This window comes from Haemaphysalis longicornis, unplaced genomic scaffold (assembly GCF_048455015.1).
Source record: "Haemaphysalis longicornis isolate Haplotype H1 unplaced genomic scaffold, Haemaphysalis longicornis Haplotype H1 scaffold_1, whole genome shotgun sequence".
In the NCBI taxonomy this organism is placed as follows: Eukaryota; Metazoa; Arthropoda; class Arachnida; order Ixodida; family Ixodidae; genus Haemaphysalis; species Haemaphysalis longicornis.
Window position 1 is genome coordinate 65,485,653 of NW_027526203.1, and position 143,774 is coordinate 65,629,426.

Consider the following 143,774-nt stretch of genomic DNA (forward strand, 5'->3'; position numbering starts at 1 on the left):
AATCCCGTGACGAACGCTCTAACACATGTTACATCATACGCGACACACAAAGTGCACATAGGCACACACACGCAACCCTACGGAGAATCGAACCTGTGTCTACTACAACACATGAAGAGGCGGGTATCATAACCACTGCGCCACAACCCATGGGTTGCTGGGGAGAGCAAACATGGGCGTATAAGTATTCTGCATGCTGTTGCGCGTCAAGCAGGAGTCCTAAATAACACATTCGGCGGCGAGTGACTTTCTTTAGACCACCGTTTTTTAATCCCTCTACCAAAGAGGCATAATACTACGGTTTGGGGGCTTTAAGTACATTTGTACGAGCGGAAACCTTTTGTCATGCTGTGTGCCCGATTCAACAGTATGATGCGCCATGCTGTGATTTATTCCGTCGATGCAAATGGAATTGATAACAGTTCTTCGGCCTTCTTACCAAAAGTATACTTGGACATTGCCGGAAAGTGCCCCCTATGACAATGCATGCAAATAACTAGCACGTAAGGCACACTGTCGTGCGCTGAACATAAGAGATGTCTGGTAACGAGGGGCAAGTATACCAAGCATGAAATGGTGCACTGAATTTTTTCTGCTCGTCTTAGCTCTTCTGATGGTGTGGTCACATGCCTTCACCTTTATTTTTGTAATAGGGGGCGCTAGTAATTTACGTCTCTGGTAATGTAATGAACCAATAATAAATTACTCACTCTATATAACATTGTGTCCCGACGCCTGCAGAATTGCTGCGTCGCCTGAAGAATTGGTAATCGCGAGCACACAAAGAATATCTTAGCGTTCTCTCGCGCAGACCGGATGGGCGCTAGGCCGTGTAACTTGTAACGGCCTGCATTTCCAGAAAAATGCAGTTTTCGCGGAAGTTCCACCTTTAATCGTTTTAATATCGGAAATAAAGATCATTGGTCGAAACAAATTTTGAGAAACCAAAAATTAAGAAAAGTATTAAAAAATGACGGAAACTGGCAAACAGTATAACGGCCTGCATTTCCACAATAATGCAGATTTCGCGGGAATTCCACTTGTAATCGTTATCATAGCGTAGATCGAGATAATTGGCCGAACATAATTTTGCAAAACTAAAAACCAAGAAAAATATAAAAAATACGGAAAATGGTGAGCCGTGTAACACCCTTCATTTACAAAAAATGCAGATTTGGCGCAAATATTACCTGTGATCGTTATAATAGGGTAAATGGAGATAACTGCACAAATAGAAATTTGGCTCTAAAAGACTCACACTCAAGAGAAGCGGCATAAGAATGCTGGGCATTAGCAGACAATTCTCTTAATTTCTGCAATTGTTTTTAAGTGGCCTCATTTCATTCGCGCTTCTGTTATTAAGGAGTTATAATATTTTACGCGGAAGCGCAAGGTCGCGGTTCAGCATTTTCAACATTTTCAAGGCCGTTTACCAAAACCATAGCACTCGGTCATGAACGCACACTTGTGCATCTGAAGGTTAGACCGTATAAAACAATGTCACCAATAAGTGGGTTACAATGGCTGCAATTGAACTAACACATTTGTGATTTGTGCACTTCTGGAACATCTTCATAACCTCAGTTGTCATGCAATGAGGTTTTACCTTTATAATCTCAGTGTTTTGCCGCCTGATCTATCAGGTCTCAATGCACATACCCCGAATTCAAAAAAAAACTCCATATATTTATAAGGCCATGTTGCAAGCAAAGCTGTAAAGCAAGTATCTGTATACCTTAAACTAGTGTCACTAGATAAGGTTACAGAGTATCGGCACTCTTTTCTCCTATTGTTCTGTGCCGCCGCCGTGATCATTGGTCAGTTCGCATCACGTGACATTTGTTTACACTGCGACGGTTCATGGGCACCGCCATTTTGTTGCTTATGCGTTTTATGTCGCTCAACTGTGGTATTCTCAGCTTGTCAGCCCTGCTCTGCGGCTGCGCACGACTGCCGTCGTTCCGAACGTGATTCAAAGATAACGCGCTCCGCAGCATTTCGGCTGCAGAAGTGTGTCCGAAGATGCGGTGGTGCGGCGTCTTCGGCAGGATTGTTTACAAATGACCTCGTCAAAGTGAGCGGTGAGGCCGCAGAAGTGGCAGTCTGGCAACACTGATAAGCACCAAAATGGCCGCCGTTGCTCACTTGCGTGCCTCAGTGACGGTACTCTGTAGCTTATCTAGTGACACTACCTTAAACCTAACCGGATCTTGAAGTGATAGTCTACTTATACAAGCTTGGGACATAAACAGAGAGCTGAGTTGGGTATGTAAATTTCAAGTATTTTGTCATTCTCGAATTCATGAGCATGCACAAGTGTGAAATGAAAATTACATTAATGACACCATGCCGAAGGAACAATGTTTTCTTTTTATTTCATATCAAAAATACAAATATGAACACGAAATACTTATACTAAAATAACAAATACAAATATTAGCAGATTGCAATTGTGGAACACACAAATGAAAATATTCTTTTGTGGAAGAGCAAATAAGGACCTGTCAAGAAAAAATTATTGCTTTAATTTATGGAATTTTCAGCAGCTTGCTGAACAGGGAGGAAACTCATCTTTTTTGCAGGCTCCTGACTGTATAACGCCAAACGTTTGGCCTAAAGCTGACGGGTATCTCATGACCTAATGTAATATATTACCAAACAAAGAAAAAGTACTTTCTCCGCGCTTCAAATGATGGTCCAGGTACACCGCTTCCGATGATGTAGAAGGCCTTTGTAAAATCCCCCAAGCAATATTTGGCCCGGGAGCTGCTGCTTCCGGAATTTCGTCGCACTGAAATGTGGTAGCATTCTGGGTAGCATTCTGCTGTGTTGGCACTGCGTGAATAAAAGAAACAGCAGTTGAAAAAGTGACCAGATACAAAATTGTGGTGTTATTTATCGGCGGCAAAACAGTATAGCCTGAAGGGGCGCAGCAGAAGTATCACCAACGCCTTAGCAGATATGTGAAAATACCATAAATCAGACAGGTGCATCGCTGTAGTTTAGGCAATTATTTCTTTCTTACTGCTTTAGATTCAGACGCCCTCCAAAAGGACGTTTTCATCATATACATAGGAAGGCCGAGCGTTTTTTTAGTCCAAAGGCGTGCGAGAAAACTTTGCCATAATTTTATTTGACGCCGGCACGTTAACTGGACGTCGCAAAAAAACTGTTCGCTGTTACACACGGGAGGTAATGTGCCCTAGTTTCTTTTTATGAAACAATTTCCAGCAATAGTATGGCGCCAAACATTATGAAAAATCGAACAAAACTGCTAGCAATATTTTTTTGCTAAAGCATAGGTAAACTACGCGCACCGAGCAACAGTCAGCGCATCTGTAACAACCATAGCCTCCAGTATAACGCCTTTACAGAAGGCGTTGTAACAACATTAGAAGCCACCGCTTTGAGCAACCGCTACACCGGCGCCGCGGCGCGTTTGCGCTGCCAATGCTATCATGTTTCTGCAAACCGCGAGTTGGCACTTCAGACAGACGACAGCCGTGCCGAACACAACAAGATGGGGACTGGTGTTACTCATGAATGTTGCTTCGTGTGAAAACTTTACCACTTAAACACACCATAAGGAAGTTTCGAAATCGACACAGGATCCAGACTACTCAACGTGCCAGAAAATTCACTAGCCGAAACGACGACGCGAAAACCTAGTTACGAAAAAACGTTACCTAACGTTTTGCTACGCCTACCGAAAATGACAAGCAGTGGCCATAGAATATTGAAAAATACAAAATTCAAACTGCGTTTTATGTGGCTTGACCTCGACAATGGGACGCGTGTAAAAACTCATTACGGCAACGGAAGTACCCCACATCTGCAAGCGTTTTCATTTTTCTCCTGGATCCCAAAACGGCCGCCGCACTGGGAAACCGAATCCTCTCTATAAAGCACGTCAAATTTATCGTACGATCCCGGGTATCGGAGAACGGTTTTGGCGCGGGCTTCTTACGACGACGCAAAAGGCATAATTTCGTGGCCCTTGCTATATTGTCCGCAAACACAAATTCTTACAGTCGGCGCTCCCCCATCCATCGAAAAAAAAAAGAAATCCAGGGACTTACCTATCCGCTCGTGTTCAACCGGGCTATGCCCGTAATACACACACCAGCCGGCTTGACATGGCACCGCTGCTTGGCTTGCGTTCCCGGTGGCCCTAATAAACCCATCGCATTCGCAGTTGCTTCCACTGTTACACCGACCTCGAAGCACACATTTGATGTCAGCGGAAGCGAACGTGGTCAATAAAGTGTGAACGCTCGGAACTAAGTATGAACTATACAGAGCAAGAGTCAAAGCGCGGGACCCCAACTTGCCCCACGCTGAAATTACTCCATACTGCGCACGCGCGGTAAAGACAAATCACCAGACCACCGGTCGCCACGCGCGAACTTTTTTCCATTCCTACTGCGCATGTGCGCGCAAGATTTTTTTTGTGTGTTTTTCGGCTTTCACCGCGTCCCCGGGCGCTCGTCGTCGGCCACCGCAAAGGAAGGTCGCGGGCCATTGTGTGATTAGGAATACGCGCATGCGCCGCAAGCCACACATATCGCTCAGAGCTTCATGATTGCCCCCCTCTTTTCATTTATTTCCTGGCGTCAGGTTTTCCGCTAGTTTATAGCCGTGACACGGGTCGTTGGCGCAGAATATAAGCGTGCTGTAACCACCTGAGGTTTTGTCACGGAAAAGAAGTCTGTCAGGGCCTCTTATATCACGGTATTGAGGATGCCCACCGCATATAAATAGGACGCCATCCGGGACGCGACTAAGAGTGTACAAATATCGCAGCTAATATTTAACAAATCAACAGAGGTTTTTTCGTGAAGGCCGCATAACCAACTGCTGGCCTAAAATAACGCTGAATTTCGAACAAGAACATCTATAATAAAGAGGTACAAATTCCGTTCTTGTAACCACCCCGTAAACAACGCCCGCAGCCTAAAGCGCTCGCCGAAATTCGTCTTTGTACCGAAACAACCGTGTCCCGAAACGCCCGTGTACCGAAACGCCCGTGCACCGAAAAGACGGTACCAAAACGTCCTGAACCGAAAAGACCGGAGCCGCGATGCTAAGACTAAAGTTCCCAACATCGGACTCCGCGCATCCGAAACCGGCGGCGAGCTAGTTGTTGGAGAAGACCCTCGTCTAAAACTCGCCGCGTGCAAGCGTGTTGCTTTGTGTTCCCAGAACTTCTTGGGGGCTTCAACGCTTGGTACCCCTATTTTCGCCTCGTACGCAACCGCGCCTTCTGTGAGCAATCGTGAGTTCTCGAACTTGATGCTATAGAGAAAGGCGCAGGCTCATTGTAAACAGACAAAAGCCCGTGGTGCAGAGGTCTTAAGTAAAAATAAACATACCCACGTCTAAACCCGTTCGAAGGCGTTAAAAACTCGCGTTAATACCATTCGTACATTGCGGACAAGTTGTCGCGAAAAGTAAACATATCAGCAGTAGAGAGTACTAGTGATCATTAATCAAATCATTGGAGGGGAAATAGGCACTGCTTAAGCCAAAGTGCAGATCGTACCAGCACTTTTAAGCCTGTGCGGCGAACCAATGAATCCGCTCACCGGTCTCACGTAGTCATGCATTTACCAGGCAATGCGCGCGGTATGCGTCGTGATATCACAACTGAGCGGCACGTTTCTGTCGCTGTTGCAAGGTATATTTCCTTGAACGCACCGTCGCGTACATGTCACGTCGGAACTATTTCACAATGAATTAAGAGCGCACTTTTCTCGGCACCAATCGAATCGCCCTTGGCGTTAGCTGGCTGCGTACGAGCTGTCGGTGGCGATGGTAGCAACTACCCAGCCGCGGCTGTGTCGTCGGCAACAAGCGAGCCGTTGATTGCTTGCCCGGATTATTTGGTCTGTAGACAATTTTCTTCTGTAATTTGCATCAAAACCGCGCACAGGGGACACACGGTGGCCACAACAAAAAACGTGTGGTCGCATAAGCACAAGAAATGTGTTCTAGCAGACGACAGCATAACCCGACGCCCTACAAGTGACGTCACTCGTAGGTGGCGCCACGGTATGTCCTCGGGGCCATAGAGTTAATAATAGGGTTAATGTATAACCAGTCTACACTTTTATTTAGTTTTAGCATTTCAAGCAGCTTAGGTGACTATTTGTAGTATTGCGCTCGTGCAGTAAGCGTCCCACAAGTTTCCACTATATCTCACGTCTAGCAATTGCATTTCTTAGGCGGAAAAGCGTTCGCAGATGCGTAGTCGTGCTGCTGACCGCTGTGCTTGTTCTCCCAGCGCAAAAAAGTGCTTCCTGGACCCCAGTTTTACGCTTTACGGTAAAAGTATCCGTTGATTTTATTTCCTTAGTACCTATATTGACTTCGCTGACTCTTCTCCCGCCTTCAAGTGGCCTTATATTTTCCTACTGGCGTACCAGTCAGCGAAGCATCGCATGTGCGCTTGTGCAGCGCTTGTGTGAAGCGACCTTGACTTGGAGCTAGATACAGTGTACAAACTAGCAAAGTAAAGAAAGGCACATTCTCCCATCCACAAACGTGTCCTGGCTTCGTTTCAACTGAGCTAACGAATTGCGAAGACCCGTCGGCGGCCGGCGGACGAAACGCTGGGCCGACTGACTCTGGCGGAAGGCCGGCGAGCCGTGCAGTAGCGCAGCCAATTGCCAGCTCATCTCCTGCTGACATCACACGAAAACGCCACAGAAAATGGGCGAGGGTGCAGAGAGGAGGACAGCATTTTCGAATAGATTTTTCTACTAAATGAATTCGGGTAAACGCGCTCAGAGTGGTCGAAACGGTGCCTAGGGACTCCGGACTACAATTTGCGCTCGTAATCCCGCAATGTTTAGAAATCCCTTCATTGTCCCTTTAAATCGATCCAGCTGATTGAATACTTTTGCAAATGTTTCTTTTTTAATTCACGACAAGACGTTAATTTATATTCGCTTTTTTGCGGCATGTAAATCAGTTAAGGCAATTAGCCGGTGTTTACGATGCATTCTATAGGTCAGTTTCTCTGCATAAAGGACATAATTTCACTATCAGAATAACGTAGCTTTACAAATATTCAGTATATTCAGAAAACCTTATGAAGACTGCGCTGCCATGCTAAATTAAATTTGCAAACACGGTTGTCGCCAGCTCTTTTTTTCTTTATGGACGAGCCTAGGATATTGTCCTGGAGGAAGAACAGGCCTTTTTGAAAACAGCTGCCGCTTCTATATCTCCTCAATGCTGATAAAGCGCGTACGGGTTGTGCCTACAAATATTACTCATTCCCGTGTACGAGCAAACCAACCTGTTTTATGTTTCCATGCTTACTTTCATCTCCAGCAGTGCCCCCAGTTTTCCAAGTTTGAATCTCCCCCAGAACTCTTTTTCAGTCATATTAATCTGAGTTTCCTCTGAAAATCTCACAGGCCCAGCGGAGTTCACCGTCTCCGAAGCGTTACCGCAGGGACGAAAAAGCTATACATTCACCATTTCTCTCTAATGAGCAACAAAAGCCACCCAAAAAGCCTCTCAGAACACAATGACAGTATCGCTGGCGCCTGTGGGAGCTCCCATGCAGGAACAAGCTCCCTTCCGCGCGTCGAGGTCATCCCGACCAGAGCTTCCCTGATGCCGACGTACCGACGGCGCTATTTTTGCAGGAATCGCTCTTTTTTTGTCTTCCGTCGCCCCATCCGCAATTAACTCCAAGTGGTGCATTTCATGGACACCCCAGACATTCCTCGAGTTCTTCTATTATAAGAAGAAAAAAATTGAATAGGCCAGTTTGGCGAGAGCTGCGACAGTCGTCTTCAAGTTTTTGACGTCCAGTTTACACATTGTAGCAGCAGAAATGACACCCCCCTCTCTCTACCAAGGGGGCTGGAACCCGGCAGTGCTCAGCCCTCCCCACCCCCACCCCTTTAGCGACTCCACTGTAAGCGCGATCAATGGCTAGTTTTTGAGTAGAACCAACACCGAATGGGCGAACTCGATAGAGAAAAGTATTAAAAGGGATCCACGCGTGCTCAAGCTAGCTCGTTTCCTTTGTTTTTTCGCGGCGGTTTGACGGACGGGGAAGAGGGGGGGGGGGGGGAGAGAGGTACGAATGGACTAAAAGCAGCAGCGTCTGGCAGCGTATTGCAGCGGGTGTATCACGATTGCCCCGCGCGCACAAGCCCCGTCGCAAAAGCCCCGCGACGTCAGCCCCGTGTTTCAAATGCCCCGCGAGCAGTAGCCCCGCGTCATAATCTCCGCGTGCCAAAAGCCCCATGCCATTTTCCCCGAACCATTCTCCCGGGGCGATATTATGGCGCGTCATTTTCTTCTCGGGGCCTATTTTTTTTAGAGTAAAGTAAAGTTTAACGATATTCTCAAGAAAATGACTGTGTCTCTCGCTTTTACGAAGTAGCATTGGGACGTTATGCCTTCTTCCTTCAGCTGCGCTATATAGATGCGTCTTCAAAGCACGATGGCGGTGACCGCTATCCCACCCTTTCCCCACCTTCGCCCCACCTTCGCTCCACCCCGTTGCTTTAAAAGGTGACCGTGCAGTGCCCACCGGAACATACGAGTCATGATCATCGCCATGGTCTCTGAGGGTGGCTCCTCGGCGGTAACCGGACATCGTGGCAGAAGATTCCAAGCGCCGGGGCCTCCGAAGAAGCGGAATACTTCAAAGATCGGGAGCACTGCTGTTTATTGTGAGTGAAGAGGTTAGTGGAAGACGCGGGGAGAAAAACACATTCAGAAGTCAACATAAACACATCCATGGAGGCCGGAAGCCGTTAAGCGTCCGCCGCCCAAGTCCGTCTACCAGAAGCTCCAGGGAGAGATGCGCGGCACACGGCGTCGCCTTTTTTGTTTTTTTTTTTTTTTTTTTTTCAAACGGTGCCGCCGGACCGCCCTGTGTCGGCGCGCTGGCTCGGGGAAATTAGATGGGCTAGCCGCAGGCCACAGGCGCGGGCCCGGCGTCCGTCAGGCATTTGCCCGGTGGACGGCGAAACCGAATCCGACTGAAGCGCGGGTCCAAACACTCAGAAAAGCAAACTGTCACCCAAAAGGGCCGACGCGAGGCAGGCAAGATTTGTTGCGCTCGGATGCTGTCTTCAAGGTCCGCACAGCTCTATTCTCGTCAGTGTTTCGCCCATCGTCGCTCCTTTGCAGAAAGCAGGAGCGCGAGACTTGCACGTTCCATGTTGTTGAGGTTAAACTGCGGGCCCTAAAATCCGATGGCGACAGCAGGGAACCACCTATTTTTTTATGAAAGTCATCCAGATCCGAAAAAAAAAGACAAGTGGTGTGCTCAGCCTAGGAGCTTTCATGGAGGAGGAGGATGAATCACTTTATTGAGCCTTAAGCCCGTACTACATGGAGCGATTTCGCCTGCGAATTCGCTGATGCGGCGCCGCTCGTGCGGCAAAACCACCTTTTTTCGTTGCTGCGGCAAAGTGCCAAACATTTGAAGCGGTCGAGCAAACGCCGCTCGTGCGGCGTGTGCGGCGTAGAGGGGCCGGACCTGCGGCCAATAGGAGCACAGCTCGGCACCACTTGCACGCTTGGAAACCAGATGGCGTTGCTTGTACGAGCGCGACAAAAGCGTGGGCACACCAAAACGTTTGTCTTTTCTGCTGTGTGTGCGTATATTGATAAAGAATTGGCGATTCTTATAAAAAACCGCAACTAAACTTATATTAACCGCAATTCAGACAGAAACAACTTGCCAAGAAAGTAAATAAAACCACCCTTGTTAAAATCACAACAACCTTTGCTGGTGGCAAACTTAATTCAATCTGGAAACAAGGCGCATCTGAAATGCGAAAATCGCGGCGTTCGCAGGCCCCATGTAGACGACAATTCCAGGCATTGCGAACTTCGCAAGTGCGAATGTTCATTCCAGCGGATTCGCAGGCGAAATTCGCTCCATGTAGAACGGGCTTTAGGCTGGTTTACGGAAGCGGTGTGGCCGCCGGTTTGAGGCCGGCAGCGACGTTGGCAGCACGGGTGACCAGAAGTATCTGGACCTCTGGGTCCGAGCGGCCCAGCACTCCCTCCCACTGCTCTTCATAAACTATGGGTGGAAAGGAGTCTGGAGGACAGGCCCACATGGAGTGGACCAGCGTGGCTGGGTCTCCGCAAAGTGGACAATTTGGCGAAGGGAATTGCGAGGGGTGAATTCGGTGCAGAAGTGCTCGGCAGGCCAAGGAGTGCGTCTGCAGGAGTCGCCATAGGCGCTCCTGATCGTTGGTTAGCTCAGGGTGGGCAGGATGGTATTGATGGCGAGCGAGGCGGTAATGCGCAGTGATATCGTGGTACGTGATTAAGTGATCCCTGGCTGACCTGGCGCCGTGGTAGGGAACGAGGCTGGCACCGGCACGGATAGTAAGTCCTCGTGCTGCGTTGTGTGCTGCTTCATTTCCCCCCCCAGCCGGTGTGCGCCGGGGTCCAGACGGTGTCTACCAGGGAGGTCGGGGGATTTTAAAGGAGAATTTTGGACGCCATGGACGATATGTACCCACGGGCGAAGTTTTGAATGGCCGCTTTCAAATCCGTGATTATAATTGTGGGTGACGGCCGAGTCGTTAGTGCGAGCGCTATTGCCGCCTCCTCCGCTGCTGCCGGGATGAAGGTGCGGACAGTTAGGGAGTTAACAGGGGGGTCATTCGGGCTGTTGACAACTGCGAGGGCAAAGGCGTCGAAGTGGCGGTATTCTGCCGCATCTACATATATGATGTCAGGTTTGATGGGTAGTTTCTTGGTGAGCGCCCGCACCCGTTGCTCCATTCTACCTCTGTGGTAGGTGGGGTGCATGTTCCTCCGAATAGGACGCACACGGAGGCAGTCGCGGATAGGGCGGGGGATGGAGATAGGTAGAACAGACTGGGGCCCCGATACCATGACGCATCAGTATATGTTGGCCAGTGGGAGTAGTTGAGAGACGATGGAGCTGATTGATATAATGCGCCTCGACCAATTCTTGGGCGGTATTATGAACACCGAGGCGCTCAAATCTGGCAGTGGATGCACTCAGAGGAATTTGTAGAGCAGCTTTGTAGGCCTTTCTCATAAGACAGTTAATTTTTGTGATCTCTGCGTTCGAAACATGAAGGTATGGGAGAGAATATGTTACACGACTGATGATGAAGGCCTCGATATGCCTGATTCTCTCCTTTTCCTTAATACCATGGTGGCGCCTGGTAATTCGTCGGATGAGTGCAATTGTTTGATTAACGTGCGAACTTAACTGAGAGATATATTTAGTGTTCCTATACGATTATGCTGAATGACGAAACCTAGGACCTTGAGGGTGCGCACCTCTGGGATCAAAGGTTCATTCAGATAAATGTTGATGTCAGGAGAATTTTGAGAGGTCGATTTGGCTGGTAAGAGGAGGAGCTCCGATTTTGTGAAAGAGCACTCGAGGCCCACCAAATGTGCTTCCTCATTCACGACACGTACACCTTGCTGTAATGTGTCTTCAATGAGTGCATCGCTATCACCAGTGATCCACAGCGTAATATCGTCCGCGTATAAGCTAAAGTGAAGGTGCGGAATTGTCTCAAGTCTCTTTGGGATATTCAGGAGAGCCAAATTAAATAATAGAGGCGATAAAACGGCCCCTTGTGGAGTCCCTATGGAAGGAAGAGTTAGTGTATCAGATTGAAGGTCCCCGATCTGAACGAACACTGTACGAGATGTTAGGAAGCTACGCACGCAGGTGTACATACGCTCTCCAGGAGAAGAAGAAGAAGAAGAAGAAAACTTTATTTTTGCAAGGATCCCCTAGTCCGGAGCTCCCGGGATAGCCGACAGGGCCTTCTCTGCGCGTTCAATGAGTGTTCTTTGCACTTCCGCGCTAGAGTCGGCCAGCCTTCTTTCCCATGAAGTGGGGGTAGGATTGGGTATGGGGGAAAGGTTAGGGTTCTGTGTACATGTCCAGAGAGTGTGATAGATGCTAGGGTAGTCCCCGCAGTTAGGACACTTGGGGGTACCCGGTAATCGTTGAAATCGGTGTGTTAGGTGTACAGTAGGTAGCGTGTTTGTTTGAATTTGCCTTAGTACAGCGGATTCCCGACGAGTGAGTGTTTTGTGTGGTGTTGGGTACTTTTGTCTGTTTTGACGGGCTGTCCGGAGATATTAATTCTACGCCACGAAGGATGGCGGCGTGGGTAACCCGGTCGAATGCTTTGGTGAGATCGAGCGCCAGAATAGCGGCAGTGTAGAGTCGGGATGGAGGGTTAATAATATCGCGGGAAAGTTGCAGTAGGCTGAGGGTCTCCTGAAAGGAGCCATGAAGACAAAACAAAAGTTTGTTTTATTCGAAAGATTATGTGTTTCATAGTACCCCAAGCGCTTTCCCGGAAGCAAACGATGCTTTATTCATTGAGAAATAAGGCAATTTAAGCCAAATTTTTAAATCTCCCGCTAAATTGTAATTTCGTGACGTGAAAAATGGCGTTATATGAGCCGGTACATGAAACAGATACTTAGTATGTCGACTCTATGGCACCCACACGCGGGAATCTAACAGGAACCGGAACTCGTGCTGAAAGAGACGGCGGCCATTTTAAAATATACTAGTAAAACCTAGTACACCCGCAGTCCTAGTCATGGAATCGCCTGATCCGGACAACAAAGCTCTCGCCGGGAAGCTCGGGCTTGCATTTAACAACCTCACACCACTTGAACGCTCAATGCTTCTAAGTGCACGAGCGGCAGGAGTTGTGGGATACACGGATGGAACGGAAAGCGACCATTTCTCTATACCCGTGCACAACAGACGAACGCCCAGCCGTCGGCACCGCTGCCTCGTCAGCCCCGTCGCGACGGACGAATACAGACTGGTGCGTTTGTGCCGTATTTTTATTACGGTTAATAATAGTTCAATTTCAGTAGCAGTATCACTTATGCCAGTTGGCCGGTGTCGTGTATGGAAAGCCATTCGCGCGAGCTCTGTGATCCGACCGGAAAGATACGAGCGATACGAGCGTCAATGCACGCTGTGTACGGTACTTTTTTTTTCTAGAGTTCCTGTATATCGCGTAGCGCAAGAGTTGCGCGTCTGATTGCCACATGCCGCGGGTTCCAGTTCGACAGAAAGCCCGCTAAGTTCAGTGCTGCGCACAATCAGTTCTACTCAACTGGGCATCGGCGGTTGTGGAAGCGGCGGCAACGGCGGCCGCTCATCTGATAAGCGGTCCAATATCGTGCGCCAGTTTTTGCCCGGCCGCTCCTCGCCACTCCTCCTCGCCACTGCCGCTGGCGCGGCGGCAGCTTTTTCACGCGAGAAGGGTGGCTTTCCCGCACGACCTGGACCTCAAGATGGCGGATGGACGCGCAACTCTGCTCCCCTATAGGGGAGCTATATACAGGAACTCTATTCTTTCCTAGCTCAGAGCGCTTTGACGGCGAATCCTCCCTGTTCTGGGATTTGACGAAGTCGGCGACGAGCGGCGGCATGTCCCAGGAGTGAGCTAACGTAAGGGTTCCTGCCGTACTCGCTTCGTCGGAAATGAAGCGAGCACACTCGTACTTCCTTTAGCTCCCTTTCTACTCCGTTTGCAAAGTTCACAAAACGTAGCCACTTGCTTCGCCGAGGTTCGTCGTTGGGCAGCGCATGGAAGGAGATCTCTTCACCGGCGGTGATGTCGCACTCCTTCGACGATTTGCCCGTACTACATGGACATTTCAGGACGCAGCAACGAAATTTTATTGTAAAGTACTCGAACAAACTGAAGTTTTCAGTGGTTGTAAACTGAAGACGAGCTCGTAGCGACAGCAGCGAGCCTCGAACCCGAAAATTCGTCTGCGTGACGGCGAGCTCGGCCGGCTGCAGTTTCGTACGCATTGGCGTACACATTTTCGTGTTCGTTCGGAAATTCAACCGTTTACTCCACCGTTCGTAGTGTCAGAAAATGATTGTGCAGTACGTTTAACGGGCATATTGCTCACTATGCAAACTGGTAAGCCCTGCCTAACTTGCGTTTGCTATTGCAGGCCTCCGCCAATCGCAGAGCATTCTAGTATGACATTATAGGTTCTGTTGCGAGAAATGAGCTGGTGGGTCGCATGGTCATTCCCTTTTTTCCTAATTATGTAGCTTATTTGAGCGAAGTTTGCATTAAAAGTGGTGTCAGTATGGTTCTAACGAGGCAATCTTTCGAATGAACCAAACTTGTGTTTTCTCTTCATGGCTCCTTGAAGGAAGATACAAGGAGCAAACTCTTTCGATTAGTTGCTGATTAGTACCCGGGAACTTTTGTACGATGGCTGTAAGCCGGTGACCCTGTTCTGTTTTTGCGCGAACGGGGTCTAAGAGGTGTCTCAAGAGGGACCATGTTCTCCTCATGCAAAGGTTGCCTCTCATGTTATTACAAATTTCGTGCCATTGACTCTCAGCAAGTTGGACAGAATAGTTCTCTATTTCAGTGTTTGGCTGAGCCATTTTCAGCCTTAATTTTCTGTTGCGTTTATTTTTCCGCCACCTGCGCTGGATGCTACAGAAAGCATTCTGTAAGTGTTGCAGATGGGTGTCTACCGTGTCGGAAGGGGTATCAGGATCCACTGGAGTGCTCGTGCTTCGAGCATCAGTAAGAAGTCGGTTTACCCAATGTTCGAGCCCTGAAGGGGTTATTTCTGGAGGGGCGTGGGCTTGCCGCACCTCACGGAATTCATTCCAGTCTGTCAGATGCGTCTGACGCGGACGGGAGCGCAGGGGGAGTTTCAAAATGACATCAGTTTGGAGAATGAAATGGTCACTAGCTAATGTGTCATTGGTGTTGGACCAGTATGCGTCCGTGACATGATAAGTGAAGGTGAGATCTGGAGATGAGTCTCTTTGTACACTGTTGCTAATTCTTGTAGGAATAAGCGGATTCGATACTAAAGCAAGCCGATGTGCTTGGATGTGATCCCAGAGGAGCCTACCCTTGCGAGTGCAGTGATGATATCCCCAGGCCATGTGAGGCGCAATAAAGTCGCCGACAATAAGAAGAGCGTGAGAGCCTACTGTTTGCTTGGTGAGAAGAAACAAGTGATTAAAAGAATGCGCTGTTGAACGAGGGTTCAGGATATACAGCCGCTCAGCCTCCTGTTTACGTGGGTAGAGAACCACTAAATCGTTGGAAATGGGGATACTGTCAAATCGTATCCGTTCAGCGGGGATATTGCGGTGAACTATTGCTGTTGCAGTGTTATCCTTGCCCAGAAAAGCCCTGTAACAAGGGAGCTTAGCCATGGTACCTACTTCTTGTAAGGCTATAACCGTAGGGGTAGATTCGACTGCCTGTACGATAAGTTGCAAGGCGTGCCGTTTAGGACGGAACCCCCTGCAATTCCACTGCCAGACCCGAGCGGACGCCATGTTGTTACTGAGCGGTTGGGCCATAGTTTGGAATGGGTATCTGGATAGGGCCAGTGAGAGAGTTGATGTCATTCACTAGGTCCCGTATGCTGGAGTGCAGTTCGCAGCGCAGGGATTAGATGTTGGCATGCAAGTTTGTCATGCTGGCTTGGAGTGCCTCCTGAATACTCAGGTATTATGCTTTCTGTTCTGCTAACGCCTGCTTGCAGGAAGCTTCCACCTGAGAGATTTCCTGTCTAACTGATTCCTCAAGAGATGGAAGGACTGCGTCAGGAAGAGAGTCGTCCGACACCGCCTTACGTTTCGGAGGAGGGGGAGTGGGCAAGGAGGGAGTGTCCTGCAGTGCGGAATCACGCGCTTTGAGGGCTTGGTTCTCTTGGCGGAGAGCCGCATTTTCTTCTCTAAGGAGGGAGATTTCAGCCCGAATCGCGTTAAGCTCTTTATGCCTGCGGGAGAGACAAGGGAAGGAGGTGGAGAGTTAGATAAGCAGTGGGCGGGAGCGACGGGGCAGCTCACCTGTGAGACCGGAGCGGCAGGCACTTGTCCATGTCTGGGAAGGGGTTTCAGTGGTACTCCCGTGCGTGCGCGAGTTCCGGTGTTCCCGATTTATCGGGCCGTCGGGAGAGTCCATCCGGAGGCGCGGGCGTCCACGTTACGTCCACTCAAGACAAAGCTGCGAAGCGAAGGGCACGCGACGCTGAACGCAAACGCTTGAAGCGAGCGGCGGACCCTGAACTTCGTCAGCGCGAAGCAGCTTCGAAGCGTCAACGTCGAGCAGCGGATCCTGAGCTTCGGCAACGTCAAGCAGCGTCGGTTCGAGAACGTCGAGCGGCGGTACCGGAACTTCGACAACGTGAAGTGGAACGCAAACGTACGAAGCGAGCGGCGGAACCGAACCTTCGAGAACGGGAAGCCGTTTGTAAACGTCAACAATGTCTACATTCCCATAGGGGGTTCCGTTGCGTTCCGTTGTGTTAGTAGTTCGGTTTGGGGGAAATGTAGGTGAACCTTGCGATGCTCCGCATCCTACTCAGGGTTCCCCTCGGGAGGATGGGGTAATTTTTTTAACAATTATAGTATGTTTTTGTGTGCCTAAAGGGTTGCCTCATTGCATGTTTGGTCTATGTACCATTGAAAGCGGACGTTTTGGTTCAAATTGGAATGTCGGGCTAGCATCATGGTGCTTCGGTTGCTGCTCACTTTCATTCTTGCCATTATTTTTTATATTATCATTCAAAATAAAAGTCAACCAATTTGCTGTAGTTTTAATTTTGTCACCTCCTTTATACTTCCTTTTTTTTCAATTTTCTGTCAGGATTGACTATCCATATTTTTATGATACCAAGGCGTTAAACTGGGATTGTTGGTACATACTTGAATGGATGCAAAACCAGCGGAAAACACAGGTTACAGAAGAGAACGACAGGACAAGCTTGTCCTGTCGTTCTCTTTTTAGTGTGTCCTGGGTTTACTACTGGTTTTCATATGCATTCAAATATTTTTATGAGTTGGTTGAACAGTGGTTAGTTTAAGTGCTCAAACAATTTTTGGCTGCGAAGGTTTCCTGTAGCATTTCTATAAGTGATCTCTGCTCTTTTTTAAGCCTAGTAAGACTCCATTACCAGCCTTAATGAGGTCATCTTTTGTAGACATGAAGTTTAAAAAAATATTTGTTTGCATTGCTTTACATATTTTGAAAGGATTGCTGGTTCATTTTCTTTCAACCCTGTTTCAGAATCCCACGTACGCATTTTCTTTTTTTTTTTTTCTCAGAAACAGGAAGGGTGCTCATCGTCGGTTCTTGCTGAAGGAGCAGTATCTGTACTTCACACGTGAGCTCTGAACACACAGTAATTATGGTATGAAACATTGTACCAGTAGCTTGCTTTGTAGAGGTCATTGTAGATGTCAACGCTCTCGACAGTGTATTACAATGTCTGGTGTACTGCACAATGTCTACAACTGCACCCTCTGGGTGCTGTTGTAGAGAATAATTTTGTGGCTATAATGTTTGAAGTTGTTTTAAAATGCACGTCAAATGCTATTATGAATAGCTGTCTAAATTAGCAGCCATTTTCCTGGTGGAGGCCGAAAGTCAAAATGCCCATGTGTAGAGATTTCAGTGCACATTAAATGTCCCAAATTTGCCGAAGCTAATCCAGAGCCCTCCTGTGCAGTGCACTTCATATACCAGGTGCAGCTTTGCGTAAAAACAGCTAAAATTTATGATCAATTTAAATTGATTTTAATATTTCTAATTGCAAATATTCTCAGTTTAAGCTGCCGTATTCATAGTAAAATATTTTCTAACAATTGTATTGCTACGAAAGGTTTACAGAAAAGCTTTTCACTTTTGGATGTGCACCTTCTTAGCAAAATTAAACCTTATTAAAAAGCTGAAAAACCCAAATATGGAAAGTAGCAAACACTACAGCTGCTGATATAAAAAATTGTGAATGTTTTATAGGGAATCTTTTACGAATTTCAGTTCTAGTCACCTCTAAAAAAGGCTATAGGTGTAAAATGCTTGCGATGAAGCACCTCGTAATACTAGCCGAAACTAATGGGGACTGTTGGCTTTTCATTTGAAACATTGACAAATGAAAATGACTCCACATCCGCCGGCAGGGACATAATGCAAGGCACCATGTACAAGCTAGGCTCATGATAAAATAATGATTTATCAACAATGGCATCACATTTGAACCCTGGGCTTCACCAAGGAACTCGTATGCATTGTTCTGTGATGTTTATAGTCCTTCGTATTGCTATGTGGGTCATTTAGTCTAAATGTATGTTCATAAAACTCGATATACCACCAAACCTTGAAAGTCCTGTACCTTATAAATATTTTTTCGTTACCCAGAATGCACATGGGATATGAAGTGCACTGCACAGGAGGGCTCTGGATTAGCTTTGGCAACAGAAAATAAATGGTATTAGGGACCCGACTTTTATGAGTAGATTAAAGCCGCAGTACGTATGGAACTATACATATTGCATTTGGTCTTCCTTCATATTGAGCTTTCCTGCTCAGCTTAAGAATAATGCACCAAACATTGCGGGTAGCTACCTTCATTGGAAGTTTGAAGCAATGCTGAGAAGCCAAGGGTTTTAAGGTGCATAGACTTTTTGTGCAGTTGATGTGTTGCACACGTACTTGCTTTCACTGCATGACACGTTTATGCTGTGCAGTGAAGCTCGAACAGTGGATACTGCAGTTTGGCGAAATGAACATATAATTGTTTTTTTTTTATCAAAAGTTTTGAATAACCAACAACCTCTAATATTATTACTTCTGTACTGAGCTGTGGCTCTAATATTAAACTTTATAAATCGATGTTTTAAAAGTCGGTGGGACAAAAAATTTAAGCAAATTATTAGCTGATGTTGAACTTCAATGGAATGTCTCATACAACTGATCTTGGAAAACACGAATGTTTCATACCATAATCGTGTGTCATATTGTGCAATGTGTAGCGATACATCTGCCGTGCCATTTGCGAACCGAGGCTAACGCACCCTTTTTGTACCCCTTTAGGTGGGTGCTTTTTCTAGACAAAGCTCCTACAGATTAGGGTGCTAAGTAGCACCCAAGGATACTTTTAGGCCGAAAACGGTGTTATAAGGCACCCGTCTTCTGGAGTGCTTCACAAAGGGTGCTCCTGCGGCGACAGAATCCAAGCACCCTAAAGAATGTAAAATATTCATTTATAAGGGTGCTGCTGCGGCGACAAGCTGAACGCACCCTTTTGGGCGTAAAAATGTTGTTTGTATCTCCGCAGCCCAATACCTCCTCAACTGTAACTTCTGCCCTTCTCTTAATCGCCCTACCGCATGGTGTTGGCTTGTCAAAAAGCACCCCATCGCAACCCATCTCGCATATGAAAACACCCCTAATCCCAACCCATCTCCTGAGCAGCGCATGGAAGGGCCTGCTGACCACCTCCCATCAGGCTTTCCAGATCTTAGTAAGGTTAAAGTTGGGACTAGTCTGGTTAGCCGTACCAGAGCTGCAGCCAAGGCCCAAGGTTACCTGGACCGAGGACAACCTATCCCACCGAGTGACGGCTCAACCACCACCGTTTTCTCAAATAAACATTTATTCTAACTTTCAAAACACTGATTGGAATTGTCTACCTTGCCACGTTGTTAGTGGGCAGAACAATGATGCCTGCTTTTCTATGTTCTTGTAGCATTACAAACAATTACGTCTGCACGTATGGGTGTGACTAGCGCACTTTTCTGTTTTGGGTGTTATTAAGGCGAAATCCTTAAGTGCCTCATTCCGCGAAAAAGCGCCGGTGTCGTCCGGCCAAGGAAATGGCCGTCGTCGTAAGTAGTAAATAAATAAAAATAAAAAACACACGCGTCATCCAGTGGGATTCGAAGGCAGTTTCTTATACTAGCAGCCGATGCTCAACCGACTGTGCTGTTCTAACTTTTTTTTCTTTGTTGCATGGGAGAATGCGCTCGAACGTGACCGTATGAGTACACTACATATCAAGCAAACAAGACAACTAAGGTTAGGAAAAGCACAAATACATCAAACTTCAGGCATACACACGCAAGAGTTCGAAAGAGGAAACCAGTCGGGTTGCCATGGACGAAAGAATTATACTCACTATGCACAAACACCACAGTTTCTCGGAAATATAACTTTGTTGATCTAGGTGGCTCAGCATGCCTATCACATAAGCGGCATCGCCCCAGACTGTACAAACCAATTAAAACAAACATTTCATAGGGTGGCTGACCAGAATAGCTGATTGGCACAAACTGGATTGAGAAAGGCGTGCTGTCCATATCTTTTCTGAGCGTTAGCTGCAAAATGCCCCAGAAAAAGGCAGCATCTCTGCAATCTACGAATCAGTAATCAATTGTCTCTGGTCGAGAACACATGCAGCAATGTGTCGACCAAGAAATAAAAAGAACCCAGTATAATTCATCCAAGTTTTAACAGGGGAGCCTACCAGTGTGTAAGTTAAAAAAATGTTTTAACACCTGGTAGAACACACACTCTACACGCTTCATTGAGGACGTCCTGACATGGATACTAGAAGTATGGGACATGCAGCCGTACGGCTGCATGCATTGAGGTATATGTCAAAGTTTCACTCGTAGAAACTTGGGATTTCTCCTAAATCTGATCGATTAACGATATAAAGGCATGGGGAAAAGTCTAAAAAACCAGGTCGTCGGAAATAGGCTCACCCAAAGCAGCAAATATGTACTCAAGGCTAAACTGAGGCCTAAGAAGCGAAATGTGTAAACCACTTCTTTGAGAAAACCCCGCGGACTTCGGACTGCCTCTACAGACACCGAAAGCACAACAATATAAGGGAGGAAATGCGCAAGACGTGTTTGCACTACAACTTTATAAACGGATGTTGAACATCCCGAAAGTAGAATAGGCGCAAAACAAGCTCCCAAAAAAAAGAGGAACAAGCCCAAGTTTCCCTCGCGTGACCGGAAGATAAAGGTTATCACGACGCATAGGCTAACTGTGCGAACACCGAGTGAAGGTTGCGAAAATCCGGTGAAAAGCCTATATCCGGAGGCGAGAGCAATGTAACGCCTCTAGGACATAAGTCGGGTCACAAGAAACTTGTTGCATGCCCGAGCACGAGAAAAGATGGACAGCTGCCGTCCAAATCGTTTATTTATTTATTTATTTATTTATTTATTTATTTATTTATTTATTTATTTATTTATTTATTTATTTATTTATTTATTTATTTTATTGCGAGGTTTATTGGCAGGACGGCAGCAAGGCGTTGAAACGCAGAGAGGCTCAGCTGAGTCCGAAGGGGTTCTGCCGTGCGCGCTCAGCTCTCGTGCCAACAGACTGGTGATGATGATCTTGAGTCTTGCCATGATGATGATGCAGGTCGCATGAGGTAATACGCTGCGCTGGCTGTTCTTCCAACTTCAACGCTGTGTAGCTGCGCTGGTAGCGTTACGTCAATGGGGGCTAGTCTTCCTCGTTACAATTTATTTATTTATTTATTTATTTATTTATTTATTTATTTATTTATTGAAAATACTTTCAAGGCCCATAGGGCATAACAGAAAGGAGTGGTAAGATACAAAACATCAGGGGCAGTTGTTTTACAAGAACAGCATACAAACACACAAAAATCAAGAACAAAAAAAAAGCGATTCAACAAGGAGCGTTGTGAATGGCTGCTTTAGAGAGAGTGGCATCAACCATGGCAGCGATGGTGGGAGGGAGGTGGTTCCATCTACACTGGTTTTTGGGATAAATGATTCACGGTACATATCAGTCAAAAGGTCAATTCGAGATGACACGTAACCGGGGGAGTGATAAGTTGATCCTTTAAAGTAGGGTTGTAATGATAAACTTTGTGAAACAAACAAAGACGAGAGCATTTGCGACGGTGTGAAAGGTTGGTGAGATTAAGCGTATTTTTCATGGATGAGCCACTGGCAAGGCGCGAATAAGATAATATGTAACGAGCGGCACGGTTTTGGACAGATTCAAGAGCGAGGGTGAGCGTGATTTGGTGAGGATCCCATATGGCGCATGCGTATTCTAGTTTGGAACTGACGAGTGTTTTGTACAGGGTTAATTTTAAAGATGAAGGTACAGAAGAAAAATTCCAGCGCAAATAACCTAGCATGCGACTAGCGTTCTTTATTACGTGGTCAGTGTGAGTGTTCCATGACAGGTTATCAGAAATATGTACACCAAGATATTTATATGAATTAACATGTACAAGAGGAATATCGTGAAGAAAGTACGCATGCATATATGTTTTATTGGGCCACCGGCATATCCTCATACTTTTTCACTTCGTAATGTTAAGCTTCATGTGCCATTTGTTACACCAGTTAGTTACACTGTTAAGGTCATTTTGCAAAATTTGAATATCAGCAAGGCTAGAAATGTTGTGGTAAATTACACAGTCATCCGCGAATAGCTTAATTGATTTGAATTGAACACAGTCTGGAAGGTCATTGATATAAAGAAGGAAAATAAGTGGTCCTAGCACCGATCCCTGTGGCACGCCTGATTCTACCGGAGATAAAGCAGATGAGTGGTCATTAACAATAACAAATTTGGAACGGTTGAAAATGAAGTCTTTAATCCATTTGAAAATTTTGGGATCAATGTTTAGTTTGCTAAGCTTGAAAATAATAAATCATCTGGGACACTATCAAAGGCTTTAACGAAATCTATGCAATCGCGGTTTCAATTCCCAAATCAGCACTTGCGAGCAAATCGTTAGTAAATGTTAGCAGTTGCGTTTCACAAGAAAACCTTTTCCTGAACCCATGTTGACAGTTCGCGAAAAAGGAATTGGACTCAAGAAATTCAATTAAATGGGAATACATTAAGTGTTCTAACATTTTACAAGGCACTGATGTTAATGAGATGGGGCGGTAATTATTGGGGCAATGAACGTCACCAGATTTGAAAACAGGAGACACCTTTCCCACCTTCCAATCGCGAGGCAATATAGAATGGTACAAAGATTGGTCGAAAATTTTAACAGATGAATACACATGTGTACGTTTTTTAGAATTAATACAGTCCGGGCCAGTAGAGGATGAAATTTGGAGATTATGTATCACTACATCAATACCAACAGAATCAATAAAAATGGGATCAATTGGAAGGAAATGCGGAGACGTGAAAGGCGGAATAACGGTAGAAATAACGCGATTGAAAGCAGCGGAAAATGTATTGTTTAGAATGGAACAGCAGTGACTTGGGGAAACTGGGATATTTTATTGAACAAGTTGAATAAGTCGGTTTTCAGTGCCGCTGACTATGCTCCAGAACTTCCGTGGGTTACATTGTAACAACGATGGTCACTGAGCGTATCAGTATAAAACGACTCCTTTGCATTCGAAGCGGCTACGTTAAAGTCAGTATTAATTCTACGATAGGCCGTCAAATGGTCAGGCCGATTTGTCCGCTTCGCGCGACGAAACATGCGCTTCTTTTTGTTACGGAGCCGCTTTAATGAATTTGCAAACCAAGGTGAACGTGGGTTATTTGTAACCTTTCTTTTTGGGACATATTTATCTATCAGAGATAACCGCTTGTTCTTAAAAGGAACCAATTTTCTTCAACCGTGCGATCGGAAAAGTTAGGAAGATAGTCGGCGAGAAACGCCTCTAGCTCAGCTGTAATTGACGTCACATCAGCTCTGCTGTAGTCTTGTATTACTTTAAAAGGCTTATTTGAAGGTACCCGAGCTTTCAACGTTATCACGACGCATAGGCTCACTACGCGAACACCAAGTGAAGGTTGCGAAAATCCGGTGAAAAGCCTATATCCGGAGGCGAGAGCAATGTAACGCCTGTAGGACATAAGCCGGATCACAAAAAACATGTTGCATGCCCGAGGACTAGAAAAGATGGACAGCTGCCGTCCATGCAAATCATTCACTTGACGCTGTACCTTCATAGCCTGCTCCGACCAAAGATAGAGATAGATAGAGAGAGAGAGAGAGTTGCTTAATTGTTATTGCAAAACTGTGAGAGGGGCACTCCTGAATACGTCACGTCACTATTGGAATTGATTCCCGCGAAACGACCGGGTGTCGTTCCCCATTGGCGGTGAGATGTTTGAGTGGCGCCCCCTGGCTCTGACGTCGGCTTAGGGATTCGCGCCGCTGTCGTCTGCTACACTCCGCTTGTGAGGGGCAACAGTGCCTGGGCTAGAAATCGCCCGCTTCGTTGCTGTAGTGCGTTAAAAAGCGTATTTCTAGCGACTCAGTTATTTTGCCAGCTTCTGACGCATCTGAATAATTTGAAGCTGTATCCCCCGCAAGTTTGCAACACACGAAGAGATAGAGAACAACTTTCTTCAGAGTATCGGCCAGAAGATCGTGAGTAACTCGTCCTTTCTTGCTTATTCGCGAGGATCAGCGATCAGAGCTTCTCGATAAGTATTCAAAATGCGTAGGCTTCCCTGCAGTATTTTTGAGATGCTCCTATGAAGACTCAACAGTCTAATACTACGTACCAAGCAGCGGCCTCTACACGCTCGTCGCACAGCAGGAAATAAAGCGGCTTTCTTCTGTTTCTTTCGTTGTTGGCTTGTATCGGATTAATGTTTCTTGCTTTTTTTTTTCTCCCCAACGCATTAATTTTTCTGCGCCGTCACCAACTTCTTATTAGGAGGTTTCGGGATGTTTGGGAGCCTCACAAAGGTCGTGTGGATATTTCCTTCATTTTGTATGGCATTCATTCTCTTCTTCACAAATTGGCTTACATTACGGCTGCGTGCAAGAAGGTGCATATCCGCAGCGTGCTTTGTTTATTCACATGCAAATACAATGCGAAGGTTTGTGCTACGCCACCGTCATCGCGCCCTAAACAACGTGGTCCACAGTACTCGAAGGCGGCTTTTGTGCTCCGAATTTCTATCGTAATTATATCGTTATCATAACGAACTGACTCTCAACTCGAACAATGATGACATGATTACGGTGTTGAAGGCATGATATACTCGCTAACTAACGTAATAATTAGTATACCTGCATATATTACAAGACTCGAAACCGAAGAAGAATTCCAAGTAGCTCTTTATTGCTTTTCAACCCTTCCAGGCGCGAAGAACAAATCCTATTCTACTCGGGATGGCGTTCTATTATTTGAAGAAAATTACTTTTACTCTCTTGTCCTAGACTGAGGACCCGGCCCACTAACCAGATTGATTTAATTGTTAAACAAAGTTTTCCCCTCCTCCCCTTTCTCCTCCTCCTCCTCTTGAGTGCAGTTTTCCTATACGCATATCCGAATATCGGGAAGATATGGCTGTGCAAAATGTTCCGAAATATCCCTCCAGGTCTTAACAAACAAATATGTGTTACTATAAATTTAACGAAGACGTGACTCGTTTTGCTCAATAACCCTCAATACTGGTTAGATGCCTGGTATAGAATCAGCACGCGCGTATATACACACTGGGTTATTTGGAACTCAGCCTACAGTTTTTGCAGTCTATAGTGCATGTCGGCAAACTTTTATGCCTTGACAACGTAAAGTGATGTGACAAAACGCGTTCGAGCGTTCGGCAAGGTTGCAAAAACTGTTTTACCTTACATATGATTACCGGGAATCGTGATGGCTTCTGCCAAAGCCGACAGCCCTGAAGGCCTAGAATTTGTTTTGGTCTTCCATTTTCGCTGTTGTCGGTTATTAGCAGCTGACTGTTCCTTTTGTTCGAATACTTACATGAGAAGCTCACGCCTAGCTCCGACTGTTCGCGCTCCGCACAGGACCGGCTTCGCAAGGAATGGGGTAGCGCCGGCAATGTTTCTCCCGTAGCGGTATCCAAAACTATACTTTAATTACACCATGAGCTAGTGTATGCGATTTTAAGCCTATTATTATGATAAAAAGTTACCCACATGCCAATTCTGGTGCGGACAAGCAACAGACGTTGACCGAGCGCAAAGAAACAGCAGGGAGAGCGAGCCTGAGTGAAGCAGACGACAAATGCGAGAATCCCTAAGCTGACGTCACGGAGGCGCGCTTCGCAGCGCCGCCTGTGTTCGCGCTCACCGCCAATAGGTGACTGGTAAAAAGCGCAAAGGCTCATCGGTACATTGTTTCCTCCCGAAGAGTTCCGCCACTTCCGGTTCGAGAGCTCTCCTGGCCTCCCGTAGGCAGGCAGCTGTCGCGCGCGTGTGTGCGTGTTGTTTATCTGTTTACCGAAAAAAAAAAAAACGGTCATGCATAGCGCATTCAATGAATAACAACGATTAATCCTACGAGGGGCTTCTCTGAAAAGTAAGCACTCTGTGACAAATAAACAAGACGCGCACACCTGCGTGAAAGCCGCCGGCGTACGGGAGGGTATAGAGCTCTCGAACCGGAATTGGCGGGAGCAGACGACGTAGCCGTGAGCCTTTGGGCTTTTTACCGGTCACCTATTCTCCCCAACCAAAAGCTATAGATTTTCTCGAAGTTCAGGGCCGCACGTGAAACCTCGCAAAATTCTTGAGTAATGGCAAGAGCATTTTCCACGTTTGCCTTGTCAGTACAAAAGAAAGCTACATAATCCGCATATGCTAATATTATCACCTTGAACGACGATAGCGTCAACCTTCGAACGTTATTGTCCTGTATTATGCGCATGCATAATGGTTCCAGGTATAAGCAAAACAGGAGTGGTGATATAGGGCACCCGTGATTGGTTGATTGATTGATTGTGGGGTTTAACGCGCCGATGCTTCACAGGCCGATGCTTCACCACCCGATGCGCCGATGCTTCACCACCCGGGGATCTTTAATGTGCGCCGAAATCTCGTACACACGGGCGTTTTTGCTTTTCGCCTCCATCAGAAAAGCGGCCGCCATGGGCGGGAATCGAACCCGCGACCTCGTGCTCAGCAGCGCAACGCCTTAGCCACTGAGCTGCCGCGGCGGATTAAAGGGCACCTTTGGCGAACCGATGAAAGAAGGTGAATTGGTTGGGCTAGTCGATTGTTGACTCTCACTCTTGTAGAGCCATTGGCATAACATATTCGAAAACCACCGGTAAGCCATGATCCTGCGTTAACATGCTGTAGAGCACGAAATAGAAATTGCGGCTGACACGATCGAGAGCTTTGTCAAATCTAGTTGTACCAGGGCTACTTGGGCTGAAGTACCCGAAACGCACTCAAGAATAGACCCTGCAATGTGGGTGTTAGTTCGAATAGATCGTCAACGGATGCCACATATCCGATGGTCACCAACTAGGAGCTCAATTACATTTTGAAGACGGTTGGCCAAAATCTTAGCAAATAGTTCATAACATATATACGTTACATAAAAAAAGGGACGATATATATCCTTCTACTTTACGCAGTTGGTCAGGATCATTACTTGTCGGGACTAGAACAATGTGGCCTTGGTACAGCGTAGGTGGGAAATATCCAATCTTATAAGCCTCGCGATAAACCTCAAGTAAAAGTGGAGCCAGCAAAGAACAGAATGCTGGTAAAACTATTCAGTGAGACAATCAGGTTCTGGGGCCTCTCGCCAATGATTCAATGCTATACACCAATCCTTGTATGCCCATCTTCTAGTCAGTAGAATTACACTCTTCCTGGTTTAATTTGGGCAGCAAACTAATGAATTTGGCAATAGACTCCTCACTCACCGCTTTTTTGGGAGCTTGGAGCAGGGATCCATAATAATTCGTGAAGGTCATCATTATCACATTGGTATCACCAGTAATTTTCCCCTTGTACTCAACTTCAAGTACTTGTTTAAATAGGGCAAGACGGTGTTCATCGCCTAGAGACTGGCGACACGGTTGCATTTCAGCAAAGCGTTGTGATCGCGCCCATACTAGGGCTCCCCGGTATTTCTCAATATCAAAGGCCTGTAGATGCGCCTTTACATTCCGAATGGCATCCATATATTGACCATGATATCGGCTTTCAAGTTCATAAAGTTCTCTCAACAATTTATATAAATGATTTTTTTTTCAAACGCCATTACTGCAGCCCCTTCAATAGCAGTGACTCACTTCTTGCTTAAATCATTCCCACCGTGCGTGTATGACCAGGTCATAGCGGTTGTCTGGATATTGCATGATTTGCGGCACACGATTTACAAAAGGTTCATGGTGTAGTAGAGAATTATTAAATTTCTACAATTCCCAGTGCAGGCGACGCCTCCGACACTGTTGGCTACCATGCGGAGCGAATACAAGGCAATGGTCACTGAAAAATGCCGGATGCAGAGAATAACTGCGAACACACGGTAGGGCAGTGGTTCTCAAATGGCGGTCCGAGGACCCCAGAGGGTCCGCGAGGGTATTTCAGGGGTCCGCGAAGCCCTCCCCGATTCTCACCCAGAACCCTCCCACCCCATTCATTTCTTCTTTTTGCTGAACTTTGCTGTAAATGCGAAAAAGTAGCCTCGCTGCATGACGTGTACGTTTAATTTCTTCGCGTAGCTCATGTTCTAACGTTGGCTTTCTGCACGACACCCAAGCTATGCCAAAAAGCCAGACACACAAAGCGCTGGGTGATTCCCAAGGGACCCTCGGCAAGCTCATGGTTGAGAACCACTGCGGTAGGGTACCTAAAAATACATAAATACAATCTATAGCGGGATTGTGGGAAACGATTTTGCCGTCGGACATTTTCTACGATGTCACAAAGGTGAAAGTCACGAAGAATGTTTTCCAATGTTAAAGACCGATCGTTGGTGTTCACATGACCTGTCACGCGGGTTACACGCACTGTCCCCTATGACCGTGAAGTGGCGCTCAGTGCACAAGTGAGTCTGTAATGATAAGAAATATTCTTCCAGTTCGTGAGGTTGAGATGGTGCGTAAACGACAAAAAACTTCCATTAATGGCTCTCTTCCACCCCCCCCCCCACTCCTCCAAAAAAAAAAAAAAACAAGAAAAACAACACAGCATCCTGTCACAAAACAAAGCAATTGTCAATTGTCTCGGGTTGGTTGCACAAGCGGAAGTTAACCGACCATGGAACAAATACCCGTTTACTATTGAGCCACGTTTTAACGGGGCATGTATGCAACTTGAAAGAAAGCAAATGAAAAGAATAGAACATTCATCGGTCGGAGTAAAAAGATCGGCGTACGTAACTTCATTTTCTAGAGTCCCCATGAAGTTACGACCAGATCGACATCCTTCGCAGTAAGCGCTGTGGCCCTTCGATTCACAGCCTCGGACTCGCCGCCGGTAGTCCGAATGTGCCCCGAGGATTCCCTACACCATACAACTATATTTGAAAAGCCGCTACCGGATTACTTTTTGGTTAGCATGCGGTGAATCCGGGACTGATGATTGAAGTGGCCCGCTGATGAGTTCTTTCGTTGTTCGAGGTTGTTTTTGCACGGCCGCCGGATGAGAAACGCTCGATCCAGCGGCCGTGGTTTTTGAAAGTACCGCGTCTACTAGCGCGCCCTCTGCTCTAAATTTTGTTGTAAAAATACCCCGTATTTACCAATAAAAAAGAGCTGATATTGTAAAAAAATAGTGCTACTACAGTAATTGCGTTTATAAAAGTTAGAACTTACGTGCGAGTTACTTTATACGAGACCGTGGCGTGGTTCCCTCATATAAACAAATTGTATGCAAACAGACTTCGCCGTGCGCTGCCGGGAACAAAGAATGCGTGGCTTCTAAAGGCTTGTTCTAGGTTATTCGGATGGGTTAGGTTTTATAAAAAGTGCAGAGATCATGCAGCGTTGTGGCAACGCAGTTCTGGAACGCATGGTGCTTGTAGGTAGGCGCAAATCACGAATACTTGTTTCTGCAGTTTGAAAATGAAGGGACACACTGCGGGTTGAGTGACGTCACTAGACTCGACCAATCTGTGTCCGCCTTTGCAGGAAGCAGCGAACGACGCGCCTCCGCTGCCGTCGAGCGCCACGATTGGTCCTCTCAGTCTGCGCGCAAAATTATGCGCAATGCAGCATGCAAACAGGAGTTTGTTGTTTACGCCATTTGTGGCTGTCGTAGTGTTGTGTGATCTTTCTTTATCGCAGTGATATACTTGTCATCCGTATGTGCTTCGTGTAACGTGAACACCTAGGATTATTAACATGTCGGCGAATAACGCGAAAATACCAACGACGGAACGCGTCGTGAAAAGTAAGTCGTTTTTATCCACCCTACTCCCTGGCGTCCATCGTCTGTCCCGGAATTTTAGCACAGTCCGGCGCCATTTTTGTCGGGTGCAGCCCCTTTAAATATGCAGTGCGCGACCGCCTAGCCTTCTTTCGCTTAAATTGAGAAACGAGCAGGGCGATTTCAGTCTGGAAATGCGAGCTGTGTGCATTTAGCACCTTCGGGGGGACACCGTGATGAGCTGTGGCTGCCTTTCGCCCTTTAAGCCTAACGTTCCCGGTGACGAACTCAGCTGATCGAACGCCGCTGCTGCCGTGAAGCTGCTTTTGAACCGAAACTCTGCCCGCAGTGAGCACTGCGGCGTAGCTTGTTTCGCCGGCGTGCAGCGCGCGATCTCTCTCTCTAGCGGCTGCATTCGTGTGCAGGTTCGCCGTGCGGCAATTTCTGCTGGCCGTCGGCACTTTTATTACCCGCTTGTCACTTGGCTGGTGTCATTCCAATGGCCGTGACTTTAAGGGCGCACCTATTTTGGAGTGCGTTGGAGGCTGCAGGCGTCAGCTACGCGAACACGAACGCGTTCACTTGGTGTCGTCGACATCCCGTTGCTATCGGCCCAGGGCTCTTGGTCGGGCCATAGTGCCCGGCGGGGGCGAGCCGCAAGGAGCCCGATTTTGGTGCTTGAAAGCGGTGCTTTCGGGCGGCCCCTCGCTCTGGAGTCCCGTACCCGAGCTTTGCTAGCGGCCCGGCGCGCAGTGCCTCCTGGGTCGACGCGTTTTTAACAACCGCTCCTCCCTGTTGAGGCTGAAATTGGACGTGACGGTGGCGTTTTTTGCGACCCCTTGCGCGCTCCCGGCGACAACACCCGGGCGCCTTTTGGTCCTCGTGTCGAGAATGTGTGCGCGGGGGTTTTGCCGAACGAAAGGGGAAGGTACCACGGCGGGTTGCCATTTTGTGCGATCGCCGTCGATGTGGGCGATCGGCATGAGGGTCGTTAGTACGAAACCAGGAAAACAGCGGCCAAGGTCGCGGTCCGCGCTATCGCCGGCCGGCCGATCCTCCGGGCTTGGCGGAAGCGATTTTATTCCCAGGGTCCGAGCGGCACTCGCCTGGCCGCCGAACCAGATTCCGAGCACGCTGCTGTTAGCGTAGGCACTCGCCTGGCCGCCGAACCAGATGCCGAGCACGCTGCTGTTAGCGTAGTGACCGTGTGCTCCTCCGTGTGCAGGCGTGCCGTTTCCCCCGAGCCACAAGCTGACCCTGGGCGAGGTGTTTGAGGCGAAGAGCGGCAAGCCGCGCATCGAGGCCCTGAAGCAGCACTTTGTGCTCGAGGGGCGCATCGAGGAGGCGGCCGCCCTGCGCATCATCAACGAGGGGGCCGCCCTGCTGCGCCAGGAGAAGACCATGATCGACATCGAGGCCCCCGTCACCGGTGAGCCGCCTCGCGGGGGGGGGGTGCTGCGGGGCGCAGCAGTACCTGCAGCAGCAGCTACTGGCACGCCCGGCACGGGGAGGTTGCTCGCCGGGCTGCACTGCGTTTGTGGGAAACGGGGGCTGACCAGTGTGCTCGCCAAAGGCAGGCAGGGGAGGCTGCGGGGTAGGCCGGCACTGAGGAAGGGCATGTGGATCTGTTGTGAATTCCCTGTCTGGCATTGCCTCTGACGCATGCATAGAGGCCTTGCTTGACAAAGGCACTGGAATGCGATCCAGGGGGGGCTGGTTTGGTTGTCACCCAGTGATGAATGAGCAAGGAGCAACAAAGCAAGCCCTGGACTGTTGTCATGCGGGGGGGGGGGGGGGGGGGGGGGGGTGAATGATCTTCTTAGGGTGACTCGTCCACTTGCATCACTGCACGCTGCAGGCAAGGCCTTGCGCACTGTTGTGAGGCCTTTGCTCGGTGGGCAGAGATGTTTTGTTGGTTGTCGGGGCATGCCTCCACTTCTGAAAACAAGTGTAACAAGTTTTTGTTTTGCTCCCAAATACAACTGCCTTTCCTTTCCAGTAGAGCCATCTTAATGCAAGACTGCCGTGTGGCTAACTGCATGCAAGGCGTGATGCCTGGGGACCACAGGCGCAATAAGGTAGCGAATTGGGCGAGTTGGAGTGCGTTCATAATGGTCAGTGCATGCGAAAACCAGACAAGAAGCGCTTGTGCCGTCCTTTCTGTGTATGTGCTGACCATTATGACCACTGGTGGCAGCATAACCGGCTGTTTGGCAGGGCTAAACCAGACATCAAGTGTGGCTATCAAACTGGACCCATCGTGAATGCATGCGTGAATGTTCTCAACTGTTTGGTCCGAACGTTCCTCTCTTTGGAGGAGGGCCTGCCTCAGCTTGGGCTGGGCGTCCATTGCTCCTGTTTGTGCAAGGCATCGCTGCGGCCCTTCCTTGTCGGGAAGCTGGCATTTTGTGGCTCCCCACGCGAGGCCTCCTCTGTTTGCTGCTCCTTTTGACGGCGGCACTGTCCCATTTGCAGCCGCAAGGTTAGTGGGCTTGCACAGGGCAGACCAATGACCAGGTAAGGCATGAAAACCCATGAGCAATTGGTATGGGACCGACTAGTGTGCTGCTGTCTGACCCCGAAATGCATGGTGCCACGTGCGTGGGTGGAATCAACGTTCACCTCAGTGTCTCTCAAAGCACAAGTGTGCTTCGAGCCATCTTGATGGCTCGAATAACCATCTTGATGCATGGTTATTTCGCTGTGTGCGGGCTGCACTTTTTGTGCTACGATGAGAGTCCACTTAAATATGCTTTTTTAGCGATGCAATATTTATTACTACATGTACACTGCAGGTTGGGTTAAAATGTACCACGGGGACTTCGATCGTTTTTGCCAGTTGCTAGTCTTGCCATCTGCTATAGACGTCCTGTATGGTCGGCACGCCACTCAACCGGCTGGGTGCCTTGGTGCTGTCACGGGATGAAGCTTGTTGGTGAAGAACCAACAGCTGAATTGTTTATCCAGGCGCTGCAGTAGGAATACTCAGATTTTGCTCCACAAAAATGTTCCCTAGTGTTGTAAAGAACACAGTGCATGGCACACTTCATTCATTTGGGGACTCTGGAAGAAAAAAAACCGCTAAAATACATGCCTCAAACCTCATCTACTATTGCCTAAGGGGGAGGTGCAACCATTTAGCTTTCTGAGTGACAAAACACGCAAAATAAAATTAAACCTGAAATTTTTGAAGCAAGCAGGTGAGTATAAGTTAGCAACATTTCCTGCGGATCTAACATAAAATTATGCAGAAATGGTAAGAATTGTCTATAATAAACGATCTTCACCACTTCTGTTCAGTCCCAGTTTTTTTTTAATATCCACGTTTGGCTGTTAGCCAGATTAGCTTCTTTTTGTTGTTTTAGTTCATTGGGCTACAGCTAGGCGACAGTGCGTTTCATCTGGTCGATCTTGTTCTGTTACAAATTGTGTATGTTTCACTGTTATAAAGATTAAATTGCTCAATTCTGCCAATTATTCATTTTTGTACTGAGACAAGGCGCTACACATTTGAGATTTTGCGATCTCTTGACATGTTTTGGTTCGATTTTTTTGGATGGGGCATTTTTGTATTTGTTGTGACAGGGCAGTGTACAAACTAGGAGAGAGACAGACTTCAAGGCTGTAGAGGTGACTAAGAGAAGATTAGAATGCTGGTGGAAGACAAGCCGCAAGGGAAATATAGCCTAGGACGTGTGAAACCTGCAACGGACTAAATTTATTTCAGCTTGCCCTTGATAGCAGCACTAGAATTAGAGGGACACTGAAGTGATATGTAAACATTGCGGGATTACTTGCGCAAATTGTAGTCCGGAGTCCCCAGGCCATGTTTCGACCACCCTGGGCGCGTTTACGTGATTTATTTAGTAGAAAAATCAATTCGAAAATGCTGTCCTCCTCTCTTTACGCTCGCCCATTTTCTGCGGCGTTTTCGTGTGACGTCGCGAGGAGCCGAGCTCGCAATTGGCTGCGCTACTGCACGGCTCCCCGGCCTTCAGGCAGAGTCAGTCGGCCCAGCGTTTCGTCCGCCGGCCGCCGACGGGTCGTCGCAATTCGTTCGCTCAGTTGAAACGAAGCTAGGACACGTTTGTGAATGGAAGAATCTGCCTTTCTTTACTTGGTTAGTTTGTACACTGTATCTAGCTCCAAGTCAAGGTCGCTTCACCCAAGCGCTGCACAAGCGCACATGCGATGCTTCGCTGACTGGTACGCCAGTAGGAAAATATAAGGCCTCTTGAAGGCGGGAGAAGAGTCAGCGAAGTCAATATAGGTACTAAGGAAATAAAATCAACTGATATTTTTACCGTACAGCGTAAAACTAGGGTGCGCGAAGCACTTTTTTGCGCTGGGCAAACAAGCACAGCGGTCAGCAGCACGACTACGCATCTGCGAGCGCTTTTCCGTCTACGAAATGCAATTGCTAGACGTGAGCTATTGTGGAAACTCGGGCGACGCTTACTGCACGAGCTCAATACAACAAATAGTCACCTAAGCTGCTTGAAATGCCAAAACTAAATAAAAGTGTATACTGGTTGTACAATATATACCCATATTACCAAGGGCAGCTGAGCCCGCCCTGTGGCTGAGTGGTCTGGGGCGCTAGGTATGTCACTGCAAGTATTTTGCAAGTCATGAGTTCGAATCCCCGCGGGTACGTGCTTTTTTTTTTTTTTTTTGTAAGTTAACTTTTCCGTTTTCCGCCGATGTTTTCTATATTGAGTTCACCTTTTTTTGGGCCGCAACGTTCATGGCTCCACGAACTAGTTCACAAAACGCGCGCAGGCTGGCACCTGCGCGCTAGCGAGTTCTCGTTGGCGTGCTGTTGCCATAAGCACCGACTCTTGCAGGCAGTGGGCACAGGCCAGAATGAACAGACCCTTGGCCTGGTGCGAACACGCTTTTTATGATACAGGCATGAGGGAGGCAAGCTCCAAATATGGGGGAAAAGCGCATGACATTTGGGCGTCTACGGGTACGCGGAGGGCGTTCATGCACTGCGTAGGTCTCGGCTAGTGAATGCTACGATTCCAAGCCGTCCTGGGAGGCTTATCTTTATGCATTTTTACAGCTGACAACATGGCAGAAGCACGGTACGATGATTACTGAGTTATTGAGAATGCCCATCCAACAACGCCACCGGTTGTGTTTTACAGAACCGAAACCGAAACTTGTTTGGTTGCTCACCTTGGGCATCGTCCAATCACGGTGCCCGCTCCTCCCAACGTCACAGCTTTAGTTGGTGCGGCCGCCGCAAACTGCGCATGGTAGATTTTCTTGTTTCGCGCTTTGTAAAATAATTACCGATTTGTCAAGCGGATAAACTATGAAAAGTGTGCTAATTTGAGCCAGTCTACGCAGTGCAAGCAAAAACGGGAGCTTGACAAAGTCACTTCAGTGTCCCTTTAAACAGATGGATTCCTTTGTGAGATGGCACACGTGAGGGGACCCCAAACAGTCGATCGGTGGGTGGATCAATCATTTGTCATTTATTTTAATTCTAGCTCTGCTATTAAGTGCAGGCTGAAATTAAATTGCCGGTTACAGGTGTGCAAGAATATATTTTCCTCGCACTCGTCTTTCACCACCATTTTAACCTTCTTTTAGTTACCACTACATGCCTGTAGAGGAGTGTTGGAAAAACTACTTTGCCGAGGATGGTGTCAAAAAAACAAGTGTACTGTCGCTGTGCTAGCTTTAGACCCTGTCTACTTGGTACACCGTCCTCGCAAGGTGAAGAAGCAATCCAATCAGGAGACAAAAAAATCGTAAAAAATGCTGACTTTTCAAACACTATCTGCACAAAAGTGGATGATTGGCGAAGTTGAGCAACTTAATCGTTATAATAGTGCTTAATATGCAACGAAACAAAAAATGGAGGCACAAATATAACCAGACGAAAGTCGAACATAATGCAAACTAAAACAACAAAAATTAGCCCAATTTGGCTTACTCCCAAATGTGGCTATTAAAAAACTGGTACTGAATGCAAGCGGCGAAGATTGCTTACACTTTAATAGGCAATTGTGACAACTTGTGTATAATTCTTATGTCAGATCTGCAGGACACATTGCTAGCTTAGATATGCTCAGCTGCTTGGTATAATTCATTTTCCATCGCTCTGGTGTTATGTTACTAGATTTCTTGAATTAAAAATTGTGGCTAAAATAATTTAAGGAAGCGTAAAGGCATGTTACATGCAACATTTGCGAGCATCTCCCACACACAATTTTGATTGATTGTGGTGTTCAATGCACCAAAGCTACGCTTTGGCTTTGAAGCATGCTGTAGAGGAGGGCTCTGGATTAATTTGGCCACTTGATGGTCTCTTGGCACTTCTCGTTTTTCTCCTCCATCGTTGCGACGCTGAGGACGAGGTCGCGGGTTCGATTCCCGGCCGCCGCGGCCACTTTTCTCATGGAGGTGAAAAGCAAAAACGCCCATGTGTACGAGATTTTGGCGCACGTTAAAGATCCCCAGGTGGTTGAAATTAATCCAGAGCCCTCCACTGCAGCGCGCCTCATCGCCTGTGTTGCGTCGCCGTATTAAAACCCTGCAATAAATCAATTTTATGCTCCATCAGAAAAGCTGCTGGGATGAACCTGCATGCCGTGGGCTCAGGAGCACAGTGCCTGAGCCACTGTGGCGGGTCCATCCCAGGCACGGTGTGAATGCTACAAAATAATCTGCACATTTTAAGTTGTGCCGGAAACACATGGGTATTTGCTACATTGGGAGCGTCACGTTTCCTGTAAACAAATAACGCTGGTTGCTGCAAGCTTCCCGCGTACCTACTACGGGTGCCGGGCAAACCGCACTTCCACCTGGTAGGTAGTGCGAGCGAACAGTCGCGCGTAGAGCCATTTTTGGTCGGAGTGCACGGCGTCATGCGTAAAGCTTTGCTCTTTACATAAACGTCATGGTAGCAGTTGTGTGGGCCGACCTACGATAGCCAAGTCTAGCATCGGGGAGGAACGCACCTCGCTTTCTCTGAAAGTGGGCTTGTCTCACGCCTTCTTACTTGCTTCGAATGTTGGCATACTGCTGGCTACTGTGCTGCTTTGGGGTTGCAGCAGCTCGTGGCCCAGGTGATGAACCCTGAGCATTGTTTTCCTAGCTGGATTCTTGGGAGGAGAGGCGTTTAATTTCAGGGAAAATGTCATTCTGGACCCTCCACCGAGCAGCACGTAGATGGAAAGAGGGCATCCTTCTCGGCCGAGTTTGATGTTGCTCAATGTGTGCTTCACCTTTTCCAACAAGCCGTAAAGGGTACCTAGGTTACTTTGATTGGTCAGAGTTAATGGCGTTTGGAGGCCTTTCGAAATGCTGGGCCCAAGGTTTGGCCGTGCCAGGCGACTGGTTGCAAAATGTGGCATTGTTGACCGTCCACAGACCAAAAATGGCTGCTTAAAAAAGTTCCTGTGTATACAGCACAGTATAGAGGGTACATTTTGGTCCATAAGGGGTTGGACCCGGATGTCTCAGACCCTGGTGCCATGGCAGCTGCGTGGTTCTGGCTGGCTAATACAGTCAGACCTACTTGCAACGATTGCAATAAATCCACAAAAAGGGGACGCTTAACCCTTTGAGGGAGCACAAGGTCGCGGGTTCGATTCCCGGCCGCGGCGGCCGCTTTTCTGATGGAGGCGAAAAGCAAAAACGGCCGTGTGTACGAGATTTCGGCGCACGATAAAGATCCCCAGGTGGTCAAAATTAATCTGGAGCCCTCCACTACGGCGCGCCTCATCACCTGCGTTGCGTCGGCAATCAATCAATTGACCCTGCAATCAATTAACCCTTTGAGGGTCGAATTTTTTCGCCAAATGCGTCCCCCCAGGGTCGATTTTTTTTTATTGCTGATTTAGATTCTACAGACGAATCTATATCGAGAAAAAATAATCAAATTTTTTTGGGTGACCGTGAAGTGACAAAAAAAATCATTTGTGTTGTTACATGCATGTGGTTTATTATGGCGTTACACAAGAAACATTCTAAATAAAAACAAGAGAGTAACAAGCCGGTACCTTTTGAGTGAATCAAAATCAGATAGACATCAGTTTCGCGGGCGCAAAAAGCGGGAAGTGCCCGGAGGACGATAACAAAACCAGCCGCTGCGCTCCCGCTGGCGTGTGCCAGCGTGTGCGGGTGCGCGCGGCTGGATGCGGGAGTGATAGACGGCGCACCGCTCATAAAATACAAAAAAAAAAGAGAGAAAAGAGCCTCATCGGCTTCGCGCAAGAAGCGAGAGGCGCCCGGGTACTCAGTGGGCGATACCAGAGTCTTTCAATGCCTTTCTGGTCCTGAAACTTCGCCGTCGCGCTATGGGAGAGCTTCGTACGCTGCCGCGCCGCAGCGCTGGTGTTGATCGGAGGACAGCCGGGGGCGTGGTCAGAGCGCATTTGACAGGGAACGGAATACGGAGTAAGATAAACCAGACTCTCTCCACCTTATCAGCAGTGCGATTTCGCTTTACATGTCGTGGGCCACTAAAATGGACTTATCATTTTGTGAGTGGCGAAAAAAAATTGGTTCGAACGGGCATGCTGCTACTGCGTTCCTGCCTGAAGGTCTGGCTACAGAGCACCGGGGGCCGTCCAATGCCCTCCGATCTGCGGCGGCGCCCCTCGCGGTAGCCTTTGTCCCCGTACAAACCTTGGCCGGGAGTTGCATGACCAGAGAAGCATTGGACTCTGGCGATACCCAGCGCGCCTCCTCGTTAGCAGATGCGCAAGCGATAGCAGGCGCGCCGCTGAAGTAAATCATAAAAAAATAAAGAGCCAATCGGCACAAGAAAAAAATTTGACGTATTTCCGAAGTGAGGCAGCATATACCAAGCAAGAGAAGTTGGCGAAAAAGGTGCGCTTTTTAAAGATACAAGCGATGCCGTACATGTACGGCCGTGACCCTCAAAGGGTTAACCAGTTTCTCGTTTATTTGCACTTTGCAAAGACATGCTACCGTTTTATTGCAGAAATGAAGTGATGGTTGCTTGCTTTTGCACTGTAATGCGCACAAAAATCTTTCCTAGGCTGTCCAAGTGGTCGGCGTTCTCCTCTGATAACAAGGTCCTTGAGAGCCGCGATGTAGTCCAACACCTTGGCAGTACTTACTGGCTGTGTATATCACGTATATGTGTCTATTTTAGTCCTGCTTGTGTTGTAACCAGTGCAGTTCAACGAACCAACGAAATAACTGAATGAATGCGGAAATGATGGAAAGTCCCGGTTGTGTCAGTCTCACTTGGGCGGACACCTTGAAGACAGACCAGTTCCTTCGTTTGTTTTGTCGGCTTTTGGTTCTCAAGCTTCAAAATACCATGTGGCGAATGAAATTTCGAGTTACCGAAGGGAAAGGAAGGTGCCGTCGACGAGGACACGCGTGCATTTGACGGCCCTTCATCCGTTTGTCTGCAATTCTTGGTGGCCAAAGCTGCGAGCAGGTTGTGGCAAGGCTTGTTTAAACGTTTTCCCAAATGGATTAAAAATGAGCTGGTGTTCTAAATAGACGTGATTGGCAGCCTGTTTGCATTGTGGCTTAAGCAAATATTTTGATGAGACGGGGCTTTTGATGTCTCTTATGGAGAGTGATTATACAGTACCTTCAAAGCAGATAGAGGGCAACTGAGCAAACTACGCAGATGCAGTATCATGCTCTGCACACAGTGTCAGCTTCTCCATGTTGAACACTATGCCTAAAGCCACATCCATTTCATTCATTTTCACTGTCATGGCCATAGAATGTGTGAGTAAAAAAACTACTGTGCAAGGCACACGAGCAAAACCTTGGAATCAATCTGTTTGGTTCCTGGCCACTGTGGAGCAGTGCAACCATTGGTGGCAGAAAGACTTTTGATAGGCAGGCAGAAAATCCTAAAGTTATTAAACGGGTCGCTCAAGAATTCTACTCGTGTGCACTCATTAAGAGGGGAGTGTTCCTTTCAGTCTTTTACATGCTAATTGAATGCGAAATGCTTGAGCCATCAGGAAAATGGCACTGTGGAAAACGTCCAGGGATGCAAGGGAGGAGGCCGTCGTCTGGGAAATGCTGATATATTTACACTATTTACATAGAACCGTACCGTGAGCAGCCATCTTGATGCCTCGCCTAGTCGTAGTCTTCCTCTCGTCTCTGGGTCTGTTGCGCGCGCTGCTTGCGTCGTCCTCATCGTCGTCGAAAGTTCCAACAGGCACTTTGCAGACGTACGGAGCATCCATGCTGTTCTTATCTGGAGAGCCATGTTTGCTTCTGACTGTTGTTAAAGGGGCAGTGGCGGCAAAATACGAAGTTGGGCTCCTTTTTTTAAAAAGGCTGCGTTGTCCCAATAACAGTATCGATTTTATTGCAGACTTCAAGCAAATAATCAGGATGTTAAAGAAGCACTGACACGAAAATTTTGTTACTTTTATTGCTTTTATCGATGCTTAATGGCCCGGCGAACCTGAAACAGCACTTCAAATACTTCAGCGCGCGATAGTTAATTAAATTGAACGGCCTGAAAATCGTTTGTTTGATATTCCCGCGCTTTCATCCCGAACGGCGCATATGACAGACTCCCTGCCTGACCTCACTGCTTTGTGCGGACGTCACCGGCGCCTGCTTGAGAGGGTGTTGCGCCCGCTCACCGCTCGTGGGGCCGCGCGCATGAAGTGACATCACGAGCTTTTGATGAGCGCTGCCGCATCACTTCTTTTGGCTCTCCCTGGATGATGTCACGCTGATGTCCATTTGCTGAGTGCCGCTCCGCGCGCTGCTCCGTTGGCGCGATGAATGAGATCCAATTAAACGATGTTCTTTGCGTGGCAGGCCGCTCATATTTCAGCCAGGGTATTCTGTTGAGTGAAGGAAGCGAACTGTGCAATAATATTAGTGCCGAAAATTGGTGTCAGTGCTCCTTTAAAGAAAATACAGGGTGTCCCAGCTATCATGCACCAAGATTTAAAAAAAGAGAAATTGTGTAACTCGAAGAAAACCTAGTGCATAATGTTGGGAGTACTGTGGAGAAGCGGAGAGTAATTTTTTCGTTAATGAGACTTAATTAATTAATTGTAATTAATTATCTAACTCGATAAATACTGTCCTAATCACTAAAGTGTCAATGAGGCACTTGTAGGTAACCACGAGGGGCATCTAACTGCGCTATTTTCAGCGACGAACTAATTGCGTACTCATTTATTCTGACTGATAAAGGAAACCCGCGAAATATGAAAAATACCACGTGACGACGCTTATGCGCGCATTGTAAAGCAGCGTCCCCAAACAAAGCTGATTGAAAGCAACTGCTTCGCGTGTTACCCGCCCGAAGAGACAGCGCATCACCTTGATAATAGCATGCATGGAAGGAGCAGCAGCAGCAAGATTCGCGGGACGCGTGTGCAGATAAGGAACAAACTCGGTCGCGATTTCTTCTTTCTTTTGTCTATTTCATTCTGGCTAACTCAGAGGCAGCCTGTTTGAGGGCGTTGCTTTACGGTGCGCGCGGAGGCGCCGTCACGTGGTATTTTTCATATTTCGCGGGTTTCCTTTATCAGTCAGAATAAATGTGTACGCAATTAGTTCATTGCTGACAATACCGCAGTTAGATGCCCCTCGTGGTTACCTTCAAGTGCCTCATTGACACTTTAGTGATTAGGAGAGTATTTCTCGAGTTAGATAATTAATTACAATTAGTTAATTAAGTCTCATTAAAGAAAAAAATACTGTCCGCTTCCTCACAGTACTGCAAACATTATGCACCTGGTTTCTTTCGAGTTACGCCTTTACTCTTTTTTTAAATCTTGGTGCATGATAGCTGGGACACCCTGTATATCAATCAGTGGTGACAACACCACCTTTACAGCCGATTTCACAAGATCTTGTTTGTGCAATTGACGGCTGCCGACCTGAGCCAAGTAACATGACTGGGATGTTGTAGGAGGGCCTCTAGATTACATAACCTGAGTGGTAACGTGCAGGTAATGATTATATTTTTAATGCTGGCCCATTACTCCTGCCGATATCACATCACTGTAGCCTGAAATTTGAAATTTTTTCAATATTTCGTGTTTAAATTAAAAAAAAAAAAACTCTTTCCTGGCTGAAGTGGAAGCTGATGGAGTTACCAAAGCCTAGTTTTTTCAAATTGAGCAAAATTTTTTTTTGTCTTCCTGGCCCCTTTCAGTGCTTTTGAGGCATAGATTTTTGAAAAGCACGTTATGTCATCCAGAAGCCCAGGCGAATTTTGAGGGCATGACAGCTTCCACTCTCCTTGGATAGCCCTGCCATGGTGTCATTGATACCCGTATCATATCGGCATTGTGCGTGCACATTTGTTTTACGTTGCCCCCGTACACCAGTTGGTGTTGACTGCTTACCTAATCTTTTTATGCACCACCTTGTACGGTAAAACATACGCTTGGGGTCTATTCGTTTCACCTGCACCGCGTGAACCAGTTCAGGCGGTGCCGCACTTCGCCGTTCGTTTCAGCGGTGCAGCTCGCGGCACCTGAACCGCGCCGTTCGATTCACCGGTGGTGCTGACGGGTGCAGGACAGGTTCATGGCTTTGCCTGCACTCCCTGCCGAGGAGGTGCAGAAGCAGACGAAAAATGTGCAGGTATGGTTCCGCCGATGGCGGAACCCGCTTTGCACCGCTGCGAACTGGTTCAAGAGGTGCAGGCTGAATCGAATAGACCCTTGACCTGCTGGGATGCCATTGTCAAGAAAACCCAGCTTCACCATATGGTTTAAGTGGTGCTTTGCTTTGGCATGCAGTGGAAGTCTCGATTGGTGACGTGCAGTTAGAGAATGCAATTCAGCATCTAACAACTGGCCCTAGAGCGCATGCCTCACACCTATGGTTTCAGCAGCTGTGCTGTGATTGTCGCTAGCTCACGATGCCTTTGTGCAATACCATGTCTTTTTATTGCATGTGTGTGGCCTTGTGTACGTGCCTATTCCAGTGTCTTTTGCAGATGTGTTCCCTGTGTGCTTGGTCTCGTAGATGTTTGCTCTTCTTTTCCCAGCTGCGTTGAAGCAAAAAACAAACTTTACCAGGGAGGATTAGTTAAAACATGGGAATATACTTGCAAAAGCCGCTCAATTGGTCTGTCTGGCTGTAGACTGGTCGTTGCGGCGAAAGGGATGCTGCAAAGGCATGGCCCGGGGTGCCTAACTGACAATCGCAGCGCGGCTGCCCAAGCGAGAAAACTTGTGTGCATGCGAGTAAGCCAGGACATCTTTCTTGACAGCAGGTCTCCAGAGTGTGCAACGGCTGCTTTTCTGTCCCAACTGTACTTTGTGGGAACAGTTGTATTGGCAGGCTCACAGTAGCAGCAGTGGTGTGCTGCAAGGCCTCCGAGGTCTAGGGACATCAGTGTGCAAAGCATTGCTCAACGCGCTCATAGTGGTTTCCTGGCTGAGCTGCCGTCAGCCTGTTGCCAGGTTTTGTGTTGGACACTCGGCCGCTTCTCGGGGGTCATGTTCAACACTGGTCATTGGTGAGGAGGTCCCTTGGAAAGCATTTATTCCCAACAGGAGCGAGAATACGTGCATGCACGCTGCGAAATTGAAGCAAGGCACGTTCAGCACGAGGCCCAAGTGTATCTCATTGACTGTCATTTTTTATTGCTTCTTCCTTTAAGCTGTATTAACAGACTGGAAGTGTTCTCTTGGAAATCTTTCCACTCAGTTCTGCTCATGCTCTATTTTCGGGACCAGTTAACAGTTCTAGCAGCCTTTTTGGGCTGTCTTTAGTAAAGATGCATAAAAGCAGGGTGGATGCCCTTTTTTTTTTTTTTTTCAACCCTTCAGTGACTTGACACGCCCCTAGTCTACCCTAGCCTACCAGATAGTGCACAATGGCCTAACGGCAGTTTGTCCCCAATGGCTTTTGTGCTAAGATCTTCTGATGTTTGTTGTCATAGTGCTCAAATGCGTGTTCAGTTGTTGCACAGCCGTTGAGGGTGACGTGCATTCACTTGTTGCGCCTACGTGGATGACAAGCCGTGGGGCTTGTGTGCGTGCTTTTCACAGTGGGAAGTCGTGTGTGGTTGTGTGGCAGCCAGGCCCAGCGGTTTGCCCACTGCCTTGCAAGGCGCAGGCAGGGCAGGAGACTACTGCACGCAGAAGCTCTGTCGGTAGCCACATTTGTTCCCAGCTGGAAGATGAAATTCCACGGGTCTGGTCATTAGAAAGTGTCCTCCCAGTGCCTGGTGAGAGCTAGAAGGGGTTGCCAGCAACGAAGGTGGCATATTTGCTCTACCTTGGTTGTGCGCAGCCTTGTTTGCCGGGGAGGATTCCCCACCGGCTTCATGGCGGGCGGAGTGATGTGGGCAGGTGTTTGTGTGCGGCGGCACCTTGCTTGGCGGGTGGCCAAATGAGCGTGCCGGATGGCTGTAAATACCCGCGTGGGCCGGTGGCTGGGGGGAGTGCCTATTTCGGGCACCCTTACCGCATTTGCTCTGTCCGGGGCCTAGCATGCTGCTGCAGTCTCACTTACGCCGGCCCCCGTTTGCAGCCTCGAGGGTCAGCACGCTCTTGCCTGCCCAAAAAGGCCACTGTGTAGCACCTGTGAACGAGTGCTTTGGAGCAGCCCTTGTTTTATGCAGGGCATTCATTCAGGTGCCCCCTTTGGGCACCACAGTGGAAAAGTGCACGTGAACAGCACGAGTCTTTTATCATCTCTTCGTGGTGCTCGAGTCTTCCATCGATATTTAAGCTTAGTGTGGCACGATTCTAGCAGCATGTCTTGCAGCAGACGGCCCTGTTGTCAAACGGCAGAAAGGAGACTGCTAGGTACCGACTTAGCTGCTGTTCTCCTGCTTTGGGAGCACGGCAGGGGCCCTTGGGGACCTCTGATCAAAGCAGAGAGATTACTCTGGTTGCAGTTTGCCTGGCTGCTGCTGCCTTTGCACGTAGTCTGCAGAAAATGAGGGGCTAGTATCCTGCAACACCTGCCTTCTCGGAGCCTCATCGTTAGTGCGGTCTCGGAGGCTGCCCACATGGCTTTTACTTGCATCTTCCATGGCATGCAGTATCTGTAGCTAGCTGGGTGTGCAGTGGTGTATTCCAGTTTGATGAGCAGTAACATCGCTGCGAGCTGGCCGAGTTGGAACCGATTTGGGGTTACACTTGCGCAGACCAAACGGGGGCCCAGCAAGAAACGGGAGACATCAGAAGAGCGCACTCATTTCGTTTGTTCCAAGACATAACAACCCACAGGAAGCCCTTTGCAGCGCACACAGCAACCATGTGGAGTACTCTGGACACTGAAGACAGGATGACAGCAGCACCGTTTTCTTATCTGCATAGGGCGATGCTGTTTAGGTCTGTCTTGAAACAAATAAAATCAGCTGTTAGAGTGTGCCCTTCCTGTGTCCCTGTTTTTTTCTTCCTGGGCCTCTGTTTGTTCTGCACAAGTGGAACCATTAAAGGGACACTGAAGTAAATTTGTCTAGCGCCTGCTTTTGCTTTCACCGTGTAGACTGGCTCAAATAAGCACACTTTTCATCGTTTATCCGGGCGATAAGGTGGTATTTATTTTGTAAAGCCTGAGCAAAGAAAGACTACCATGCGCAGTTTGCGAAAGCCACACCAACAGCAGCGACGTCAGTAAAAGGTGCTGCATGACTGGATGATGTCCAAGATTAGAATTCAAACAAATTTCAGTTTAGGTTCTGTGAAAAATGCTTGGCATCCCACGTCGTTGGATGGGCATTCTCGATATCTCAGTAATCGGCATACCACGCTTCTGCCATGTTGTCGGCTGTAAAATGCCTCGGACAAGCCTACCAGGACAGCTTGGAATCGTAGCAATCGCTAGCCGCAGCCTATGCAGTGGATAGACGCCCTCCGCGTCCCCGCAGACGCTCAAATGCCATGCGCTTTTCCCCCCATCTTTGGAGCTTGCCTGGCTTATGCCTGTATCATAAAAAGCGTGTTCGCACCAGTCCAAGGAATGGCTGATTCGGAACTGTGCCCACTGCCCGCAAGCAGTTGGTGCTTATGGCAACAGCATGCCAACAAGAACTCGCTAGCGCGTCAGTGAACTCGCTCATGGAGCAACGAACGTTGCAGCACAAGAATGGTGAATTCAGTATAAAAAACATCGGCCAAAATCAAAGAAATCAATTAAAAACAAAAGCATGCACTAAAGGGGATTAGAACTTGTGACTTGCAAAACAACACCCCTAGTGCTCCAGTCCACCCGGCCACGAGCCAATGCTGCCATTGTCGGAAATATAAAGTATATAATGTATAGCCAGTTTACATTATTTAGTTTTAGCATTTCACGCAGCTTAATGAATATTTCTTGTATAGCGCTCATGAAGTAAGCGTCCCCCAAATTTGTACAATATCTCATGTCTACTGAGTGCATTGCTTAGACGCAAAAGCGTTCGCAGATGTGCTTACCACTGTGATAGTCCACCCAGCCCCAAAAGAGTGCTTTCCGAATGTTGTTTTTACGCTGTACGATAAAAGTTGTGGTTGATTTTAATTCTTTAGTACCTATGTCACTTCGCTGACTCTTCTCCCGCCTTCAATTGGCTTTAGCTTTTCCTACTAGCTTACCAGTCTGGAAAGCGTCGCATGTGCGCTTGTGCAGAGCTTCTGCGGTGCATCGCGGCTTATTTTACCCAAGCCGACGAAACTGCTTGGCACGTGGTAGGGGTGCATTTGTTTGCTGCTATACCGACCGCTCTACATCACCTCTGCCTTGCTTGCTTCTGCCATGGAATCGCTGCACGGGAAATTAGGAAGAGAAACGTTTGTTTACCGATTTCTCAGCAATCAAAGGGAAACTGAAATGGTTAGTAAACATGGCGGGATTACTTGCAAAAATTGTAGCCTGGAGTCCCTAGGCCGTGTTTTGACCACTCAGTGTGTTGACGTGACTTTATGTAGTAGAAAAATGATTGGAGAGAGCTGTCTTTTCTGCATCAGCCTTGCCCATTTCCTATGACATTTCGTGGGACGCTTACTCAGTCTTAGCTTGATGGCGCTACTGCACGGCTCGCCGACCTCCGGACAGAGTCAGTCGGCCGGCCGCTGGCGGGTTGTCACAATTCGTTCGTTCATGTTACGACGCGATTTGTGCCTGGGAGAACGTGCTTTTAGTGTGTGGACTGGATCAAGCTTAGTAAAGTCCTAGTAAACCGCATGTGTAATGCTTCGCTGACTGGTGGGCTAGTAGAAAACCTAAGGCCAATAAAGGCTGGAGAAGGATCAGCGAAGTTAGTATAGAGAGTAAGGAATTAAAATCAAGCGAAACTTTTATTGTAAAGCGTAAAACCAAGGTTAATGGGCAGCACTTTTTGTGCAGGGTGAACTAGCACAGTGGTCGGCAGCATGACCACACATAGGCAATCTCTTTTCCTGCCTAAGGAATGCAGTCACTAGGGATAAGATATTCGGGGGTATTTTGGGTATGCTTACTGCATAAGCATTATTCAAGGGGTAGTCATGCAAGCTGCTGGGAATGCGGGAAAAAAAAAAAAGTAAACGGACTCTACAATATATACTTCATATTTCCATCCCCAGCGGCTCTGGGGCTCTGGCAGACTGGCCTGAAGCAGTGGGTTTCAGTGTGTCATAATTAGCCAGGTGAAATCATGGTGGAAGATGTTTTTTTTTTTTTTTTTTTTTCGGTGTTGATATTTTGTACTTGGGTAATGTTTTCTATGCTGAATTCACCATTTTGCGCTGCAACCTTCATTGCTGCAGGAGGGAGTTCGTAGGCTGGGAATGAAGCGCTTGATGGGTTCTCGTTTGCATCGACCGCTTGCGGGCACAGTGCCGAGTCGGCAGACTTCCGGCCTGGTACGACCACGCCTCTTACGACACGGGCAAGGCAGGCAGGCTAGCTCGTAAGGTGGGGGTGAAGCCCCTCGCAATTGAGCGTCTCCGTTGACGTGAAGGGCATTCAGCCACTGTGTAAGCCTTGGCTAGTGAACGTTACGACTCTAAGCGGTGCTGGCAGGCTTACCTGACACCAGGTATGCTGATTCCTGAGACATCGAGAATGCTCAACCAGAATTGAAACCAAAACTGGTTTGATTTCCCATCTCCAACATCATGTGTCACTGCTGAGTTGTTGCGGCCGATGCAAATGTCGCATGGTGGTTTTTCTTCTTTCAGGCTTTATAAATTAAATACTGCTTTACTAAGCGAATGATCGATAGAAAACTTTATTTGAGCCAGTCAGAAACAAAAACAGAAGTTTGACTAATTCACTTCAGTGCTCTTTTAAGGCTTTTTTTTTTTTTCCATCGAATTAAAACTACAATGGCCATGGGAGGGTCAGACTTTCTTTTGAAACCAACTTGCTGCTTGCGTTCAGTGTCCATTAAATTATGGTTTGGAAAGTCGGCCTTCAAATGGTAACTTTACTCTCTTGGAAGGAGTGGAGCATTTCCTGAATGCGCTCACCTGTTTGTTGTGGAAGAAGCGACTGACTGCTAGTTGAGCCTGAAAATGAGTGAAGTGGAGGAAGGGATTGAGTCTCCTTGACGTGCCCTTGCGTGGCAGCATGTAACAATGGGCCCTCTGTGCCCACGCTTGCTGGCAGTGGCTGCTCCAACTGTTTTTGGGCACGCAGAAGAGGGGTGCGGCACGGAGGTATTGAATGGTGTGTTGTGGTGAGTTTGACTGAGCCGTTGCGAGAAGCTCCTGGAATAACAGGCAGCAACTAATCAGCCTCCATGAATGCTAGGGATCCTTGTGTGTGCATTCTTGGCCTCATTGCACTGCAGCCTCTGCACTGCATTGCACTGCAGTGCCCATGTCATTTGCCGCAGGTGTAGTGCATCACTGGCATTCAAGATTCGGCTGGGTTGAGGCACTCATGGAGTGTTCCGCAACACACTCCTCCTTCAACATTTTCCCCCCTGCTCACAAACGCAGCTGCGTTTGTTTCCATCGGGGATCAGGGCGGGGCCAATAAGTTGCACACTTACCAGCACTGCAGTAGCATGAATTTCCGAGGCAAAAGAATGTTGCAGCTAGGTGAAGGTCCCCCGTTTTATGCTTAGCCTACCTGTGCTGCATTGGTCGAGTGATTCCAGAGTGTTAGTCTTAAAGGCCAACTGCACTCAAATTTTCACCGATGTAAAATAATGCAAAATAATAAAAAAATAATGTAAACAAAATATTAAGACACTGGATCAATAGTTCTTAGATATAAAAATAGTTATAATCCCTGTTTAATTTGCAGACTTTTGTTGGCCTCAGCCATTCGCTATAAGCTGCCCATAATACGGCATAAGTTCAGTGTGATTCTGATTGTAGGGTTTAACGCGCCGACGCAACGCAGGCGATGAGGCGTGCCGTAGTGGAGGGCTCCGGATTAATTTTGACCACATAAGTTCAGTGTGGAAAAGTAGCTAGGTTTTCGCATGCTCATTCTCTGTTTCCTTCATTATATGATGCAACTTCCTCCACACTTTCTGCAATGCATTGGGCATGCTAGGGCCCTCTCCTAAGTATTCTTTCCTCCATGGGGCCGCTGATGGATGGCTATGAGCACTGTGAATGACCTTGGGGATAAATTTTACTTGTTCAGTATTTGCACTATGGAGCACGGTCGTTTTCATTAAAACAAGAGTGGTGAAACCAACATCCAGATGTCAAGAACCACCCAACCGGGTGGAGCGGCACATTGTAGCACGGTATGAAATGGCAGCCCGACAGGATGAAAAGTTGGTGCTGTTCTTCCAGTGGATAAGAGCTTGTCTCATCGTGTTTGCAAGCAGCCCGGCCTTCCTATGTCTTGGCAGGCTTGCTGGGTGGCATAGACGTGCATCAGGTGGGGGAGTTCCTCCCCGATGTGCACCTTAGTTGAGACGCTTGCAAGGAGCCCACAGCTGAGGAAGCTGTAGCCCGTGTGCGAACTCTCATGAAGGCCATACCAACTAGCATGGCAAAAGAGCAGTCACAGAGATGTTGGTTGCATCCTTGTCGTCTTGCCCCCCTGGTGAAATGGGGGACGCTTGTCCTGGGTGAAGTGAAAGAGGGTTGAAGTGTGAAGCTTTCTCATGTCATGTCCTGAAAGTCCAAATTTTTCCACCCAAAACGTACTGCAAAGGCACATCAAACGCAGGTGCCCAGTCTACGCTTTGTTCCTGGCCAATCCCCCAAGTGGGTATGTGGCAAACACCTCAAGGGCATCATCAAAGTGCAAACTCTAACAACAAACTCGCAAGATTTGATGTTGATTCGACTCCGTTTGCGGCAGAAGAAAGCTTTGCATTTCAACCGTTGATGTGGTTAGACGAAGGGGCTATGATTTTTTTTTAAAAGCTATTTGGTGCCCACTCAAGTGGCTCTTGTGCAACTTTGAATGTCTGAACACGGCAGCCAAGGTATGCCGAGGGGGTGACTAAGCTCGGCCATTGTGTGTGTGCAGTGTGCGGCGACATCCACGGCCAGTTCTACGACCTGATGAAGCTGTTTGAAGTAGGCGGGCCCCCTGCCACCACCAAGTACCTTTTCCTGGGCGACTATGTAGACCGGGGCTACTTCAGCATTGAGGCAAGTCGGGGCTGCATGCTGTGCAGAGCAGGCTCTTGCATGATGCTGCGAGGGGGGACGGGCACACTTTCAAGTGCACTCGCCAGGGGTTCTTTGTGGAACGTGAGGTGGGATGTGCGTGCAGTGTGTGCTGTACCTGTGGGCGCTCAAGATCTGCTACTCGAGCACGCTGTTCTTGCTACGGGGCAACCACGAGTGCCGGCACCTGACGGAGTACTTCACCTTCAAGACGGAGTGCAAGATCAAGTATTCAGAGCGTGTGTACGATGCCTGTATGGAGGCCTTTGACTGCCTGCCCCTGGCCGCCCTCATGAACCAGCAGTTTCTCTGCGTCCACGGGGGGCTCTCTCCAGAGATCCACAACCTCGACGACATCAAGAAGGTGAGCCGGCTCGGAGTCCCTATGACTGCACTACTTGGCCGTCTTCTGGGGCTCGGTGGGGGGCGCAAATAAGTCTGTGTCCTTGCCCGGCTAAAGTTATAACCGCGGCGGACTGGTGTAGTCACTGAGAAAGCGGGAGTGCTGGCTGCATGGATCCTATGAGGGAAAGGGGGTGGTGCTTTGCTTTTTCTTGGGCCAGTGTCTGGCTGACCCCGGTGTTGCGCTCTCTTCCCGTGTGCAGCTGGACAGGTTCAAGGAGCCGCCTGCGTTTGGTCCCATGTGCGACCTGCTATGGTCGGATCCACTTGAAGACTTCGGCAATGAGAAGAATGCGGAGCATTTTAGTCACAATAGCGTCCGTGGATGCTCATATTTCTATAGGTGGGTGCCCTTTCTTTGTTGCTTCGCAGGGGCCTTGCTTTGAGCACTGCATTGTGGTGGGGCAGCGTGGCGCACCTGCATCCCTCCTGTGGTGCTCAGAAACAGGCACTCCCCCCTAGCCGGTGCAGACATTGAGCAGTTGCGGAACATGCTGTTGGGGCCGCAATAGCTGTTTGCCCTTCTAGCTGTGCTCTACTGTACCTGTCATTGTAACGTCTGAAAGAAAAGGGGGAGTGGCAGCACGTGGGCATGAAAACTGACATTACTGATATGTGAAGCACGTTAATGAAGCTGCTACTTTGATCCAAAGATGGCACAAACAGATAGGGCACCAAGGATGGCCGCATTTCACTAACCGGTCGACAGTCCTATGGTATAATTTCAGATGTGCCTTTCTGGGAATGCAAATGCGAGCACTTTTTGGCTCAGCAGTCTGAGAATTCCCACCTACGAGCCCTGGCGGTTGCATCTGTGCAGGTGCATCAGTGCCCAGTCCACTTGGCACTGTGCCCCGAGTGCAGCTCACGCTCTCGGGTGTGCAAAGGATGTGCCTCACTGTGTGCCCCCTTCCCTTTTCCCCCTTGCGCAGCTATGCAGCATGTTGCGAGTTTCTCCAGCAGAACAACCTCCTCTCCATCATTCGGGCTCATGAGGCTCAGGATGCTGGGTGAGTTCCCGTTGCACGGCTGTGTGTGTGCCCAGTTCGGTGTGAGGGGCCACGAGAGGGTGCACCTGTGCTTTGCGTTTGTAAAGCACCGGTGATATTTGACGATGCCCATAGTTCGTCTAGCGGGGTTCAATAACTGAGCCATAGTTAAACGTGGGTCACTGACCAAAGGTGGGTCACTGACAAATACGTTTCAGCTTTCCTGCAGATGCCTTGTTCACTGAGGCTGTTGTATGGAAGCAAAATGTATTTTTTACATTTTTAATAAACCTTTGGTTAGCGATCCCACGTTTCTTTATGAATCTTCAACCAACCAGGCAAGATAGTATCATCAAACCTTGGATTTATTGAGTAACTGGGTCTCCGATCTCAGGCAACGTTTTAAATTTAAGGCTGTCTTCACAGTGACAAATAGTGTGCCTAATAAATTCAGTACCCATTTTCTGTGCCATGAACGGAAAGAAAAATTGATGTCTGTCAAGAGCCTAAAGAGGGGAGTGCAACGTCACTTTCTTGCCTCATTATAGTGTGAAGGAATGTGAGAAATGCAAGTTCAGGCAGGTAGCAAGCTTCCCATTCCTCTCCCTCCACTGACGTTCCCCGAAACTGTGCAACCCTGGCTTCCACCCATGTTTGAAGACCGTGTCCATAGCTGCTTGCTCGCATTCCCCCTGGCAGGTGGTGCCTATGTTGGAATTGCCCCTGTTCCGTGTTTAGGCATGTTGGGACACAGCAGTAGCGTCAAGAAGTAGCTGCTGCGCTGCTGTACAACCGTACTGCCAGAATTAGCACTGATGAACGTCAGTGCCTAGTGTTTGCGAGAAGAGCACAGATACCTCCGAGGATGTGCAGTGAGAGGTTCCTGCATTGCTTGGGGTATTGCTGTGGCGTGTGAGGCATGCACTCTGATGTCTGGGCGAGGAGGAGAGTGTCTGTCAAGCAGCACGACTGCAGCTGTGCGCTTCACACGGTACTTTGGTAGCAGACACATGCTCGTTGCGACAGGCTGCATAGTGAATATGTCACATGCGAGGCAGGTATCATTTGTGCAGACAACCTCTGTAAGACATCTTGTCAAGGGACTTGTCTTTTTTTGGGAGTAACTACAATGTTCCTAAAGGGGGGGGGGGGGGGGGGGGGGGGGAACACGCTGCTCCACTATCGCAGTGCCACCATCAGCTGTGCAGTCCCGTGGCAGGCAAGGTGCTCCTCAGCCACTTGCTGGGCAGGCGTTCCCCATTGCAAACATCATCCAGCACGTTTAATTGTGCTGTATTGACAGCTCTGGGTTTTCTATTGGGACAAATGAGGAAAAGGGCATGAAATTTGTTACAGAGCAAGTGCGTTTTTGACACGTCCGAACAATGCGGCGATCAAGCAAACATAAACACCGTGAACACGCAGTGTTACACCATTGCAGTTCAGGTTACTGACCATTTTTGTTTAATTTGAGCGCTGTATACTTGTACACGTTAGTGTGATTGCTTGAAGCAAAAGCCGGTCGGACAAAACTGGGCAGAGAGGAAGGGTTAACACATGCTGGTTTGTTCATGTGTCCTCTATACTTTCGAACCAACCAAGCTTACGTCAGAGAATTGAACGTGCTCATGTTTTGGTGAAACGGGCTTAACAAATTGATTAACAATCAATTTGTTAATGAACAACATTCTCAGATGAACAACATTCTCAGTGAGAAAGGGGTCTACTATGTACGGAAGTGTAACCTTGAAAGAGGTGGCTACTGTATTTTGCATCTACTGTGTACGCAATGCACACAGTGGAGTAAAAATGAGATCAGCACTTTTTTACCGCTGCTCCTGTATTTGTCTAGGTGCGTGCACAAGTTATATTTGCTGTTCTGCTTAGTGCATTGCACATAAGCAAACAAAATGCGATCAGCAGCCATCAAAACTGCTGGCAAGTGCTTGCTTGGAATGGGCTGTTGATAATACTAATTGACGAGCAGTTCTCGTTCAATTAATAAGTCTGGTAGCTGCTGCAAATGATGAAAAAATGTGGCAGGTCGAAAGAATCTCGACCGTGCTGGTCTGGTGCAGTAGTTAGAGCACAAGAAAGAAAACAGGTGAGGTAGCAGTTTGCAGTGGTCAACAAAATATGCACTCATCAACTTGTTCGTAAAGTTTAAGTCTGGGCCTGTTGGTTCAAGATGTTCACAAGAAAAAAACCAGTGAAAACAAAGCACGTGCGGCACATGCGAGAGTGCAAATGCACTCCCATGCGGGAGTGCAAATGCACTCCCGAAGGACGAACGAGAACTGATAGACCTTTTTGGTCAAGAATGGAGAAAAATGCATCAGTGAGCTAACTGTTAAGAGATAATGTTTCTTAATACAGCTTGAGATGGCAAGTGGGTGCGAAAGGGGGTTCTTTGGTGCTCTTGGAGTTTTGAAAGGGTGAGGGGGACCCATCTGCGCCTGTGTCGTTTTAGGCGAAAAAGTATTCATGGGAGTTCTTTCAATAAAATTTTGTTGCAAGTCCAGTGATGGTCCTTGTGCCTTGGTCTCTCCTCTTGCGCAGCGTGTTTTCACTCGTTTTTTTCTGGAACTCGTAGGCCTTGCCCTCATTGTAAAGTGGTTAGCTGTAGGCAGTGATACATGGCTGTGATGGCTCACAAGAATCTCCAAGACACGAAAAGGGTGACCCGATAAACTTAAAATGTTAAAATGCAGGACTAAGGCTGCCATTTGTGGGTATCAGGGTCCTTGTGGCGACCTAGCTTGCTCTCGAGACAATACCCCTGTCAATAGGCCTATTTAAGTGCACTTAGGCCGAGTGCACTCGGCTTCTCCGAATGACACCTTGGCTGCGCGCTTACAACAAAATAATGTGCCTTTGGCCATGATGTCAGTGACGATAGCTGGCTTAAGTATTCCACAAAAGTACGGTACTTCAAATTCCACCTCATTGTCGCGTGAGAAACATAGTAAACACTTTATTGTGTTTGCATTGTTCAACACTGCAATCGGTGTCTTTGAGAAGTCCATAAAAACAGCCATTGGGACTGCGACTGAAGACTAGCGGTCATAATTTCGCTGTTATACGCTGCGCAGCAAATCGCAGCAGCATTATCGTCGAGGGAAAACTATCAGAGAGCGTGGATTGTAATCAGAAAGACTGAAATGGGAACACGACTGCAAAAACTACCTACGGAATGCCGCAGGGAATAGCGGCCATGGAAAGACTGCTTACCAGGTGGCGTTGACACGTCGTTGGGCAAGGGATTTTCTTCTTTTTCGTCGCTGCTTCTCTTTTCGTAAAACTAAATCAACAATATATCCATAATTAAATTTTAACATAATTGTTACACATCTAAACGCTTGTTCTTTTATGTTATTTTTCCCTATTTTAAGACCCGTGTGGCCGAGACAACTCACTCGGCAAGCTGGCACGGGTAAAGTGTGTTTCGGGAACACACTCAGCTTAAAGTGCGTTCAGTGGTAAGGGTCATTTGCGTTTGCTGTTGAGCTGTGCCCGGATGACATTTTAGCCAAGTGCACTTAGTGGAAGTGCACTTAATAGGCACGTTTGACAGGGGTTTCCCCTTAAGGGTCCACTAGTATGGACAGTTACTGGAGACACACACACTGTTTGCACAGTTCTCAACAATGCGTACCCCGAGTCACTTGTGCTGCGGTGCTCCTAGAGATCTGGGAAAGTGGAAGCTGGGTGGCTACTTGTAGTTGTGGGCCGCTGGAGAGGGTGGCACGCGTCCGTCCCTGTTGAGGCAGCCAAGGCATAGGTTGGCCAAGTGTGTCCTCCCAGCAGGGCCCAGGCGTGCATCACCCCTGGACCTGGCCGTCTCCTCCTCCCCAGCTCCCTCCGCTTGTGGCTAACTGGCTGTTCGGGACGGGACGAGCGCTCGTCCCGTTTCCCTCTCGTCTCTCGCGCAGCCATCCGCTCGTGCGCTCCACCACTTCTGGGCCACCAATTTAAATGTGCACCTTCCTGCCCGCTTTTGGCCCCGTTTGCGTGTGCCCTGAAGGTGTGCACGTGACAAACATGACTGGTCCTCCCTTTGTGCTCCAGGTACCGGATGTACAGGAAGAGTCAGACCACAGGGTTCCCATCGCTCATCACCATATTCTCGGCACCAAACTACCTGGACGTCTACAACAACAAAGGTGGGCGGCTGCGCTTCTCTTTTGCTCTTCCATCGGCAGCTGCACTGTTCATGTCACTCGTGTGGGCCGGCTCGTCGGTGGAGAGCGATGGCCTTTTGCGCATTTTCTCTGCACCAAAAGAAGGACGTGCCAGTTTTGGGCATCAGGAGGGGCTGAGCCAGAGAGAGAGAGAGAGAAACAACGTCTTTATTTGGCCTGCGGAAACCTCGGGGGGCACCTACTATCGCCGTCCTCCCTGGGGGGGAGGTGACAAGTTCGGCCGCTGGCGATCGATGGCCGCTAGCGCGAGCTGCGCAGCCATCTTCTGTAGTTCATAGTCCGCACTGGTCACCGCACTCTCCAAGCGCGGCGGCAGCGGATCCGCAGTGGTTGAGTCCATTTGCTGGCAGTCCCAGAGCATGTGCTGCATGGTAGCGCGACGGTCACCACACATCACACACTTATCTGTCTGGAATAATTCGGGGCACACGTGTTTGGCGAACACAGGCATCCATATCGCGCGCACCTGTAGTTGGCGCACTAGCACCGCCTCTCTTCGGGTAAGATTCCGGTGCGGCGGCGGGTAGGCTCTTCTGCCCTCCCGATACCAGGCCAGCACCTTCTTGTATGTGTCGATTGGAGTTGCCTCGATGTGGTCTTCATCTTCTTCCTCGCCTTCCGCAGGACGAGGGGGGGAGCTCGGGGCAGCGCTGTGTCTGGTAAGCACGCGCGCCGCCCGCCGTGTACAGCTCCCCTGAGGTCGCCGCTATCACAGCCACAGCGTATGTGCCGTGGCGGTTCGGATATGCCGCCGCATCGACGTAGTAGGCGTTAGTGTCCGCCGCGTGCGCGGCCGTGAGGGCCTTTGCCCTGGCCAGGCGGCGTTCCCGGTTTGTTTCCGGATCCATGTGCTTGGGGACCGGCGGGACCTGTATGAGGCCGAGCAGCCCGCGCGGCAACGACCGCGGAGGCGGCGGCGGCACCGGTCCCCTGTCTCCCTCCCCCTGCAGCCTCGTCTGGCAACCTACTCTGTGCAGGATCGACCTGCTGGTTCTGGTTAGCGTTAGTCTAGTAAGCTGTGCTGTGCGCTGTGCTTCTGCTATCTCGCTTAAGGTGTTATGGACTCCTAGTTCTAAGAGTCGCGTCGTGTTGGTGTGTGTATAGAGGCCTAGTGCCATCTTGTATGCTTTGCGTATCAGAGCGTCAACCTTGCCGCTCTCGGCCGCCGACCAGTCGTGGAAGGCCGCCGCATATGCCACATGGCTGATTGCAAATGATTGAACCAGCTTCAGGAGGTTGTTCTCTCGCATCCCTCCGTGCCGTGTTGCCACCTTCTTGATTAGCCGTATTGCTGTCATGATCTTCGTCTCGAGCTTGGTGACGGTAAGGCCGTTGTGCCCGAGGGCGTCGACGTGCAGTCCGAGGACGCGCAGAGTCTTCACCCGCGGTATGGTCGTCCCGTCTCGAGTTCGGAGGTTGATGTCGGGTTCTGTATTGCTTCCCTGACCTCTTCGTTTCGGTGGAATAATCAGCAGCTCCGACTTGTTCGGGGAGCACGTGAGGCCCGTGTCCTGCAGGTGGTCTTCGACTTCGTCGATGACGCTCTGCAGGGACGCCTCGATCTCGCCGTCACTGCCGCCGGACATCCACAGCGTGATGTCATCTGCGTAAATGGTGTGCCCGACGTTCGGGATGCCCTGTAGTCGTTGGGCAACCCCCGATCATGACTATGTTGAACAGCGTTGGCGAGATCACGGCGCCCTGCGGCGTTCCCGTGCTCTCCAGACTCTTCTTGGGTAGTTCCATATCTCCCGCCACTATCGTTGCGGTGCGGCCCGTGAGGAAATTGCGGATGTAGGCGAAGGAGCGCTCCCCCATGTTGAGGCGTGAGACCTGTTGAAGTATGGCTGAATGGCGAACGTTGTCAAACGCACTCTTCAAATCCAAGCCGAGTACCGCTCTGTTGTCCATGGAGCCGGCCGGTCGGTCTAGGACTTCGTGTTTGATGAGCAGCATCGCGTCCTGCGTGCTGAGCTTGGTTCAGAAACCCAGCATTGTGTCGGGATAGAGACCTTCTTCCAGGTACGCTTGCCATCTGTTTAGGAGGACGTGCTCCAACACCTTCCCGATGCAGGACGTCGGGGAGATGGGCCGCAAGTTGTCGATACTCGGCGTCTTGCCCGGCTTTGGGATCAGTACTGTTCTGGCCTCTTTCCAGCTGGCGGGGAGCTTGCCCGCCCGCCAGCACTTGTTAAAGTAACCCGTCAGCGCCGTTATGGCCGCGTCGCTGAGGTTGCGCAGCGCTTTGTTCGACACCCCGTCCGGCCCCAGGGCCGACTTGCAGTTGATGGTTTGAATGACTGCCCGGACCTCCCACTCCTCGATGTCGGCGTCGAGCTTGGCGTTAGCCTCGCCCGCGTAACTCGGGAGGGGGGTCGGCGGGGTGGATGGAAGGTATTTGTTGTCGATGCGCCGGCGGACCTCCGCTTCGCCGAGCTCCTGCTTCGCCTTGTGTAGTGTCCGGGCAAGGATGTGGTGTTGCGTCCCCTTCGTCTTGCTCTCGTCCAGCAGATGACGGAGCAGGTGCCAGGTTCTGCTCTTGTGGATTTGGCCGTCCGCTTCCTGACAGACCGCCTGCCACTGCTGCCGACAGAGCACCTCGCTGTGCTTTTCGATCTCGGTGTTTAGTAGGGCGGTGCGTTTACGGAGCCTCCGGTTGTGGCGTTGTCGCTTCCACCAGGCCCTCAGTGAGTTCCTCGCCTCCAGCAGGTGTGCTAGGCGGCTGTCGACTTGCAGGGTCCCTTCGTCTGCCTCCACCTCCGTTGTGGCTGCCCGTGTCACCGCGTTGAGCTCACGCGACCACTTGTCGATGTCTTCTATCTGCTCGGTCAGAGCGTCCAACTCTTGTCTGTATTTGTTCCAATTCGTCATCGCTTGCCTGCGGGGGACCGGCGCTTTGCCGCGCAGCGGCACTGTTATCTCGAGGACGCAGTGATCGCTGCCCAGCGTTTCGCCCGTGTTCCGCCAGCGGACTCCGGTGGTAGTGTTGCAGAATGCAAGGTCTGGGTTCGTATCCCGTTGCGTGGAAGTGCCGTGTCTCGTGTGTACCGATGGGTCGTTCAGCAGGTGATATTCCGCCTCCATAGCTTCCTCGTAGAGGCTCTGGCCCTTGGTCGTAGACTTCGGGTACCCCCACGTCGTGTGCGGCGCATTGAAGTCTCCGCACACGAGCGCGGTGTTGTCCCCTGCCAGTTGTTTCGTCTTGTGCATTAAGGTTCTGAATCTTTGTTGGAACTGTTTGGGATTGCTATAGACGTTTACTATGTAGGTGCTCTCCTTTCTCTTGCGGCCCGTGACGACCTCGATGGCTAGGTGTTCGATGGCGCTGTTTTGGAGCAGGCCGTGTTCGATGCGAGTCCCTTCTTCACCAGGGTACACACGCCCTGACCCGCACCTTTCCCAGCCGTTCTTGCACTGGGCGGGCTGGCATAGGAGCGGTACCCCGGTAAGCCCGGGGGAGTCTCGGTGTGTGTTTCTTGTATGAGTATTACGTCTGGCTGCCGGCCGACTTGCCTCATGTATTGTTGTAAGAGTGCCTTCTTTTTGCGCAGGCCATTTGCGTTCCATTGCCACACCACGAGCTCCCGCGTTAGCGCTGTTCTGGCCATGTTGGTCGGATCTTGCTCGGTTGTTGCGGCTGCTGCTGCTGCTGCTGTGGCTGCTGCTGTTGGTGGGTTATCTCGTTGAATCGTGTTAGGAATTGTTGTAGCATGCGTTCCATGTTGGCCATGCGGACGCTCATGTCTGCTGTAGTTGCCTCTACCGTAGCCAGTCTTCGGTTGATTGCCTCTATGTCCCTCTCGAAGCGGTCCATGCGCTCCTCCAGATGCTGGTGGCTTTCCTCCAGCTGTTGGTGGCGTCTCTCGATCGCGTTCATTACTGTGGCTCTCCTCTTCGCCCTGGGGCTGAGCTCTTCTTCTTCTGTGGTTGAATCTCTGTTCTGTACCGTTTCTTCTCCTTCTTCAACTAGTTCCGCAATTCGCGGTTCCACGGCGTGTATCCGCTCGGGCTCCTGCGTTTGCATCTGTTCTTGCTCTTGTTCTTGCTCCTGAAATCGCACTTGTCTCGGCGCCTGTCTGTGCGTTGCCTTCGATGGTAAAGCTGGGGCTTGATGTTGCTGTTGATTTGTAAGGAACATATCTAGCTTCTTGCTGAGCCAAGCACCACCACAATCGCAGCTCTTGCACCGTGACTCCGGTGAATGGTGTCAATAGCAAGAGACTCGATTCTGCTCACACGCTCGCTGCTTGGCATGTCTCCTTGTCCACGCCCCTGTCGTCGTACTGTTGGCTTTATTTCAGAGCATTTCAAGCATCTCTGTATTTCAAGCACACACATTGTGGGGAAACTTGTGAGGCACTCATAATTGCGCAGAGGAGGACAGGCCGCTGCTGCATGTGCAGCGCCTGGCCCATGGCTGCTCGCCACCAGTTCAGTTCAACGGCAGATCAACCAAAGGGCGCTCTGGTGAGGCTTAAAAAAATCTTTTTTTTCACTGCTCTGTACCAGCAGAATGCAGTCTTGCGCACTCCGGTCATCCCAAAGGTCGCTGCGTCGCCATTGAGCCAGGGTGCTCAACGAGGCGCTTGGTCCACGACTCAGGTGCCCTCCCTTGAGGGCTGTGCACGAGCACCTTCCACCAATCACTCAGGCAAGAGGAGGCGGGTAGAGTTTAAAGGCCAGCACACTCAAATTTTTTATCGGCCATATTTACTTTAAAGGCACAGTACATACCACCAAATCAACTGGGACATGACTGGTAGCCTCGAGGAATGTGTTGTTAGTTAGAGACATTTAAAATAGCTCCGTTGCAGACGACCTTGCATCTGCTGGCGGATCACGTAAATGGCCTTGAAGTGGAAGGGAAATTTTGGCCGGCCCCACTCTTTTTCGTACGGCCAGCCAGGAGAATCATTCGAGCTCCACTCGGCGCTCTTCTTTTTATGCTGCGGCGATGGTGAAGCGTTGGGTGCACGTTTTCTCCAGCCACCCGGCTGCTTGCGGCCGCACGCTCACTGGCTGGGCCAGCTGGAACTTAACGTTAGCCTGGCCGTGCTCTTCAATTTTGGTTTCAAAATCTACGACTTTTAATGGTCGTTTGCACTGCAGGTACATGTATTTCAGCTGTCACATTTTGTATGTTGCAGTCTTTTTTTGGCAGGCTGTACGCAAATAATGCTTTCAAGAGGTTGAAATTTTCAGTGCAGTTGGCCTTTTAGCGCCTTCCTGCCCATGGGAACAGCAATGATTTGGGGTACTCTAGCAAACAAGTTCCCAGTTGCAAAAAATATGCAAAATATAAGTGTATGGTTTTTAATTTCCTTTGCAGTGGTAACTCTTTCAAACAGGAATTTTTATTTAACTCTTTCGTTACCACGCCTATTCAAATCGATCACCGGTGATCGATGATTTATATTGCCTATTTCGACATGTTGTACTCGTTTCTCGTACACCTAATGCGGCCAGTGGTTAGTCTAGGCACTGCACTTTTAGAATCAGTTTAAATTTTCCCGTTCCGGCGACATTCAGATTTTTGACAGCGTTTTTTGCTAGCGGAGGTGCGTGTGTTTTTGAGGAAGGGGGCGTGGCCGCTGCACTTGACAAAAACGCATGCCGCCGGTGGTTAGGCTACATTACCATAATTTTTTTTTTGTCAAAAGGCCCCTGGCAAGTTAAGTACCAAATAATATTGTCAGCTTTATAATCCGACAGCGTTGAGTGGTGATAATTACTTGAAAATGACACCAGCTATTCACTAGTGATCTTTGGTTCGGAGAAAGGATAGCATTATTCTGCCAAATCTTATTTCTCATGGTCCCTCGCATGTCTAGCAAGTGTGCCTGGCATTTTCAGCCAGTTTCCAACAGTTTCGGTTTCGTTTTTGCGTTGCGAAATTCATATTTGGCGCTACTACGCAGTTACCCAACTACAAGCTCATTTGCCATGGCGCCTCCGTTGCCCGCTACTGTGCCTCGAAAAAGGCGTACCGCTCGTGCTTCCACTTAACTCACCCCTTACTTCTGCGATTACAGCTTCAGGTGAAAGTCTAAAGATAACACCGAGTCGGCGGATATCAGTTCAGATGAGCAGAATGCTACCAATCGGCCTTGAACACCGCCAGCTACTCACCAGCCAGTTTCGGTTTTGTCCGAGGGTATTTCCGGAAGTCTAGTGTCGCGTTTTAGTAGAGCTGTCTATTCTGACAAAGTCTCCAACAGCCTTGTAATTGTTTCTTTTCGAAATTGTTAGGTGGCGCTGCAATGTAGTAGGCTTGCAAGGCTGAACTCGCTTCATTGCACGACGGCGGCTTGGTGAAAGCTTCCTGGGCACGATTTTAGCGCATCGTACCTTATTCCTGCAAGCAGGGCTGCCACGGCGAGTCAGAACATGATAATAAACCACAAATTAAAGTTCTGACTGATAAGCGATGATCAGAACGTCAACACGCATCCACCACAGAGTTTGGTTTTCAACTCCAAGCGGATTTTTTCGCATAGCTTGCTTGCCTTCAATATTGTGTTGGTCATAATCATTGACAAGGTATTTATAAATCACGTGAAGGCTAATTGGGGTCTTTAATGATGTGAAACCACCAGATTTCTTCGAGAGAACCATCCAAAATAGCAGAATTTGAAATAGAGGTTGGGCTTCTCCGCAAGGCACGGGCACCACGCGTGCTAACATTTTCTTTTATATCTGAAAAACTGTACCGCGCAACGCAATCTTTTTTCTAGGACGGGTTTTTGAAATGTTTACCTACAAAATGTATATTCTAAATTTCTTCTACTATTGGTAGTTTATTATACACAACTTCCTATTTTTCATTTTCTTACACACCTGGACAAAAATTTTGAATTTGATAATTTTTTTCGCAATCATTATTTATGAAAACATTATTAAAACTGGTGTCATTGGAAATCGCGTGGAATCATCTGTATTTTATGTCACTGCAATGTGTGCCTAACCAATATGTATAGCACAGAAAAAATGTTTTGTTAGACCCCTCAAAATTGGTCAAGTTCTCGCGGTAACGAAAGAGTTAAAAAAAAAGCTGTACAGAAAAGTTTCGGGGCTAACAAAAAAGAAAGCAAAAACATCGGTGTTACTCCACAGAAAAAAAAAAAAATTAAGATATACGTTTTGTGCATAAGCTATCAGTGCAAGTGTCCTGCAAATATCAAAGGCCTAACTAAACTTTCTTGACTTACCAAAAGAAATTTTAGCCCTAGTGGGTTTCGTACCACTGTGCAAAGTAGTTCGTCAAAACATAGGTTGGCCACACATGCAAACCAGAAAACGCTTTCTGTGTGGAATTTTATACAATGATAGCTAGAGAGGAATCTGGCACTGCGATTGTCCGCCGCGATGGACATGATGGGTAGTTGTGGATTCGGATTGGCACTCAATGGCTTCACAAAAAGTAGTATGGAATAGATCATGCAGCAAGTTTCGTTTTTGACGTGGTCTTGCATGAATCGAGTTGTTGGAAGAAGTGTTGCAAAATACGTTTCTCCTTGAACTGAAGCTCGCTCGCACGCTGACGCCACCCTGAGTAGAAATGTTCTATAACCGAAGTTGTGAATCGGATGGGTTATCAATTCATTGCCGGCAGAGCGAGCGCGAAAACACAAATGACAGTGCTGTATGCAGCGAAGTTGCCTGCGAATAGGAGTTGTGGCACCGCTTATTTGACAGAGCAATGTATTTTAGAATCTGACGAAGGTTGTGAACTGCTTGGAACAGCCACACTTTTGGTGCGAATGCCAGCTCCTACGGTGTAGACAAGCAGTACTGGCGGATGATAGGAATGCCACTGATTCAGGCTTAACTTCTCCAAACGTAAATGGTTCCTTTCTTTTTTAGAAGCACAAGTTTTTTAAATCAGAAATATAAGCGCCGAAATTTTTAGTTTTTGAAGAAGTTTGTTCCGCTGTAGTTCGCAGCAAATGGCATATGTAGTCCCCAAACCTCCTCGACTCTGCGTTTGCTTTTTATCTAAACACGCCGTTTTACTTCGTTCAACACCAGTTTTTAGTAACTAAATTTTCTGTGCACACAGTAATTTATAAATAGCGAACCACGCAGTAAATGTTTTCTGGTAGAGAAACGCAATATGCGTAGCCGTAGCCACGTTTCAATCTTGCGCTATCTGGTTCCAGTACTGCCCATTGTTCCCATCGAAGCGCAAGCACAGTCTGAGTTCACATTGACACTAGTGCCAGGTTCCTGTCTAGTTATTGTTGTATGAAACTCTATGGTTTTCTGCTCCACTCTTATTTGTTCATAGGACAATTTACTGTTTCGATACCTTTTCATTTTTTGGGGCTTGTGTTGAACAGGGGTATCAGGTTTTGGGTGGTTTCAGTGCTGAAATGCAGTGATGAAAAGTTGTGCATGGAGTCAGCGCTGCTAATGTCATCAAAGAAGTCGCGCGTAGAATCGTCCACATCACTAAAGATGCGGCGTTTCCACGGCACCGTACCGCGCGATGTTGACACGATATCCGTATCATCCAAGCGCTCGTTACATGACACCAGCGGTGCTTTAAAAAATTGCGGTGCACAGAAAAACAAACGAAAGAGGATGTAAGTGTGTCTACCACTCAGTAGATTGTGCCAGATCTTGGAGCACACTCGGAAGCCATCAAATTCAAATGAGAAAGCGTCAAAATTTGAACTTGAAATTGTCAATAGTATATTGAATACTATACTGTATTGAATAGTATAGGCATGGGCAGGTAGGTGTTACAGGTGCAGCTACTTTATGGCCTGGCCCAGGTGAGAATAAATGATTTTTGAGACTTGAGAAATGGCACTCCTGCCGTTCCGTCACTTTGCGTCCTACATGCCTGGAGACGTCACTTTCTCGTAAAAACCAGAGCATGTTTTGAGATAATGCAGGCAAGTTTAGATGCGAATGAAAGGAAGTCTTGTTTACCGTATTTACTCGCGTGATCCTCGCACTCGCGTAATCCTCGCACCCCCAACTTAGCAGCGGTGAAAATTGCCTGCTCGCGTAACCCGCATGGTGCACGCGCTCTCCAACGCACGCCCTCCCCCGCCGCCTCTTCGTTCGGCGGAGAGCGCTGTGTATCCAAGGCCATCCAGGCGCCCTAACAACCTGCATGGCTGCTCCCTAACAGGTGCCCTAACACGCTACTCACACTGTCCTTGAGCCGATTTCACGTGCGCGCAACTAGACGGCGTTCGTGCAGGAACTCTACCGCTGTCGTGTCGTCGTGTCGCCGTTGTGGTCCCGTCGTTGAGCACCAGCAGTCAGTGAGTCACTTGCATCAGTGGTGGATAGCTCACTACCATTTCGAGAACTTTTTGATCGCTTTGTTTTGTGCTTGGTGCCGCTTCACCATGGGGAAGAACGCCAGCTACACTGCCGCTTTCAATTTGAAAGCGATGGAGTACGCGATCGAACACGGCAACTGCGCCGCAGGCAGGGACCTCAACGTGCGTCACTGGAGTAGGGCACGCACATACGACGACGAGATAGGGCGTGCGCCAGAAAGCAAAGGCGGCAATTTCATGATCGCTGATCAACGGGAGACTGTGTACGTTGTAAATAATAAAATAAAAAGAAATAGCTGCTGTTGGCAACACTGAGCTTACATATACAAAAAACGACCGCTACATATAGCGGGATTGGCAGAAGGCAGATTGGCAACACTGTGCACCAGATTTTTTTTTTCCCGCATAATTCTCTCAACCCTAACTTCGCATTGACATTTCCGAACAAAAAGTGCGAGGATTATGCGAGTAAATACAGTATTTTCAGTTATCTGGTCGCGGTTTATCATCCTGAGTGCACACCTGTATTCTTGTATATCCAGACAGGATATTAGTGGTCAAATATGTGGATGGGTGAGCATTTCTGGAGGGCACGTTGCGAGGTGCTTGAGAAGATGCTGTCACAAGCGTTGTTAATCGGTTGATGGCCAAATAATCGGTGATGCGTGTAGCACCGCCGTTCCAGTCTTGTCCCGTGGTCATGCGCGTAAAATAGACGGGCACTGCCGCTTTTCTCACCCCTGTTTCAGGCCAGCTTGGAGGACTGTATGGGGAAAGGAGAGGTGCATGTGCGTAACGAGGGCTTTGCGTCCTGGGCCGTGCCAGAAGCGGCCGGCCCCTGTTGGCACTGTGCGAGTGGTGCTTGCTGCCACTGACGGGGTGTCCCTCCCCTCTTTCTTTTCCTGTGCAGCGGCGGTGCTGAAGTACGAGAACAATGTGATGAACATCCGGCAGTTCAACTGCTCCCCGCACCCTTACTGGCTGCCCAACTTCATGGACGTCTTCACCTGGTCCCTGCCCTTTGTGGGCGAGAAGGGTCAGCCCCTTCCTGGCCTCCTTCCTTGCCTGTGCTCTGTGTGCATAAGTGGAGCACGGGTGCCTGGCACAGTTGTGCCCACTGCCGCTGTTTGCCAGCAGCGAGGCTCGGCTGTGCACCGGGTGTCCCAGCACTTGTGGGCACAGAGCCCTGTTTGTAGCTGCATGGCTTTGCGTGCGTGCGGAATTGACATCGGCTGATTTTCTCCCCTATTTGACAGTGACGGAAATGTTGGTCAACGTCCTGAACATCTGCTCAGACGATGAGCTCATGACGGAAGGGGACGACACGTTCGAAGGTAGGCACTGTGTCCCCCTTCACTGCTGTCTCGCCCAATGGCTTTCGATTTGGCGAAAAAGAAAGAACTATGGCGGTGCTCTGATGATGGCTTTTGAACCTGCATTAACGTTCTTCACCCTCAAGAGCGAGTTTTGCCGTGTTGCTCCAATAAAAAAGTACGGCCGCCCTTGCAGAAAACCGAAGAAAACAACTGCATTGATGGCTTCTCTCTCTGTTAAGGTTTTTATCCAAAGCACACATTTCCATTAGTACTTTCTGTATGCAATGTCACGCTACACTTGAGAAATCTAAGCCTAGGACAGTGGCTTGTTATTTCAGAGGCACTCAAAGAAGAGCTTTGCGTGTGTCTAAGAGTGCATGACGTTGCCGGAGCCTACTGGAAAAGCGAGGCAGCGAGGTAGTTGCGTACGATTTTTGCCTCTTTTTCTGCAATACTTGTATCCTTGGAAGTAGATGGGCTTGCGTTTTCCTCTCCTGTTGCACCATGTGGGGCCTTTTCAGACTGTTGCAGACCTTATTTAAATGTCCTAGTGTGTTTGACGGGTGGGGGGTGGCCTGTGGTGGTGTCTTTTCTCCAGCCTGCTAGCATTCTTGAGGCACCCGAGTGGTGGGAGGTGCACAGGTCAGAATCTTGATTTGAGCTTGGCTTGTGTGGCTCAACCCACCACCGGGGTGCGTGCTCCCTCTCTCTCTCTCTGTGCTCTGTTCTTCTCCCGCTGTGTGGTGGCGTGGGTCTGTGCTGCTAAGATGTCGGTGTGCATTCTACCTCTAGCCGCCTATTCACTGTCCCTAGGTCTGTCCTCAGGAACCGAATCTCAGGAGGATAGTGAGTAAACCCTTTGTGCCTCGGAATGTGGCCCCCTTTCTGTTCTGTCGCGCGATGGGAACCGTTTTGTAAGCACCTCGTTAGGGACAAAAGAGTGCAGTAGAGCATGGCTTCAGAAGTGGTGCACTAGTAGATCTTTGCTCAGATGGAGGTGCCAGTTGTGTGTGAAACACGGCTGGTCGTACAGTCGAGTCCACTTATAACGATACCGTTTATAATAATATATTGAATATATTGCACCATACACTCTTGTATGGTTCCTATGATAAAATAAACTGCTTATTACAATGCTCCAGTGCCGCGATATCGGATATAGCGATTGAATCCGGTTTCAGTGTGCACCGCGATGTCCCTCGCATCCCTTCCACCCCTTAAAAAACGAGTGAACTGCGTCGCTTACAAGCAAGCAAGAAAGGAGTAGAGCAGATTTACTTGTAAACCACTCACCTGGCGCCGCTGCTTTGGCCTCGTCCCCGTTCGTGTGCAAGCCTTCTGCTGCTCGCATGTTTGTAACACGTGCGCACCACTTTGAATTTGACTGGTACCTCTTCAACTGCCTCAGTTTTTTCGCGGAAGGAACATCAGTGCTGATGTTTCGGAAACGTCCCAGTGCCTTACTGAAGGCATGATTGTTGCGTGGATGCGTGCTGCGGTCAGCGGTGACAGTGACGACTCTTAACGATGCGGTTGTGCAGCCTACTCAGGTGGTGTCTTCGCAGGAGGCCCAACGCATGAAACAGTCCTTGTGTACTTGATTTCCACCAAGGGGAAATAGCTAGGTGAAGCACGTATAGAGGCTAGTAGGTCAAGCTTCTTAGCTTAGCTAGGTGTAGCACGTATAGATACTCTTTAAAAACATTGGCATCAGCTTTGTGTGCAGCAAACAAAGCTGACTGACTATGGCATCTTTTCTGCAAATAAGTAGTATGTCCTTGCTTTCATCCAGATAAAGTGTTCGGAGCTCTGTTTCGTCTTCTTATTTTGCAACCAGTAACAATTATCGGTTATAACGATAGAATTTTCCTTGGCACATCGACATTGTTATAAGTGGACAAGACTATAGGAGTACTGCACTGGGGGGCCCTTTCGAGCCTGGCTCTCCCTGCACTTGAGGGTGGCCCCCTGTGGCCAGCGACACCGGAGCAAGGGCTCACTGGGCAGCTGGAGGTGCTTGGACCGTTGCAATCGCGCCACAGCCCCTAGTGTGCATATGGCATGCTCTTCCTCTGCTGCTGCAGGCATTGCTTGTCTTGGCTTCCACTTCCGCGGCCCTTGGTCTTGCTGCTCTCTGCTCGCCACTCTGGACGTGGCCAGCTGGGCAAGGGGAAGGGGGGAGCCAGGCCCGGAGGTCGAGCCGGTACTCACATGTTGCCGGGCGATTGGCGTCGGCCTGGCATGGCTCAGGCTGTGGGCATGGGCGTCTGCAGGGGGGCGCAGAAGGGGCGCTTGCCACCGCCCGCCTCCTCTCCCTCTCCCTCCTTCCCCTCAACGCAATGGGTTTGCCCCCCCCCCCCCCCCCCCCCCCCCTCGAGACAAAATCCTGCGGATGCCGATGGCTGTGGGTCGCGCAGGGATGCTGCCCCTGCAGTTTCTGCCTCGGGGCTTTCCAACTACTTGAGGAGCACACTAGTCTCAGGCGGCCTCCCCGCAGTGAAGCAGCACTCCCCTGTGCAAGGCTGTCCCTGTAAATGAAAGCGCCATGACTGGTAGCTGGTGGGAGGGGAACTCTGCATGCACGATGCGGTTTTTCATTGCAATCCTGTGTCGCTCAACTTCTGGTAAGTGTTGTGGGGCTCTGGGGGGCACGCAGGCAACTAGACCACACTCGAGCTTTTCCAAAAGCTGAAGTAGCAATACAGTGGCAATTGCTGTGTTTGAAATGGCAACTGTACAACTCCTATAGAAAATGCACATGTTGTAGAGGTGATGCCTGCTACTGCTGCAATCACATCGTTCCAAAGTTGAATTGGGCTGTTGCATGTCAAGGCTACGTCTGGGCTATCAGGCATGCCAAAGCAGGCAGTAAGGGAAGTAATTCACCGAGTTTCTTGCATGAGCATGGCAGAGTGCGGCTGTGGAATTGTCATGCAACTGAATACTTGCACAACAGCCCCCTCACAGCTTCTCCAGTTTACACGCGTGCTGTCTAGAGGTACTGTGCAAACGATTTGTGCAGCCTTGTTTTTTTTTCATTGCCTTACGGCTGTGATGTACGGTGCATTAATAGGGTGAGAATGCTCAAGCTAAGCTTAACATGAGGTGTGCCTCTGCGGCCAGCTGAAGTGTGATTGGAGAGAACCTTTTCTGCCTTTTGCAACTGCAGGGTTTTTCTTTTTTGCTGGGGCAGCCTTTTTTTTCTGCACTACTGACCAGAACATAAGGGGCACACTTGGCAACCGTAGCCTTGTGGTGCAGAGTAGAGGCCACGTGGGGGAAGTGGTGTGAGAAGTGTGCACCAAAGGCTCTGCTAGTTCGACATCCAGGGCTGAGTAACCAGGGAATTGTGCAAAATTTGTGAAATTCTGCCCCTCTTGCAGAAGCTGTGCATTGGGATGGGATTCCACGCATCAGAGGCTGCCATTGGTGGCGATGTGTAAAGTTTAGGGCTGATGCTGTCTGTATCTTAGAGCAGGCTTGTCCTTTTAAGGGTCACATTTCTAAGAATTTCAGATTGCAGTTTTCAAAAACCACTTCTGTTTACTTGAGCTGTTTTGCGCAGTAGTGTGTAAGTGTGTGGCAAAGGGTTAAGAGAGGAGTGTAGGGAATCGATTGTGGTACGTGAATGGCAATGTTTATTTGGGCCCTGGATTCTTCTCTATTGCCAAGCTTGATTTATCTTCAGAAGCGGAACAGCCATCAGTGCATTCGGTTGCAGCCAAAGCGCACGAAGCAGGCGTGATCTACATAACCAGGATGCAGAGTTGAAAGAGCCTCGTACAGGCAGAATTCACTGCGTGCTGTTTACGCAATCAGTGCTGTCTTCATTACATGCCCAAAGAAGAGAGGGTCATGTTTGTTCACTGTGGCCTGTAACAGCGTTTCGAAGGAAGGTTTGGCAGTGGTCTAACGGGGAACTCTGAGACCATTTAAAAGGTACAAAACAGGGTACTGTGGTGTACCTTTTAAGTGCACCATGGGTTAATTCTGACCTGTCTGTTGTATGGTGTTGGCTGGAGGACGCTACGAGCATTGCATTGAAGGAAGCTGGCTGTGCACACCTAAATGAGGGAAATGGAAGCAGTTTGCAATGTCTGTGCACACGTAAATGAGGGAAATGGAAGCAGTGTGATTGCAACTGCTCTGGGGGGAGGGGGTGGGTGGGCACGTGGCTGTAGAGCAAGTGCAAGTTTCTAAGTGGGGAGGGGGGGTCTTGTGGTGGGCACCCCTCTGGCCGCTTCCTCCCACGAGCGGCTCTCGGTCAGCAGCACAGCTTGTTTCTGCTCTGAGTTGTCTGGTTTTGTTTGCTGTGCGTGTGCCGTTCTCACAACATGCCGGGTTTTCGTTTCTTCTGACGCTGGTTTTTGTGTTTGTTTTTTCTTTTCATCTTATGTTTTGCCCTCCCCCTCCATTGCGCGATAACCCCCAATAACCATGACACGTAAGTGCACAACCATTTCGCTTCGTCTCGCTGTGTGTCCGTCTCGTGTTGTCCCTGTGTAGTTGCGTGTGTGCGCGCGCTAAGGCCCGGCTCTGTCCTCACGGGGGCATGACGACGGCCCGAGTGGCAGCTTGCTTTGCCCCGCTGGGAGGCTGCTCTACCCATCTGCTATGCAGGGGTTGTGGGGGTATGGGCTAGGCAGAATTTCTGACATTTCTCAAGATCCCTGCGGTGGGTGCTAACTGCAAATGACATCTGAGCGGTGTCAAGTTGCCAGCGGACACATGGCACAGGGATAGTCAGCTGCGAGATTACCCGAGGCTTGTGCTTTAACTTCTGCTTGTATCAGTTGGGCGCTTCAAAGGAGGTCTCTTGCTCTACAACTTGTTGGAGCCATGGGGTGAGCCATTTTCTCCATGGACATGTGGGCCATAATGGGCGTTGGCACAGTCGGCTGCAGTGCGAAGCCATTAACTTTTCTCGGGCAGTGCCAGTCTTTGTTGCGCGGGCGGTATCAAATCACACCCAAATGATGCACTCTGTTTACGTAGTAGGCAAAACATTTGTGCCATCGCTGAAACAGCCGAGAACGGCAAAAGGTAAACTAACCAGGTAGCTGCCGCCAATGTTCTGGGCTAGTTCCTGCCTCCCACAACTCTGCTGAGTTTCAGATTGGGTGCGGTTGAATGGTGAGGTTTTCAGTGCTTGTGAGCAGCCGTATTAGTCTGTCTGAGAAATTGCACCCGCGTGAAAGAAAAAGCTGTTGCAGTGCTCGGGAAGGGCGTATCGTTAACTCTGTGGGAAGAGTGCAAGCCACGGGCACAGTTCTGGCTGCATCCTCGGCAGTGCAGGCTGGATGCGAACAAGCGTGCTGCCACTCTGCTTACCGTGCCTGTGCATTGCCTGCCCGTGAGGAACCAGCTGTGCCACCGCTCGTGCTGGAGCCGTGCGTCTGACTGGCCGCTTCGGGGCCGATCTGCCTCTCGGGCGGGGTGCACAGAGCTGGTTCCTCCCCGGCGGGCGTAGCGCTGTGTGTCGTCGTGGTGCTAGGTGGCATGTGGTGTCTGCTCCTGTGTGGCTCAGTTGTTGGGCTTCAACTGACGGCCGCCCTTCCTCCTCCCCCCTGGCACAGGTGGTGCAGCGAGCGCTCGAAAGGAAGTTATTAGAAATAAAATCCGAGCTATTGGCAAGATGGCCCGCGTCTTCTCTGTGCTGAGGTGAGTTGGGCCCAGCCCCCCCCCCCTGTTTTCTGGCCTCCCTGCTCAGGGAAAATTGGTGGCAGCAGAGCCGTTTTCAACCCTGCGGTGCCGGTGTCGCAGAAAGCAGCCTAGTTTTGTTTGGAGTAGTTAACAAGTGAGTGGGAGCAATCTGTGGTCAGGCATTTCTGGAGCACGCCAAGTGAGAACCCAACCTTTGTTGTGAAATACTTCCATCTCATTTAGGCCGCCTGTGGCACGGTATTGAGGATGGAAAAAAAAATTCCCGCGCCTTCCCGCGAGGGGAACACGAGTAAATGCAGAGCATTGGGGCCTCGGTACTGGTTGAAGGCAGTGTTGCTTCCATCGCTTCTTCCGTGATGCTGGAGTAGCAGACACGAGTAAACGTGGGAGCGAGCCTCAACCAAGGAAGGAAGGAGCAACGCAGTGACTGAAGCACGAGCGACCGCTAGCCGCTTTATATTTGCAGCGCGCGCAGTAGAGGGAGAGCAGTACGGGGGGGAGAGCGCGCATGCGCAAGCAGCGCGCGCCCTTCCACGCCCCACCGCGCTGCTATCATGCACCTGTTACGTCGAGACCGCGACGGAGCGAACGGGCTGACTACGACGCATGCGCGCGCCAGCTGCTGTTGAGAGAGAGGAGGGAAGGAGAGGCGCACCTGCTGCGGACGCGGAGCTGTGGACGCCGTCCGACACAGGAAGAGGCGAGGCTAAGAAATGCTCTGCATTTAAAAAAAAAAACGCCATTTGGATGCACACCGAAATAAACTGATTATTGAAGGCAGTATTTTGTGAGGGCATAACTGTGACGTGACTGGCGTGGAAGTTGGGCTAGTTGGTGAAGCTTGACAGGGTATGCGAAGCAGCACAAATGACATGGTGCTGCCCACTGCTGAAAGTTTGTTGTGCGTAACTAGCGTACGTACCATCGCGAAAGGGAACAACAAATACAGAAGCATGTGACCCCTTGGGCATTTGCAAAGGCAATCTGTTTAGCCAGAACAAGTATTGTTGGCACACTGACACAATTGTAGTTAAGGGGGGACACTGGTCTTAAAACAACTTTTAATTTTCAAGTAAGCTTTGTGAAACTTGTCAGTCTTGCAGTTTTTTTCCCACTGATTTCAAATATGCCATTATTCTTTCAGTTGGTCAATTAGTTCCCAAGATAATGAGATAATTAGCCATCTTTAGTCAAACAATAGACAAAACGGTGGTCATAAAACTGTAATCTTTATATTTTCCGATACTATGAACCCTGGTGAGCGCAATAAGAGAATGGTTTTTTGATGCACCGCTTGGAACTAATTTTACTGCTCATTTAACTTTGGTGTTTGAAATGGGCACCCAAATGGTTCCTTGCCACTGGTGCCACCAAAGTTTGAGGAGCAGTAAAATTAGTTCCAAGCGGTGCATCAAAAAACCATTCTCTTATTGCGCTCACCAGGGTTCATAGTATCGGAAAATATAAAGATTACAGTTTTATGACCACCGTTTATTCAATACCTTTATCCTGTGGCAAAGCATTCGTTCGACGGACTGGCCTCTGTTTGAACGAGTGCCTTGGAGAGCACGAGTATAATGGGCTCTTAGCATTCGTCAGAACTGCAGTTGAGCAGCAGTATTTTCAATATGCAAGGTTTTAGTGGAGTCCTTCAATGCTTTTCTGGTCACAAAACCCCATCTGGAGTTTTATATGGGGACAAAAGCGGCCACTAGGACCACCCCGTCAATGAGGAGGCTGTGCCAGCCTTCCGTGATGCTTCCTGGCTGGCTTTTTCTCCATCAGCAATACGCCTACATTCTTCTGCTCTTCATTTCCACCAGTTAAAATGCGAGCAGACTATGCATTCTTTTTGTCAAGTATTGTCGCATAGCTTAGCTGCGACATAGAGGCAAGACCATGCGTGGTACAATTGCGACAGGCACGGGTAAATTTTCGCTTATGGAGGGCGGACATTTGGCATTTTCGGTTTTTTACTAGCCTTGAAATTGCCACCTAGGTGATGCGAGTTACTCGCCGCGGTGGCTCAGTGGCTAAGGCGTCGTGCTGTTGAGCACGAGGATGCGGGTTGGTTCGATTCCATAGCCGCAGCAGCCGCTTTTCTGATGGAGGCAAAAAGCAAAAACGCCAGTTGTACGAGATTTCGGCACACGTTAAAGATCCCCAGGTCGTCAAAATGAATCCGGAGCCCTCCACTACGGCGCGCCTCATCGCCTGTGATGCGTCAGCGTGTTAAACCCCACAATCAGGTGGTGCGAGTTAACTAGGGCCCGAATTAAAGCAGTATACAGCCCTGGATGACCTGCTACACTCGGCAAATCTGTATACAAACCCAGCCTCTCGGCACATTATATAGTTACATGCCCTTACTGATGACATGTCCGTTGTGGTGGCAGGAGCTTTCAACGGGGACGTCAAACGATCCAATAAGACCTGTCCGGTGTCCTCGGTGGTCTAGCAGATTGGGTTGGTGGGTTATACAAACATCAAGAGCCCTACTACGCAGGAGGGAAACAGACATCTTTGCTGGAATAAAGCTTGGGTCTTTCAAATTTTTATTCAGCCAATCGGCGAGGAAGAATGCACAATCTCAAATTACAACTGTGTCCAGCTTTGCAGATCATCCTTCTTGAGTGGACGGGCACTCTAATTTTTTGGGGGGGGGGGCATGCGTACATGCATGGATGTGGGCACCTTGGCGTTGCTATGTTGCATAAGAATTTGCAATGCATAGGTGCCTTCGTTCAGCATGAAAAAACATCGGTGTCATTTTTGGCGCGTTTTTTGCTTTGTTCGCAGAACATGCTATGGCGGTGGCGCTGTTACGTCGATAACAGTAAGCAAGGTCTAGCGCTGTTTCGGCTGGTTCTCCCTTCTAACACCCATGTGATATTGTGGTGTATTTTACTGGGAAAAAAGTAGCGCGTTGGAAATAATTACGCATATGTATGCTAAGGAATGTGTAATTACTTGCTCGACTTGTTTAGACGTGGCCGAATATTCTAGAATTTCTTAATGTGCATCATTCAAATTGAATACGCTTCAAATAAGTGGAATATTCTATTTGTATCTGAAATTTTGAATATTTGCACACCCCTAGTGTGAGATTGAGGTGCACGCAATCGCAGAGTGTTATCGCAGACGTGTTGGCACGCCATCAATAGCTTTATCGGCTAAGGAGATTGCTCTTAGGAGATTGCTGTTCCAAGTGCACAAGGGGGCACATAATGCTTCTACTTTTGTTGTTCCTTGTTGCGATGATACGTATGTTGGTGTTATTCCTTCCCTTGCGTCTGTGTTATTTTCACTGTTTTCCGTCATGCCTCTGACATGAGTACGGAGGCACACGGATGTGCTACAGCTGTTTTTCACCAGTGACACACAGAGGCAATTATAATGGAGTGCACACAAGCTCGAAAGCTGTTTCTGAGGTGGCACAAGTTTTGAAGAGGTGGCATGTGACAGTTGACCCTTGGTGCTCCGGCTGGCATAATTTCGTCTAACACCAGTTTGGGAGAACCAGTATCAGGGTTCTGCAAAATCGAGACCAATGCCTCATCTTGTAAATCCATAAATGCTAACGGCTGCATATTTGCTCTGAATTTTGCCTCTGAACGAATTAAAAAGGGTGAAATTTTCGAAGCGAGGTGGGTTTTGTGCCAGATTAATAGAAATTGCTGATAGCTTCGCAGAGATTGGATTTATTGAACTGTAGGGTGAATGAAATTAAGGTGCACATGGCTTTACATGTATTAAATTTGCAATGTGAGAGTAGCAGCAGTGACAGCGCTGTGGATGTTCTTGTATTATCGCACAGGAATGGCAAGCAAAAGTTTTGCTGTTTCCTCGAGTAGAAAGTTTTCCATTCGATCTGGCATTTTTTGCCCATGTAGAAGGGAGACTAAGGAGTCCAAGAATAAAGTGGATGTCCTGTTTCAAAGTTTGCACAGTTTTCACACTTTCAAATAATGCAGTACAAACCGGAATACAGGTAGCGTTCTTCAGTTCTTGTTTTGTGCTTTGTACGGTGCCCACACTCCGCCGGAGGCTGAGTGCTGCATGCAGGGTGTATGTGGTTGCAGCAGCCCGCTTGGGGAGTCCGACAAAAGCACTGGATGCGGGCGCAACCAGGTGTCCAAGTTGCTCTTGTTGCCACCCTTGCAAGGGTTTGGAATGGGGTTGCAGACTTCATTCTCGAGTTTTGCCAGAGATTATTGGCAGTGACATTGGAGGCCATGCGCTGCAGAGCGATTCATTTTGCGTGTGGAAAATGTGAGGAAGGACAGTTCCAGATGCGCTGACGATGGGTGTGCTTTGTCAGGTTTTTGCCCCTCGAGTGGACATTTGTAGAGGGCCGATGAATTGTATAGGGCAATGAGCCCTTGCTGTACTTCCCCACCAAGGTGCAATGTTCCACTTTTCCCGTGTTTGACAGGTGTTCCAGAACACTTGTTTCTTCTCTTCTTCACTTCCTCCATGTTGTGCCGGGTGATGTCTGCATGCAATGGATTTGAGGGCCGCTGTCGTCCAGTTTTCTCTGGGAAGCTGCTGAATGTCCAGTGCTTTCCTTGCAGGGGTACTCTTGTGATGGGGTTTTCCTACCTGCCAGGTTTCCTGAATTTTCTGGGAGACTCCCGAATTTTCATGCTTTTGTACGATTGTACGACCGAAACAAAAATCTCCCGAAAACGCACCCGTCTTTGGCTAAATCTTTTTCCCAGTCTGGCCACAACGCGCGGGAGGTATACCTGACAATCCAACCCGACACCAATTGGCATCGTTATCAGTGAAGTGCTTAAAAAGTGTAGTCGGCCATGCGCAAATGGTGAACCTGTTCGTCCCATTGTTAGTTTACTGTTTATAGAAACGCAGTGCCGCCACCGCTTTCATTTACGCACGAGCACGGCCGTTCTGAAGATTTAGCAAGTCTCCAGTGGTGTAGCTTGTTGTTAATTTAGACGAAACAACAAAACAGTTCAGTTCCGGCTGTTTTGTATTGCGCTTGCAGCACTATTTTTAGGACTTTCTGAAAGGGCAGCGTCAGCCACGTCGAACATTTGAGTGGTGTAGCTTGTTGGTAGTTTGGACGAAGAAACAGTTCATTTCCTGCAATGTTGTGAGGAAATAAAAAAAGTGTGTGAAGTTACCCATTCTGTTGTTGCTACTACAACCTACCCCCCCCCCCCCCCCTAGGAAGATATTCCTAATGCCATCCCGTCAAACCTGGCAGGTATGGTTTTTTTTTTTTTTTTTTGTTTTGTTACATAGCCCCTTAACCTGACCATTGGAAAAACGGAATTTTGGGCAGTCTAGCAAAAAAATTTTTCCCTGTCACGAAAAATGCTGCATGTTTTGGCGGGAAATTTGAATTGCATTGGACAAACTTCTGTTCCATTCATCAAAGGAGGGGTGAGGCAGGTAGGGGAACGTCCTAGGTGGTAGCAGTGAGTGGATAATGGCACCACAGCCCACTATGGCGAATCATTGCTCTGCACTTATGACAGCTTTCACGTTGAGTGGAACAGCTCTAAATTTTTTATTCATAGCACAGTTCACAGTTTCTATACTTCTGCATTTTCTGGGGCTTGTATCGAATAAGGGTATCAGTCTCCCAGCAGGTTTTACGCAATCTGGCTCTCCATAATAAAATTGGAGAAATAAACGTCGGCGTCGGAATCAGTGCCGCTGTTATGATCCTAAAATTTGCGTGTAGGCTCGTCTAAATTGCTAGAAATGCAGTGTTTCTGTGGCACGGTTGCACGTGACGTCGACACCATTGCCATATCTTCAGAGCGCCTGTCACATGACTCTGCCAGCGTTTTAAAAAAAATCGGCACCACGCGAAAAAACAAAAGCAAAGAGGATGTAAAGGTTGCTACTACTCAGTACATTGTGTCAGCACTCAGAGCGCACTCAGAAAGTTCCAAATTTGTATGAGAAAACATCAAAATTTAAACGAGAACTTTTATTCATTTGACAGGGAAGTGTTTAGTACTTCTTTGTAAAATACTGGTTGACTGTCTGACCTTCCACTATATGCTCAAGTGCCCTTTTGTGTCGGAGAACGGGATGGTTTTCACATTTTGTTTCACTTGTTTTGCCTCCTTTGGCTTCAGAGGTGGCGCACTGACTTGATTGCTGTCTGGGAGGATCGTGCCCACTGTGCCACGATATGATTTCTTTGGTGATCTTGGACGAGAGGCCTCGATCGCATTCCAGCTATAGATCAATGTACACAAGTCAAGGAGTCGGTCCTCTGACCCTCAAAAAGTCGAAACATGGATCATGTGGGTTTTATGTGCAGTCAGTATACGGGAAGTCTCCGAATCAGTGCTTCCAACTTGTTGATTGAATGTTGACAGCACCCATGCTGCGGATTGTGTCCAAGCATGCTGTTCCTAGCGTGCTTGCCACAATCGCCACACCCGTGTCCGAGAGTCGCTTGCGAGCATGCATGCAGTGCCATACTCTCCCGCCCCAAGAAAGAAGGTAAACCAAATGCCCTCCAAGGCCTCTGTGCCGCATCCCGTGGCAGGTCTCGTGGTGCCCCTGCTGATGGCTTGCTTGTTTTCACCATTCACGGGTTTCTTTTGTGTCTGGATCCACCACGCAAGGGTCTCTTCTGTGCGCAGTAGGTGGATCCAAACACCTTTGTTCGACAGGGGCGCGAAGAACGTAGCCAGTTATACGCAAATTACGCCAAGGTGCATGACGTGTGCCCCCCCATGGTGGCGGTCGCGACCTAAACGGTTTAGCCTTGGTCCCAGGACGCCGAGGCCGGGTGCCGGGGGCCGAAGACAGCGAGGCATCCAGAGAGCCCTGGTCGGGACTCTGCCACAGGTCCCCTGCACCGCCAGTGTGCCACGCACCGTCTGGACAGAACCTGGCTTCGAGCTCCCCGGGTGGTCGTCTTCGCATCTGTCGCTCTTGGCCTCGTTTTGTCCCTCTTCTTTGCCTGCTCCCTTGTGCGGCGTCATCTGTTCCATCTGTCGCTCCCCCTGCTGCATCGTTGAGTTGGCGCACTTATCTCTCTGCTGGCTCCCTATTCACCTCTCTTGCCACTGGGGCAGTGTTACAGACGCCCTGGCACTGCTGCTGCAGGGACAGAACAGAACAGAAATTATTTTTAAAGGTACACCGAAGTGATTTGTAAACATTGTGGGATTACTTGTGCAAATTGTAGTCCCTTACAAGTCCATAAAATCCGAATGTCCAAAGCGCGAAGACATGATAACAAACAAGATAACAATGCATTGTGAAAAATTGAACAAATGCCGTCCTTGCTGATGAAAAGGTGGCAGCCAATGACTGCCCAACTAGTTTCATCCCGTGAAATTGCCAAGGCACCCACACTCGACCAGTCAAGCGGCAAGCAGCAGACGACGCATCTCTAGCAGACAAGACAAGCATCAGCAAAAAATGAACTCTGTAACTTGTGTACATTTAAACTACTTGCTGGACATTTACTAACGCGTATGGTTTCATAAGTCGGGAGAAATGCTGCATGCGCACAGCGAAAAAAAGCTTGCACCGGAGCGCGTCGCCTTGTGCATATGCCCGCAGACAGGAGTCTGCAGTGCCCTCCAGTGACCTTACTGTAGCCTACACCGCACAGCACAACACTGCATGCAAGAGGCAGTTCAGCATAGTAAAGAGAAATCGCACCCAGTTCTGAGCATCCATGTCTGACAACCCTCGGTCACGTTCTTTTGACGAAGCGTCGGAGGAGCCAACATTCTAACACTCGACAGTTTCCAAGGACTTCCTGAAAAGGGTGGTGTCGGCCATGTTGAAGATTAAGTCACCAGTGGTGTAGCTTGTTGCTAGTTCTGACAAAACCGTTCAGTTCCTGATCTGTTGCATTGCGCTTGACCGTATTCTCAGGACTTCCTGAAGAAAAGGGTGGCATCAGCCACATCGAAGGTTTAGCTAGTGAGAAGTGGTGTAGCGTGATAGTAGTTTTGGATGGAGCAGTCCAGTTCCTGCTTTGTTGCAACTAAATTAAAAGATGCGGGTAAACAGTGAACTATTCTATTCTGTTGCTACCAAATTCTCTCTCTCTCTGATGCTATCCTGGTAGGTATGTGCATGGGTCTTGCAGAGGGAAGCAGTCCCCTGCCTCGCTTCTTGCCTTCGCTGCCACGTCTTCTGTGCTAGTGAGGTGCTGCGTTGCCTGTGCCGCTGACCTCTTGCCCCCCCTCCCTCCCTCCCCACGTGCAGGGAAGAAAGCGAAAGCGTTCTTCAGCTTAAAGGACTCACTCCCACTGGGACCCTGCCGTTGGGAGCCCTCTCCGGGGGCAAGACATCCCTGCGCAACGGTGAGTGCTGGTGGTGGTGGTGGTGCACATCTGTCAGCTGCATGTTCACCAGACCGGAAAATGTGCAACGCTTTTAAGCACAATCAGGCCAGCCGTTGTGCCAAGGTAATTTCTAAAAACTCGTTTCTTGTTGTAATGCCCCGAACAATTCGTTCATCAAAAAGTGAAGCCACATTAGCTGTTTCTCAGACACATACCTAGAACCGGTGAGAAGTTTGTTATGGAAGGTAAAAAAAAAACTGTGCTGAATTTGTAAAAGGCTTTGGTGAACTGTAATGCCCACTTATCTGAAACTTCCTTTTAAACATGTGATAATGTGATCCCGGAACATTCATTTGCTGCAGCCTTGTTCCTAAACAAGCTCACGAAAACCAGCAAAGATAAAGCTCCAATAAGTGCGCTTCATCACTGAGCTAAAACAGTCCTGGCGAGGAGGCTCGCTGTATAGGGAACAAGCACACTGTTTTGAGCAGAAACAAGCAGTGAGTGAGCAGTTGCTCTCTGCCTTCCCCGCACTGACCGTCGGAAACCAGATAAGCCTCCTTTGATGGCCATCATCACCGCAACTGGGCATCAGACTCTGCACACTAAACAACCGCTCTCCACAGCTGACTCAGAGTTGACGCAGATACAAGCCAAACGAACGAGAAGCGAGCAGTACCGTCAAACCTAGAAACATCTATTTTAATTTGGTGACTCGTTTACACCTTCAGCCTCCTGTTCTTTAGCTTGGCCCAGTTTTCCACTACCTTGTCATAGGGATATTCTTCGACTTCAGGTCCTTCTTCACATGCAATACGAATGAGTGCATCGAGCGACTCCTCCTTGAGGCGGTTGCTCAAGTGTGTTTTAATTAGCTTCAAAGAAGAGAAGTCTCTTTCGCAGTCTGCAGTGTGTGGAGGCAGGACCAGGTGTGCACTAGCAATGTTTGCCAAGAGAGGAAGCAACTCCTTCATACCTGTAGCCACATGCAGCAAAAACTGTGAATCTGCCAATTCTTGCAGCTTCTTAAATTCAAGCACAATGTTTGCAAAACTTCGCCACTCTTCCATCATGTCAGAAGTGTAGGACTTGCCCAGTGTGCAGCAGAGCTTTCCCAGTGCGTCTGCAATCTCCACACCATTGCCAGACACAGCCTGTTCATAGCTGCCTTTGGCAAACAACACAGAAAAGGCTGCCAGTATGGCATCGTCCTGAAATCTGTCCCTGATGTTTTCAGTCAACTTGTCCAGGAATGTGCTTTTTGTAGCCCTTAGCCACTCTTCATGTTCCTGTGTGGGTGTGAACGGTATTCTATTGGCTTCACAAAAGGCCTGAACTTGTGCCTGGATGTTCTTTTGTGACTCCAGGGTCTTGATTGTGGACTTAATCAGCCCTTGTAAAAGACCCACATGCAGCGACTTTGACAAGCGCTTTGGACAGCCTGTCAACGGATTGAAGCACTTCAGACATCATCAATAGAGTGCCAATGAACTTCTTGTCGGACACAAATTTATGCAAGCCTGCAGCCTTAAAGGGACCCTGAAAAGCTTTGTGAAGGTGGCAATCAAATGCATTCAGGTGGTAGAACACATAACGGGGGATTTTTGAGCCAAATGTGAGCCCCATACGTTGTACAGATAATTTGTAAACAATTTTTGAAGATCGCCTTTCTCAGCCGATGAGCGCGACGCCGCAGCGAGCCGACCGCGGGTGACGCAACGGCGACCGCGGGTGACGCAACGGCGATCGCTGCTGACGCAACGGCGAAGGCGCCCCCTGATTCGCCCAATCGCCGGCAAGGTCGGCCGCCGGCGGCGTCACTGCCATTGGCTTCCGGCTGCTCTTCCTCCTTCCTGCGCGATCCCGAGGCAAAGGCGGCAAAGGCGGCAAAGGCGGGTCCGCAGTGATTGACGCGAGCCTAGGCGCAGGAATGTAGCTAGCTGCTTTGAAGGAGGCAGAGAGGGAGGAGGAGTCGATCGGCAAGTGGGGAGAGGTGCATTTAATTGCTTCTGGCGCAGCTAATACTGAATGTAGATCAATAATTCCAACGGCATTGCATCGCTATATTGGTGCTACGTGACAATACAGGCCTTTTGTAACTTTTACAGAAGGCTTTTCTGGGTCCCTTTAAGGCACATTCCCACTGGCGATTTGTCTCGTCACGCGACGGCGCGCGTCGCGCGATGAGGCGTTGAGGTGGTGTTCGCACTTGCGATGAGCGATGATGCGACTGCGTTCAGCGCAGCTGCTTCCCGACTTGTACATACGACCTCGTTGGTGCGTCAACCATTCGAAGTCAAAGAATACGCGACAAAAGCAGGTAGAAATCAAACTAAAACACATGCTACTAACCTGGAGCAATGCCGAAAGCATTTGCGGGTTGCGGGAGGAGCAGAAAATAACAAACTCACGAAGGCTCTTTTCAACATATTATTGCACGAAGAAATGCACACGCTTGCTTTCACGCCACAACACCCGCATCACGGCCCACAAATGTCGCTTCTTTTCACATGCTCAACGTTCTGACGCCTCCGAACTCTACGCGTGTTTACCAGTCGCCGATAGACGAAGAGGCTGCAAGTCAACCTACCGTCTCGCTGTCCACCTAGCTCTATTTACAATCCATACACGCTTCTCCACACTGATGAGTTCCACGCTATTCGTTGATTAGTGCACGCGCACGCTGAAGCCACTGACCAAAGAACCGATGCACACGGGAAGTTGCTTGCCGGCCCGACCCCGGCGGGCACAGCGATAGCGGGCCAAGCGCCTGGCCGCCTGGCCGAGCCAGCCGAGTGAGCCAGCGGCGGTGGCGGCTCGTCCTCGCCCGCCCGCAGCGTTTGCATACCGGATGTAAAGAAACGTTTCGTTTCCGGCTACGTCAGCCTACTCTGCGGCCATGATTGGCTTACCGGTTTTGCGGGGCCGTCGCGCGACGAGGGAATTCGGACCGAGAGCGATCGGCTCCGCCGTCGCAAAACGCCGAAAAGCGACGGCCGGCTCGTCGCTTTGCGACGTCGCTTTTAGTCGCGCGACGAGGCGCATCGCCAGTGGGAATGTGCCTTTAATGTCGCTCCGCTCCTCTGCTTCTCTTGACAGACTGACCAGTATGGAGGAAAGATTGTTCTGAACGGCTGCACACGATCTTCCTACACTAAGCCAGCGTGTGGCAGATGATCCAATGTAGCGCCCTCTGGTTGGCACTCTTAGCCGGCGCCGGCTATGAAAGACGAGAATAAAGAAACGAGCGGCGCGTGTTGGTGCGTCAGCACGGCACGGGCAGTTCGATTCCGAAAGCCTGCCACGTTGGTACTCTTTCAGTGGTGCTGCGCTGCGACCCCGTGGTTCCTGATAGTGGTGACTCTGGACTAAGACATGACCGACCCCAGCAACCTTGCGTCCTCGGGCCCTCTTTTGCCTGACGCTTCCTCGCGGCCGCCGGACGTCGCAGTCATAAAGCTCCGTCTGCCCACCTTCGTGCGCAAGAACCCGCAGGTTTGGTTCGCCCAGGTCGAAGCCGTCTTCGATCTGCACCGCGTCATCTTGGAGACTACTCGGTATCGCCATTTGCTTTGCAACCTGCCTCCTGAGGTGGCTAATGAAGTGGCAGACGTCATCGGTGCACCTTTGGGCGATGCTCCGTACCAGCGGCTCAAGCAGAGTATTCTGGACCGAACCACGGCGTCCGAGAGCGTGCGCCTCCGGCACCTGCTCACCCACGGAAGAGCTTGGAGATCGCCGCCCCTCCCAGCTGCCCAACACCATGCGACAGCTCGTGGGCGCGAGCAACGTGGACTCGAACGGTGCGCTTTTAAAGGAGCTGTTTCTGCAGCGCTTGCCACAGTCCACTCGCATCGTTTTGGCTGCTGCAGGGGAGTTGACCCTCGACAGCGCCGCCGAGCTTGCTGATAGAGTTCACAACGCGACTTCTCCCTCAGTCGCCACCCTGGCTTCGACAGCAGAGTCATCGGCCGTTTCCCGCTTAGAGACTCGGATCGATCAACTCTGCGCTTCCATTGAAGCGCTTCGGGCGTCTTCTGATCGTCAATGCGGCTGCTCCCCACGTCCTAGCCGTCGTTCGTCTTCCCAGGGTGGTTCTTGCTCGCGCAGCCCTCGAAGCTCGTCTATCTGCTGGTACCATCGCACTTTCCAGCACCACGCCCGTCACTGCACTTCCCCATGCAGCTGGTCGGGAAACGCGCCGCGAGATCACTGATGGCGGCAAGTGACCTGCCTTCCAACCTGGCCGCCTTTTCCTGATCACGGATCGCATTTCTGGTTTGCGCTTCCTTGTAGACACGGGTGCTAAGGTCAGTGTATTACCGGCCACCAAGGATGAGCGTATTTCTAAGTCGCCTGAACCTACGCTTCGTGCAGCGAACTCTACCTCTATCACCACGTATGGTCTGCGGTCCCTCACTCTCGACCTTGGTTTGCGGCACGCCTTCCGGTGGGTCTTTGTAGTAGCCGACGTCAATCAGCCCATCCTCGGCTCCGATTTCCTCACCCACTTGGACCTAGATGTCAGCATGCGTCACCATCGCCTGATTGACAGCAAGACGCACCTTTCCATCCTGGGCGTACTGTCTACTGTCGCTCCAACTGGCATCCGCACGCTGCTTCCCTCATGCCCGTACGCAAGAATCCTCGAAGACTTCCCTGAGGTTACGAGACCCTGCAACTTAAAGCAGCTGCCCAAGCACAGCGTTACCCACCACATCGTTACGCGTGGTCCACCAGTCGCAGCTCGGCCGCGCCGCCTCTTCGGTGAGCGTCTGGCGACTGCTAAACGTGAATTTGAGCACATGCTGGAACTCGGTATTATCCGCCCATCGTCCAGCAACCACGCGTCTCCACTGCATATGGTTCCTACGAAAAATGGAGACTGGCATCCGTGCAGCGATTACCAGGTGCTCAACGCTCAGACTGTCCACGACAGCTATCCCCTACCCCACATCCAGGATTTCACAAGCCACTTGGAAGGGTGCACAATCTTCAGCAAAGTGGTCCTTGTCAAAGCGTATCACCAAATCCCGTCGAGCCTGCTGATATCCCGAAGACGGCCATCACTACACCCTTCGGTTTGTTTGAGTATGTGCGCACGCCCTTTGGGCTACGCAACGCTGCCCAAACATTTCAATGGTTCATTGCCGAGGTGACGCGCGGCCTTCCGGCTATATTTGCGTACATCGACAACATCCTAGTCGCAAGTCCTACTCCACAAGATCACGCGCGTCACCTCCGAGAACTCTTTGAATGCCTTCAACAATTTGGCCTGGTTGTCAAAGCCCAGAAATGCGTCTTCGGGACTTCCGAGCTCGAGTTCCTGGGCCATCACATCTCGGCGCAGGGACTTCGCCCTTTAAGGGGTATTCACACGAGAGAGAAATCCGCCGTTTCGCTCCTAGGAGTGCGCACCACGTGACCCCTACGTCACGGTTTCTCTCCGGCGCACCGCCTCCGATGGGAGATCGGAGCTTCTGCTCGCGAGCTACAAACCCTCAGACGCTCCGCGGCGGAGGCGGCTGGATTTCGTCTGCTCGTCGGGCAGCTGGCCGCGACTGAAGTTCTAGAGCGGTTGCAGGCACTTTATTTTTATCGCTTCTTAATACATTGGACGCGAAAATGCGTGGCGCACATGACAGGCGCACTGAGGGAGCCGCGTATACCACCAGCACGGGCGCTTGGCGAGCGGCGGCCGCGGCTGCGAAGTGGCGCAGGCCGGCGCCGGTAGCTCGAGCGACAGCTTGTTATTGCTCCCCAAGGCGCAAACAAAGCTGCGTATACGAGAAAGGGGTAATGATGTGATGGAAAGTTGCTTTAAAAATCGTCACCTGAGCCGCTTGCCAGAGCGGCGATCGAATATTCGCCGCAGTGTTAAGCCTAACATCAGTATGCGGGCCTGTAGGTGGGCCGGTCGGCTGCTACTACGTCGCGCGCCGTTCTCTCCGCGCGGCAGCACCTGCATCGCGTCGACGACCAATTTTTGGTCGGTTGACAAGATCAGTACGTATGCGCTTAACAGAAATTGCCGCCGTCGCGGAATCGGCGGTGCTACGGCAGCTATGCTTTCGAGATAGGCGGCTGCAAACAGTGATGTCCGTCCGAAAGTCGCATCCTCCGTGTGAGCGAAGGAGCTAGCCGAGCGGAGGTCCGCCTGCGGTGACGTCACGACCTCCCTCGGATTTCTCCGCTGAAACGCTCCGTCGTGTGAATACCCCTTTACCCTCTCACGTTCAAGCCATGAAGGACTTCCCTGAACCTACCAGCCTCCGCCAGCTTCGTGAGTTCCTGGGCCTGGTGAATTTCTCACGACGCTTTATACCCCACTGCACCGAGCTTCTGCATCCACTGACAGCTTCTTCGCACAACCAAGAGCTCCTCATCGGCGATTTCCTGGTCTCCCGAAGCTCAAGCCGCTTTCAACGCTGCCAAACAAGCCGTCACCGATTCGGTGCTTGTCATCCACCCGAGAACCGACGTCCCCACTCATATCATGGTGGATGCATCCAGCGTTGAAATCAGCGCTGTTCTCCAGCAGAGAATCGACTCCGAGTGGCACCCGCTGGGTTTCTTCTCTCGGAAGCTCCAACCTGCCGAGACGCGCTACAGCGTTTTTGGTCGTGAGCTGCTCGCCATTTACGCCACCATCCAGCACTTCCGGCACTTTTTGGAGGGCCAGTTCTTTCACGTTCTTACGGACCGTAAGCCTCTGGCGCACGTTTTCCGTACGAACTCCTCCAAGTACGTCGCACGGGAACTCCGTCAGCTCGCCTGTATTTCGGAATTCACGACGGACATTCGGCACATCAAAGGTACCAACAACGAGGCTGCTGACACGCTTTCACGCATTACCTCCATCGGCAATGCTGCATCTGCTGTAGACTGGGAACGCCTAGCTCAGGCGCAAATTTAAGACCCTGAGCTGCAAGCACTGCGGGACCACCCGGGTTCCCTCCGTCTACAACTTGTGCCTCATCCGTTTGTGCCTGGCTCACTGTGGTGTGACATGTCAGCGGCGGCGCCTCGACCCTTTGTTCCGGCTGCCTTTTGTCGTGCTGTGTTTCACTCGCTCCACGACATCTCATTACGCAGCGCCTCATTACACAGCCACGCAGCGCCTCATTACACAGCGATACGTCTGGCCGAGCATCAACACTGATGTCCGCCAGTGGGCCCGTTCGTGCCTCACTTGTCAGACAGCCAAGGTGACCCGCCACACGAAGACCCCCACGCAGCCTTTTTTGCCACCTAGCTGTCGCTTTGACCACGTCCATCTTGATTTGGTCGGACCATTTCCTCCCTCCTGTGACTGCTTGTACATTCTCACAATTATTGACCGCTTCACCCGTTGGCCCAAAGCCGTACCAATTCCGGGCATCACGGCAGAAATGGTCGCAAAAGCCTTCGTTTCGACATGGGTTTGCCGTTTTGGCTGCCCTGGCATTGTTACCACGGATCGAGGCAGGCAGTTTGAGTGTACTCTGTTCACTTCCCTCAGCCGCTTGCTTGGCACTAAACACTGCCGCACCACGGCATACCATCCCTGTGCCAACGGCATCGTTCAACGGCTCCATCGCCAGCTAAAAAGTGCTCTCACTGCGACCCTAGAGAGCACTGGGTGAATCACCTTCCTGTAGTGCTTCTTGGCGTGTGTGCCGTCCTTCGTCGCGACCTCGGCTGTTCAACTGCTGAACTTGTCTACGGCGCACCCCTGCGGCTTCCTGGTGATTTGTCTGTCCCTACGGCCTCCTCGCCCCAGCCGCTTGAGTACCTCCAATGCCTGCAGGACTGCCTGCAGCACCTGCGACCGGTCCAACCTCGATCTTCTGACCACTGCATCTTTGTGCATCCCGACCTGGCGTCTTCGACAGACGTTTTCCTCAGGCACGACACTGTAAAGGCGCCTCTTACCCCCTTCTACGATGGGCTGTACCGTGTCCTTAACAAGACGCAGAAGTCCGCCACCATCCTGTTGAATGGCCGCGAAGAAGTCATCTCGTTGGACCGCCTCAAACCGGCCTACCTCGAGACGCCACCCAACGAACTCCGCACAGACATCGCAGGCCTAAACACTCCACTGCTCGCCCACAAAACAAACGCCAACTTGCCTAGCCATCGCGTGACGTTCGACATTCCGTCTGGGCGGGGGGCCCTGTAGCGCCCTCTGGTTGGCGCTCTTAGCCGGTGCCTTGGTGCCAGCTATGAAAGATGAGAATAAAGAAATGAGCGGCGCATGCTTGGTGCGTCAGCACGGCATGGGCAGTTCGATCCCGAAAGCCTGCCATGCTGGTACTCTTTCAGTGGCGCTGCGCTGCGACCCCGCGGTTCCTGACAATCTTTCCTCCTCCTCCTCCTTGTGTATCTTGTACTTTCTGCACAGCACTCAATCCAGCAGTGCGGACTGGACTAGATGCATAAAAACTGTACAGGTGCTGCAGCAGGTCCTTGAACTTACCAATGTACGGAACTTCTTTTGCAGCATGGTTTGCTGCCAGGTTAAGCTTGTGAGCCCCACAGTGTACTCCTGCAGCTTGAGTACATTGTGGAGCCTTTGCTGCCCTCTGCCTGTCTGTTAGCAGCTTCACGGCTCCCCCTTTCCTTCCTGTCCTTATGGGGGCACCATCAGTTCCAATGACACTAAGGCGGTCAAAGGCCAAGCCTTTCTTTACTATAAAATCTTCCACTGCTCCTGCAACATTGGCTGCATTAAGAGAAATCACTTTTTCTTCATTCAACTGTTGGTCTAGGCTGCCCAGCACATCAATCATCACCTGCAAGTTTCCATCGAAAATGTAACGGCAGTGGATAACTAACTGCTCTACTGTAGTGCAGTCAATTGTCTCGTCGAACGTTAGAGAAGAATGTTCGCTTTGCTTCAGCTCCTGCAAAATATTGTCCTCAATGACACTCGACAGGCAGGTCACCATCTCTTTGATAGCTCGCTGGCTGTAATAGGTCGCGTTCTTTCCCGCTGCAATTTGGTCTTTTACATTCAGCCCCAGAAACGTCAGTAAGTCCAGAAGTGGCTCGTAGTTCGTCGTGTGCGCTATCCTATGTTTGCATAGGTAGTACAGGCTGGCGAATGCTTTTTGCATTGCACCACGTGAAACTGGAGATTGCGTCGCCTCCAAAGGCGACGCAGCCTCGTTGCCGAGCGCCACCAGCACTACTGCGTCGCGGTGCGGGTAGCAATTTTCATGTTTGCGAACGTTTTCCAGCTGAATCCTTTTACAGGGTTCTACTATCCACACGTACTTGTCAAATGGTCTTTTGTCGTACTTTTTACACAGCTTGCAAAGCTTGTTGCCATCACCAGCCTCCGCTTGGCTGGAAGAAACATCGTGCCGCGTCCCGAAGTGGTAGGGTCATTTCAACGATGATGTGGAGGCAACGTCGGCTGCATTCACGCCGGGTGTCGCGACATGCTGCTGTGCTGCTTCGTTGGTTGACACTTCAGCAACGTTTAGAGATGTGTTGGTGACATCCGCCGCACTCGAACTGGCTGCCACAGCAAGCTGTCGCACCTCGTCAGCAGACCTAGACGCTATTTCTACAACTTTTGTCGAAAAAAAAAAAAAAAACTGCTGCATCGGCTTTTTTTTTTTTTTTTTTCGGTCATTTTTTTCGATTGGCGCCTCGGTGCTTGCGTTGACTTCGAGACTGTATGTCTTGGCTTCAGGACCAAAAATTTGCCAAAAAATCAATTTTCTGTATTAATTTTATTTGCAGACAACAGGTCCCAAAGAATGTAACTGCAAAATATTATAGCTGTACCATAAGTATTTACAAAGCTGTCACCATTTGAAGTTGGCTAAATGGCCATTTTCCCCTGCATTTCCGAACTTTGTGCCTTGTTTTCTCAAAACCAGTTTTTTCCCCATGAGGTCAACTGGCGGGTGCAATATCTTGGGATGTACTGGTCAGATTTGCGTCATTCTTGCTGCATTTGAAAGCTTAAGAACTGAACAGTGCAATAAAACCAGAAAAATATGAAATTTCTTTGTACTAGTACAATTTTTTATTCATTTTGTTTTACGAAAACATTGGTAATTGATGACCTGACATTTGATAAGTTCAGAGCACTTGCAAAAACAGTGATAAAATTACTGCTGTGGTATAGTTGCACTCCCTGGTCCTTCAAGAGCACAAAGGAACAAGAATTATTCAAGTATATCATAAGCAGATAATTAAAAAATTGCCCGAAATGGAATGACATAGCATCTTTCAAAACTCGGAACTTAGAATATATAGATGAAAACTGACTGCATATTTGTGCTCAGGATGTTAAAACACCCTTAATGTGGAAATTTCAAGGAGATTGGTTCAAAAATAACAAAATGTTTTCAAGACCAGTGTCCCCCCTTAACCAAGCTAGGGTGCCTCAATGCGCGCCCTCTAAACTTAGCGGCGCTGTTGTGCCAAGCCGTGCAGGGAGCCTTCATGCCATGCTGAAAAAGTAAAGTTTATTCTCCCACACTTTATGAAGTGTGTTTCGAAACAGATGACATTTTAATGTGGTAATGTGGATTTGCTTTGAATTCGCACATCCTTCCTCACATGATGGGTTAAACAGAGTTGGTGGGGGAGGCTTTTGAAGTGGAGAGATGCCATCGAAGTTGGGATGGCCATATGTAGCTTTTTGGCTAATACCCGCCGCGGTAGCTCAGTGGCTAAGGCGTTGCGCTGCTGAGCACGAGGTCGCGGGTTCGATTCCCGGCCGCGGCGGCCGCTTTTCTGATGGAGGCGAAAAGCAAAAACGCCCGTGTGTACGAGATTTCGGCGCACGATAAAGATCCCCAGGTGGTCAAAATTAATCCGGAGCCCTCCACTACGGCGCGCCTCATCGCCTGCGTTGCGTCGGCGCGTTAAACCCCACAATCAATCAATCAAGCTTTTTGGCTAATCCCCTGCTTATGCTGCAGTGGGCTAGTGCGGAGGTTGGGCTGTTGGCAAGGAAGCTTGTTGCGGGGTGTGTTTATGCTTGCAAGCCCCAGAGGTCTAGCCAGCTTTGACCCATGTCACTTGTGTGCCTGTAGTAGCTGCACTGGCGTGTGTAACGCAACCTCCGGGTGCTATCCCCCTCCTCCCTTGCAGCACTGGCGGGCTTCTCGCCGCACCACAAGATCACCAGCTTCGAGGAGGCCAAGGGGCTGGACAAGATCAACGAGCGCATGCCTCCGCGCAAGGATGCGCCCCTGCCGCACGGAGGGCCCTCCTCGCCGCAGGAGGAGCACGGCGGCAGCAACTCAGCCGGCTCCTGAAGCGGGGGCCCCCCCGCCTCCCGCCGTGGGGACATGCCTTCTCCTCCTCCTGGCCTGCCCCCTCCCCCGCCACCTCTTCTGTGCGCACTCTCCTCCCGCTAAGTTATTGCCAGCCGGCGAGTTGCAGCGGCGGCTGCTGTTTGGTTTCTGCCCTCCCCGAGAGGTTCCCCTGTCCCCACGGCTCTCCGCAAGGCACTCATGTCCAAATCCTGCTGGGGGGGGGGGCGGCGAACCCTTCATTGTTGTTCCGGTCGATTGTTTGAGTTTACATTCTGTCTGGCTGCATCACACACTGGCAGCGCGCGCGTGGAATGTTGGGAGACAGCGCGCTGCACTGCACCCCCGATTATCCCCCTCTCTTACTGTGTACGCGAGACAGGCTAAAGCCTCCTCTCCCTCGCTGTGACCGCCCCTCCGTGTTCAGCTTGCAAACTGCGCGCGTGTGTGTATGTGTGTGTGTGTGTGTGTGTGTGTGTGTGTGTGTGTGTGAACGCGCGCGATGGGATCGCCAGTTCTTAAAGGGGAGGACGACTAGCGAGGTGGGACTGGCGTCGTCGGAGCGCAGGCCCTTCTCTCGCGACTCGCGCACGCTGCCGCCGGCTGCTCCGACGGCCAGGGAGGGCTGCTGCAGCGCCAGTGGGTGCCGGCAGCCCGCAAGCGCTGGGCGATATTTGGGGACGACTCTTCCTATTACTGCTATACATACACGAGTGTACATAACTGAAGCAGCAGGCCGCCTGCCAGTTGGCGACAATGCAATTTTCATGCGGGAAATTGCCCTTCAGTGTTCTCTCTCAACGCGATTGTTTTCTTCGTCGTATTTCTCGCATTCTTCAGCATGCCGTTTGTTTCACACATCCCTGTATATGTGTCTATATATATGTGTATATATACATATATAAATATATATATGTGCGTGTATATATATATATGAATATGTGTATATGTATATATATATAAAGCGCCTCCACCGCCACCCTGTATTTGACCTCTCACGCGCATCCATTCCCAATGGCTGGTGGCAATTTTGTGAAAGAGGAACTAATATATATATATATATATATAATTACATATAATATTCATATACATATTATACATACTGCACGTGCAAATGCTTTGTTTTTCTCGCCCCCCCTTCCTCATCCTCGAAAGGACTGATGATGTGGCTTTTGTTGTTGTTTCTGTTGTGGCCGTCTTGTTCCCTCTGATGCGCACTACAAGGGCCTGTTCGTCTCTGCCACGTCTCGACTCCCCTCCGCTGGTGTGCTGCCGAGGTCCCCCCCCTTTGAAGCCCCCGTCGCATCCCTGCCAAGCAGTTGTCGCACACAGACTGGCGGGCTGCCAACATAACGTGCCTGGCTTGTGGTGGCCCCGAGTCGGCTAGCAGCCGGTATTGTTGTGCCCGTGGGACTGACAATTTGAGACAGTTTTTGGAAGTTCAGCGGGGCACATGACCACGACATCTTGGTTAGCTCTAGTGGGACTCGCAAATAACTGCGTACTAAAAGTTGCAAGGCTGTTGTCGCACGAGTAGTGGGCTGTGAGCCCACCAACTTAGCACAGTCTGCACATTTGTCACACTGTGCAGGCGGCAGATTTAAGTGGTGTCAACTGAAGGCTGCAGGCGGTGGTTGTATTTGTGCAAGCTGTGCAAAAGTGTTGAAAATTCCTGCACCTTTTGACATGGTAGGATTTTGTGTGGAAAATCTGGAGATATGGCGTCCCAGGCAAGTGGGAGCATTTTCTCGACTTAGTTGTAGTCAGATTTGTGTGCGCCGGCATGCTTGTAGCGCAAAATATTTGCGCATGCTGTTACTGCTTCACACTGTGTGTTTATATTAGCCATCTTGAAGTGGATATCGCAGACACTTGTGTAGGCAAGCACAGGTGATGGAATGTGTGGCCATCCGAGCTGCCGAGCCAGTCACTTCAGGCGCCCTCACAAAAGCACCCTTGGGCTCCCTGGCTTGGCCCGTGAGCTGTTGTAATTGGCTGCTTCCAGGGACACATGGTGTTGGTGTAAAGACTGGTTGTGCTGAAAGGAAATTTTTTTTTTTTTTTGTAAGCATGGCGTAACAGCATGCTCTGTCCAGCATACATAGTTCACCATGAGACTGCTGCATGCGAGGGTTTTTGCTTTCTGCCGCTCCTAAACTAACCCTGGGGAAGCCGTTGTGTCAGCGTGCAGGCCAAAGCACCCTCCCTCCCACCTGATCTGGGGGAGGAAGGGTGGTGGGTCTCACTGTGAAAGAAGGTGCAGTGCGAGTGTGCTGGTAGTCCATGCCTGTTGTCACCAGGGCGGCACGGAGGGGAGGAGGGGCCTGGCACGCGTTTGGTGCACTCACTGCTGACGCAAGAAAAGCGCGCCTTTTTTGAGAATTTGCTCTTCGACTGTAACATCTCTCTCTATAGGCTTTTTTTCTCCTTTTAATTCCCTACAAAGAAGTGGCCTGATTGTTTTCGGTGGAACTGTGGAAGACAGGCGCATTTATGCGGGCGTTAAATAACCCATCTGTTGTGCAATAGTTGTACACACACACAAGAAAATTGTATCTGTTGTCAAAAAAAAAAAAAAGACTGATTTGTGTTGAATAAAAGCTGGAACTACGAGTTGTGTGCTGGTGGTGGTGGTGGAAGAGCAGCCTCGATGAGTGGGGTGGGTAGTCCAGGACTCCAATGGTTGACGTATCTGGCAGGGCCGCTCGATCAGCCGTTGTTGGTCTTTCGGGGCTGTGCTGTACAGAGCAGCCTCCGAAGAGGGTAGGTTGGAGATGTGTACACGGGTGAGCCCGTCTGGTGGTTGCTCAAGATTTCGGCGCACATTAAACATCTCCAGGTGGTCAAAAATTGGAGCCCTCCATTACGGCGTGCCTCATCGCCTGCGAAGCGTCGGCGTATGGTCCCTATAGTTGGCGCATTAATCCTCATGATCATCATCAATATTTTTTTCCAACTAGCCCAGCTTGCGCATGCGGCTAAAAGGAGGAAAATATTCCACGTTTTGATTGGCTCCTGAAATCCCTGTCATTTGGGGGCAAAAGTTGGGGACATTTACGGAATTTGTTATTGCAGTGAGCAGGCTTGTGGCCTCGCGTGTCGCCTGCTAGGGAATTCCCTGCAAGAAGCCGAGTGCCGGCGTCTAGCAGCAGACGACGCAAAAAACTGCTGGAACTGACGCTTCCTTTTGTAATTATTTCAGTTTTGACGGGTGTCTTCCTTGACGATATTTTTTTATGAATGCGGAGCGTGCTTTCCTGACCGTGTTCATGGAATCTCCCCGAGTTTGTCCTGCGCTGCTTCGTTTATTCTTGCAAACTTCAACATTTCTTTCTCCTCTGTGTGGCCCTAATATTACTGCTGTGCCGAACCAACCAATCATCAGATTTGGAGGACGTAGTCTTCATTATTTCTCGGACACTGAATTACCTATCCGTTGTGTAGTTTACTTCTTTCAAGAACGGTGAGAAAATCAAAAATTCCGTGCAGAGCTGTAAGATTTCCTAGAAGCGCACGCGTGTACCGGCTGGGGAGAACAGTAATCGCAATAGCAGTTTTACTTGTGCAGTGTGCCACTTTCAAACAAGAAAAGGTAGGATGAGATATTGCCCCTTCAAGTCAGTTTCCAGATCTGGGCCCGTTTGCCCGAACGCGATAAGCGCGATAAGTGTGGGAATAAGTTCTAAGTTCTCAACTATGACTTTAGCGACGTCTAGGTAATTAGTCATTTGCCTGAAACTTTTACAAATGGTCGGTTAGGGTAGCGTTTCCGTCGTGTTTTCTGGCAACCGGCTTATTTGCCGTGGCCGACTTCAACTTATTGGCATCTTATTCATAACCGGGAACTTATGCGTACGGGCAAACGGGCCCAGGTCATTCCAAAATGCACATTTATTGGCAGTATATGGTAGCGTAGCTTTAGGGGTTCTAGTAAACAAAGTGTTGCGTCATGCTTGATCGCTGACACTAGCCCTTTGTAGTAATCGATGTAACGCAAGTGCATTAGAATGCTTCTAACTTACAGGCTTCAAGAGCAGAGGTGAAGGCCAGTATTAAATAATGCAAAATTTTGAGAACCTGCTGTTGTAAGTGAACCTGTAGTGTAGCATATCAATCTTCAACCATGTCTTCTTGTGAAGACCTTTAAAATGTTCCTCGTTCAATAATGAATTATAACTTTTGAGCTTGAGAAATACAACTCGAAATGGTTGTGAATGTTGGCTACCTGGCAGTTCGTTGTTATTGTCCTCCAAATTATTTCCACGTTCCTGCACTATGTAAAAGGAATATACCAAAAGGAGACGGTTTTTTGTTTTATTAATTCCCAGCTTCACAGCCATAAAAGACAACAGATATCAGAGGTACCCAGCACAAACTTGGGTGCATCCAGATGCTCGTTGAGACCTCTGTCAGTGAAAAGTCAAAAAGAAATACCATTTTGAAAACTGTTCAAGCACTACATATATTTTCTGAGCCTCACATTCAAAATTCAAATGACCAAATGGCAGGGGTGAGACAGCTGCGCATATTGCGCAGATTTGATACAAATTTGTTTTCCTGGGCCAGGCTGCTCCAAAAGCTTGAAAGTTGCGCCAAACTGCTCCAAAACAGACTGGGAGCCAAGGATTTTAATGCTCCCGTCAGTTTCAGTTGGGGAATGCTTACTGACGGCATTATTTTCCAGCATCCCCGATGTGATGGTGTTTGATCATTCAATAAAAAACCAGCATAAAATTGTCCCCGAGATAGATCATTCAATAAAAAAACCGGCATAAAATTGTCCCCGAGATAGTTTTTTTCGAAAGTCACAATGTCGGGTTGCACATGTTATATTGTTTTTACAGTTTTCCCATTGCAAAAAGTCGTGTAGAAAAAATGCTTATGTGTACTGAGGCGTCGAACCACTTGTACAAGTTGATGAAAAAACGACACTTTTTGGAGCGTCGAATCTCCGGAACGAATTACTGGGCGCCGCCATCTTGGTGCGGTGAATGTGTGAAAACGTGGCCGCCGGGCGAAGTGCTCTTCGCCGATGTCTACCTTGGTTTTAGTTATGGGGGTAGCTGGGTTTACATTTAGTCTTTTGATCTGTTGCGGGACTCGAAAGACGGGAGTTCATCAAAAACAACACGGCGCCCGCGAATACGCCGTGTTTCGGCTTTGAGTGTGAGGCCAGCGCGTGCTTGAAGTGAAATTTCGAACTCATTGCGGTGTTATAAAACGCTGAGTTATTGCTGCCTTTCACAACGAGCTTGCGAGCGGCGGGAATAGGGCGATCGACGCTGCAGGAGCAGCGGCGCAGGCTACATCGCCGCAAAATGTAAGCAGTGTCCAGTAGCGGGACGGGCTATTATTTCACGCTAGTAATAATGGCTCATTTATCTGAAGTGAAATTTATTTCGTAGAGGGGGGCGGCTGAACATACCAACATTACTCAAATTACGGTAGTGAATGTGTACGTTGGGGAATGAAATGGGACGGCTGGTGGGGTGCGACGACTGCTGTCACCTCGCTTTGCGCAACTTTTGCCGTGGCTCTACACTTGTGCGTAAAGCCGAGTCGGGGATAACAAAAATAACAGTTTTGGCATTCACATGATAATAAAAAGGCCTTACGATTAATTAGTTTTCCAATTCGATATTTTCGTACGTAGCTCCACTATTTTCGTACGTAGCTCCACTATCTATTAATCAGTTTTATGATGCACCTATTGGAACTAATTTTACAGCTAGTTAAACTTTGGTGTTTGAAATGGGCTTTCGAAAAGGTTCCTTGCCAATGGTGCAACCAAAGTTTAATGAGCTGTAAAATTAGTTCCAAGTGGTGCATCAGAAAACTGATTTTCTTCTTGCACAAAGCAGGGTTCATAGTATTGGAAAATATAAAGATTACAGTTTTATGACTAAGCTGTTTTGTCTATTGTTCCTACAGAAGTGGCTAATTGTCTCTAAATATCTCGGGAACTCATTGGCCTGCTGCAATAATGCCGTATTTGAAATCAGTAGGAAAAAGGCAGCAAGGCTGACAAGTTTCACAGAGTTCAATTAAAAATTAAAGGAAGTTGTTTTAAATTTTGAAGGCGAGATAACTACGTGTGAACACGTATACATCATCTGCAAAATATCAGCGGCGAATACAGCCTAGAACATATTTAAAGTCAATTTTAAAGTGTGCGAAACGCAACCGAGCAGCCAGCAGAGAACCACGCGCAATCGACATCCCGAGGTTATTGTGTAAATAAACAACATCCAAACACGTCACGAGTTTGTGTTTGCCGCTTCCGCACTGCCGGCGCTTTTCGCCGGCTCGCCGCTCCAATCGGAGGGCCGGAGGGCGGAGCTTCTGCTCTCGAGCACGGCCGCTGGATGAGAGCGCACGCAAGGTCAGTGCGCCTCTCATCCAGCGGCCGTGTCTCGAGAATGAACGACCCGATCGTTGGCGGCGGAGGCGCTGTGATTTCGTCGGCTCATCGGGCGGCTGGCCGCGACCAAAGTTCTACAGCGATTCCAGGCACTCTGTTTCTATTACTTGTTATTTACATTGGACGCGAAAACGCGCCGGAGGACACGAAAAGCCCACTGAGCGAGCCCCACGGTCGCTGTGCAGGCGGCGGCCACGGCCGCGAAGTGGCTCGGGCCGGCGCAGGTAGCTCGAGTGATGGCTTGTTACCGCTGCACGAAATTGTACCCAAGTGGCAGCTTATGAGAAAGGAGTTAATGATGCAATGGCGGGTTGCATTAAAAATTGTCATCTTCACCGCTTACGAGAGCGGCAATCGAATATCCGCCGCAGTGCTAAGCCGAACACATCTGTAGCCGGACCTGTAGGCAGACCGGCCGGCTGCTCCCAGCGCGCGTCTTGCCACCACTGTCTCGAGCGTCGCGCGTCGTTCTTTAGCCGCGGTAGCATTTGCACTGGCAACGCCTGCGTCACGTCCACGGTCGCTTTTTAATTAAGCGGCTCACACCCGCCGCGGTGGCTCAGTGGCTAAGGCGTTGCGCTGCTGAGCCGAGGTCGCGGGTTCGATTTCCGGCCGCGGCGGCCGCTTTTCTGATGGAGGCGAAAAGCAAAAACGCCCGTGTGTACGAGATTTCGGCGCACGATAAAGATCCCCAGGTGGTCAAAATTAATCCGGAGCCCTCCACTACGGCGCGCCTCATCGCCTGCGTTGCGTCGGCGCGTTAAACCCCAGAATCAATCAAGAATCAATCAATTAAGCGGCTCACGTGATCACTACGTGGGGGCATTCGCAGAAACTGCCGGCGATGCGGATTCGACAGTGCTACGGCAGCTCTGCTCTGTGATATCCCTCCGACGGTCACGTGGTCAGCTTTGTTTACATAAAATCCATCGGTTCGCGGCACCCGCTGAAACCGAAACTGCGACTGGCCGCATTGAAAATGCTTCTTATTAAACAACCGCCGCACGCTGAAGCAAATGAGGTTTGTACAGGTGATAAGTAGGTCACTAGCGACTTATCGCAAAAAAAAAAGATGCAAAATTTTTGTGTCAGTGCCCCTTTAAAGGGAAGCTGAAGCGCTTTCCAAAAAAATTGAGTTAGATTAACAGTTATATAGTTTCTTGCGCACTGATTCCGAATATCACATTGAAATTTATCGTACATGAGTCCAAGTGACATTTATCTTGCAAAAAGCGCGGCCCCGTTTGAAAGACGCGCGCTTTTCGTCTTTTGACGCCCCTGATTGGTTGCGCCCGTCATGACGTCAAAGGAGGACACCCTTCGGCCGCGCGGGTTGTCGGAAGCATTGCGAACGATCGCACGGTTGCCTTTGCGGCAATTTAGCTTGCAGTTTAATTTTCGCACATGACTGCAAGTTTGTTTTATAATTTCCCGTGCTATTGGTTCAATTATATTGGAGCTTAAATTTGCTTTACACGACAGAGAACCCCAAAGCAGTGACTATGACGTCGACTAGTGGGTTCCATCAAAATATTTTTGAATTAGGCAACCAGCATAGAGGGATTTTATACCTTATGCTAATATTAGGTACTGCCTTACCTGTTTCTTATTATACACAAAACCATTTATGCCGAAGATTAATGGGCGTTTTATAAACAATCTACCAGCGAAAAGCATGTACGTGCACTGCGCGAAAAAATAGCGTTCATGCGCTGTAAACGTATATGCGAGACACATCTTGCTGGTACACGCATAAACCAACAAGCAGACTCTGCTTCCGCATTTCCTTTGTTCGTTGTCGCCCACCCCAGCCCCGTTACTCATCCCCGTACACGGACCCACACGCGCGCGCCATTTCGGCAGCGGCGCTACGGCGCCTCCGCGATTGCTAGCTGCACTTCGATGAGTGGCGTCCTACTGCTTCACATGCATTTATTCTGAAGACACTGCAGCATACTAGTGCCTGGTCAGCATTATTGGCTGTAGTAGGGCTTGATTTTCATTTGTGCGTTGCGCATTCTGCTACAATATTACGGCCACCTCGTTATAATTAACAGACCAGTCGGACAAGGCAGTTACGTTGTAGTTACGTTACTTTAGGTAACAATCACCAAACGTTTATGATACTGAATCGTTGGCCTGTTTCAGCATTTCTAGATTTAAGCATTTACCGCGCTAGTCGGACAGAGGCCGTATATTTACTCTTCGCTCCTATTTTTTTTAGTATCATCATTATATATATCACCAACTATCACTGGAGCACACTTGAGGTTCAGTGACAACAAGTGCTTGCCAGGTTATAATATGCAGCCAGACGGAATCTTGGGCAAAAAAATTAGGCCCCCGCAGTCAACACAAATTATGGCACGGTGGTGGTTCGGAGTGGTGTTTTTTTTTTTAATTCCAGACAAACATCACCTTATCGTGACATGTATACTTGCAAAATAAGTAATCTGGTTGTCTTGGTTCTTTTACTTTGTAGGAATACTGTTTACCTCTTAGCCGGGAGAGAACTTCTACCAGGATTGGCCCCTTGTTTTAGTTTCGCCAAAAAATTGTTTTTTTGAACACTGTCCTGAGCCCATAGGGAAAGAAAACCCACGCGTTTAACGAAACAAGTATTTCCTGAACAAATGTGACTTGGTTTCTGGAATGGAACGAAGTATCCCCGGCCAAAGTACAGCAGTATTCCCCATCCTTCCTAAATCTAGGATCTAATGTGAACATTCACGTCCGTCGCATCAAAAAAAAAAAAAAAAAAAAAAAAACCGCATCGGAACGGTTTACAAAGTATTTCACGTAGTGTAGTATATTCTCTGTCATCCAGCACAGCCACCTCGGCTGTCGCTTCCGTATGTTATCAAGCATCCCGGCGTGGCATTATTCTGCTTAGGAATACGGCATGATAACGTATGCCTCGTTTGGCGTTCGTGCATACTTTTTGAACACGAAAATTGTACAAATGAGTGCTATTAACCACAACAACAACAAGTATCATTCACAAGGAAACACGGCTAAAAGAGCATGGCCGAGGCGGCCGATCCGGCCGGAAGTCCAGGTATGACGTTTTTCAGCCGGTTTTCGCCCGCGCTCTTCGGTCTTCCCAACGTTTATAGAACCAAGGTCAGTTGTAAAACTTCGAAGTGTTTCCCGGCGCCGCCGCACCATGCCGCATTGATGGCGCTGCAGTCGCACCCGGCTCCCGCGCGGAGCACCGGGTGGCTGAGGTCAGCACGTTCTGAGGGATACACCTGCCGTTGTGCGGCTAGCGTCTCCGCGCGTGCGTGCGCGTGCGTGCGTGCGCACTCCGGTTGTAGATGGTTAGGCGAGCACTATGCCGGCCTGTTGTGTTCCCGGTTGCACGGTTTGTTACAGGGGAAACCAAACTCAAAGGCAAGGCGCTTTTCTCGCACTGCAAGTTACTTCGGCCTTCGTGTAGATATATGGTACCGTGCCAATGCGTGTCTCGACCGAAACCTCTCAGCCAAATCGCGCGTGTGGCGTGAATTTTTACCCTGAGGACATAGCAAAGAGCTACACCCACTTCATTAACAGTGAAAAGTAGAAACTGAGTGAGGAAAGTGGAGCCTCGTCGAAGGAGCCGTCCCGGAAATATTTCCAAACCTGCTTCCTTACCTATTGAAACCGCCGGCAAATAGAAAGAAATTTCCACGCCGAAACATGCAGATTGTTGCACAGACCTCGTCTGCACAGAAAGCCAAAACAAGCGCTAGCGGTGCAGCCGAAGAAACTGCTGCAAATTTAGACGTGCTGGCAGCGAGCAGTAAACCTTCGTTGAGAGACATTGAAGGAGTTCGTTTTCCATTGGCGAGCTGGCGAAAGAATTTTGGCAGAGATTACAATAGAAGTCATGTTGTTGTTTTTTTTTTGTTGTTGTTGTTGTTCAGAAAATAGAGGGATAGCTTCTTTTCGTTTAAAAGTGTTTCAATCGGGGAAGAAGTAACTATTTCGGTCAGCTGCTGTCTCCGCTGCAGTACCTAGAAGCTCTGTCAATAGCGTAAATACAGTTACTATGATCCCATTTACCGGCACGAAGGAATGACACGAAGTAGAGGAGATTATAATAGCGGTATTTGCACTATTTACAGAGCTACTAGGCACTGCAGCGGAGACACATAGATACGGTTTGTGCCGGACGCACTGCGATCGTCGTCTTCCTCTTGATTCCCTTCTCGGCCCCATCACCACGCGAAGCTGATATATACTTGACATCCTATTTTTTTCGCCAAGAGGGATATCCTGTGAAAATATCTTCTTACCTTGAAACTAAAAAAAATATCCACTTTTTGGTTCTTTTATTCAACCGATAAAGCTTTTTTAACGAAATGATGACAATGTTTGCCAGCCTTCACTAATGTCTCTGCATAACGCACCAGCCACATTTCCTGCCTAGAGGGTTAGAATATGCATCCGCCTCAACAAGAAACGTAAATTATGTAATGTGAAATGGCAGACGATGCTCTAAACGAACGCGGAAGTGCAGCCACAAAGCCGCGCGGCCTTTGAAATGCAAGCGGCTACTGCGCAATGGTTGTCGCTGATTGAGCGCCGTAGCTCCGGGGACATGTGGCTAGACTTACCACTTACAAGCGTAAATAAAAGGTTATAAACACGGTGATCGGCATATTTCGCGATAACGCTCGCAACGACAGTACAGATGCGGCCCGCGCTGCTTTCGCTCGGGCTTCCCCAGCGGCTGAAGGGGGCCGGTTGCGACGGCGACGCCACCTGGCTCTGTGGGTCGCTCGGGCGCCGTATTGCTGGTATGGCGGAGGCGGAGAGTTTTAAAACTGACCTTGGTTCTATAAACGTTGGGTCTTCCGGCATCGCGCGGCGAGATGGGGGCGGGGCATCGGGCCACTTTTGTTTGCTCATTGCGCCGCTTCTATTGCATGTATTGCGAAAATATTTCGTACACATGAACTATTCAATGTGTACTTGCTGCTAGTCGACTTTTCTTTTAATTCTAAAACCGCTTCACCTTCCCTTTAAGGAGTAGCACCACTATAAACGATCACAGCATCATTAGGCTCAACTTAAAGGAGTACTGACACGAAATATCAAAGCTGAGATAACTTTGCAAAAAGTTTCCTTTGTAGATGAAGATTTTAGTAGCAACCATTCAGTATAACATATTCTAAATCAATTTTAATCTTTGCATGCACGAGAAAGCTCTGAATGAACACCCTTTCCACACTGCCATAAGCAAGACACGTGGAGTGCCTCGCCATGCAGTTCGCCCCAAACTGCCGACATTAGGGCTCCAGTGACTTATCCAACACACTGGCTGTTGATGGTGCACTCTGCACTGCCTTGTGTATAATGCCACAGTTTTGGGACTGATATCGTGTGGCCCAGACCCGTGCAACCACGGCCAGCCTGGGCGTGTTCGCTCACTCTAGCGTGCGTGTCCAGTCTGACCATGATGCAATGAGAACAGTAACATCAAGAGTGCCACCCTCTCATGGCAGCCGCCTTGGTGTTCGTCTTGTCGAATCCGAAAGTGACACGAATAAACAAGGCTCAAAATAATTATTTACCCTGCGGTCGACCATCTAATATTCCATTCTGATTCCTGGACTGGTAGTCACCCATTGCAATGGGGAAAATGCAGCACGAAAATTTCATACCAGTACTTTTTTAAAATAGTTACATAGACAAATAAACTGCATGCTAATGGCCCTTTCTGCCAGTTGTTGCCCCCATCTGTCCACCATTCCTCAGCTAAGCATGAAAGACTGGTACAATAAAGTGTCAAGTTTAGATCTGACAAGTTTGCAAGCTTAGTGATTCACATTGAACTTTTTGCGATCTTTCTTGACGAGGATTTAACCTATAACCACTCCTCACTGGCTTGGCTCATGTACAATGCTTAAGCTTCACGCACATACTGTACTTGGTACAGTTTCATTTACGAAAGTGAAGTGTCCAGCCTGTCCCTGATGTATCTGTAGTCCACCCAAAATGCCCTGCAGGAAAGCCGACTTTTAAAGCAAAGCTTTTTACCTCTACCCCCCGGATTCTTTCGCGACCGTTGGTGTCACCAGAAAACTCCAGCGAACAAATAAAAGAATTTACTGGCACCGCCGGGAATCGAACCGGGAACTACTAGACTAACAAAGCCAGAGCCCGTTGTCTTACCGATTTAGCTACGAGCCCACGCGAAGACAGGGAAGACAGGTGGTGTACTCACCAAGCACATCTACGGGTTTATCCCCTGCGTTCCCTCTGAATGCCACGTGAAAGCGTCACACGACCACTCACGCCCATCTAGCGGCCCTGTGCGCACCTTCCTCGTGTGCTAATAGTTACAAAAATTAAAGGAAGCTCACACCAATGCATGGCATCTCACTTCTAGTACGCCAATGTGCTAAAGCCTGTGGCCTCCAGTGTTCACGTAAAAAATCAGAGCTCCTTGTCGTCCGCCCTCACGCCAAATCAAGGAATACATTCAAATACTCCTTGATGGCCAGGCCATCACTCCAAGCCCCAGCATCAAGAGCCTGGGCCTACATCTCGTGGCTAACACCAAGAGTGACGTCTCCTTGCAGCGCCTCAAAAACAGCATTGATCAAATCATACACATGATCACGCGAGTTGCCACCAAGAAGCGACCTAAAGGAATCTGGTACCTTTCGATTAATTGAAGCTTTTGTCCTCTCTAGAGTCACTTACGTCAACCCCATGTCTTCTCGACAAGGAAGACAAAGAGATGCTTTATATAATGATTAGAAAGGCGGTGAAGCAGGCCATTGGTCTTCTCATGAGTGTGTCCACAGAGAGGCTGCTGAGCACGGGGCTCCACAACACGGTGGAAGAGCTGAGAGAAGGCCATCTCTCAAACCAGAAGGTCCGACTCAGAACTGCGGTGGGTAACCGCATGCTTCACCAGATTGGCTGGGCAGCCCAGAATGTCACTCCGCTTGACGTACTCCCACAGTCTTGGTGACTAAAACTAAGGATGCTCCCTTTGCTTAGAAATATGAACCCCTCACATGACGAGGGTCACCCAAAAGCACGGGCTCAAGCGCTAAACACGACCGTCGGTCGGGATCATGCGGTTATCTACACAGACGCTCCAAATATCGAGGGCAGCAATACGCCATCATCGTGGCTACCTCCAGAACCAACCTCCTTGCGTGTACCTCGCTTAGGACCCAAGAAATGACGGCAGCAGAAGAGGCAGCCATCACTTTGGCTCTCACTCAACGGTTCGGAGGGTAGTCACCGATTTCCAGCAAGCGTACTGGAAGTACCAGTGGGGTTGTGTGTCCTGACCTGCACTGCGCGTGCTAAAAAACCACTCCCCAAACTGTTCCGTTCAGCTCATCTGGACACCCCCTCACGCTTCAATGGAGGGTAACAAATACGCCCACCCACCAAGCTTGCGCTTTTACCTCCCGTGCTATGGAGCTGCACGAGGACAGACACCCGCTTGTCACGTTCAGGGAGATAACCCAGCATTATCGCCTTCTTAGACAGACCGTACCTTCGCCTTACCCTGACCTTTCCAGAGAACAACAAACTACCCTACGACTCATACCATACGGGCTCCTTCCCACAGCCTACGCGTCTTCACTTCATGCATCCGAATCGCTACGACGCTGAATGTAAATTTTGCTCAGAAGTAGGAACACTCCACCCCGTAATCGGGGTGTGCGACATTAGCCCTGAGCACCCTCCTCTCTTTCCGTCAACTACCCAACAAGAGCAATGGGAGATGCTGCTGTCCAGGCCCTCTCTACCTACCCAGCTTCAGCGGGTGGACAGAACACAGGCTGCTCGGACTGCATATGGGCCACACAGAACAAGGAATCACTCCCCGGGGCTGCACTCTGGCCCGTTCAGAAATCTGAACAGAAGTATTTCTTCCTCCTTCTCCTCCTTCTCTGCCGGAAATCTCGTCGCCTCCGTCCGCGGCGCAGAGACGGAGAAGTCAGATCGTCTAACACCGGGTTGGAGCTTACTTTAATTTTATAAAAAAAGATTCCACTCTTGTGCTACACCAATACAACTCAACCAAACACCGTTCATGCATCATGCATTGATTCAACCTAACCAAGAATATCTCTTTGAAGTAATAAATGGCGTGGTTAAGTGCATTACACTTCTCTCTGGTTTTACTATTTGTAGGGCGATGTGAGTGAATTAAACTGACGTCGCATGCGTAATCCTTATGGGTGCCGTTTACAGCTTTGCTTTCCAACCACATTCACGGGGTGGATTGGCGCGATTTTTTTTCTGATGACGATGGTGGGTGAAGTGAAAAAAATATTAAAATGCTTCCCGTGATCCCAACTGAACCTAGGTCCCACATGTTATGAAGCAGATATCTCTCCCATTGCGCCATTCCAGCACAATCGAAGCAATCTGGATCTGTCTTTTCCCAGTGTCTCTGTTCCTCGTCTAAGTATGCAGCGCACGCTAAATTTCAATTCAAGATTATACAGAAATTGTTAACGTCACAATTCTATCGGGAACAAGAATGACAGCTAGGAGGCCGAGGCGGCCATGCGAACAAGAGTTCACGCAGCTTAAGGTACACAGTACAGTGGTATAAACACAAAAACTACAACAAATATAAAATAACGATGTTACTGACCTTGTTGGTAAAATGAGCGCATAGATGCCCTCTTTTTCGCTCTTCCGTATCTGTGAGCAAACGCCGGAGACCGGCATGGCTGATCTACGCTGAGCTCAGGCTGCATGTCTCTCTTGAAATGTCGCAGTAGGTATGTAAAACACCTAATCGGATAGGGAGATCGCACCAATACTAGCATTTACAGTACACCCGCCAATTTTTTTATCAATATCACGGGAGCGTCGGCCGTTCGGTCGATTAGCGCCGCGGGATGGAGTGATACGGTAAACTTGGCGAGAGTAGCCCCATGCGCACTAAGCAAAGGCAGTGCCGGATTAGGGAACTTTGGGGCCCGGGGCTACTGCGTCCTTGGGGCCCTAATGATGATGATGACGATTCCGCGTTAATGTGCGAAAATTTTACAAGCCCATGTTAGCTCTCTGACAGTGATCAATTATACATAATTTTACGCTTTCCGGAAACTAATTTCTTGGCTTGATGTCTATTATTACATAATGAATTTTATCGGGCGTATATATTAGTATGGTTTGATTGCCGGTCCATCACAGATTCATAATTAATCGAAGCGCCATGTCGGCCTGCACACGACATGGTACAGAAGAGTATTTTCTTACAAGAAGCATATTTTATTATGCATGTAATGTTTTAGCTTTATTGTAAAGTTCTACACCTGCAAATATGGGAGGGCTCAAAGTCCGCGCAGGCAGCTGTCACTTACAGACATCTGCCAAACAGTTAGCCGCCACGGCTTACGGGCCAAAATCCTGTAGGTTACCCGGGCAGACGAAAAAGCACGCGGCGGTTAGAACACGTGCCACCTTTGTAGAAGGTTGGGGGAATCCTCCCTGTTCTGTGGTTGGGGGGAGGGGGTCTCAGGCATGGCACGCAACGCAACCTTCCTATCGCAGCACGATAAGCACAAAGACGATAAGCAGAAAATGTCGCTTTTTGGGCTGGGGAGCGGTCCGCTTCGTGCGTGGGTTTGCGCATGTCCGTCGAACTTTCAGCGGTGATGAACTCCTCTTGCGCAGCTGTGATGGTCTTGCTAGTCGGAGGAGGAGGAGGAGGTAAACTTTATTTAGTCAAGCTCTGTTACGGGGACGTGGTGGCCGCTGGCTTTAGCCTGGCGGCGACAATGGCAGCCCGATTCGTAAGGGAGGCTTGAACCTCCGGATCAGAGCTGCCCAGCGCCCTCTCCCAGTGCTCGTCGCAGGTGATGGAGGGAAAAGGATCATTGGGACAAGCCCACATGGTGTGGGATAAGGTGGCGGGAATGCCGCATGATGGGCAGTTCGGGGAGGGAAATAAGGACGGATGAATGCGATGGAGCAGCGCGCGACAGGGGAGGCTGCCTGTCTGCAGAAGGCGCCACGTGCGTTCTTGCACGTTGTCGAGAGTGACGTGAGCAGGGGGATATACACGGCGGGCGAGGCGGAAATGTGTCGCTATGTCGTGATAGCTGAGTAGGCTATCTCTAGCTGATCTGGCACCGTGCGAGGGGACGAGGCTGGGGCCTGCTCGGAAAGTGAACCCTCGAGCAGCAGAATGGGCCGCCTCATTACCTCCTAGCCCGGCGTGAGCAGGGGTCCAGATCAGTTCTACTGAGGTGGAGGGGGGATTTTGAGAGAGAATTTTGAGTGCCTGTGGGGATACGAACCCCTTGGCAAAATTTTGAATGGCCGTTTTCGAATCCGAGATCACAATTGTGGGAGTCGGCCGGTGCGTTAAGGCAAGCGCTATTGCCGCCTCCTCCGCCGTTGCAGGATTGATGGTGCGGACAGAAATTGAGTCAACTGGTGGGGCATTAGGGCGGTCAATGATTGCTACCGCATACGCATCATAGTGGCGGTAGTCAGCCGCGTCCACATAAAGAATGTCCGGTCGGACGGGGAGCCGCTTATTGAGCGCGCGCACCTTTTGCTCCCGCCGCCCCCTGTGGTAAGTTGGGTGCATATTGCGCGGGAGTGGGCGAACCAGTATATTAGAATGGATATTCGGGGGGATTTGAAGCTTGCTGTCGGTGATTAGCGGAGCTCGTAAGCCGAGTTTTCCCAGAATGTGCCGTCCAGTAGAGGTGCCTGATAGCCGTTGCAGCTGACCTATGCGATGGGCCTCCACCAGTTCCTCCGCGAGGTTGTAAATTCCCAAGCTCTCAAGTCGGGCAGTGGAAGTGTACAAGGGGACCTGTAATGCAGCCTTGTAGGCTTTCCTGATGAGACAATTAATTTTCTTCATTTCAGTGGGAGTGACCTGAAGGAAAGGCAGTGAGTATGTGATGCGGCTTACGACAAAAGCCTGCACCAGTCGCACTCTGTCTTCCTCCTTAAGCCCTCTGTTCCGGGCGGTTATGCGTCTAATGAGGCCGATTGTTTGATTCACGTGCGAAGAGAGTTGTGAAATGTACTGAGTGTTAGCCCGGTTACGCTGGATTAGAAGACCGAGTATACGTATGCTGTTTACCACCGGGACAGTGATGTCACCAATTTTAATTTGTATATCCGGGACGGACTTGGAGCTGCTTTTTGCCGGTAAAAGAAGGAGTTCAGATTTAGTAGGGGAGCAGTCAAGTCCGGCTGCACGCGCTTCCTCGATGACAATTTGTGCTCCAGTTTGTAAAGTTTCCTCTATCTGTGCATCGCTGCCTCCAGACATCCAGAGAGTGATGTCGTCCGCGTAAAGGCTGAATTTAAGGCGAGGAATTTTCTCAAGTCTCTGGGGGATGTTGAGAATTGCAAGATTAAAGAGTAGAGGGGAGAGAACGGCGCCCTGAGGTGTGCCAATAGAGGGAATATTGATGGGGTCCGAGATTATGTTTCCAACCTGAATAACCGCTGTGCGTGACGTGAGGAAGCTTCGCACATAGTTGTAGATGCGTTCTCCCGGGGATACAGCAGTTAGTCCCTGCATAATAGCCGCATGGGAAACCCGGTCAAAGGCCTTTGTGAGGTCCAATGCAAGGATGGCAGCCGTGTCCACTTTAGATGCTGGAGTGATGACTTCGTGAAATAATTGAAGGTGAATATCCTGAGTTGATAATCCAGAGCGAAAGCCAATCATTGAATGAGGGAATGCATTGATGGAGGTGAGATGTTTCGTTGGCCGGGCATGGATTATGTGCTCAAGAACTTTACCCATGCACGACGTAAGTGATATCGGCCTGAGTTGATCCATGCTGAGAGGTTTTCCTGGTTTGGGGATGAGAGAGATTTTTGCGTGCTTCCACGACTGGGGTAGGGTACCTGATGTCCAAAACTGATTAAAAAACTTGGTGAGAGTCGAGATTGAAGGATCGTCCAAGTTACGTAACATTTTGTTAGTAATTCCGCCAGGTCCCGGGGCTGACCCTGGGCGGATGTGGAGTAGAGCAGCTCTTACTTCCGCCTCCGTGATATCAGCGTCAAGTTCAGGGTTGGCCGTTCCTTGGTAGAGAGGTAGATCCAGTTTCTCCCCCTTGGGTATGTATAAAGACTTGGCCGCGTCGATGAGCTGTTGGTTTGTGCCCGGGAAATTGTGAGCAATAGCAGTAAGCCTATTAATTTGGGAGGTCTTTGATCTTTCAGGGTCTAAAAGATGTCTAAGAATAGACCACGTGCGTTTCATGCTCAAGTGGCCTTTCATCTGGTCACACAGTTGACCCCACTGATTCTGTGCCAAATGAGCAGCATGGGATTCAATTTGTAGGCTCAATTCTGCCATTTTTCGGCGGAGCTTACGATTACGTTTGTTTTTTCGCCATCGGTGCTGTATGCCCTTGAAGGCCTCCCACAGGTAAAGTAGCCGGGAGTCCACTATGTCGGACGGGATTTCAGGGTCTAATTGGTGGTTATTGAGGTGGGCATCGGTAACTATCTGGCCGACCCAGTACTGGAAAGTGTCAGTCTGAATTTCTGGTTGGGAGTAGTTAGCGCGGGCGTGGCGGAAATCATCCCAATTTGTTATCTGGGTATGTCTGGGTCGCGGTTTGATGGAATGGGCCAGGGAGATGTCTGTTTGAATAATGAAGTGATCACTACCCAATGATGAGTCAGTACAGCTCCAGCGGACGTTATGTATTCTATGGGTGAAGGTGAGGTCCGGCGTGGAGTCTTTTTGAACGCTGTTGCCAATTCTAGTCGGTATTGATGGGTCAGACTGGACTCTGAGTCGAAGTGCTTGAATGCATTCCCATAGAAGACGACCCTTTTTGGTGCACCTGGGGTAACCCCATGCAGTGTGAGGCGCATTGAAGTCGCCCACTATGATGTTGAGCAGCCTGTTTAGCGAGGGAAAAGAGCCTGTTAAAGTTATGGCCAATGGCTTTGGGACTGCTATATACATTGAGAATGTATAGCCTGGAGGCGTTACGTTGCACAGGATAGAGGACAATTAGATCATGCGGAATGTCAATGCTATCAAATTGAGATCGTTCGGACGGGATGTTTCTTTGGACAAGAATCGCTGTATGAGGATTAGCCGGACATTGAAAAGCCCTGTAACCCTGGAGCTTAGTTGTAGCTCCTGCTTCCTGTACGGCTATGACTGAAGGGGGAGTTTCCATGCAGGTGACGAGCATTTGCAGGTTGTGCCTTTTCTTGCTGTAGCCCCTGCAATTCCACTGCCAGATTCTTAAAGTTTCTTTAGTGCTGGCCATAGACGGGATTATATAGGGGATCAGTGGCCGCTGAGGATGCGGTGGAAGCATTTATACGGGCACCTATTTGGTCAACCCAAGACTGCATTTGCGCTCTTAGCTCCTCAAGATTGGCCAGGAAAGTAGAAAAGTTGGCTAGAACAGCCTGATGTAGGCTGGAGTACTCGGCTTTCTGCTCCGAAAGAGCTAGCTTGCATGAGCTTTCAATAGAAGTTATCTGCCGCTGCAGCTGTTCATCTCGGTCAGAGGGCTCGGGTGGAGATTGGGGGTCGGACGACAGCGCCTTCCGCTTGGGCGGAGGAGCGTTAGGGGGAGACGGATCTTCTTTTCGGTGGATTATTTGCTGTTTTAGGGATTGATTTTCGTGCCGCAGGGTAGCATTTTCCTGGCGGAGAAGGGTGATTTCGGCCCGGATGGCATTTAGTTCTTCAAGAATGTCAGGGGAAAGCGAAGGGGGAGGGGGAGGGTGCGACGAGCTACTGGTAGGAGCGCTCGGGCAGCTCACCTGATATCCCCGCACGTCCTTCTGCCGGTGCTCGCCGTCCCGGCGGGGCTGTAGGGGTGTCTTCGTGGTAGTCTTCATCCCTGTGCCTGCATCGCGAGCTGGGCGGCGGGGAGGGGGGCGAGGTCCCTCTGAAGACAGAGAAGGTTCGTCACGCTGAGCAAGGAAGGAGTCCTTAGTTGGTTTTTTCGGAAGACACAACCTGTGCGTAGGTCGGGTGCCGACGGTGGGGCTGGTAACGTCTGGGGCAGTCCGCCGAGCTCGTGAGATGCGGGCCTTCGCAAACGATGCATCTGGGGGAGCAGTTGTGATTCTCGGCAGCGTTCATGGTGCCGCATCGAGAGCAACGCGCGGGGGCTTGGGCATTCGGGCAGACGTCTTGGCGGTGGCCCTGTTGCCAGCATACCGCGCATGCCTCGGTCTTCCTCCGGAAGGGTTTGCAGCGATAAGTGGTGGCTCGGTACCTTATCCAGAAGGGAACTTTCGTGCCGTCAAGTAAGATTTGAGCCATGTTTGACGAATTGAGCCGTTTGACGTCTAAAATTCTCATGTCCGGGTTGTAGTTGCAAATACTGTCTCTTATCTGCTCCGGGGTGTCATCTTCGGGAATATTGAAGATCACTCCCGCTACGGTATTCGCCGGCGCCGAGACATGCGCGGCTATCTCGTACTCCTGCCCGCGTAGCGTGAGAGAGGTGATGCTGGCGTACCTTGTTGCGCGGTCTTCCAGTGGGGTGCTGACAAGGATGTAATTGGAGACGTGTTGCACGCGGATCTGGTCTTCTCGACTCGCGGCCAGTCCAGCCTGAGCTTGAACAGCGTCCGCCAGAGTGGCATGGGCGATCGCCGCAAGGGCAAGTCCACCACGGGGGCGAAGGACGATTTTGATGTCGGACTCCGGTAGTGGGGATGCAGGTGGCTGTCGCTTCACGGGACGCCGATGTCCGCGTTGCGGTGTGCCCCCGGTCCCAGGAGTAGCGGTGGTCTGCGCAGGGGCCTGCCTCGCAGCTTGAAGGGCTTGTTGCCGGTGGCGAATGGTGGCCCATCCGGGCTTCTGGAACTCCGCCGGGTCCATTTCTTCTCCTTCAACGACGGCTTCCATTATTGGAAATTACGCGGCAGCGGCGGCGCACCGCAGCTGGCGTGGTCGCGTGCAGCGGTTGCGTCGGCCGGCGAGGCAGCGTCGCTAGGCCTGTTAGGCCTGGCGCGACCGGCGGCGTGGTCGGAACTTTGAAGGGTCGTAGCTGGTCGTTACGGGCTCCAATATTCAAGATGAAGGTGTTCCTGGAGTCGCTGAGACTTGGCGTTTCTCGTAGGTCCAACCTTGATGCTTGGTGCGATGTTCAGCAGCAGAAACGGTAGCACAAGAACGAGAGCCGACGTGAGATGCATCTGCATCCTGCGGCCCCCTAGCGGCCTTCCCTCGTCGGCGAGCCGTTACACATTAACGGGTCCCCTTTCGGTTGGAGAGCGACAGGTGAGCACGAGAGATGGCATCAGACAACAGTTTAATAGGGATAGAATGTCTCTGCTCACACCCGCGCTGTTGCTCCCGTCGGTGCCGCGCAACAGTTCCAGCAGTCAGTAGTTCATTGTCGATCGGTCGGGTCATTGTTCGGTTGTAACTGGCAGTGGAAACACGCTAAAGCTTCACGTCTAGATTCGGGGTCTACGACGGAGGCGAGTATTGGTGGACCTCTCGTTTTCTTCGAGTCCTCAACACGTCTGCCGCGTCCACTACTTCCCCGCGCTCCTTCGGGGGTTCCTCTCCTCCTGCCGCCACGCCCATGCGGGACCAGATCTGCGGGCCGCCCTTTCGTCCGCGCCGTCGGCCTGCTCATTCCAAAACGAAAAGCGCCCACGGGGACAGACAGCTTACCGTCGCCGAGTCGCGGCGGAGGTCCGTTTTCAAGGCGGCATCGAAGCGGCCACACGCAGGATGCGTTTGTAAGTGGACACAGCTTTCGCCCTCCCGAAACGGAAGGAAACAGACGTTGTTGTTGCTACGGCCTCCACGCCTCAGCTCTTCACACCGCCTAGGCCTGCAGATTCCCCAGCTCGAAAGGAGCCGCTAGGGTCGGGATGGCCCGGCGGCTCCCACAAGGAGTGGCGCCCATAGTTCATACCCCAAATCTAGGTGCAGCACTGTGGAGGCTGCATTGTTGTCCCCCTCAGGGCGCCTAACTCCCTGCGAAGGAAGCGACGACAAAATGCGCCGGGCGGTGCCACATGCCGACAGGGGAGAAGGGAATGTCCTTTCAGGAGCCCCTTCACGGCGAGTTAGGCGCCCTCCGTAGCCTCCGCAGTGCTGCACTTAGCTTATGGTATGAACTATAGATAATTACGCTACCAATGGAGTCGCGCGGACATGTAGCTTCCGCAACACTTGTTGCTCAGACAGCCTGCAGAGGCTACAGCACAGAGGCGTGGGCTGAAGCCGAACGACCCCGCATGTGGCCTACACAACCTTTGAACATTTAAATAGCAAGAAATATCAAGTCTATATCAATCACGCTTAGGCGATTCAACTAATCCACTAGCTTTATTGAACGGGTCGTCATCGCATTGAACTTCCTTGTCAAGCGCTATACAATGTAATTTGTGGCAGAAACTGTGTATGAGCCCGTAGGGTAGTGCTTCAGTTGTCAGTAATTATCCCTCAGGCTTAAACAATTTACAATGTTCTTCAGACAATATTTCATTATTCGCATGCCTGTCCCTTTCTTATACCGAAACGTGCGCGCGCCGAGACGTCCGCGTACTTCTATGTCCGTGTCCTGAAAAGGTTACCGAAACGACCTGTGCTGAATAAGACCGGAGCCGAGCTCAGGACCTCTTTTATGTGGCTTCTTGGCCCAGTCAAGCTGTGTACTCACGACTTTTGGTCCAAGACGTCTTCTCATAAACCCCGGGAAAACAAGGAAGAGGAATAGGAATAACTAAATTAAATTGAAATGGATTCGAAGGTTGTCAACCATAAGGTGAGGGGCCCCCCACTCCTCCCCACCTGTCACGAGTTAGTCAGCTTCGGTGTGAAGGTGAGGTTGAAGCTCCTACTTTCAACTTTTACTGCGGGCAGCGGGCACATTCACAATATTTTTTTTTTTCATATGGTCGAGCGGGGCCCCTGACAGCTGGGGGCCCGGGGCTGGAGCCCCGGTAGCCACCCCCTTAATCCAGCCCTGAGCAAAGGCCGCCGCTGCCGTCATCTGCTAGGCTGTTCCAAGAGCAAACAGCCGCCCTGATTTTTTTATTTGCTTATCACACTGCCTGCTCGAAATTCTTCTTCAAGGCCAGGCACGTGGCGTCAATTGAAAACCGAGTAATCAGAATTGCCGAGCGCAAGGTTCGTCCAACGCAAGGTTCGTTCGGCAACGCTGATTACACTGTTTTCAGTTGGCGCCACGTGCTTGGTCTTGAAGGAAAATTTCGAGAATGGCAGGCAGTGTGATAAGTAAATAACAAAAATCGGGGGTTGCCGTCTGCTCTTGGAACAGCCTAGCAGACGACGGTAGAGTGGCCTTTGCTTAGCGCGCATGCGACTACTCCCGCCGAGTTTGCCGTATCACTCCATCGTATACGGCGCTGATCGACCGAACGCTCGACGTTCCCGTGATATTGGTAAAAAATTGGGCGGGTGTACATTCACGCATCTGCAGCTCCATCAATCAACACAAACTGACACGCTTGGTGCTGACAGCACTGACAGCGCAAACCCTTCACTGGGGGGGACCTAGGGAAATGCTGCGCCTACTTCGGCGTTGTCCCTAGGCGCTCAAAAACAAGTCAAGTGGCGTCACGTTTTGATCACGGGACCCAAGGATTTCTTTTTTCCTTCTAGCCGCTCCGCCATCCTGCAACATTAACTTAGGGCCATCCTGCAGTATTATCTTATGGTCCGGAGAAAATCTTTCTAGGGACCATAATTAACTCTGTCGTCATGGGCCGCCATTACGTCATGCTCGCCTTAGTTTCATCATTGGCTTGGATTGAAACGTTTTAGTGACCGCAAATAAATAGGGCTGTGTGATGTCATGGCATGTTCAGGGGCCGTAGTGGGAGCGGCTCACAAGTGACGAGGCAGGGGTCCATATTGCAAAACGGATTTAACGGAACTATTTATAACAATATAAAAGGCGGAAAAGGGAGGAGAAAAAAAATGAATAAAAAAATTGCCAAGTCAGGCGTATCACGCGAACACACTCTCGAAGCCAGAAGAGTCCGAGTCTAAGCCGCGGGAAATTGCACAAGGGGCCTCACAGTTTTGGGGGTTTGGCGGCGGCGGGAGCGGCGGCGAGTATAGAAGATCCCGTCGAAGGCGACTACCACTGGATGTTGTTGTCATTGACGCGGCGTGGCCCCGGCATCCGAGCACAGTCACGGCGCCATGACGACGTTACCGTTGATCCGCCCGAAAAAGCTGGTCGGCGGGAACACGAGCAGTGCTTGGGGTAGCGCTCCCGCAGTCCGGGTGACTGCCGCTGGAGCGCAGGTCTTTACAGGACCGGCGTACCCGCAGTCTGGACGACTGCCGCTGGTCCGCCAGGCTACCTCGGGCTAGACAATCCGCTGGTTGCTCTCGATCGCTTCTCGATCTTTCTCGAACCCCGGGCCTCGTTCCTCTCCTTTCTCGCCTCTCTTGTCCCGAGACCCCTTCGGATCTTCGCTTCTTGCTGCGTCTTTTTTCCGCGATTTTTTCTTGTTTTTCCCGGCGTTTACCGTAGTTGTCGTGGATAATGAGGGCACGGTCGTCAACGCTGCTTCCGTTCGGACTGATAGACCGGAGGTCGCCGAGCAGGCGGCTATTGCTCTCGCCCTGGTTGACAGGAGCAGGTCTTTTGTGTATAGTGACTCAAAGTCGGCCGTTAGGGCTTTCGAGAAGGGCTCGGTGGATAAGGTTGCTTTCAGAATTATGAAGACCTGTGACATCTTTCAGCACTACTTATGTTGGTTTCCTGCTCACCTTGGGGTGATTGAAGGAGCTCCTCTGAATCTCAACGAGTCTGCTCATGCGGCAGCGCGAGATCTTACCCTCCGCTCTGCCCCGCGCCACGGCGTGACAGTACTCCCTGAGAACAGAGACTCCCAAGTATATCTACTTAACCGCAGGATTTACGGTTTGCCGCATCCTAAACTAAACCGGGCTCAGGCACTTGCATTACGCTTACTGCAGACTGGCACTTATCCTTTCCCGCGGAGGCTCAACATGTTTTATCCTGAGACGTATACGGAGCCTTATTGCATGGACTGTGGTGATTTAGCCACACTGGAACACATGCTCTGGTCTTGCGAGCGAATTGAAGATCCGGCTATCAAGGACGCGTCCAGGTGTGAGGTGTTGCGACCGGGAAGGCAGACTGCAGCCGGGAAGAGGTCCAGACGCTGATAGGCTAACATAACTGTTTACTTCATAGCGAGAGGTGAGCCGAAGCCAAAAAAACATACAATGCCCTGACGGGCGAGGTTACAATACAGGACTCGAGCAGAGCGACCACATGGATTCGCTGCTCAGACAGGAATGATTTTCAACGTTTGTGCTGCTTCTATTTATACCCAAAAAAACGCCCCCAAGAGTAACACGCCACGAACATCACAGACACACACACGCTCTTTCCATAGTTCGTGAGTCATCCATGACTTCGTCCTACATGGCGTCCGAGAGGGGGGAAGAGAGTGTCCTTGAAAGGTGCCGGGGTCGCGCTATCAACTGCTGATCGCGCCGATAGCGAAACGTCTGAGCCGGGAAGGTCAAGGCGGGACTCACCGACGCGCAGGTGCCTGAAGGGTGTGGCGCTGGTAGCCGCCGGAGGCACGTTGCAAAGCGAGGTGACTGACCCGGCATGGCGAGACACGAAAGTACGATTCACCGACACGCGGGCGCACATGGTCGATTCCCACGTGGTGGCTGATGCGGGAAAACACGTGGCGTTGGCCGATTCGTAACAGCTAAACACGCGGCGTTGGCCGATTCGTAACAGAGGCTGCACTTTGCAGTCCGGACCTGGACGATCAATTCTGGGCTGTCCAGCAAGCTCACGACGTGGCTGTGAGGCTTGGCCTTTCGGTCCCGACGTGGGAGCGGCCCGCTTAGTGGTTCATTATCACTACTTGCAGGACCAAATAAAGTTTTCCCTCCATCCCTCCCGCGCTCGGGGCACTTCATGACACGCTGTTTTAAAATTAAGGAAAAAGGGAGTACGCATTTTTCCGGAACGGTTGTGCCTGCTATTCTGCAGGCCATGGTGGTAGTTACAAACAATTTTAAAGGGGTACTGGCACAAAATTTTGAAGGCGAGATAACTTCGGAAATAGATTGGTGTGGACACATATACATCATCTGCGAAATATCAGCGGCGAATACAGCCTAGAACATATTTAAAATCGATTTTAAAGTGTGAGAAACGCAACCGAGCAGCCAGCAGAGGACCACGCGCAATCGACATCCCGTGGGTATTTTAAGTGCGAATGCACTTCTTAAGCGAGCCTGAATCGTCCGCCGCCGTAGTCCGCACAGTGCCGGATTAGGAAACTTTGGGGCCCGGGGCTGCTGCGTCCTTGGGGCCCTAATGAGGATGATGACAATGATGATGATAAGGATTTCGCTTTATTATGCTTAAATTTTCGAAGCCCATGTTATGATCGGTGATCAGTAATAAATTACACATAATTTTACTGCTTTCGGAAACTATTTTCTCAGTTTGATGTGTACAATTACTTACGAATTTTATCAGGCTAAATGTTACCATTGTTTCATTGTCGGTCCATCACAAATTCGCAATTAATCGAAGAGCCTCATTGGCCTGCACACGCCATAGTACCGAAAAGAAGCACTTTTCTGAAGAACATTTTATTTTGCCTGTAAGGTTTTATTTTCATACACATGAAAACCAATGGGACGTATGTATTGTCGCAAGTTCTAACCAGTAAAGTTTTCTGGTGGAAGTGCGGCGTCTATCAGAAACTGTGCCTGCGCTATGCCTGTTTTCGCAGAAGGCTCAGCGTGGAGATGGTGTTGAAATGTCTGGAGATTTTGGCCGGAGTAACGAACTCGAGATGTTGTTGATATGATGTTGTTGATAGGGAAGTAAAGAATCTATACACAACTATATATGTTAAGAAAGTTGAGAGAAACACGAAAACTCAAGGGGCCTCCAGCTTTCACGGAAAGTGCGTCCAATGAATAGGCGAACCTCTAAATACACAAATTGAAGGACAAGAAAGAAGCTATAGGACGAATGTTTGCTTGTTACGCGGACGCTCCTACGAGCAATCGGAATGCACACCAATGAGTGGTTTATATGCAAGCCCTCTTTCACGCACGTGGTATGTGTCCAGAGATCTTATCAAAGCTTTTCAGTCGGCCAACCGGTTTATGGGGGAAAGCCTTAGTTTTTAAACAGAACGTCATCGTCCCACTAAGAAAGCTTTCACATTGAAAAAATCAATTGAAGTTTCTCATTCGTCCCGCACATTTTGTTCTGTATCCAGTCTTACAGCACCAAGAATATATACCCGGAATTATTCACAGTGGTTTAACTTTTTAATAAATATTTACATTATATACGATAGGGGAAATGAGTCATGTCAGACTAGGTCTCTTTCAATCGACATGATGGATAAAGATTTCAACTTTTTGAGGATAGTGGAGCACTAGCAGCGTTAAGAACAGATTTCAAAAGATGTGCTCCAGTGCATGCTGTGGACCACCCAGCTTTATTAAAATAACTTCGATGGAGAGCCGTCCTGTGTCCTTGGAGCAATATCCCATTCCCAGAAGAGGCACTATCACTAGGCGAGGCATTCAGCCCCTTCTGAACTTTTTGAAGGACACAAACATTTGTGACTCTCAATGATTTGCTACGAATTGTTTTGCTACTCACTCAATGATTTGCTACTCACTCACTCACTCACTCACTCACTCACTCACTCACTCACTCACTCACTCACTCACTCACTCACTCACTCACTCACTCACTCACTCACTCACTCACTCACTCACTCACTCACTCACTCACTCACTCACTCACTGAGTGTTCATCCTGCTCGAAAGATTTGTTATAAACAGCAATGGAAACAATACCTTTTGAATTATCTTTTTGAGAAGAACACTCGTGATTGTGTCTTGGAAACTGCAACACTTAAGATATGCAAACAAACTGAACCACTTCAGCGAGAAATATTTAGTCGATTTCACCCTTATGCTATTCAACTAATCCACTATCTTCACGGTGCGGGTCGTCATGGCAATAAACTTTTTTGTCAAGCGCTATACACTAAAATGTCTGGAGAAATCGTGTACGCATTTATCTGAGCCCTTAGGGCAGTGCTTAGGTTGTCAATAATTACATTTAACGTCCCCTTACGTTTAGCCAATTTACAATGATCTTCAAAAATTATTTCAATATTCGCATGCCTGACCCTTTTTTATACCGAAACGTTCGCGCGCCGACACGCCCGCGTACCTTAGGTCTGCGTATCGAAAAGACTACCGAAGCGACTTGCGCCGAAGAAGAACAGCGCCGAGAACGGGGCCTTTTTGTGGCTTCTTAGGCCTCTTCAAGCTGGGTATTCACGACTTTTGATCCAAGACGTCTTCTCAGAAACCTCGGAAAAACAAGTAGGAGTATTAGGAATAACTGAATTGAACTGACATGAACTCGAAGGTGTTGTCAACCACAACGTGCAGTGCCCCCCGCTTCTCCACGTGCACCTGCCACGAGTTAGTCTACTTCGGTGTGAAGGTAAGGCAGAAGCTCGTACCTTAACCGTTCGATGCGGGCAGCAAGCACACTCAATAACTTTTTTGTATGGTCGAGCGGAACCTCTGACAGCTGGGGGCCCCTGACAGCTGGGGGCCCGGAGCTGCAGCCCCCGTAGCCCCTACTTTAATCCGGCCCTGAGTCTGCATAGCAACAGCTGCGGGTGCGCGCACTCCTCGTCTTCCCTAGCAACGGGGGGAGATGGGCGCGCGCTGCCTGGCCGCTGAGATGGCACATACCCACGTGGGGGATTGGCCAGGAATCGGGCGTGAGAAGGGCTAATGCACCCGCTTAAAGGAGTACTGACACGAAATTTCAAAGCTGAGATCCGCTCTAGCAATCAAGTACAACGACAACACAAATAGGTGTCTGTGAATAAATGCATCTTTCTTTCTTTGTAGTTGTGTGTATGTGTGTGATCTCTCTTTCGCGAACATTACCGAACCGCGCAAATTCAACTCGTGCATTCGCACTTTCACATTCTTCCCCTCGGGGAAATGCGGGGAATTTTGTAAATAAACAACATCCATATACGTCACGAGTTTGTGTTTGCCGCTTCCGCACTGCCGGCGCTTTTCGCCGGCTCGCCGCTCCAATCGGAGGGCCGGAGGGCGGAGCTTCTGCTCTCGAGCACGAACGACCCGATCGTTGGCGACGGAGGCGCCGTGAATTCGTCAGCTCATCGGGCAGCTTGCCGCGACCAAAGTTCTACAGCCATTCCAGGCACTCTGTTTCTATTACTTTTGATTTACATTGGACGCGAAAACGCGCCGGAGACACGAAAAGCCCACTGAGCGAGCCGTACGGTCGCTGTGCAGGCGGCGACCACGGCCGCGAAGTGGCCCAGGCCGGCGCCGGTAGCTCGAGTGATAGCTTGTTACAGCTGCACGAAATTGCACCTAAGTCCCAACCACGGCAGTTTATATGAGAAAGGAGTTAATGCTGCGATGGCGGGCTGCATTAAAAATTGTCATCTGCACCGCTTACGAGAGCGGCAATCGAATATGCGCCGCAGTGCTAAGCCGAACACATCTGTAGGCGGACCTGTAGGCAGACCGCCCGGCTGCTCCCAGCGCGTGTCGTTCTCTAGCCGCAGCAGCATTTGCACTCGCAGCGCCTGCGTCACGTCCACGGTCGCTTTTTAATTAAGCGGCTCACGAGATTAGTACGTGGGGGCATTGGCAGAAACTGCCGGCGACACGGATTCGACAGGGCTACGGCAGCTCTGCCCTGTGATATCCCTCCGACGGTCACGTGGTCAGCTTTGGTCACACAAAATCCATCGTTTCGCGGCACCCGCTGAAACCGAAACTGCGACTGGCCGCATTGAAAATGCGTCTAATTAAACAACGGTTGCACGCTGAAGGAAATGAGGTTTCTACAGGTGATAAGTAGGTCACTAGCTACTTATCGCAACAACAACAACAAAAAAAACAAGATGCAAAATTTTTGTGTCAGTGCCCCTTTAATATTGGAGGGGGAAGCTCATTAGGGACTCTTATTTTATTAATTTTACCATTATTTCAAATTATAAGTTTTAAGAGCTTCGAAAGTTTTTTGAGCGTGCCTTTGAAAACATTGCCTTCGTGGTGAACTGGTCCACCGACAGTCAGCTACAGTTTAACATGAAAAAAGAAAACGTGGCGTTTAACAGTCGTGGACGATGACATTGACCAGCTTTCGCTGCCGAGTGCCCAATTTGAATTTCTACCTTTACCGCGCACGCATAGCGCCAATGCGAGTTTTGTCAAGAGGAGGAGAAAACTGAACATTTCCTGCTGTCTTTCCGGCGGTTCTCCCCCCTCCGAAACTGAATCCTGGAGGTTCCCCTCCGGCACCTGGGTCTTTCCTTGTCTGTGTCGAATGTACTGTCATTTGGGGCATCGGGTTTAGGTTTCTGCCACGGGGATGTTTGTCGCGTCCTTCACGCTTTTATTTCACAATCGCCTACCCCGTTAAAACACTTCTCGTACTTTTCTTTTCTGGTAGGTGTAGTATTGGTTTTACTTCAGTATGTTATAGTTTTTTTCTTGTGTTCTCAAAATTGTTGACATTACTTCCCTCACATTCTCCGCAGTGCTATTTTACCCATAGTTTGAATTCCTAACCAGTTTACTTAATCCTACTTGGTCAATCCCCCAGTCTGGGTACGCGCCATTGATTTTTGGTACCAACCAACCAGCTGACAAGATAGGACGTATACAGGCGCCCGTATCTTGTCTTCGTCGAAGTTTTGTTTCTTATTTTTCGTCACCTAATTATTTCCCGGCGGCATATATTACCCGCTCAGTCATACGTTCTTCGACTGCGGCATGACCAACGTCAGGTACGATCACGCACTGCCTCAACTGCCTGCCATTTCACCGAATACGGCTACCACAGAACAGGGAGGATTTCGGCTTCCTCGTAGCTCGTAGACGTGATACTGCACAGTGAAGAAAGCAAATCCCAAAAACTGCTAAGAATTCAATGGTAAGGTGGCTAGAATGGGGAGGTGTGAGTACCGCGGCGCTTTCCTTCGGCCGCGCACACGGTGTAACCGTGGCCGCGCATGACTCCCTTGCGCACCGATGACACCAGGGAAAATGTGGCGCTGCCCGTCGAGGCGCGGTAGCCGCAGCCGGCCGCGCCGTGCTGCCCGATAGAGTTGTGATGGACGCGAAGAAATTGGCCGGGAACAGGCCACTCTTGATTTTGGGCGATTTCAACGCACCACACACCCTATGGGGATACAAATTTCAATCCAAAAGGGGAAAGGCTTTGATTAAGACTATGGAAGACCTGGACGTTTCTCTACTCAACGATCCCGGAGTACCCACAAGAAGAGGCAACAGCGTCTCCAGAGATACAACACCAGATCTGTCATGGCTCAGCGGAACGCTGGATATCTCGTGGAAGTGTGAGGACGAGTATTTGGGCTCTGACCACACCATCATCACACTCACCATACGGGGCCCAGACTTCCGGGCCAAGCTGGGAACAGCTCGCATGACGGACTGGGATAAGATGCGTGCATACACACAACAAGACGGCGAGGGCGCGGACGAAGGGGAGCCTCAAGATACCTCGTACAAGACATGGGCCGATAAGCAGAAGAAGATCCTCGAAAAATTCACAAAAAAAATTGCAACTACAACGAAGGTACCTTTCGTCGACAGCAGGCTCGCTCACATGTGGGCGGCCCGGCATTCGCTCACAAAGCGCTGGAAGAGGCAAAGGCGCAACAGGAAGCTCGCGCGTCGCATAGCCGAGCTTAACAACAAAATTTCGGAGTACGTGGCTAAGCTCAGCAAAGAGAACTGGCTGCAGGTATGCGACGGCCTTCAGGGGCAGTTGTCCGTGAGCAAGACATGGAAACTGCTGAGGCATCTCATAGACCCCGCAGGCAGCAAGACAGCAAACAACCGGTTGCTGACGAAGGTTTTAAACACGTACGACGGAGACGGCGACCGGCTTATGACGGCCCTAGAAGACCACTATCTTCAAATGGAGCGAGGGCAACACCCGACCCCGCGAGAATACACAGGACCCAGCAATGAAGACCTCGACAGGCCGTTCACGATCTCCGAGTTGTGGACAGCAATTGACAAGAGCAACATGAAAAGCGCTCCGGGGGGAGACGCCATCACCTACAGGTTTCTCGCCAACATGAGTGGTAGGACGGCACAATCCCTGCTCGAACACATAAATAAGGCTTGGGAAACCTCACACCTCCCGCAGGAGTGGAAAGAGGCTGAGGTGCGATTCATTCCCAAACCGGGCAAGGCCCCCGCGATCGAAAACATGAGGCCAATATCGCTGACCTCCTGTGTTGGCAAGGTGATGGAGCGTATGGTTCTACATCGCCTTCAGGAACACCTTGAGATCACCGACCAACTTCCGAAGACGATGTTCGGGTTCCGCAAGCATCTATCAACACAGGACGTCATGCTACAACTTCAAGAGCTGGTGATCAAAAGAGCAACGCGAAACAGCCCCAGGGCAATCCTCGCCCTAGACCTCAAAGGGGCATTCGACAATGTCACTCATGCTAGTATAGTCACTAACCTCAATGAGACGATGTGCGGGCAGCGCACTTTTGGATATGTGAAAGACTTTCTGTCCTCCCGTAAGGCTCGAATCTCAGTGGTTGAAGAGCGGTCGGAGCCCATTGAATTGGGGGAGCGGGGAACCCCACAGGGAGCAGTGTTATCACCACTCCTGTTCAATCTGGCCTTACTGCCACTGCCACGTCTGCTAGACCAAATCGAGGGAATCGGACACGCGTTCTACGCGGACGATATTACTATATGGACGGAGCGAGCGGGTTCCGACGGCTGGATGGAGGAGACACTTCAGGCGGCAGCACTCACAGTGCACGAGTACGTGAAGACCTGTGGACTCAATTGCGCGCCACAGAAGTCGGAACTCCTCGTAATCCAACCAGGGAAGCCCCGCAAGCAGCCCCCACCAGACACCCACATCCAAATTGACGGCACCAAAGTCAAGCCGACAGACACATGTAGAATCCTCGGTCTCCTAATACAAGACAATGGCAAAGCACAAGCCGCCGTCGACAAGATCAAGACCAGCGCGGAGAAGATCCTAGCCATGCTGAGAAGGGTTTCAACTCGAAACAGGGGACTGAAGGAAGACGACGCCCTCAGACTCGTGCAGGCATTCATTACATCCAGGATAACATATTCGGCCCCGTATCTTAATCTCAACAAGACGCAAAAAAACACACTCGATACCATCATCAGAAAGGCCACCAAACAAGCCCTCGGCCTACCCATCTATTCGTCGACCCAGCGCCTTCAAGCCATGGGGGCACACAACACACTCGACGAACTCGTAGAAGCCCACCTGTCTAACCAGCGACTCCGCCTGAGCCAGACAAATCATGGCCGCGTGGTGCTGGATAAGATAGGGTGGCGCAAGGAAAGAGCAACAATCAAGAGGTCCATCCCAACTGAATGGATGACGACAATCACCACCAAGCCCTTACCGCGGAACATGACGCCGGGGAAAAATGATGGCAGGAGAGAAGCCAGAGCTCAGGCGGTTAATTCCCAAATGCAGCGGATTGAGGGAGTCCTATACGTGGATGCGTCCCTCGTCAAGGGCAGCAGCAAAGCAGCAGCGGTGGTAACCGACGGGGAACGGTTGATAAACAGCGCTGCAGTCAACACCAGAGAGTCAGCGACAGCAGAGGAAGTGGCTATAGCCCTGGCGCTCGTCCAACCGGGTGCCAGGGTGGTGGTCACCGACTCCAAAAGAGCAAACGGCGGCTACAGGAAAGGGGTGATCTCCTCAGAGGCAGCCGCGATATTAACCAAGAACAGGGCGCCGGAGCGAGCCGTAGAGCTCGTATGGGTGCCTGCCCACACACAGGTAGCCGGCAACGTCATAGCCGACTATCATGCCCGAGCGATGACCCTCCGGGCAGGGCAGGACACCGACACCACCAACCCGGTGCTCACTTACAGAGAGATTACCTCCGAGTATAGGGAGGATCGGCGCACCTTCCCCGAGTCGCACCGCACCCTGAGCAGGGAACAACAAACAATCATCAGGCGCATTCAGGCGGGTGCACTTACACACCCAGTCCTGATGAAAAAATTCTACCCAGAAACCGAAGAGGACACTTGTCCATTTTGCAGAAATAGCATAGGCACTCTCGCACACATCCTGACGGAGTGCAATTCACTCAAGTCCCCTATCCCCCCCACCCCCCCTCCACCCTCCACTACCCCACCCCATGAGCGATGGGAGACCTTACGGTCCAGCCCCGCCCTGCCGATACAGCTCGCGCTGGCGACCAGGGGCCAGGAGCTGCTGGCCGTATATGGGTCCCGAAACGAGGGAACCACCCCGTCCGACGTCTGAGAAGACGCCGTCATTTTATTTGAGCTCAATAAATGTTTTCTACTACTACTACTACCGTGCTCGACCCTGCCGTCGCCGCAGCTTCGTCGTGCGTTGTGGACTGTCTCGCATCGTTCTCCTATTCGGGGCGCGATGCAGTCGACAGCAAAGAAAACGACGGAGCAATCGGAGAAAACAATCGAACTCGCGCTTTCAGCGCAACACGTTTGCATGCTAAAGGGGCGGCAGAAATTCGCTATTGAATGGGTGATGTGCCCCAGATTGGCTGCCCAAGGCATTCTGCTGCCCTGACGGCAACTGTTGTAAGTTTTATTGTCTTACGAGGATACACTTTCTACTTAAGGCGTGAACCAGCAAATTAATGAGTAGAAACTGAATGCAGTGAAACCTTGCGTGATGTAGGCTGAATTTCACTTTTTTTTTTATTCTTCACCTGTAAAAAAATTCAGGGAAGCTTGAATTCACGCGCAATACGTGAATGGTGAAGCTAAGTTGTAGGTGGGCATTGCCGGACGCATACTTAAGTTTTCAGTATCATTGTTTATTTGCTTAGTTGCTGTCCTAGTAATCGTGGTCATATGCATCGAAGAGGTCTTATTATTCGCAGCGAGTGGTAGATGCAAAGTCATTCTCAGCATTGTAGACTTCCACCATGCTCTTCTCATCAACCTTCGAGGAAGCGGTGGCGGGATCTGCAAGTTGTCTCGGGAAGGAGTGGCACACTCGTATCCATGCCTCAAATTATCCATAATGGCTTATGCGGTGGTCCCGGTGACCTCTCCCAAACGGGGTCTTTTAAACTTAACATAAGCGCTGAAGTTATCTTTTGTACGTTGTTTTTACATGAGCGGTAGCGCTTGATGACAGCGCATTTTTTTTTTACTAAAGCCACTGCACATGCAGAAGGCGCTCGGTGGTGGTGGTGGTGGTGGTGGTGGTGGTGGTGGCCCATAAAGTGGCGCCGGGAGGCACGCGCTCACGAACGCTCGGCATTTTCTTCGTAACTTTTTCCGTCGACGGCTAACTTACGGCTTGTACAACAGCTCCGCTGTTAGTACATTTTTTTGCTTTTTCCTCTGTAAATATACTTTTTTTCTCTTTACCTGCAAATACTTTTTTGTTTCTTCATCACCTGGTTTGTTCTTCTTCCTCTGAAAATGGTTTTTTTCCTATTTCATACTTCTTTTTTGTTTCTTCACTGTAAACTTTTTCCTCTTCGCCTGTAAGTACTCCTTTTTTTGTTTCTTCTTCACCTGCAAATAGTTTTACCCCTCTGAACAGTTTTTTTTTCACCGGTAAACGCTTTTTTGTGTGTTTCTTGAACACCTGTAAATATATAGTTTGCATCTTCTTCACCCCTAAAAAAATCGTTTTTTTTTATTGTACATAAACGATTTCATGACGAGACCAGATGTGTTGCTTCAATGTCTGCTATCATTTCTGATGTGAGCGGGGAAACTGCGTGCGAGCTACCGGTTTGTTAGGGCCGGGAAGCAGAAAGCGCTGTGTAGTGCCGATCTCGAGGACGGCGGCCGTATTTCGAGGGAGGCGAAATGCATGGCGTCCGTGTACCGGGCGATGTCAATGCACATTACAGAACCCCAAGTTTTTTTTTAATGGAACCCGGAGCCACTTCCTATAATGCGCAAACGTTTTTGAAACTGCAATGCGAACTGGGCCCCTAAAACTAAATTTCACGGGAGTAATGAAATGGGCTGATAAAAAATTACACCATCTTCCCGTGGGGAACCCTGATGAGGATGCGAAGCATCGTGGCGGTTCCGTGTGGTTCCATTGTGTTGCCGTTATATTGAGTGATCTGGTTTTTACTAGCGCCAGAGGGAATTCCGCGTCCGGGTCCACACCGGTGGCAAAGGCACGCAAGTGCTGCTGTGTTACGGTGAGTAGGCGGTGGTTCTCGAGGCGCCGAAACTCGTCCATCATGTTCTTGTCGATGTTGTCTCTGTGGTAGAATCGGTAGTCTCCGTCAGCTTTGGTGAGGTAAAGGTTGTTGACATTGGTGCACCGGCTGAGGGCAATGTACACGCCCTCCCCTTCGCAGCTTTGTCTTCTCGTTCTTCTTCTTCTTCGACGGTTCCCCTACGGGAAGATGACGACGGTGGTTGAACGCGAACCTATCTCGTGATGGATTGTTTGGTTGGCCAATCCCTAGGGGCATCCTGCCACAATCAGCATCAGAGGCGCTGCGGACGGGGCTGGTTGAGCTGCAAGGCGCGTGCCGCTCCCGCCACAGCTTTCCCACGGGAAATTCAGCACCCCCCTCTAAAGTTTTCAGTTCGTCGTTTCCGTTGACGTTCAGCTTCGCGTGCCTTCGTTGTATCTGTAGCTTCTTGACGTAGTTTGAATGAGTCAAGGACATAAGGCGCGTTCGTAGCACTTGCTCCTGTCCCGGATTTGTAGCGTAGTGGGAAGAGCACCGCGTACCTCCCGTTGCGGCCAGATAGTCGTGGGATCGAAACCGGGCGCCGCTAACTATTCCTTTTTTTATAGTGTAGTATCGCGGAGCTGTGGGTGTAAGGAGGAGAGTTGCGCATGCGCAGTGAGCGTGCGGGCGGTGCCGCCATCAACGACGCAGGACCAGGCGAGCCTAAGAAATGCTCCGCATTTAAAATTTCTAGTGATAAATATTCGTTCTTTTACTCTTCCACAAAGCTCGCAATACCGCAACGGGTTCGTTTTCACCTTGATGGTAGAAATGCAGCCGACGCGATGCCGGCGGCGCGCTCATTCCAGCGGCGCGCCTTACCGCGCCCTACCGCGCCTTGGTCAACAGCGCCGCCCGTGGCATCGGCGCGCTGAGGAGTCACGTTTCCGCCGCTGGTACTCATACCTCCCCATTCTAGCCACCTTATCAATGGTCATGCCAAGCCCAAGCCAAAAGCGGGGGTCTTCCCATACACCCCAGGCGCAGTTTCGTCTCTCGTATACTTACTAATGGCGTATTCGGTTCGGCCTTTACGAGCGCTCTGAAAAGCGGCCGCACCTTCGGTTGATAATATTCGAGCGCTCGAACTACCTTAGGGCGTCGCCTCCTGTATTTTTACAATGCCAAATGAATCGCGCGCTTCCCAATGGGAATGACTCGTACGCCTGCAGTGCCTAGATTTCGCAAGGTGAGGCCCCGAGCTGAACCGGGATCACGCAACCGTAACTAATTTCGAGAGTGGCTTGTGCCTGGTTGCCAAGGCAACCTATGTTTGAGATGACCGAAGGAGGGGGGCGCCCCCGCCAGAGTCAGAAAACTCAGGCTCGCGGCGGAGCACATTTTGTCAACGTTGCCGCTTTCCACCGCGCCGGAATGAACCGGTCACGTGACTAAAGCGCTGGGAAGGCTACAGATTGGGGGAGAGTGGCCGGAGCAGAAGGAGAGAGCTTGGTTGGCCGGTCCGGGCTGATGCGTTTGGAATTGTAAAAATACAGGAGGCGATGCTTCGCGGGTGGTTCTTTCGGAGCGCTCCCTACCGCTCTGACTTCGAAGTGAGAGCGTGGCGCGATCTGGCCGGGGGGGGGGGGGCGGGTCACGTGACACAAAACGCCGCGGTTTACCCGGCGGGAAGGCGCTGGCTGCACGGTGGCGCCCCAGGCGCGCTGCTCCTAAGGTGCCTAAAATACGTCCGTATAGGGGGAGAAATGGCTGGAAACGCTGATTTGTCAACGTGTGTGATGTCATCAAAAGCAAATATGTCGTCATTATTTTTTGGCGTTAAATTTGTTTGTTTAGTTGTTTTTTCTCCCCAGAAAATTTTTTTCTAGTCTTTGCTACAATGTCCCCCTAGTCCCCGCTCTTGGCCAAGTAATGGCGGAAAGCTCTTCAAGCGGGCTTCTTTGTGTTGTGGTTGCAGAAGTTAGCTACTGAAGGGGAAATGTGTGTTAGACATCATCATCATCATCATCAGCCTATCTACGCCCACTGCAGGGCAAAGGCCTCTCCCATTATTCTCCAATTACCTCGGTCCTGTGCCAACTGTGACCAATTTATCCCCGCAAACTTCTTGATCTCATCTGCCCATCTAACTTTCTGCCGCCCCCTGCAACGCTTACCTTCTCCAGGGATCCACTCTGTTACCCTTAATGACCAGCGGTTATCTTGCCTTCGCATTACATGCCCTGCCCATGTCCATTTCTTTTTCTTAATCTTTACTAATATGTCCTTAACACGTGTTTGTTCCCTGTCCCACTCCGCCCTCTTCTTGTCCCTTAATGTTACACCTATCATTTTACGCTCCATTGCACGCTGAGTTGTTCTCAATTTAAGTTAAACCCTCTTAGTGAGCCTCCAGGTTTCGGCCCCGTATGTAAGTACTGGTAAGATGCAGCTGTAATACACTTTCTTCTTCAGCGACAATGGTAGTCTGCTATTCATTATCTGAGAATTTCTGCCACATGCACCCCACCCCAATTTTATCCTTCTAATTATCTCTGCCTCATGGTTGGGTTCTGGGGTCACAACTTGGCCTAAGTAGATATATTCGCTTACAACTTCCACTGCCTCGCCACCTATCTCAAACCGCTGTGCTGTCCCGAGGTTATTGATCATTACTTTAGTTTTCTGCATATTAATTTTCAGGCACACGGTTCTATTCTGTTTGTTAAGTGCGGAAAGCATGCTTTGCAATTCGTCCCCCGAGTTACTTAGCAAGGCAACGTCATCAGCAAATCTGAGGTTACTGAGGTATTCTCCATTAACCCTTACTCCCACCTGTTCCCAATCCAACGTTCTGAATACTTCTTGTAAACATGCTGTGAATAACATTGGAGAGATTGTGTCTCCTTGTCTGACACCCTTCCTTGTAGGTATTTTACTGCTCTCCTTATGGAGGATGATGGTAGCTGTGGACCCATTGTAGATATCCTCTAGTATTCTTACATAATGCTCATCTGCCCCCTGGTTCCGTACAGCCTGAATGACTGCTAGGGTTTCGACCGAGTCAAATGCTTTCTCATAATCTATGAAGGCTATATATAGGGGTTCAGCATACTCAGCGCATTTCTCTATCACCTGATTGATCGTGTGAATATGGTTCATTGTTGAGTAACCTTTACGGAACCCTGCTTGTTATTTAGGTTGACTGAAATCTAAGGTTGCAGAAATTCTGTTAGCGATTACCTTGGTAAATACCTTGTAGACGACTGACAGTAAGCTGATCGGCCTGTAATTTTTCAAGTGCCTAATGTCGCCTTTCTTATGGATTAGGATGATGTTCGCGTTCTTCCAAAATTCCGGTACACTTGCGGTCATTAGGCATTGCGTATACAGGTTTGCCAGTTTTTCAAGTACAATTTCTCCGCCATCCTTCAAGAGGTCTGCTGTTATCTGATCCTCACCAGGTGCTTTGCCTTCTTTCATTTCTTTCAAAGCCTTCCTTACTTCATCGGTCGTTACTGGTGGGATGTCTATCTCCTCTGAACTACTGTCTCGTTCGGCATTATCCTGGATGTCCCGGCTACTGTAAAGGTCCCTATAGAACTCCTTGGCCACTGTGACTATTTTATCCCTATTTGTGATGACATTGCCTTGCTTATCTTTAAGTGCATACATCTGATTTTTCCCCGCGCCAAGACGCCTCTTCACTGCTTTCAGGCTACCTCCGTTCTTTACAGCGTATTCGATCCTCTCCATATTATACTTCCGTATGTCAGCTGTCTTACGCTTATTGATTAACTTCGAAAGCTCCGCTAGTTCTATTCTGTCAGCTGCGGTAGAGATTGTCATGGTTTGCCGTTTCCTAATTAGATCTTTCGTCTCCTGTGAAAGTTTACCAGTATCCTGTCTAGCCATAGTGCCCCCGACTTCTACTGCACACTCCGTGATAATGAGTGTAAGGTTGTCGCTGGCTTCCTGTGTCGTAAGCTCGGCTTCATCGTTAAGAGCTGAATATCGGTTCTGCAGCGCGATCCTGAATTCTTCTGCTTTATGTCTTACTGTTAGCTCATTTATCGGCTTCTTTCGTACTAGCTTGTTGCGGTCCCTCCTCAAATCTAGCCTAATTCGAGATCTTACCATACGGTGGTCACTACACCTTACCCTTCCGAGCACTTCCACATCCTGCATGACGCCAGGGTTATCGCATAATATGAAGTCTATTTCATTCTTATGCTCCCCGTTCGGGCTCCTCCAGGTCCACTTCCGACTCTCCCGTTTACAGAAGAAAGTATTCATTATGCGTAGGTTATTCCGTTCTGCAAACTCAACTAGTAGGTCCCCCCTGCTATTTCTACAGCCCAGACCATAGTTCCCAACCGCCTTGTCTCCAGCCTGATTCTTGCCTACTTTAGCATTGAAGTCCCCCATAACTACGGTATAATGTGTTTTTACTTTAGCCATTGCCGATTCCACATCTTCATAGAAGCGTTCCACTACTTGGTCGTCGTGGCTGGATGTGGGCGCGTAGCCCTGCACCACCTTGAGCTTGTACCTCTTATTGAGCCTAATTACAAGACCTGCTGCCCTTTCGTTAATGCTATAGTATTCTTCTAGGTTGCCAGCTATGCTTTTATTGACTAGAAATCCCACTCCCAGTTTTCTTCTGTCCTCTAGACCCCGGTAACATAGGACGTGTCCATTTTTCAGCACCGTAAATGCCTCGCCTACCCTTCTAACCTCGCTAAGCCCAATCAAATCCCATTTAATGCCCTCTAATTCCTCGAACAACACCTCTAGACTCGCTTCGCTAGATAAGGTTCGCGCGTTAAACGTTGCCAGGTTCAGATTCCATTGGCGGCCTGTCCGGATCCAGGGATTCTTAGCACCCTCTGCTGCGTCACAGGTCTGACCGCCGCCGTGGTCAGTTGCTTCGCAGCCGCTGGGGACTGAGGGCCGAGGGTTAATTGGCGTATTCATGGGAGGTTGTGGCCGTTACTACACCAGGGTGGCCAATCCTGCTCTGGTGAGGGAGTGCATTACCGGCAATGGTCGCCGGGGTCAGGCCGCACCCCAAGCCCCTTTGTGCAATTCTATCAATTCGCGGATTTTTTTTAATCCGGTGGGAATTGTTTGGCACCGGGATTCGAACCACGGTCCTTCTGCACGCGAGGCGGATGCTCTACCTCTACGCCATCGCTGCACTCTGCTGCAGCAGAAGACGCTGCAGAAGATGCGGCGGTGGCGTAGAGGTAGAGCATCCGCGTCGCGTACAGAAGGACCATGGTTCGAATCCCGGTGCCCACCGGATTAAAAAAATCGCGCCAATTCACCCCGTGAATGTGGTTGGAAAGCAAAGCTGTAAACGGCACCCATAACGATTACCCATACGACGTTACTTAAATTCACTCACATCGCTCTACAAATAGCAAAACCAGAAAGAAGTGTAATGCACTAAACACACCATTTATTACTTCAAATAGATATATTTGGTAAAGTTAAATCAATGCATGATGCATGAGCGGTGTTTGCTTGAGTTGTATTGGTGTAGCACAAGAGTGGAAATTTTTTTATAAAATTAAATTAAGCTCCAACCCGGTGTTAGACGATCTGACTTCTCCGTCTCTGTGCCGCGGACGGAGGCGACGAGATTGGCGGCAGACAAGGAGCAGGAGGAGGAAGAAATACTTCTGTTCAGATTTCTGAACGGCCCAGAGTGCAGCCCTGGGGAGTGATTCCTTCCTTTGTGGGGCCCATACGCAGCCCACGCGGCCTGTGTTCTGTACACCCGCTGAAGCTGGGTAGGTAGAGAGGGCCTGGACAGCAGCATATCCCATTGCTCTTGTTGGGTACTTGGCGGAAAGAGAGGAGGGTGCTCAGAGCTAAAGTCGCACACCCCGATTAAGGGGTATTCACACGACGGAGCGTTTCAGCGGAGAAATCCGAGGGAGGTCGTGACGTCACCGCAGGCGGACCTCCGCTCGACCAGCTCCTTCGCTCACACGGAGGATGCGACTTTCGGACGGACATCACTGTTTGCAGCCGCCGATCTCGAAAGCATAGCTGCCGTAGCACCGCCGATTCCGCGACGGCGGCAATTTCTGTTAAGCGCATACGTACTGATCTTGTCAACCGACCAAAAATTGGTCGTCGACGCGATGCAGGTGCTGCCGCGCGGAGAGAACGGCGCGCGACGTAGTAGCAGCCGGCCGGCTCACCTACAGGCCCGCATACTGATGTTAGGCTTAACACTGCAGCGAATATTCGATCGCCGCTCTGGCAAGCGGCTCAGGTGACGATTTTTAAAGCAACTTTCCATCACATCATTACCCCATTTCTCGTATACGCAGCTTTGTTTGCGCCTTGGGGAGCAATAACAAGCTGTCGCTCGAGCTACCGGCGCCGGCCTGCGCCACTTCGCAGCCGCGGCCGCCGCTCGCCAAGCGCCCGTGCTGGTGGTATACGCGGCTCCCTCATTGCGCCTGTCATGTGCGCCACGCATTTTCGCGTCCAATGTAATAAGAAGCGATAAAAATAAAGTGCCTGCAACCGCTCTAGAACTTCAGTCGCGGCCAGCTGCCCGACGAGCAGACGAAATCCCGCCGCCTCCGCCGCGGAGCGTCGGAGGGTTTGTAGCTCGCGAGCAGAAGCTCCGATCTCCCATCGGAGGCGGTGCGCCGGAGAGAAACCGTGACGTAGGGGTCACGTGGCGCGCACTCCTAGGAGCGAAACAGCGGATTTCTCTCTCGTGTGAATACCCCTTTACGGGGCGGAGTGTTCCTACTTCTGAGCAAAATTTACATTCAGCGTCGTAGCGATTCGGATGCATTAAGTGAAGACGCGTAGGCTGTGGGATTGTATGATCCGTAGGGTAGTTTGTTGTTCTCTGGAAAGGTCAGGGTAAGGCGAAGGTACGGTCTGTCTCAGAAGGCGATAATGCTGGGTCATCTCCCTGAACGTGACAAGCGGGTGACTGGCCTCGTGCAGCTCCATAGCACGGGAGGTAAAAGCGCAGGCTTAATGGGTGGGCGTATTTGTTGCCCTCCATTGAAGCGTGAGGGGGGGTCCAGATGAGCTGAATGGAACCATTTAGGGAATGGTTTTTTAGCACGCGCAGTGCAGGTCAGGACACCCAACCCGACTGGTAATTCCAGTAGGCTTGCTGGGAATCGGTGACTACCCTCCGAACCCCTGGTTGAGTAAGAGCTAAGGTGATAGCTGCCTCTTCTGTTGCCGTCATTTCTTGGGTCCTAAGTGAGGTACACGCAAGGAGGTTGCCTCTGGAGGTAGCCACGATGATGGCGTAGTGCTGCCCTCGACGTTTGGAGGCGTCTGTGCAGATACCTGCATGATCCCCAACGAGGGTGGTGTTTAGCGCTTGAGCCCGTGCTTTTCGCTGACCCTCGTCATGTGAGGGGTTCATATTTCTAAGCAAAGGGAGCATCTTTAGTTTAAGTCGCCAAGAGCCTGGGAGTACGTCAAGCGGAGTGACATTCTGGGCTGCCCAGCCGATCTGGTGAAGCATGCGGTTACCCACCGCAGTTCTGAGTCAGACCTTCCGGTTATAAAGATGGCCTTCTATCAGCTCTTCCTCCGTGTTGTGGAGCCCCGTTCTAAGCAGCCTCTTTGTGGGCGCACTTATGAGAAAACCAATGGCCTGCTCGACCACCTTTCTAATCATTACATAAACCGTCTGTATGTCTTCCTTGTCGAGAAGAAGAGAAGGGGTTGACGTAAGTCACTCTCGAGAGGACAAAAGCTTCAATTAATCGAAAAGTACCGGATTCCTCTAGGCATCGCTTCTTGGTGGCAACTCGCCTGATCATGTCTATGATTTGATTAATGCTGTTTTTGAGGCGCTGCAAGGAGACGTCACTCTTGGTGTTAGCCTCCAGATGTAGGCCCGGGATCTTGATGCGGGGGCTTGGAGTGATGGCCTGGTCATCAAGGATTATTTGAATGTATTCCTTGAACATTGCAGGCCACAGGCTTTAGCACACTGGCGTACTAGAAGTGAGATGCCATGCATTGGTGTGAGCTTCCTTTAATTTTTGTAACTCTTAGCACATGAGCAAGGTGCGGACGGGGCCGCTAGATGGGCGTGAGTGGTCGCGTGACGCTTTCACGTGGCATTCAGCGAGAACGCAGGGGGTAAACCCGTAGATGTGCCTGGTGAGTACACCACCTGTCTTTCCCGCCTTCGCGTGGGCTCGTAGCTAAATCGGTAAGACAAATCTGAGTGCTTTGTTAGTCTAATAGTTTCAGGGTCGATTCCCGGCGGTGCCAGTAAGTTTTTTTATTTGTTCTGGTGACACCAACGGTCGCGAAAGAACCCTTGGGCGGTAGAGGTAAAAATCTTTACTTTAAAAAAAAACTTCCGCGTATTGATGGAATTGCACAAAAAACGGCTTGGGGTGCGGCCTGACCCCGACCACCATTGCCGGTAACGCACTCCCTCACCAGAGCAGGATTGGCCACCCTGGTGTAGGAACAGCCACAACCTGCCATGAATACGCCATATATATATATATATATATATATATATATATATATATATATATATATATATATATATATATATATATATATATACATATATATACATATATATACATAGAAAGAAATGCCGGCAGTCTACAACGCCAAAGAAGTCATAGGGGACGGTTAGACCATTTTTTTACCGTTGGTGACGTTACATTATTATTAATTTTTATTAATCACGTGAGAAAGAAAGAAAGAAAAACACGCGCCCAGAGTGGGGACCGAACCCGCGCCTTTCGATTAGATCTCGAATGCCTTACCAATTCGGCTATCTGGGCGACTGTGTTCCGCTTCACTTTCTGGGGTATTTAAATTTTACTACAACTGTGTCTGACGCTTGAGGGTGGTAGCCAGCGCCACTCAGACTACACAGGGAGAAGGGGACCTTCTTTTTCAACCCCCGGGCGTGACGCGAACGTCTACAGCCTGTCATGAGCGGTCAAGTGGCGGGAAACCCTCTTATGCTACCTTGGCATCAAGGCTGCAAGAACCGAGGCCCTCGCTAAGCTTTCGCGCGATAATAGGGTTTGGAAATGCGGGGCTCGTTTGGAAATACAAAAGAAATGCCGGCAGTCTACAATGCTAAAGAAGGCATAGGGGAAGGTTAGACCATTTTTTTTACCGTTAGTGCCGTTACATTATTATTAATTTTTATTATTTACGTGAGAAAGAAAGAAAGAAAAACACGCGCCCAGAGTGGGGACCGAACCCACGCCTTTCGATTAGATCTCGAATGCCTTACCAATTCTGCTATCTGGGCGACTGTGTTCCGCTTCACTTTCTGGGGTATTTAAATTTTACTACAACTGTGTCTGACGCTTGAGGGTAGTAGCCAGCGCCACTCAGACTACACGGGGAGAAGGGGACCTTCTTTTTCAACCCCCGGGGCGTGACGCGAACGTCTACAGCCTGTCATGAGCGGTCAACTGGCGGGAAACCCTCTTATGCTACCTTCGCATCAAGGCTGCCAGAACCGAGGCCCTCGCTAAGCTTTCGCGCGATAATAGGGTTTGGAAATGAGGGGCTCGTTAGGAAATACAGAAAGAAATGCCGGCAGTCTACAATGCTAAAGAAGGCATAGGGGAAGGTTAGACCATTTTTTTTACCGTTAGTGCCGTTACATTATTATTAATTTTTATTAATTACGTGAGAAAGAAAGAAAGAAAAACACGCGCCCAGAGTGGGGACCGAACCCACGCCTTTCGATTAGATCTCGAATGCCTTACCAATTCTGCTATCTGGGCGACTGTGTTCCGCTTCACTTTCTGGGGTATTTAAATTTTACTACAACTGTGTCTGACGCTTGAGGGTGGTAGCCAGCGCCACTCAGACTACACAGGGAGAAGGGGACCTTCTTTTTCAACCCCCGGGCGTGACGCGAACGTCTACAGCCTGTCATGAGCGGTCAAGTGGCGGGAAACCCTCTTATGCTACCTTGGCATCAAGGCTGCCAGAACCGAGGCCCTCGCTAAGCTTTCGCGCGATAATAGGGTTTGGAAATGCGGGGCTCGTTTGGAAATACAAAAGAAATGCCGGCAGTCTACAACGCTGAAGAAGGCATAGGGGAAGGTTAGACCATTTTTTTACCGTTAGTGCCGTTACATTATTATTAATTTTTATTAATTACGTGAGAAAGAAAGAAAGAAAAACACGCGCCCAGAGTGGGGACCGAACCCACGCCTTTCGATTAGATCTCGAATGCCTTACCAATTCTGCTATCTGGGCGACTGTGTTCCGCTTCACTTTCTGGGGTATTTAAATTTTACTACAACTGTGTCTGACGCTTGAGGGTAGTAGCCAGCGCCACTCAGACTACACGGGGAGAAGGGGACCTTATTTTTCAACCCCCGGGGCGTGACGCGAACGTCTACAGCCTGTCATGAGCGGTCAACTGGCGGGAAACCCTCTTATGCTACCTTCGCATCAAGGCTGCCAGAACCGAGGCCCTCGCTAAGCTTTCGCGCGATAATAGGGTTTGGAAATGAGGGGCTCGTTAGGAAATACAGAAAGAAATGCCGGCAGTCTACAACGTCAAAGAAGGCATAGGGGAAGGTTAGACCATTTTTTTACCGTTAGTGACGTTACATTATTATTAATTTTTATTAATCACGTGAGAAAGAAAGAAAGAAAAACACGCGCCCAGAGTGGGGACCGAACCCACGCCTTTCGATTAGATCTCGAATGCCTTACCAATTCTGCTATCTGGGCGACTGTGTTCCGCTTCACTTTCTGGGGTATTTAAATTTTACTACAACTGTGTCTGACGCTTGAGGGTAGTAGCCAGCGCCACTCAGACTACACGGGGAGAAGGGGACCTTCTTTTTCAACCCCCGGGGCGTGACGCGAACGTCTACAGCCTGTCATGAGCGGTCAACTGGCGGGAAACCCTCTTATGCTACCTTCGCATCAAGGCTGCCAGAACCGAGGCCCTCGCTAAGCTTTCGCGCGATAATAGGGTTTGGAAATGAGGGGCTCGTTAGGAAATACAGAAAGAAATGCCGGCAGTCTACAACGCTAAAGAAGGCATAGGGGAAGGTTAGACCATTTTTTTACCGTTAGTGACGTTACATTATTATTAATTTTTATTAATCACGTGAGAAAGAAAGAAAGAAAAACACGCGCCCAGAGTGGGGACCGAACCCACGCCTTTCGATTAGATCTCGAATGCCTTACCAATTCGGCTATCTGGGCGACTGTGTTCCGCTTCACTTTCTGGGGTATTTAAATTTTACTACAACTGTGTCTGACGCTTGAGGGTGGTAGCCAGCGCCACTCAGACTACACAGGGAGAAGGGGACCTTCTTTTTCAACCCCCGGGCGTGACGCGAACGTCTACAGCCTGTCATGAGCGGTCAACTGGCGGGAAACCCTCTTATGCTACCTTCGCATCAAGGCTGCCAGAACCGAGGCCCTCGCTAAGCTTTCGCGCGATAATAGGGTTTGGAAATGAGGGGCTCGTTAGGAAATACAGAAAGAAATGCCGGCAGTCTACAACGTCAAAGAAGGCATAGGGGAAGGTTAGACCATTTTTTTACCGTTAGTGACGTTACATTATTATTAATTTTTATTAATCACGTGAGAAAGAAAGAAAGAAAAACACGCGCCCAGAGTGGGGACCGAACCCACGCCTTTCGATTAGATCTCGAATGCCTTACCAATTCTGCTATCTGGGCGACTGTGTTCCGCTTCACTTTCTGGGGTATTTAAATTTTACTACAACTGTGTCTGACGCTTGAGGGTAGTAGCCAGCGCCACTCAGACTACACAGGGAGAAGGGGACCTTCTTTTTCAACCCCCGGGCGTGACGCGAACGTCTACAGCCTGTCATGAGCGGTCAACTGGCGGGAAACCCTCTTATGCTACCTTCGCATCAAGGCTGCCAGAACCGAGGCCCTCGCTAAGCTTTCGCGCGATAATAGGGTTTGGAAATGCGGGGCTCGTTTGGAAATACAAAAGAAATGCCGGCAGTCTACAACGCTAAAGAAGGCATAGGGGAAGGTTAGACCATTTTTTTTACCGTTAGTGACGTTACATTATTATTAATTTTTATTAATTACGTGAGAAAGAAAGAAAGAAAAACACGCGCCCAGAGTGGGGACCGAACCCACGCCTTTCGATTAGATCTCGAATGCCTTACCAATTCTGCTATCTGGGCGACTGTGTTCCGCTTCACTTTCTGGGGTATTTAAATTTTACTACAACTGTGTCTGACGCTTGAGGGTAGTAGCCAGCGCCACTCAGACTACACGGGGAGAAGGGGACCTTCTTTTTCAACCCCCGGGGCGTGACGCGAACGTCTACAGCCTGTCATGAGCGGTCAACTGGCGGGAAACCCTCTTATGCTACCTTCGCATCAAGGCTGCCAGAACCGAGGCCCTCGCTAAGCTTTCGCGCGATAATAGGGTTTGGAAATGAGGGGCTCGTTAGGAAATACAGAAAGAAATGCCGGCAGTCTACAACGTCAAAGAAGGCATAGGGGAAGGTTAGACCATTTTTTTTACCGTTAGTGCCGTTACATTATTATTAATTTTTATTAATTACGTGAGAAAGAAAGAAAGAAAAACACGCGCCCAGAGTGGGGACCGAACCCACGCCTTTCGATTAGATCTCGAATGCCTTACCAATTCTGCTATCTGGGCGACTGTGTTCCGCTTCACTTTCTGGGGTATTTAAATTTTACTACAACTGTGTCTGACGCTTGAGGGTGGTAGCCAGCGCCACTCAGACTACACAGGGAGAAGGGGACCTTCTTTTTCAACCCCCGGGCGTGACGCGAACGTCTACAGCCTGTCATGAGCGGTCAAGTGGCGGGAAACCCTCTTATGCTACCTTGGCATCAAGGCTGCCAGAACCGAGGCCCTCGCTAAGCTTTCGCGCGATAATAGGGTTTGGAAATGCGGGGCTCGTTTGGAAATACAAAAGAAATGCCGGCAGTCTACAACGCTGAAGAAGGCATAGGGGAAGGTTAGACCATTTTTTTACCGTTAGTGCCGTTACATTATTATTAATTTTTATTAATTACGTGAGAAAGAAAGAAAGAAAAACACGCGCCCAGAGTGGGGACCGAACCCACGCCTTTCGATTAGATCTCGAATGCCTTACCAATTCTGCTATCTGGGCGACTGTGTTCCGCTTCACTTTCTGGGGTATTTAAATTTTACTACAACTGTGTCTGACGCTTGAGGGTAGTAGCCAGCGCCACTCAGACTACACGGGGAGAAGGGGACCTTATTTTTCAACCCCCGGGGCGTGACGCGAACGTCTACAGCCTGTCATGAGCGGTCAACTGGCGGGAAACCCTCTTATGCTACCTTCGCATCAAGGCTGCCAGAACCGAGGCCCTCGCTAAGCTTTCGCGCGATAATAGGGTTTGGAAATGAGGGGCTCGTTAGGAAATACAGAAAGAAATGCCGGCAGTCTACAACGTCAAAGAAGGCATAGGGGAAGGTTAGACCATTTTTTTACCGTTAGTGACGTTACATTATTATTAATTTTTATTAATCACGTGAGAAAGAAAGAAAGAAAAACACGCGCCCAGAGTGGGGACCGAACCCACGCCTTTCGATTAGATCTCGAATGCCTTACCAATTCTGCTATCTGGGCGACTGTGTTCCGCTTCACTTTCTGGGGTATTTAAATTTTACTACAACTGTGTCTGACGCTTGAGGGTAGTAGCCAGCGCCACTCAGACTACACGGGGAGAAGGGGACCTTCTTTTTCAACCCCCGGGGCGTGACGCGAACGTCTACAGCCTGTCATGAGCGGTCAACTGGCGGGAAACCCTCTTATGCTACCTTCGCATCAAGGCTGCCAGAACCGAGGCCCTCGCTAAGCTTTCGCGCGATAATAGGGTTTGGAAATGAGGGGCTCGTTAGGAAATACAGAAAGAAATGCCGGCAGTCTACAACGCTAAAGAAGGCATAGGGGAAGGTTAGACCATTTTTTTACCGTTAGTGACGTTACATTATTATTAATTTTTATTAATCACGTGAGAAAGAAAGAAAGAAAAACACGCGCCCAGAGTGGGGACCGAACCCACGCCTTTCGATTAGATCTCGAATGCCTTACCAATTCGGCTATCTGGGCGACTGTGTTCCGCTTCACTTTCTGGGGTATTTAAATTTTACTACAACTGTGTCTGACGCTTGAGGGTGGTAGCCAGCGCCACTCAGACTACACAGGGAGAAGGGGACCTTCTTTTTCAACCCCCGGGCGTGACGCGAACGTCTACAGCCTGTCATGAGCGGTCAACTGGCGGGAAACCCTCTTATGCTACCTTCGCATCAAGGCTGCCAGAACCGAGGCCCTCGCTAAGCTTTCGCGCGATAATAGGGTTTGGAAATGAGGGGCTCGTTAGGAAATACAGAAAGAAATGCCGGCAGTCTACAACGTCAAAGAAGGCATAGGGGAAGGTTAGACCATTTTTTTACCGTTAGTGACGTTACATTATTATTAATTTTTATTAATCACGTGAGAAAGAAAGAAAGAAAAACACGCGCCCAGAGTGGGGACCGAACCCACGCCTTTCGATTAGATCTCGAATGCCTTACCAATTCTGCTATCTGGGCGACTGTGTTCCGCTTCACTTTCTGGGGTATTTAAATTTTACTACAACTGTGTCTGACGCTTGAGGGTAGTAGCCAGCGCCACTCAGACTACACAGGGAGAAGGGGACCTTCTTTTTCAACCCCCGGGCGTGACGCGAACGTCTACAGCCTGTCATGAGCGGTCAACTGGCGGGAAACCCTCTTATGCTACCTTCGCATCAAGGCTGCCAGAACCGAGGCCCTCGCTAAGCTTTCGCGCGATAATAGGGTTTGGAAATGCGGGGCTCGTTTGGAAATACAAAAGAAATGCCGGCAGTCTACAACGCTAAAGAAGGCATAGGGGAAGGTTAGACCATTTTTTTTACCGTTAGTGACGTTACATTATTATTAATTTTTATTAATTACGTGAGAAAGAAAGAAAGAAAAACACGCGCCCAGAGTGGGGACCGAACCCACGCCTTTCGATTAGATCTCGAATGCCTTACCAATTCTGCTATCTGGGCGACTGTGTTCCGCTTCACTTTCTGGGGTATTTAAATTTTACTACAACTGTGTCTGACGCTTGAGGGTAGTAGCCAGCGCCACTCAGACTACACGGGGAGAAGGGGA

At 49.7% G+C, this 143,774-nt stretch overlaps 1 protein-coding gene and 1 pseudogene across 4 annotated transcripts; one reads left to right on the forward strand and one right to left on the reverse strand.

Moving 5' to 3' along the window:
* Positions 1–29,750: 29,750 nt before the first annotated feature.
* Positions 29,751–94,505, forward strand: LOC144176865 (serine/threonine-protein phosphatase 2B catalytic subunit 2-like). 4 transcript variants are annotated; one of them, XM_077705237.1, is made up of 13 exons: positions 29,751–29,964; positions 31,166–31,369; positions 50,317–50,441; positions 50,566–50,823; positions 51,065–51,204; positions 51,794–51,871; positions 55,919–56,013; positions 66,262–66,387; positions 66,608–66,685; positions 67,481–67,513; positions 72,244–72,328; positions 80,552–80,649; positions 91,729–94,505. In XM_077705237.1, exons 1-13 carry the CDS (start codon positions 29,916–29,918, stop codon positions 91,893–91,895), a joined length of 1,536 nt encoding a protein of 511 aa, XP_077561363.1. In that variant the 5' UTR covers positions 29,751–29,915; the 3' UTR covers positions 91,896–94,505. The 4 variants fall into 4 exon arrangements, with proteins under 4 accessions (XP_077561363.1, XP_077561364.1, XP_077561365.1 ...); XM_077705238.1 differs by having other exon boundaries at positions 72,253–72,328; XM_077705239.1 differs by lacking the exon at positions 67,481–67,513.
* On the reverse strand, positions 81,351–89,641 carry LOC144176911 (E3 SUMO-protein ligase KIAA1586-like; annotated as a pseudogene).
* Positions 94,506–143,774: the final 49,269 nt, after the last annotated feature.

What these genes read in the sequence shown, in the direction of transcription:
- LOC144176865 (XM_077705237.1), top strand. Translation starts at nt 29,916, where the DNA reads ATGTCGGCGAATAACGCGAAAATACCAACGACGGAACGCGTCGTGAAA. An exon ending in GACGGAACGCGTCGTGAAAA is followed by an intron (nt 29,965 to 31,165) that starts GTAAGTCGTTTT and finishes CTCCGTGTGCAG; the next exon opens with GCGTGCCGTTTCCCCCGAGC. An exon ending in GGATGCTCATATTTCTATAG is followed by an intron (nt 51,205 to 51,793) that starts GTGGGTGCCCTT and finishes CCCCTTGCGCAG; the next exon opens with CTATGCAGCATGTTGCGAGT.